Raw genomic sequence first — 119,375 nt, forward strand, 5'->3', positions numbered from 1 at the left:
AGCTCAACTAAAGCAGACACTGATCTCTAACATGGTTACTACAAATGAAACAATAAATCAACATCTAAACCTTAGTTAATTCTCAATAAGATCTTCTGTAGATGTCTGACAGAAATAAAGTCAGTCCGGTTATTAATAGGTGGAGCTGGTGATGCTGGTTGTTTAGATCTTGATTTAAAAAAAAAATTCAGTTGATTTCAGTTAGTTGATGCTCTTGTGTTTCTCTTTCTGTCAGTGATTCTGGTTGTTAACAGCAGGTGTTCATCACTAATGCTCAATCAGCACTTAATTAATCACTTAATTACTTAGTGAACTCAACTGAAATAAGTTCAGAGCACTCATAATTGTTAGTTTTGAAAACTTAAATGGTTTTAAGACAATAAGTTTCCTCAAACGGTTTGAGTTAACCTAACTTGGGTTTTTAAGGCAATTGGTTTACTCAAACGGTTTGAGTTACCGTGACTTGTCTGGTATTATCTTCTTTTAGTAAACTCAACAGAAAGTTCAGAGTACTCATAACTGTTCAAATGGTTTAAGACAATCAGTTCACTCAAATGGTTAGAGTTACTTTAACTTGTTGGCTTTTACAGTGTAGCAATGAGCCTATATTAAATGTAGCAATGCTGTAAACAGAGACGGATGAAACATAAAAGATTAAACATTTTGATGAAAGTTTCATCTAATCACCCTCATGTTGTGTCTAACCTGTAAAAGTGACATACGCTTTTCCATTAAATACAAAATGAAATGTTAAGCAGAATGACAGCCTCAAAGTGCAGTCACATTTACAGTTGCTCTGGAAAAGTTTACAGGAGAAATCCAGTCATTCCAACAGGAATCTGTGCATGATCACGAGTTTTGCATGAGGGGAAAGAAGTTCCCCACATAGATTTCTTTCACTGCATTGACCAACAGAAAGCTTATTGTTTTGAAAGTGACTTCAGTGTTTGCTTTGCTTCATGGATTGCTTCACTATCGACACTATAGACAACTGTCTGTTGACCATTTCTGCCCACACAATTGACTTTCATTATGTGGAAAAGAGCTGCAATGAATGTGAATGATGACAGAGATGATCAGTCCCTAACATTCTGCCTAACCTGCTCTTTTGTATTCCACAGAAGAAACTAAGATATAGATGTATAGATATCATATACATTTGAAACATGAGGATGATGATGTTGACTTAAAAAATAAATAAAAACACCCATAGAATGTTAACATAAACGTAAGAGGAATTTGGCAGTTATCCAAGTTTTCAGTGCTCCCAAACATCTCAGAGATAATTACAGTTCTTTAGCGGGCAGACAAATCACTTCCTTGTCCTTGCTCTCTTTGTAATATTACAACAATCATGGCAGAATTATATCATTCTGAAGTGCATAGTAAGCTTCTTAGATGCAATTTGCATTCAAAATGATGTAAATCAAGCTTTTGTGAAAAATACAGAAAAATAGCAGAATTTAGATTTCTACTTGACAGAGATACTGAAACATTGACACCAATGTCTTCAAACTGTGGATCGAGACTTCAGGGTGGTGCATGCTGAAGAGGAACGCATCAAGCTGCTCTTTGCATGCTCTGAAGACTCCCTCAGGAACTGGAGCTATTGTAGCCAAAGCTAAGAGTTTTTCACAGTCAAAGTGCTGCAAAGAGCAGTGACAGTTTTAGTCATTCAGTATGCAAATAAACACACACACTTTTAGATGTCAATCAAGATAAATGCAGAAACTAGTATTTTTTAAAAGAGTCTAAGAAACGTGGTGTGAATACCAATGTCTTTTTAATTTCAGAAATTATACAAAAATAGATCTGTTTATTGTTATTGTATAGACACAGGTCCACACAAAGCTGTACATAAACATCTTGACAGCATGTACATGTACCCCTGTGCAATAATTCAATGATACTTACAAATAATCTATCCCTACATATATACTGTTCCCAGATTATATCTTATCCATTGATTTTTTGTATAATATATATGTACACAAAGACATTACAAAATGTTTATAAAAAATTGCATATAAGATATCTCAAAAACCAAATAAAAAAGAGAAGATTTCAGGGTAAGATTCCTTCATTCATTGTCTTGTCAGTACAAGTGTTCATTATTTCAAGCATAGTGAAAAGTAGGATTACTTTGGAAGCATGGGAGTGGAAAAAAAGAAATGCCCTTGGGGAAGCAGACCTTTGTGTCTACACAAATCCTGTTACATGCTGTGCAATTGCTGCTTTTTGCATAACCCCTTTGACATACTCAACAAAATAACAGGGATGATCAGATGTTGACAGAAGAAGACAAAAACCTTTAGTGGGTTTTGACAGATTTCAATGAAGCTGAAAAAAAAAAAAAAAATGTTTTCCTTTTAAATTTTTGCTGAAAACCTTAAAACTGTGAATCATCTCTTATCTGTTACGGTAGTATAACAACTTCAACAACTTCTACAGCACAGTAATGGACAAAATAAATGCAATATAAAAGTATAAACTTTTTTTTTTTCTATGACAGTGATGTCCTTTGTTCCGAACATATAGGCAGAAAGTGTGTGAGCACTGAAACAAACAAACCTTCATTTAATTTCTTTACTTATTCAGATCAACAAAAAACGAATATAAACCGTGCGATATAGAAACAGCATATCTGTAAATTTATCACAATAATTAAACCTTATTCTACAGTGCAATTCAAACTTTACTGCAGTACCCAGGTTCACTGGAAAAACATGCCTGCGGCAACAATTTGGCCAGATTATATGATGTTCTTCTTGAATGCTTCTTGCACTCAAGCATGCAGACGCACTGATAACGTTTCATCGTCCTCCAAACAGGTGGATGTGAATCTGGCAATGTTTCATTACACTGGTTGTTGCACAAATTTTCACAGTTTATAAATGAAACATCTGTGGTGTTAAATGTGAATGCTCTATCACATCTGACATACAGTACCACTCACAATATATTGTTAAAATCACGAGATAAAGATGCATTTGCCATGTCAGTTAAGCTTGCATCTACAAGTCTTTGAGTTCTTTTGTTGTGACTTGTGTTTCAGCAGCACTCCTGCGGAAGTTCTCTGCGTCACATTTTGTAGTGCTGTACCAGGTGAGTTACAGAGCAAGTTTACTATATCAGATGGAGCATAACATATGGAGCTGGTCACATGATGCAAACACTATGTACAGTATTAGTTTACAAATCATGCACTGTGGTAAAATGGTTCTGAGGTCATAACATAATATTATATCGTGCAAGGAACTGCACAAAAATAAGTCTTTATTAATAAATAATCTGCTCCTGTAATCACAATTTGTGTAAAAAAGAATAAAAGTTGTTTTAAAAGTGTTTTACCTCCAATAGTGTTAATTTCAGCTAGAAACTGCGGTGAATATTATGTATAGATATGGTTTTGGAGTTTTGCAAAAATGGAGGTAGTGACTCGTTTGTTGGAAGAAATTCAGATAGATTGCAAAGAGATAAACAAATATTTTACATTTGAGGAGCTAGTGAATATTCCATATCATGTGCAATAATCAACAGGACACTTTCTGTTTGCTCTATGACTTATTAGATTAATTAGCACATAAATGTGGGATTTTGATTCAGTTTGATATTTGAGTTTTAAGTCAATCACAATCACACAGGAGAGAAAAGAAGCTATTTAAATATTTGATAATGAAAAAATTTTATATTTTGCAAAATAATGAGCTTTGCGGTGCATATATAGCAGTAGAGTTTAATGAGCTGCATTCAGACTATTTAATTGCTTCTAGAGAGGGATACATAAGAATGACTGTTTGTCTTGTCTTATTCATCAGATTAATGGACATATGGACCCAATTAGTCCAAATAGGAAGGTGACAATATGACATATTCTGAATGTTGTTCCGAGCAATTAGAGCCAAACATCTGTGTCATGGACGTCTACGCTTTAAGGTCACTTTACTGGGTTACATTGAGGCTTTTCTTTACTCTGCAGTCATTGGTATTGCTAGATTTTCGCACACTAAAACTAGTAAAAGTTTTTAGTGAGAAAAACAAAACACTTTTAAAAGAATGTGTAAATCTAACTTTCTTCAGTCCAGCATTGAAACATTAATAACACTATAAACGCACTTCTTAAATTTACTTTATAAGAATCAAGATTTCACAGCAAAATGACATGTACCATGTACAGAAGGTGGACATTTTTACAATTATACTAAAGGACTTGTACTTGCTAAAAAGCACATACTATCAATCAGAGGGCAGAAGTTTGTGTTGAACATGTAGAACAGGTTTGTTAGTGATGTTTTTTTTTTTTTTTTTTTTTTATAATTTAGAGGCCCTAGCTGAATGTATCAAATAGGCTTTAAAGGGTTAATAGTGTCATCATTTTGGAGCTTGACAGTTGCTGGTTATCACTTGAACATCCTGCTTAACATCTTTGTTTGTGGTCTATTAATGAAAAAAAGCCAAACATGTTTGGAACAACATGAGAGTGAGTAAACAATGACAATTTTCATTTTTTTTGGTGTACTATCCTTTAAGTTAAAACAGGTTCTTGTTACTGCATTCAAACTAGGTTTAGGTGATGGATTCAACCATAAGGTGAGGTTGTTGTGATTGTGCTTTTCAGAAGTGTGTTTTACTAAGGTGTTCTGTCTAATACATTGTGTTGTCAACATGCCATCATTGTACATATGTGACAGAGCATTAGAAATATAGCTCGCCCCTTTAGATTCTGTTAGATTTCATACTTTTAAAATATTATTTTATAATACAAATTTGTAAATGTCTTAATGCATACTGCAAAACAAGCAAGAATTAATAAGCTTCATGTTTTGGTCTGAGAGCATGATTATGTCAGACAGTGGTGCAATAAATTCACTGAAAGTGCAAGAACTGACATCTTTGATAAACCCATGAAAGGTTAGCAGCCAGTCAATACAATCTACAGAATCATAAAAGATGAAACTGGAAAGATAGATATAGCGATTCCCTTCATGTATTACAGGTGATAAATCTATTTAGTGGCACATAAAAATCAAACCCAAGGCAAATCATTTTTCAGTTCAAAATCATGGTGCAGAGGCCAGTGTGTAACGTACTTCCAGTGCCAAAACACAGTCTGACAAAAATCTAAAAAATAGCTCTGGTTCAGAGGCACTTCATATAAGAAGAAAAAAGTGAACAAAAATATCATCCACTAATTCCAAATGTATGTGCAACTTCATAGTGTGCGGCCATCATTTCAAACCTTTCTTTCTTAACATAGTTCTTCATAGGGCTTTTATATTTTTGCTACGCTGTTGTGATATTTCGGTGAAGTGAAGTAAGTCTCAGAAGCTTGATTCAGGCACTGCCTTCTTTCTGCCCAGTGAGTTTGTGCTGTAGCGTGTGCGTTGCAGAGTGTTCTGAGAGCCCCTGTCCATAGGAATGCTCTGCGGCTGAGCCGCTGATGTGCCGTTCCTGTGTAGAGATGCCGTCCTTCTCAAGCCTAGATCAGCCTTGCTTTGAATATTGGAAGCACTTTGTGAGCGTTTGATGTCTGATGACCCACGACTCACCTTGCCATTTGCAAATTCATCTCCGAGTCTGCTACGAACTTGGTTAGTGCTATTAGCTTTTCCTTCTGAAGTTCTTTTGTGTTTCCCATTGGAGAGTAAAACTTCAGATGGGCTCTTCACCTCTGCGTCACCCCTTTTCACAGATTCACTGTCTCTGGATCTCCGAAGCGAGTCTTTCCTCATGAAACCACCTTTAAGAAAAGCAAAGACACTATCGTGATGCTTTGTCTCCTGTCCCTTTGTCTGTTTCTCCTCTAGATGGTCTCGCTCCTTGCCTGGATCACCCCTCTGCGTTGTGTCCCACCCGCTTGGACCACTGGAACTAGATTGGATCCCTGTGCCGGAGCTGTTTCTGGACTGTGATTTGTCCTGTTTTGATTTTCTGCTGCTCCGTCTGGTCAAAGTTCCATCTTCTCTTGGTCTACTGCTGCTGCTGGGTTGTTGACCCGTTGCTTTCTCTGAGCCACTTCTTTCTTGACCCTGCGGTATTTTGTGATACTCTGGAGGTCCGAGGTTGCTGTGGCTTGAAGATTTGGCTGTGGATTTTTTTGTTTCTTCTTCTTTACTGCTTTCTTTATCTGAAGGTCGAGTCATTAGGGCAACAATGGGGTCTTTGGTGCATCTTGGCCTTCTGCCAGACTCTAAATACTCCACCAGCTCTGCAGGAGCCTGGCCAGGAGCTTGGGCAGGTTTGTGGCGGTCTTTGTTTCCAAAGGACCATCGCAGTGGGAGCACTCTGGTTTTGGTGGGACTTTTCATGCTAACGCTACGCCCTTGGATTCCTCGCACGAAAGGTCTGCTTTCGAACCCACCTAGAGACACTGACATTAACACAATATTTACCACATGGTGGAAAACACATTCCCACAACAAAACAAGTGAAAAACTATGATGAAATCTCTGTCAAGAAGCATCCTTTTAGTATTTACATTTCTTATTTACAATGACGAGAACAAACTGGATGGGTACACTCACCTATCTTTTCCACTGAGGGTTCATTTTGAAAGACGGGAGACTCTGGGGAGTCTGGGATGGAAGAAGGGCATGTTGTGGAAGACCGTGATACCATACTTCCTCTTTTACTGTCACCATTCAAACGGATGAGCCAGTGATCTGACATAGAGGAGCTGGTGGAACCTGCACAATGAGACAATAAAGACTGTTTAGTGGCTGGTCCATGTTTCTCCTAGACATGGACTTAAAGCATGCTGCCCTCTCTCACTGCCCCTTCATTTTTAATAAGTAAAATTCATCATCTGCACATGTTCTGTTTTATTGTTTCCATGACGACTAAATCATGCATATGCAGTGGCATCTTAGCCACCAGTCAAAATGAACTCAAATAAACTAAGAAAAACCTTCATTCAGTTTTTACAGTACAGTCATTAATTCAGGTATTTTCAAAATCTGGGGAGAGGTAAGTGGAAATTTTCATATATTGCATAAGGCAAATACTTTTCTTACAATGGAAAGAAAATCTGGTTACATTCGCACTGCAATATATATGAGAAAAAAAATCTGCTGCTTCTGCCTAATATTGATCCACTGCGAAAAAGGTCAGTCAGTCTCCTTCTGCAGTGTGACCACAAAGGCTCATTTACTCACCTCTGACCGAGCTGTTGGCGGACCAGGGTGGGATGACATTTCTTCTCTGGTAGAACAGGATATATGCCCCTCGTGTGCACAGTTCCTCCTCTGGCACAATCTCCACACTGCTGTCGTCATAACTGTACCAGTGGCCATCCACAGAGTTCCTACAATAGGCTGTTTCACAAAGACATATGCTGTAATGTGTGTGTGTGTGTGTGTGTGTGTGTGTGTGAGTGTGTATCTATACACAACTGCCTTTATGCCATTCATTAGTATAAATCTTAAATTGAAATCCTTTCTATTATTTCAAAAAGAAAATAGAAATATTTTGTAACAATGTAAGTCTTTACCATCACTTTTTGTTTCAATTGAACACATCCTTGCTGAATAAAATTATTATTTTTTTTTTTAAATAAAGAAAGATAAAATGTACTGACCCCAAACATTGTATATCATTACAAAATATTTATATATATAAAAAAATGCTTTTCTTTTAAACTTTTTATTCATCAAAGAATTCTGAAAAAACTATCACAGGTTCCAAAAAAAAATATTATTAAGCAGCACAACTGTTTCCAATATTGATAATAAATCAGTGTATTAAAATGATTTCTGAAGGATCATGCGACACTGGAAATTGGACACTGGAAATTGGAACAATATTTCACAATACTGCATTTTTATCCATATTATATTTTTTTCTGCATTTTTTATCAAATAAATATTATTTGGTCTATAAGTGCTGCCCAGAGCTTCTCTGGCACCTGTGGAAGATTTTGAAGGGGATTTGGCGAAGAGGAAGGGTTGCTGACCAGTGGATATATGCTGAGGGAGTGTGGATTCCCAAAGAGGAGAACTCGAAAAACATCAACCAGTTTTGAACCATCTCACTATTGAGTGTTGAAGGGAAGGTATTTTTCAGCATCGTCTCACGAAGACTGACAGAGTTTCTCCTCAAGAACAACTACATCGACCCCTTAGTGCAGAAGGGGGATTCCAGGAGCTCCCGGCTGCTTGGAACACACTGGTGTAGTTACACATCTCATCAGAGAGGCCCATGAGAACAGAGGCGACCTAGTTGTCTTGTGGTTGGACCTGGCAAATGCCTATGGGTCCATACCGCATAAGCTGGTCGAGGTCGCTTTACACCTCCGTCATGTTCCCAGTAAGATTAAGGACCTGATCCTGGATTACTATAATAATTTCAGGATGCGGGTCACTTCTGGGTCAGAAACATCAGACTGGCACCGTATTGGGAAAGGAATAATAACAGGCTGTACCATCTCTGTTATTCTTTTTGCTCTTGCCATGAACATGGTGGTCAAGTCAGCTGAGGTGGAATGCAGAGGGCCCTTAACCAAGTCAGGCATACGACAGCCCCCTATAAGAGCCTATATGGATGATCTTACCATCACAACGACATCGGTCCCAGGGAGCAGGTGGATCTTACAAGGACTTGAGAGACTCATCACCTGGGCAAGGATGAGTTTCAAGCCCTCCAAATCAAGGTCCATGGTGCTGAAGAAGGGGAAGGTGGTTGACAAGTTCCGGTTTTCCATCTCAGGAACTGTCATCCCAACCATCACGGAGCAACCTGTCAAGAGTTTGGGGAAGCTCTTTGACTCTAGCCTGAAAGACTCTGCCGCCATCCAAAAGTCCAACAAAGAGCTTGGAGCTTGGCTCACCAAGGTTGACAAGTCCGGCCTGCCTGGTAGATTTAAAGCCTGGATCTACCAGCATTCCATCCTGCCCCGAGTCTTGTGGTCCCTGTTGATCTATGCAGTCCCAATGACAATAGTTGAGTCCCTAGAAAGAAAAATCAGTGGCTTACCAGTGCTGCACTGTATGGGACGAGTAACATTTTGCAGTTGCCCTTCAGTGGCCTCACGGAAGAATTCATGGTGGTACGCACAAGAGAAGCCCTACAGTACAGGGACTCCAGGGACTGCAAGGTGTCATCAGGCGGCATTGAGGTGAGGACAGGAAGGAAATGAAAGGCTGGGAAAGCAGTGGAGGTGGCAGAGTCACGCCTGAGACAAAAGGTACTGGTGGGCACTGTGGTGACAGGCAGAGAGGGCTTGGGTTATTCCAAAGACCCTGGTTAGCCAAGCCCGCGGTAAGGAAAGACACCATCTACTCCAGGAAGAGGTCAGAGCAGGCGTGGAGGAAGAGCGAGTGAGCAGGGCGGTGGGACTCCGGCAGCAGGGAGCGTGGACTAGGTGGGAGAGTACAGTGCAGCGCAGGATCACCTGGGTAAACATCTTGCAAGCAGATTTCCATCGGGTCCGTTTCCTGGTACAAGCTGTCTATGATGTCCTGCCAAGCCCAGGTCAATCTCCATGTCTGGGGGAAGAGCGAGACACCTTTCTGCCTTCTTTGCTCTGGAAGAGGCTCTTTAGAACATCTCCTCAGCAGCTGCCCAAAGGCTCTGGCTGATGGTCGCTATCCTTGGCGCCATGACCAGGTGCTCAAGGCAATTGCTGAGAGCTTAGCCTCAGCCATTAGCACCAGCAAGTACCATCATGCTCCAAAGAAGGCAGTTCTCTTCATCAAAGCTGGAGAGAAACCCCGGGCACGCCCACAATTAACAGGCCTCTCCATAAAGCCTCGAACTGGCAGCTGCAGGTTGACCTGGGAAAACAGCTGAGGTTTCCTCAGCATACTGTAACAACCAGTCTCCGCCCAGACATGATAGTTACCTCCGAGGTTTCAAAACAGCTGATCATGCTGGAACTTACGGTGCCCTGGGAAGAGCGTATTGAGGAAGCCAATGAGAGGAAACGCGCTAAGTACCAGGAACTGGTGGAGGAGTACAAGGAGAGAGGCTGGAGAACCTTTTATGAGCCTATAGAAGTCGGCTGTAGAGGCTTTGCAGGACGTTCACTTTGCAAAGTCCTCAGTCGTTTGGGCGTTACAGGGGTGGCCAAGGAGTGGGCCATTCAATCCGCAAGCGAAGCCGCAGAGAAGGCCACAAGGTGGCTTTGGATTAAGAGGGCTGATCCGTGGACTGCTACTGGGACACAAGTCGGGGCTTGATCAACCCTGGCTGGGTCGCCTGGGCGAGGGTGTATGATGTTGCGAGACCCAAAACACCCAATGATCCCAGGAGACATCACTGAGGATGCGTCCCAGTGCATCCATGAGATGTTTCTTGCATAGTGCATAGTTTTCTGCATTTTTGATCAAATAAATGCAGTCTTGATGAGCGTAAGACACCTATTTAAAACATTAAAAATCTTACTGATCTCGGCTGATATCAACTGAACTATGAATTCACAAAAGGAATTTATATTACCACAATCAGCTAGACAATTTCTCAAAACTCTACGCCCAATATTATGCAAAATGTTCCTATATAGAATAGTTGTCAAGTGTAAATAAAAAACAAGTATCCTGTAAATCATATATATCAGTATATCATACATTTAATTGAGAAAATCTGTAGAGATGCTAATAAATGTTGGTAATGAGTGGACAAAAAATAATTCACATTTTGTGTCAAAGAAGACAAAAAAAGAACTGGTCTGAGCCACAGTCAGAAGACCAGGGGGATCTGCAAATCTTTAGGTATTTTTTTGTAAAGTACAAAACACAGGCCTAATTCGGTGTTGACAACAAAGTAAGTTTTTCACTCTTTCTGTGAAATCCAATTTCACTCTTTCTGTGAAATATTTCACTCTTTCTGTGAAATCCAACCCTGTTGTTTTGCATTATGTTGAAATGACAATATTTCCCTTTGAAAAGTAAGTGTAGGATCAAAAGATAACATTCCATAAAAAATATCATAGACATTTGTGACAAAATTCCTCACTTGCTATCTTTCTTAGCATGCTGTACTATAATTTATGCACCTTTATTTGCAAGTTTAGTGACCAAAATTCATAAGGAGATTTTTCTTATATGTTTTTCTCAACGTGGTTATCTACATTCGTGGATCCTGTTAGTAACGAGACCTTACTCAGTCCTATTCCTAATGGGAATTACAAATGACAAATAAATAATTGGGCACAACTTAATAATAATAATAATAATAATGCAACTAAGCATTTTTTCTTATTTCTTCTATTAGGCTTACCCATATGTATGTAGGTAAAACATCTGTACATCTCAAACAATGTATTAGTGAACACATAAGTTCAGTTATCCAGTAGCGCTACGTTTTAATAAGTTCAATCGTGATGTGTCGATGCTCCGCTTCTGTGGAATTGGAAAGGTGAAGGTGCCACCTAAAGGTGGGGACATTGACATTTTTCTGCAGAGACCTGAGGTATACTCGTCTTAATGATGAGCTTCCTTTTAATGTCACATTGTAATATTGATATTTAATGATTTTTAATATACTAGAGTACATGTATATATTTGTATTTAGTATTTAGTACAATGTAATTTACATTGTATATTTGTTACATTTTTGTATATGTTGATATTTAGTGTTTTTTGTGTTGATAAATGAATATGGCGATATGTACGTTTGTACCAAGTTTGCATTACATACTATTTCATGACATGTATTGGTGAGTATTCATTGTTTACTGAAATCTATCAAGTATTTAATTCACTGTTTATTTTTATAGAAGTAACTGTAGATACTAGAAATACTAGGAGTATGTAATGCATGTAGTTTGGCTAATCGTACTTGACTGTTGATCTATAGTTAGGTTATCACTGGCTTTACCATTTTCATTGAACCATTAGCAGCAGCCATCCGTCAAAACAGCAACATAAAAGGTATTCAAACACTAAATATACACCACAAAATAAGTCTTTACGCTGATGATATATTATTATATTTACAAGATCCTCCATCATCATTACAAGAAACGATTAAACTCATTGACTCTTTTTCAAATATCTCTGAATACTCAATCAACTGGAGTAAATCTGCTATACTTTCATTACATTCCACTAGTTTGGATGTGACATCCCATACATCACCAATTCCTCTGTGCACCGATCATATCAAATATCTAGGTATTAATGTTTCCCCCAGGCTGTCAGAGCTGTTTGGACTCAACTACACTCCACTACTTAAAATAATAGACGAGGATCTTCAACGCTGGATGAACCTACCACTATCTATTATGGGCAGAATATCAACAATTAAAATGACTATACTCCCTAAATTAAACTATTGATTTACAATGACACCAACACAACCCACCCTTTCCTGGTTTAAATCACTAGATTCAATAATTACCAAATTTTACTGGAAAAACAAGACCCCAAGAATCAAATTGACCACCCTACAGAAACAGAGAACACAAGGAGGACTGGAAGCACCACATTTTTACCACTACTTTCTGGCCAATCAGCTCCAAAATATACACAAATGGATTCAACCTAACTCATCAGAAAGCACATGGCTAGATATTGAACAAACAATTTGTAAGGACATTAATACTTCAGATTTACCCTTCTACAATCAGACAATCAAAAAGCATCACTGTTTTAAAATGCCGACAATAGCAGCAGCTCTGACAGCCTGGTGGAAATTCCATCAAATCACAAACTCTCCTCTTGCACCATCTAAATACACCCCAATTTGGAATAACCCAGATTTTACAGCTAACAAGAAGCCACTCAATTTACGCACATGGGCAGAAAAGGGAATCACACAACTTCAGCATATCTTTCATAATAATAACCTGGCACCATTCTCCCACTTGGTTCAGAGATACGGCATTGGGAGCAATTGTTTTTTGGAATACTCACAAATCAAATCATCAATTCAATCAAAAATTTACACTAGGACAATTAATCTAGACCTCCCCCTCCCAATATCAGCGCTATTAAATATTTCTTCTTCTAAAAAACTACTCTCCAAAATATACAGAATTATATCAAAATCGGACAATACATTAGGTATACCAAATGTTAAATGGGAATCAGATTTATCTATTGCCCCCGATGCCACTTTCTGGACACAAATCTGCAAAAACATTTACTTCATGACGAAAAATGCCAATCTTCAACTTATACAATATAAAATACTTCATAGATTTCACCTTACTGGACGAAAATTATTTAAAATGGGTTTTACTTCAGAAACATGTTCACACTGTACACAAAACACCCCAGACACCTATCTTCACGCCTTGTGGCATTGCACCCCAGTTAAAGAATTTTGGGAAAATGTTACTGAGTCACTATCCAACCATATGGGATGTCACATCCCATTGTCTCCTTCCCTCTGTATATTAGGTGACACATCCATAATCAACTCAAACGATACAGATAGTAAATTACTCTTAGTAGCTCTAACTATCGCCAAGAAAACTATCCTCATGAACTGGAAATCAAGGAATAGCATACATATTTCATCTTGGAAAAACTTAATAACAGACTACATCTCCATGGAAAACCTGTCAACTTCCACTCAAAATAATACAACAGAATTGAACCCCTCTTTGTTATCTCTCATAAACTTCCATCAATCATGAATCCGTTGACCCTCTCTGTCTGAAGCCACCCTCAACAACACACCATTCATCAATATCTACATAAGATTATGGGGGAGGGGGGTTAGGAAGAGGTAGCAACAAAGGCTAATATCAAACTAAATCAAAAACTTAAAATATTTTTCTATTATTAATATTATTATTATTATTATTTTTTTTTATCTTTCTCTATCCTTTCTTACGGTTGCTTTCTGCTATCTGCACTTTTTATTTATTTATTTTTTCTTCTCTCTCTTTTCTTCTCTTTCTCTTTTCACGCCTCTGGGCCTCAGTTGGCTGTGGCCCTGTGTGGTTGGGTTTAGTGGTTGGTGGGTGTGCTGTGGGGCCGGGGGCCTTGTATCTCCAACCTGTACCAGCTTTGGCCTGGTTTTCTTGCCTCTGGCAGGTTCAGCACTACATGCCTTGTTTTTTTTAATGCATCACTAGACGGTATACATACATCTATTTTAAAACAAGCAAGGGAAGAGGAGAGAGGAGGAAGGAGAGGAGGGGAGGGAAAAGAAAAAAAAAAAAAAAAAAAAAAGGAAAAAGAGAGAGGAAAAAAAAAATGCATACATGTATATCAGACACACACAGGGTAAGTGGGACGTGAGCATGGGGGCCTGGGCTTTGCACTGGGCTGGCTCCACACTGCACGTCACACTTTTTTAATGCATTATACACTTAACAATACATATACAGTACATATGTGAGGTAAACATGGCATGTGAGTGGCGGCCGGGGCTGAGACTTTGGTCCTTGTGCCCTGCAGCTCCTCTCCTAGATGGCTCGTCCTGGGCCTAAACTATGCCTTGCCCACGGAGGGCCCAGAGGCAGCCTTACAATATCTTACTCTTTTTAGCTTTATTATTATTATTATTATAATTATTTCCTCTCTATTATTAATATTATTATTATTTTGTTATTAATACTATGATTACTACTATTATTATTATTATTATTATTATTATTATTACTATTTTGTCCTCTTTCTAATCCTCCAACTTTCCCCACATTTATTTATTTATTTTTTAATTAATTACTATCCTCTAATTTTTGTTATTAATGTTACTATTATTATTATTATTATTACTGTTATCATTACTGTTGTACTTTTTTTTTTTTTTTTTTTTTGATTAATTTATTAAATTTTTTGATTATTTTGTTTAGTATACTTCCAAACCCAACACCCAGTCACACACACACACACACACACACACACACTCATACTCACACAAACCATGTTGGCTGTCATGTATGTTTTGTTGACCCTGGTTACTCTGTATCTGATTTGTCACCTGTAAATAGCATGTTTGTTTGCATAATAAATAAAAAAAAAAAAAAAAAAAAAAAAAAAAAAGGTTATCACTGGCTATTATTGATTATAATGTTGTTCTCATTGACTGCTTTGTATTTTAAATGTGGATGTGTGGGATTCATCTATTTTTGTTAAATCTTATTTTCTTTTCTTTATTCCTATTTACCTGCTTATATGATTTACTAGGATTTGTGGTGACATTTCATTCATATTAACCCCCCACCTCCCTTTCATTCATATTTCCAGCACAGAATTTTAAACAGCATATAAGAATTCACCTATAATTCATGTATTAAAAATAAACTAGTGACAGACAGTGTAAAACGTGACTTTATAGTAAGTTGTATGTCACTGAATGAAACTCAAAATCACCTATTTGAAGAAGCATTAAAGGGTTACTCCACCCCAAAATGAAAATTTTGTCATTAATCACCCCATGTCGTTCCAAACTCATAAAAGCTTTGTTCATCTTCGGAACACAATTTAGATATTTTGGATGAAAACCGGGAGGTTTGTGACTGTCACATTGACTGCCAAGTAGCCCCCCGTTTTTCATCCAAAATATCTTAAATTGTGTTCCGAAGACGAACAAAGCTTTTATGAGATTTGGAACAATATGCACTGTAAAAAAAAAAGAAAAGAAAAGAAAAACAAATTAAAACTCTCAACTTATTTTTGTAGGAGATTCTCAACTTTTTGTTGTATAAACTTAAAACAACAAGTTCAGAAAACTCAAAAATCTGCTGAAGCTGGTTGCCTTAAAATTTTAAGTTGGCTCAACTTTTCTGTAAAAAATTTTTACAGTGTGGGTAAGTGATTAAACATTTTCATTTTGGGGGTGGAGTATCCCTTTTGAAAAACAGCATGTATAACAATTATAAAAGAAAGAAAGCATTTTAAATGTACAAACAACCCCTTGCGTTTTACTATCAGAGATCCAGCACACTCACCTGTGTAATGGCCTCCATGCATGCCACCGTGGTGGTTACAAACTGCATACAGGTCATAAAGGAAGTCAGTATCTCCATGTTTCCAAGTTGCAGGCCACGGGGCCAGATTCTTCATGCTCTGACTGCGTTTCACCACATGGGGAGTCATATCCAGAGCGCTTATCGGAAAGCTAATGAGGGTGGAGAGTTTGTTTCGACGTTTGCCCACCTGCCGAAAACGTTTGAGGTGCAGGATGAGGATGTCAGGCAGGGTCCATAAGCTCATCTTCACCATCCCCTGCTGCATCTGCTTACAGTGGGGGCACTTCCACGCATCATCTGGTGCCAGCTGCAAGGGGAATAAAAACATTTGCTATAAACAGTCCAGAACTCATTTGTGATGTATGTCACAGACAACAAATTAATGTAGTTAGTCAGATGCTCCCCATGTGAGAATCAAAATCACAGGCAACTAAATAACTTAGTTATTTTCTTTCTTGGGTTTGTTCAAATGCAGGTTTCTCCATGGTCAGCTAAACCATGTCATTATCTGAACCGGTTTTGTCTCAGTGTGGTGCAGTAAAACATTTATATCTCTGGAATAAAACTGCTGCGACAAACTGGATCGCAGTGAACATGCAGAGAGTAAAGGACAACGGCATTTGAATATTTACAGGACCTCTGTAGACCATCAGTAAATTGTTATTTATATCTTCAAAATATGTGGTACAGAAAAATGCATGATTTAATTCCTGCTTTAATTCCATACCACATTCACTGCACACACTATGATAAAAGCTTTTTTCCTATAGCTGAAGTCCTGGTAGAAGTGTTGCCTCAGTAACGACATCACACTGTTCGAGGATCGATAATAATTTGTGAAGCCAATCATGATGAGGTAACTCTCAGGGGTTCATGGGTAAGATTTATCAAGTGCTACTTGTCAAGAACAGGCAGTATATAGAGAAGAATGAATTCAGAGTGACCTTTCAAAGAGAGTGAGAGGATGTGGGACGTGAGAGACAAAAACGGTAGGTGGGAGACCAGCTCCATTTGTTCCTCAAGTGGGTTTTTAAATCAGCTTGAATAATCTTGAATATGGAATAGCGATCGGCCCTTCTATTTGAAATGTCTAAAGCCTTGACTGGCAAGCGTAGATTCCACAGAGAACCTTTTGTACTGCATTAGTTCCCACTTAAATAAAAATAACAGTATTTATCCAACATTTGCCAACCAGAATTAATTTTTTGACCTATAAGAGTGCATATAAAAACACAGCATTATGTTCATTTCGGTGAAATACTTCTTAACTGAAATAAGTTCTCGATCTGAACAATTATGACTGCTACATAAAATTTAATCAAACGCTCCTGACATCCTAATAACATAATTGATTCAGCAAGAGCTGATAAAATGTAAAAACTGTAACTTGAATGCAATGTAAGTCGCTTTGGATAAAAGCGTCTGCTAAATGCATAAATGTAAATGATTCAGATACTGAATATCCTACCAGCATGTGATTTTCGTTTTTGCTTTTCATCAAAATCCACTTCATATACTTAAACATTCGCCTCTGAGACAACACACAGATGAGAGCAACAGGCCACTTCAGTGTCTGCAGAGGCACTAAACTCATAAGCAGACAGACCTAGAATAGAACATTTTGAAATAGATCAAATAAATAAGAGGAACTCATTTTCTGTGGCCTTTTTCAGCTCTGGTTGACAATTCAGACATTATTAAGTCACCCTCATGTCTTTCTAACTTTGCATTCTGCTGTTAATGTGGAACCCAAACATTATTTTGGAAGAATTGTTATACAAATTGAAAGGAATCAACAGTTGCATATGTTTATTAGGGGTGGTGATGGCGCAGTGGATAAGACACATGCCTTTGGTGTGAGAGACCCGGGTTCGAATCCACTGTGAGACACCAATGTGTCCCTGAGCAAGACACTTAACCCCTAGTTGCTCCAGAGGCGTGCGACCTCTGACATATATAGCAATTGTAAGTCGCTTTGGATAAAAACGTCAGCTAAATAAATAAATAAATGTAAATGTTTACATTTTAATCATTTAGCAGACGCTTTTATCCAAAGAGACCTACAAATGAGGACAAAAGAAGCAATCAAAACCAACAAAAGAGCAATAATATGTAAGTGCAATGACAAGTCTCACTTAGCCCAACACAGACGTAGAAAGTTTTTTTTACATTTATAATTAATAAAAATAAATTAAGTAGACAGAATAGAAAAATTATAGGGAACTCTAATGTTAGAGGGTAATTTTTTATAATAAGTATAGGATAAAATAGTAACATTTAGTATAGGATAAAATAGAAAAAGTATAATCTAATAATAAAACAGAAAAAGATCAATCTAGTGTTAGAGGCTCTCTCTTTTTTAAAGAAAATAAGTAGTTACAAATTGATAGAGAGTGCAAGTGTTAGAGGGTCAAGTCTTGTTTTTTGAATAGAGAGCGAAAAGGTTATAGGGTCATTTTTTTTATTTTTTTTTATTAAAAAAGAAAAATAGATAGAATTAGAACTGAGAGTGAGAGTGCTAGAGTTAGAGGGTCAAGATGTGTTTACAAATCAAATGCTGTTCTTTTTCATTTTGTTCATCAAAGAATCCTGAAAAAAAATCAGTTTTTAACATTGATAATAATTAGTATTTTCACCAACAAAATTTGTTTAAAGTCAGTTATTTTTTTGCAGTATATATTTTGCTGTAGTGTGTCAGTAGGAAATATTTCTGTTTATATTTCCAAACATTCCTTTTGCCATTAATTGTAATAATTAAGTGAGATTTTTGTTTGCACAAGGAGTCTGACAATAGCCCGTACGCCACACAGAGATCTGATCTCATCATCATCCAGTCTGTCTGGAATGACATGAAGAAACAGAACAAGCTGAGACAGACTAAATCCAGAAGAACTGTGGCAACGTCTCCAAGACGCTTGAAGATACTTCCTGAAAAGCTACAATACTGTGAGAGGTTTTAGGCATTAATAATGCAAGTGTAAAAATGCTGTAAAGTGAGGATGCATTCAAAAATAATGTAATTAAAAAGATTTTATTTATCAATTAACTTCTATTAAGTAAATCAAATCAACATTTGGTGTAATCACCCTTAGCATTTAAAACAGCTTTTGTCCTAGGTACATAGCGCATTGTTATATGTGACCCTGGACCACAAAACCAGTCTTAAGTTCCTGGGGTATATTTGTAGCAATAGCCAAAAATACATTGCATGGGTCAAAATATGCATTTTTCTTTTATGCCAAAATATCATTAGGATATTAAATAAAGATCACGTTCCATGAAGATATTTAGTAAATTTCTTCCCGTAAATATATCAAAACTTTTTGATTGGTAATATGCATTGCTAAGAACTTCATTTGGACAACTTTAAAGGCGATTTTCTCTATATTTTGATTTTTGTTTTTGCACCCTCAGATTCCAGATTTTCAAATAGTTGTATCTCGGCCAAATATTGTCCAATCCTAACAAACCATGCATCAATCGAAAGCTTATTTATTAAATTTGACACTTAAGACTGGTTTTGTGGTCCTGGGTCACACACACACGTGTAAATATATATATATATATATATATATATATATATATATATATATATATATATATATATATATATATATATATATATATATATATATATATATATATATATATATATATATACACAGTGGGTACGGAAAGTATTCAGACCCCCTTAAATTTTTCACTCTTTGTTATATTGCAGCCATTTGCTAAAATCATTTAAGTTCATTTTTTTTCCTCAATGTACACACAGCACCCCATATTGACAGAAAAACACAGAATTGTTGACATTTTTGAAGATTTATTAAAAAAGAAAAACTGAAATATCACATGGTCCTAAGTATTCAGACCCTTTGCTGTGACACTCATATATTTAACTCAGGTGCTGTCCATTTCTTCGGATCATCCTTGAGATGGTTCTACACCTTCATTTGAGTCCAGCTGTGTTTGATTATACTGACTGGACTTGATTAGGAAAGCTACACACCTGTCTATATAAGACCTTACAGCTCACAGTGCATGTCAGAGCAAATGAGAATCATGAGGTCAAAGGAACTGCCTGAAGAGCTCAGAGACAGAATTGTGGCAAGGCACAGATCTGGCCAAGGTTACAAAAAATTTTCTGCTGTACTTAATGTTCCTAAGAGCACAGTGGCATCCATAATCCTTAAATGGAAGACTTTTGGGACGACCAGAACCCTTCCTAGAGCTGGCCGTCCGGCCAAACTGAGCTATCGGGGGAGAAGAGCCTTGGTGAGAGAGGTAAAGAAGAACCCAAAGATCACTGTGGCTGAGCTCCAGAGATGCTGTCGGGAGATGGGAGAAAGTTGTAGAAAGTCAACCATCACTGCAGCCCTCCACCAGTCGGGGCTTTATGGCAGAGTGGCCCGACGGAAGCCTCTCCTCAGTGTAAGACACAAAAAAACACCTGAAGGACCACAAGATGGTGAGAAATAAGATTCTCTGGTCTGATGAGACCAAGATAGAACTTTTTGGCCTTAATTCTAAGCGGTATGTGTGGAGAAAACCAGGCGCTGCTCATCACCTGTCCAATACAGTCCCAACAGTGAAGCATGGTGGTGGCAGCATCATGCTGTGGGGGTGTTTTTCAGCTGCAGGGACAGGACAACTGGTTGCAATCGAGGGAAAGATGAATGCGGCCAAGTACAGGGATATCCTGGACGAAAACCTTCTCCAGAGTGCTCAGGACCTCAGACTGGGCCGAAGGTTTACCTTCCAACAAGACAATGACCCTAAGCACACAGCTAAAATAACGAAGGAGTGGCTTCACAACAACTCCGTGACTGTTCTTGAATGGCCCAGCCAGAGCCCTGACTTAAACCCAATTGAGCATCTCCGGAGAAACCTAAAAATGGCTGTCCACCAACGTTTACCATCCAACCTGACAGAACTGGAGAGGATCTGCAAGGAGGAATGGCGGAGGATCCCCAAATCCAGGTGTGAAAAACTTGTTGCAACTTTCCCAAAAAGACTCATGGCTGTATTAGATCAAAAGGGTGCTTCTACTAAATACTGAGCAAAGGGTCTGAATACTTAGGACCATGTGATATTTCAGTTTTTCTTTTTAATAAATCTCCAAAAATGTCAACAATTCTGTTTTTCTGTCAATATGGGGTGCTGTGTGTACATTAATGAGAAAAAAAAAATAAAAAATAACAAATGATTTTAGCAAATGGCTGCAATATAACAAAGAGTGAAAAATTTAAGGGGGTCTGAATACTTTCCGTACCCACTGTATATATATATATATATATATATATATATATATATATATATATATATATATATATATTACATCTCTACATAGTTACTACACACATTCCCATACATATTTATCCAATATTTAAATGAATCAAGTAAGAAAACAGTATAGAAAAGAGAAATAAAAAGAGTGTGACCGGAGGAGAGAGTACCTGCTCCTCTTTGGTGTAGAGCTGAAAACACTCATCCAGCGTGCAGCTGTGCTGCTGAACATGATTCTGCTGTTGGATTCTCACACTTTCCGCATCCTCAATAACTTCCTCTTGAATGTTACCAAAGAGACTGAAACAGATATGAAATCACACATAAAATTACTTTTAAACAATATTACCGAGAAGATTCTTACTAATACTGGGAACTTGACACTTAGGGTGGTTTAAAATTAAATGAGTCGTCTGCCTTCAAATAAGAACATTTTATGAAGTAGCATGTATCTTACCCTTCTTTGATCCTGTTCTCCCATTCAATCACAAGCTTCACATGCAGAGGACCACCAGGACCGCATAATTTCAGGGCCCTGTGAGAGAAAGACCTGATTCAGATTGTGAGTTCGGTATTCAGACACTAGGGGGCAGACTATAATCAGTTTTGTGAAGTTCATAGTCAATTCAGTCTAAGTCAGTACATAATTTGGCACACTAACACTGTCGTTTTGTTCAAGTTTTGCCTTTTCTTTTTATTTAACCTGAATTTACACTACTGTTCAAATGTCTGGGGTCAGTAAGTATGTAAATACTTTTATTTAGCACATTAAACTGATCAGACATTTATGTTTCAAAATATTTTCTTTCAAACAAGTGCTGCTCTTTTGAACTTTCTATTACTTCAGAAAAAAAGTTTAATGATTTCCACACTAATATTAAGCGACACAACTGTTTTTATACAATAAAGCATTTTTTTACTATAATTTAATTAAAGGGATTTTTTTTGGCTATTGATTGTGCAGTAAAGGAGGGAGGGTAAGGACACAACCGAGACAGGAGGTATAACATGCAACAGGCTCATGACCAGACTCAACTATAACAAATGGCACACCACTGTGATACGGCTCTAATGTAATTTCGTTTTCTAGAACGTGTAATTTCATTCGTTTCATCATAACACAAGACAAGAATAAGGAAAAGTTAGAGGGACAGAGAACAGGCTAAAAAAACGTCAGAACAATGGCAAGTTACTTTATCTTTCAAAATTGCAAGTCTAAAATTAGCTTTTTATTTCTCATGTTAATTACCACTTGGATTCATCTGCAGCTCTCACTATCATTACAGGTTCTCAGACTGAGAAAATAAATCAATCAAATATGATTCATGGACACAAATGACAATAATCACCAGGCTACACCACAAGAGAGAGGAAAAACACACAGTGTTCAAGCCCTCACTGTTCACCCTGTGCAATTCTGCAAACAATCGATCAAATATGACAGAGGGAAAAGCTGCAGCAAAAAGGAGTGCAGGGTAATTTGAAGATGTGACTGGAGCATGGCTGAGTTTTTCTGAGAGCTAGGCTAAAGCCAGATTAATTCTGACACGCAGTCCGTCTGCGTTAATTGCGATTGTTTCGGAGAGGATTTAAATGCAGGGAACAGTAATTCAGAGACGTGAGGGGAATTCACTTGAATTCATCAGCTCTGGTCTATTGAGAAGAAAGCTCTGACACAAACACGCAAGGGTTTTCTTATCTCACGCCGAACAACTTATCTTGTCTTACACTGAACAATTTACCTTATCTCAACCTGAACTTTGGGGAGCCAAACACACACACACACACTTAACTTTGTTTCTGGAGTACACTAACTAACTCTGGATACTTTTTCTCCATTCTCTGAACTTCTGTTCATATGAACAATCTATTTGATGATAAATGTTTGTGGCAACCATATGCTTCCTGTCATTACTTGGAAAACGTGGTCTTTTTAACTCAATCTTGCTTGTGAAACCTCTAGATGAATGAATACATCTTCAGCAATGGCTGACAAACTTAATTACTTGCACAGTTAAACACTGCTGGCTTTCAGAACACAAGAGCAGCAGCTTGCGTCAGAGAACAGCAGGTAACCACTTGAGAAATGGAATGTCTCTGCTATCATCTGAACATCATAATTACAAATAAACAACCTATTTATACAGTGACAGACATGGATGAGAGTGCAAAAATGAAGTGTTGGTAAGAAGAGATGGTCAGACACCTCTGCAAACAAAAAAGTAGAGTGCTAGTATCCTGGTATAGTGATGCTATAATGCTTACAACTGTTATTGAACTTTCAATTCATGCACTTTCTAAAAATCTACAAATGATTTTGCAGAAATTATTTGTTAATGTACTTTTGAATGCTAACAAATAGCATAACAAATATTTTTTATCCCCTTACTGTAACCCTACACCTGAACCTACCCTTTACAGAAACTTTTCTGGTATTTTACATTCAAAACACTTCATTTTGTGTGATTTATAAGCTCTTTTCCTCATGGGGACCAAAAAAAAAACAACTTTTGACCCCACAAGGTCAAACTTTACTGGTATTACTACATTTGTGGGGACATTTGGTGCTCATAATGTAGGAAATACCAAGCACACACACACACACACAGTGTGTTTCCATGTTGTATGGGGACATTCCATAGGCCTGTATTTCTATCGCCCTACACCTAAACCTACCACTCACAGGAAACATTCTGTATTTGAGATTTTCAAAAACTGCATTCTATATGATTTATAAGCTTGTTTCATCATGGGGAACTAAAAATGTCTCCACAAGGTCAACATTTACTGGTATTATTATTCTTGTGGTGACATTTGATCCCCATAATGTGATAAATACCAGGTACACGCACAGAGAGAGACAGAGACACACACTCAGACATCAAACTCCATAGTTTGTGATTTCATACATAATCTGATATAAGGATCCATTCCATTTTACTGAACTCTAATTTAAAAACATTCAACTTTAAAGTAGAACACATTCACAAATAAAAACATCATAATTCTGTTATATTCACTTAAGAGGGAGGAAAACAGCCCAGAATATCAGGCACAGAAGCAAATGAGCCTGCCGTCACCACTGTGGAACTGAGTTTTAAGCTCTTTAAATTGAGAAATGGATCATTGGCTTTTGAGCTGTGTGTGTTACACCTACAGCACTGAGAGGATGAGCTCTTCATGCTTTGGCTTGTTGGGTTTGTCTCTCTAGAGCCTCACAAACATGATGCAGAGGAGAGGATACAATTAGTGGTTAAAATGAACAAACTAGGTTAAAATACTGTGATGTGGGTGTTTGGAGACCAATTAAAAAGTTTAAAGCAGCTGGAGATATTAACTTTAGCGCAACTGATGAGCATTTAGGGTGTGCAGAAAACATTCTGTATCATGGAATTTCTAGACATACACTACAGTTCAAAAGTTTGGGGTCAGTATGATTTTTTTAAAGTTCATTTATTTCAGTAATTCAACTCAAATTGTGAAACTGTGTATTAAATAAATTCAATGCACACAGACTGAAGCAGTTTAAGTCGTTGGTTCTTTTAATTGTGATGATTTAGGCTCACCAATTCACTATCTCAACAAATTAGAATACTTCATAAGACCAATAAAAAAAAAACAATTAGTGAATTGTTGGCCTTCTGGAAAGTATGTTCATTTACTGTATATGTACTCAATACTTGGTAGGGGCTCGTTTTGCTTTAATTACTGCTTCAATTCGGCGTGGCATGGAGATGATCAGTTTGTGGCACTGCTGAGGTGGTATGGAAGCCCAGGTTGCTTTAATAGCGGCCTTCAGGTCATCTGCATTGTTGGGTCTGGTGTCTCTCCTCTTCCTCTTGACAATACCCTATAGATTCTCTATGGGGTTCAGGTCCGGCGAGTTTGCTGGCCAATCAAGCACAGTAAAACCATAGTCATTGAACCAGCTTTTGGTACCTTTGGTAGTGTGGGCAGGTGCCAAGTCCTGCTAAAAAATGAAATCAGCATCTCCATAAAGCTTGTCAGCAGAAGGAAGCATGAAGTGTGGACTTCAGAAAACACAGTGGACCAAAACCAGCAGATGACATGGCAGCCCAGATCATCACTGACATTGGAAACTTCACACTGGACTTCAAGCAACATGGATTCTGTGCCTCTCCACTCTTCCTCCAGATTCTGGGACCTTGATTTCCAAATGAAATGCAAAATTTACTTTCATCTGAAAAAAGGACTTTGGACCACTGAGCAACAGTTCAGTTTGCTTGATGGTGACGGTTCATAAACACTAATCTCAGACCATGTAAAAGAGGCCTGGGGGATCCTTAGGTGTTACCCTCAGGCCCTTCCTTGAGTATACTTGTCTTGTTCCTGTAGTGATTTTTGTTAGACAACCACTCAAAAGTAAAGTAACACTGAAGCTGAGATTCTTTCACTTGTATACTTTAATGTGTACTGTAATCTGATTTAACCTTTTCCAGCTTGGGGTGCATCAACAATGATTTTCTAGAAGTCCTCAGAAATGTCTATGACCAAGGAATGTTTATATGTGTTGATCAATGTTTATATGTGAATAAGAGCCTAAATTAAATATGTTTGTCATTTAATCAATCAAGTCTCATAAGGAGACTAATTGAACAGTTGGATTCATGTGTATCATTTTTATGATCTCTTAATCAACTTTCGGTGGAAAGCACTTTCAATGGAGGGACAGAAACCTCTCAGGTTTCATTAAAAATAACTTCATTTGTGCTTCAAAGCAAATGAAATCAGCATCTCCATAAAGCTTGTCAGCAGAAGGAAGCATGAAGTGTGGACTTCAGAAAACACAGTGGACCAACACCAGCAGATGACATGGCAGCCCAGATCATCACTGACATTGGAAACTTCACACTGGACTTCAAGCAACATGGATTCTGTGCCTCTCCACTCTTCCTCCAGATTCTGGGACCTTGATATCCAAATGAAATGCAAAATTTACTTTCATCTGAAAAGAGGACTTTGGACCACTGAGCAACAGTTCAGTTCTTTTTCTCCACAGCCCAAGTAAGACGCTTCTGACGTTGTCTCTGGTTCAGAAGTGGCTTGGTAGCCCTTTTCCTGAAGACGTCTGAGCGTGGTCACTCTTGATGCACCGACTCCAGCTTCAGTGCACTCCTTGTGAAGCTCTCACAAGTGTTTGAATCAGCTTTGATTGACAGTATTCTCAAGCTTGCAGTCATCCCTGTTGCTTGTGCACCTTTTCCTACCCAAATTCTTCCTTCCAGTCAACTTTGCATTTAATATGCTTTGATACAGCACTCTGTAAACAGCCACACCTTTCAGTAATGACCCTCTGTGGCTTACCCTCTTTGTGGAGGGCGTCAATGTTCATCTTCTGGATCATTGCCAAGTCAGCAATCTTCTCCATTATTGAGGTTTCAAAGAACAAGAGATACCCATAATTTATACTGTTGGGATGGTCATTAATTGAAAATCAAATGTAAATATTCTAATATTTTGAGATACTGATTTTTGACTTTCATCAGCTGTATATAAAATAAATGCTGCTCTTCTGAACTTTCTATATATCAAAGAATCCTGAACAAATTTATCAAAATTTCCACTAAAATATTAGGTAGCACAAATGTTTCCAACTTTGATAATAGTAAGAAATGTTAATTGAGCACCCAATCAGCATAAAACAATAATTTCTGAAGGACCATGTGACAGTGAATTATAATATTTTACATTATTACTGTTTTTACTATGTTGTTGATCAAATAGACAGCCGTAGACAGAATCTTTCAAAAACATTGACTTAATTGTACTGCTCCCAAACCTTTGAATGGTAGTGTATATTTAGTGTTTTGTTTTTTTTTCGGCTGGGTTATGTGGGCTCACCTGTCCACGGTTGGGTGGCACAGAGGTCTGTTGGCGTGGGGAGAGAGGTAACTGCAGGAAGCCGACCCACCCACCACACGAATCCTAAACAGTTCAGTAGTCTGTAGAAGGCAAAATAAAGCTCATTATCACAAATACAACACCATATTATTGATTCACTCCATGTGTAGCTTAATTGAACTAAAAGTCATTATGTGGATAAGAACTGCATAAAGATTCATCAAAAACACAAATTTAGTGTTCCATAGGAAAAATAACAGCATTTAGGTTTGGAATGACATAAGGGTGTGAACAGTGGTGCTACATAATTTGTGAATCCTTCAAATGGTCTGCTTTTCTGAATAAATTTGACCAATACTACCATTTAAAAGTTTAGGGTCAGTACGTTTTTCTTTAATGTAATACTTTTATTCAGCAAGGATGCTTTAAATTGATCAAAAGTGACAGTAAACCCTCTTACATTGTTACAAAAAAATGCAACTTTCTATTAATCAAAGGATCCTGAACAGACATATTAAGCAGTACAACTGTTTTCAAGGTTGACAATAATAAGAAATGTTACTTGAGCAGTAAATTAGCACATTAGAAAGATTTCTGAATGATCGTGTGATAACTGAAGCCTGGAGTAATGGCCACAGAAAATGCCACCACATAAATACATCATATTTTAAAATACATTAAAATACAAAACATTTGTTTTTTAAATAATATATCACACTATTACTGTTTTGCTGTATTTTTGATCAAATAATTGTAGTTTTCTGTGACTGGGGATCAGATCTATTTGTGTGTTAAGTTCATTGTCTTGTTGCAGGACCCACTTTCTATTTAGCTTCAGTTCAAGGACTGACACTCTGTAAAAAATGCAGGGTTCATCATTCCATTAATGATGCCAAGCCTAGTACAGAGGCAGCAAATCAGCCCCAAACAATAATAATGCCACCACCATGCTGTACAGTTGGGATGAGGCTCATATTATTGAATGCACTGTTTTGGTTTCCCCCAAATGCAATGCTTCTCATTTAAAACAATGGTTATATTTAGGCCTCATCTGTCCACAAGACATTCTTCCAATAGTCTTCTGTCTCACCCACGTGAGACACCAAACATTAAATGAGTAGCAATATTCTTCTTGTAGAGCAGTGGCGTCTCATTGCCAGAGCTAGGTAGATTACTTTTAGTCTGTGATTAAAGATTACATGAAGAAAATTGTAGTTAGTAACATAATCTAGGCTACTCATTTCAGGAAATGTATTCTGAATACTTTTTAGATTACTTTTTATCAAACACATTTAAAATTTACCATTAAACGTACTATATTGAAATAAAAAAAGCAAAGGGAGAGGAAATATATTCCTGTGTTTTTGGGAATGTAATCAAAGCTGAATGGTATGACACACAGTAGATTTTTAGAAAGGAACATTTAAAAGAGGAAAAAATAAGAATTAGGGAGAATCAATAAATTATGAATAATTTAATGCCATTGTGTGAATAATATGTAATCATGTAATCCATAAAAAAGTAACTGTAATCTGATTATGAGCATTTTAAAATGTAATCTGATTACGTAATCCAGATTCAGATCAGTTATTACCCATGTATACCATTCCTGTTCAGTGTTTGGTTCATAAACACTAATCTCAGACCATGTAAAAGAGGCCTGGGGGATCCTTAGGTGTTACCCTCGGGCCCTTCCTTGAGTATTACTTGTCTTGTTCCTGTAGTGATTTTTGTTAGACAACCACTCAAAAGTAAAGTAACACTGACGCTGAGATTCTTTCACTTGTATACTTTAATATGTACTGCAATCTGATTTAACCTTTTCCAGCTTGGGGTGCATCAACAATGATTTTCTAGAAGTCCTCAGAAATGTCTATGACCAAGGAATGTTTATATGTGTTGATCAATGTTTATATGTGAATAAGAGCCTAAATTAAATATGTTTGTCATTTAATCAATCAAGCCTCATAAGGAGACTAACTGAACAGTTGGATTCATGTGTATAATTTTTATGATCTCTTAATCAACTTTCGGTGGAAAGCACTTTCAATGGAGGGACAGAAACCTCTCAGGTTTCATTAAAAATAACTTCATCTGTGCTTCAAAGATGAACTAATGTCTTACGGATTTGGAGCAATGTGAGAATAACTAAATGACAGAATAATGATTTTTGGGTGAACTAACCCTTTAACTTCCAGGTTTATGTTTGGATATACCAGGGCCTGCTAAACACAATTTTTACCCCATTATTTTTAATTATATGTTAACAAACATATATACTTCTTGGAAAATTATGTCAATGCATGATTGACAACATTTCAAAATCTTGATTCATAAATATTCTAGCACCACTGAAAATAATGAAAATAGTTTCCTGATAATATCACATTCTTTGCATTAACAAATTTATTGCATTAAGAGTTTTGAAAAGGCATTTGCTTCATTCTTTCTCTGGGTATGACAGCAGCATGAGTTATAGTGAAACTGAGGAAGAGAGGAACATCAGGCTCTAAAGATGCAATTTAAAACAGAAATAGAGCAAAATGGAGCTGTACTCAAGCGTACAGAGTGATAAATTAAAGATTTAATAGGAACCAATGAACAGATGAAAACGGCAGCAGTCTTTTGTTAGAGAAGGTGAGTTTATATTGGTCCTTTAATTTATTACGGTATGAAAACATTACAACAATACAACTCTGCTCTCTGCAATCCGTTGAACTGAACCAATTAGGAGACATTGTAAGATCTCTTGTGTCTTTCTCTCTCATTAATTTTCTGCAATACGCTCTAACACGTTTAGTTTATTGTGCAGCGCAAGGCTCCTATACAATCTATCAGGTATAATATCGTAAGCAAAAATAAGTTGTAAGAATTTGCATAAAAAACAGAGTCAGTGAACAGGACCAGTGTTACAACACAGTGATATCCAGTTTTAAAGACTTTCTGCTCAAAGTGGCATTTAATACATTAGTTAATTTGATAAATGTAAGCTGTTAGTCAGTTAAACATATTTCTACTAAAATGTATTTTAGATTTTAACTCAAGATGATTCCCTGACTTTGCAAACTTTAAAGTTAAACTAGTCTATCTTTTTGGGAAAATGGATAAATTTACACATTCCTGTATATTTGAACTTACAATAATCAGGTTCTTCAGCGTGTATCTAAAAGAAATGACTGATAATAAGCACATTTATTCATATTCAGTCAGTAACTCCAACAGGTGTGTATTTAATAAGAGTGAAAAAAATCTATACTCATGATCGCCTCTCTTTCTCTTCATCTCTCCATCGCTTGTTCAACTCATTAGCCTCTATGATTATCCTTCTCCCATGTGCATATTTAAGCTTACAGGGAGAGAGGTGTCATACCGAGGGGCTTCTGTCATAATAAAGAGATTCGGGATCCTATAATTACTTTAACTCTAACCACAGCATATGCGGCTATCGCCAAAACCTGAGACTAGTAATTTATGTTCAGCTCACACTCACCTTTATGATTGTATTTTTTTTAAACAAGTAAAGCTTATTGCAGACACTCTGTTGTAGATGATCCCAAGACAGAGTCCTTTCTACTCTCATCAAGATTGGAGGCCCAAACCTGGAGAGAAAAAGAGAAAGTCAAAATGAGTGACAGGATCAGTCAGTCAGCCGTTTGACTTTACAGGACTAAGGGGACACAGTTTTTCTCTCTCCATGTTCGTCACTAATCACGCAACACTGACGTCCTACATAATCCGCAGGAATGGCTTCCATATACGACAGTCAGCGGGAAGTGAGAAAGAAGTGTTTATTATGTTTGAAATATGGATATTATCTATCTTATTTATTTATCTATCTATCTATCTTATTGTACAGGAGGCCTTTATTCACTTTTTTTTTTTTTACCTTTCTTGCTGGATGAAGGACCATCACCTTCAAGTCAACCTTGCCAAGACAGAACTGCTTGTGGTTCCAGCAAACCCATCGTTTCATCACAATTTCACCATCCAGTTAGACACATCAACCATAACTCCTTCAAAAACAGCCAGAAACCTTGGAGTTATGATTGATGATCAGCTGACTTTCTCAGACCACATTGCTTAAACTTACCCGGTCCTGCAGATTTGCTTTGATCAACATCAAGAAGATCAGGCCCTTTCTTTCGGAACATGCTTCACAACTCCTTGTTCAAGCTCTTGTTCTGTCCAGGCTGGACTATTGCAATGCTCTCTTGGCAGGTCTTCCAGCGAGTTCTATCAAACCTTTACAATTAATCCAGAATGCTGCAGCAAGATTAATTGCTCATTTTTAATGAGCCAAAATGAATGCAAATCACACCTCTGTTTTTCAATTTGCACTGGCTACCAATAGCTGCTCGCATAAAATTCAAAGCATTAATGTTTGCCTACAAAACCACTACTGGTTCTGCACCCCTTTACCTAAATTCATTAGTTCAGACTTATGTGCCCTCTAGAAGCTTACGTTCTGCAAGTGAACGTTGCTTTATTGTGCCATCCCAAAGAGGCACAAAACTAGCTTTTCTAATATTTTTGTATTCTATCTATTTGTTTTCTTTCTATTTATTATACAATTAACAAAAGCAAAAAAGGCATCTAACACTAGCTTGCTCTATTCTTTTTCTATTCTATCTGTTTTATTTTTATTTATTATATAATTTTAAAAAAACTTGCTGCGTGTACTGTGTAAAGCTAACTGAGACTTGTTATAGCACTTACATATCATTGCTCTTTTGTTGATTTTGGTTGCTTCCATTGTCCTCATTTGTAAGTCGCTTTGGATAAAAGCATCTGCTAAATGACTAAATGTAAATGTACATTTTATTACGGATGCGCACACTCTATTTCATGTCTTCTGGACTGTTGACAAAAAGCACCCGCTTACCCCATTGTAAGGCTTTGAGGAGCCAGGACAATGTTTAATATAACTCCGATAGGATTCATCTGAAAGAAGAATCATTTTTGGGCTAACTAACCCTTTAACTAGATAGCCTGTGGAAATTGTGGATGGGGAGAAATTCTGACCACAGTCTATAAATATTTTTTATGATTTTTTCCAGTGTTTTCGGTACAAACATTGGTACAGACTGCTGTGCAATTTTATTTATTTATTTATTTCCACATCAGTCCTTTATTGTGGTATAAACAGGAGAAATACATTTCAGATAAATATAATACATTAATAAATGAATGGGTGAATGGCCAGACCAGCTGTCATCATTTATCAACTATTAAAAAAAAATATATATACATATATAGAGAGAGAGAGAGAGAGATTTGCATGCCGGCTTTTATTTCCAGGTATTTACATCTGAATCTGACACACAACTTAGAAGAGATCACCTTTTGTTTGAACCCACCCACTTGTCATGTGAGCAAAAGTATTGGAACATGTGACTAACAGGTGTATTTTGTTGCCCAGGTGTGTCCTATCACAGTGATTATTCAAACAATAATTAGCACTGAATGTCTACGCTATAAGAAACCAAACTTATTGAGAGATCCTTCATCATGCAGCAAGATAATGACCCAAAACACACTGCCAAAACAACAAAGGGGCAAGAAGTGGCAGTTCATCAGGGGCAAGAAGTGGAAGGTTTTAGACTGGCCAAGTCAATCTCCAGACTTAAACCCTATAGAGCATGCCTTTTACCTGCTAAAGAGGAGACTGAAGGGGGTAACCCCCCAAAACAAACAACAACTGAAAGAGGCTGAGCTGAAAGCCTGGAAAAGCATCACAAAAGAAGAATGAAAAAGTTTGGTTATGTCAATGGGTCACAGGCTTGATGCAGCTATTGCTACTTGCCATTAAGGTGCAGTACACAAACACTTTTTCTCTTTCTCTCCCTTTTCTTTAGGCCCTAAAATGTCATCTTGACATTTGTAAGTGTTTCAGGGGAATACCCGTCATCTGTTTCCACCCATAGCTCTGTGTCCATGGGTGAGGGAGCGAGACTGTGTGCAGCTCTGATTGACAGCTGGAGGGTTAGTGACGAAGACTGTGCCAGATGCAGCACTCCCCAGAGTCCAGGCGATCAGTGAAGCTGTAGGTGGAGCATGCAAGATGATCCCTGTTCTGCAGTTTACTTACTTGGATTATTGATTCTGACAGAGCTGACTGACCAGACTTGTATGAATTAATGTCTTTGTGCATCTTGAACTGTCTCTTGTAACTATAGCAAAGGACTGAATGCTGCAGCATTACACCAATCTGCTTTTTATACTTAATACATTTATTATGTATATTTTTAAATGGGTAAAACAAACAATTCAAAATCTAAATATATCCCTACACATATAACACATATTACATATAAAGCTGAATCATTCATTTTATAATATATTTAACCACCATTCAAGGTTTGGGTCAGCAAAATTTGGTAATGTTTTTGAATCTCATCTAAGCCTTATGCTCACCAAGGCTGCATTTATTTGATGTAAAAAGTACAGTTGTGAAATATTAGAATTTAAAACTGTTTTCTACTCCAGCCTTCAGTGTCACACGATCCATTAGACATCACATCATATGCCTTGACACATTGTTTGATTTAAAAAAAAAAAAAGTTTAAAAGAAGAGTATTAATTTGAAATGGCACTGTTTGTGATATTTCAGATGGTCACCTTTAATAAATTTAAGGCATCCTTTCTGGATAAAAGAATTAATTTGTTAAAAAAAGACATGTTAAGTTCACTTTAGCTAAAGTAAAGGAGTTAAAGTTCAGCTACACCTAGTTCATTAACATAAGGTGAAATATAGAGGCACCAGTATATGAATGTTTATCAGTAGTATAATACTATTGTTTTAATTGCCTTATTGTCTCTGCACATAAAAGTGGGACAGAATATTAAATCATACTGATTCAACGTTTGCAGCAAAAGTTAAAAGAGCTGTATCAGGTTTAAATGTTCAATCTGATAGGGTAGTTTAAATGAGAATTGTGTAATTTTTGCAATGAAAGCATCGTAAAATAAATTAACATGGTCCATAACACAATATTGTAGGCCAGGCTTAAAAAGTACCAATGAATTTTAAACAACATGTAAATAATTCATTCATCATCAAAGGGTCCACTTAATGGGTTAGAACATTTCTCAGAATCTCTGGTAAACAATTTGGTGTTCAGTTGGCGAAAAAGTTTTAGGAAACACTGACTTAGCCATAACATTTGTTTAATATGTAGTGTTTTGGTTACCTTGTAGCTTGTTGGCCAGACCCAGCAACATTGCAGATTAGCAGGAGGATCTTTGAAGAACCACCCTGATTCAAGAATTCTGATGATAACGTCCCTGAGGGTGGTAACCTGTGACCTTCAGGCTCTGCAATGTATGGCGAGGAAGGGAGGGAGTGATGGAACCCTACAATGGATAAAAAGAAATAAGCATGTTATTAAATATCTTAGTGTTTTAAAATAGCAGTATATAATTATAAATAACTATAGAGTTCTTCAGGTCTTCAAAAGAGATACAAAGGAATATCACTTATGTTTCATCTTATTACATTTGCAGTAAGTACAATTCTGTAGCATTTAAATTTTTATTTTTTATATATACTCCACTCTGCATCATGCCTAACAACGTTCCTTAGCTGTTCTAAAATCACTGTAAAGCACAGCTTCTTGGAGCTTATTGCATTACTTCTGACAATGAAGATGTAAATGTAAATGTAGGTGGTCACATGTTAATATACTCAGTATATGATTTCTGAATGACCCATTTTTGCCGCTTAGTTTTCCCAAAAAGTTTTGAATGGAAAGCAGAGGGAAAATTGTGACTTACAGTGCACAATGTTCTCTGACTTTAGAAGATCAATCGTGTTTTGTATATGTTGTATCTTGTGTATCTGGATGTGTTGACTTGACACTAAGTAGTATTTGAAACATGTAGGCTATCATTTCACATTTTACTTCTGCATCATTCCAACTTCCCTTTGGTTTCCTTGGTGACTGCTGACATGATATGATCTTTCACTTCAATCAGAAATGGATCTTTGATCCCGCAGTATGATTAAAAACCAACAATGCAGGACGTTATACACAATCCTAAGCATGAAAAACTTTTGAACTTCAACAAACTCTACTGATGTCACTTTTTCCGCATCGTGACCATTTAAAATGACAGTTTACTTTTAATGTTAATGTGTAATGTGTCTTTTTAAAAAATGTGTCTGATAATTTTTAAATCGGAGGACCAATGTATATTTTATAGCAAACTTTTGGAATAAATTCAATTTTAAAGAACAATTGCATACACAATTCCTATATCCCTATTTGGATGGTAACTGTTTCTCATGGGGACATAAGCTATTTTCAGCATTTACTATTTTCAACATTTTATTGCCGTCCAAATCCAGAATGCCTCTGTTTTTCACCCACCACTCGTGTAAAAAGTAATTTATTGTTATTATTCCAAGCATATGACAATTTATTTACAGAAGACACAGACAATCATGCGACTGACTGTTTTATAAAGGTTGAATTTCTTGGCTGTATTCATTTGTTTAAAAATACGGTAGTATTGTGAAATATTATTAAAGTTAAAAATTACTGTTTTCTAATGTAATTTATTCCTGTGATGGCAAAGCTGTATTTTCAGCTACCATTACTAATCTTCAGTGTCACATGATCTTTCAGAAATCATTCTAATATGCTGATTTGGTATTTCTTATTATTATCAATGTTAAAATCAACTGTGCTGCAGACTGCAATACAAACGAACAGCATTTATTAAAAAATATATATTTTTTGAAACTATGTCAGTGCGTTTACTTGCAGTTTTTATTAATTGAATGCATCCTTGCTGAATAAAAACATTAATTTATTAAAAATATTATTAATAAAAATCTGTCCCCAAACCTTTAAACGGTAGTGTATATTTACGCTTTCTTTAAATAATTAAATAACACGTAAAACTCTATGCTTCCAGATTGTTCCTAGATTAGATTCTACATATGAATACTGTTACATAGCCTGACGATTACGGTATGACACCATCAAAATAATTATTTCTGGATAAATATTGGTTCTCTTTAGCAATCCAATGAAATATCATGTTTCAAGTGCTTATGTATCTTCCTTTCATGGCAGGATGGAAGTGGTTTCTCTCTCACTCTCTGATTCGCTCTCTATCACACACTCACAGCAGGCTTCAGTCGTCAGAGTCTCATTTGAGGGCCAGCTGGAGAAGATTGAAGAGGGGAACTGTGAGCTTGTGAAAGCCTTAATTAAACTTGTCCCTCACTGACACACACACACACACACACACTTCACACTTTTACAGACACAAACACTAAGACCAGCCCACAGCTTGAATGCCTTTGTAGAACAATATAGTTCCTTTGAATATGGACAGAAATCGTATGTTCAGTTTTATTTTAATATTACAAAGAAAAAGAAGTAGTGAGTCATGATCTTTTATTTACAGTGCCCTCCAAAAGTATTGGAAATATGATTAAAAGATGAATATGAGACAAAACTACAGAATGTCACATTTTATTATTGGGTGATTCAACACATAGATGTTTTACCAGCTAAGAAGTTCAGCACTTTTAGAGTTTCATCCCCCTATCTGATGTGAGCATAAGTATTGGAGCAGTTGCCTCACAGGTCTTTCTAAGTGATCAGCTGTGTCCTGTTGCATTAATTCTTCAGATATTAAAATCAGGGAATGTGTCGTATCAGTTATATCCATTACTTCTGTATTCTGAATCTTGCATTCGATGATGACACAAACCAGGATGAAGATGAGGGAGCTGACTTTGAGAGAAAAGCAAGCAATTTGGAAGCTAAAAGAAATGAGGAAGTCAATTAGAGCTATAGCAAAAACAAAGGGCATGGAGAAATCAAGAGTTTGGAAACCACCAGCAACCAACAATGACCCGATCGGCTGAGAAAACAACAGTAGTTGGTGACAGACAAATCATAAAAGCTGTGAAAATTAACCCTAAAAGACGTGTCTGTAAAATCACCAACAACTTCCAGAAAGCTGGGGTGATGCTCTGACAATCTACTGTCCTCAGGAGACTTTGACACAGAATTACAGATGCTACACAGCAAGATGCAAACCTCTGACCAGCACCAAAAACTAGAAAGGCAAGATTAGAGTTTGTAAAAAAGCACAAAGGTGAGCCAGAAGAGTTTTGGAACTGTGTTTATGGATCAATGAGACAAAGATGAACCTTTATCTAAGTGATGGGAAAGCAAAATTGTGGAGAAAAAAGGGAACTGCAAATAATCCTAAGCATACAGCCTCATCTGTAAAGCATGGTGGAGGTGGTGTCATGGTATGGGCATGCATGGCTGTCTCTGGAACAGGCCTTCTCATATTTACTGATGACATAATGTATGATGACAGTAGCAGAATGAATTTGGAAGGGTACAAACCATCTTGCCTACCAATATTCAAGAAAATGCCACCAGATTAATTGGGAAGTGCTTCATATTGAAGGAGAAAATGGCGCCGCTGATGGCAGCTATTGTGCGTTGCTCTTCAGTGTTCGTATTGTTTTTGTTTGTTTTTCCTGTTTTGTGTTTTTCAAATAAGATCAGTTTTACCAGGGATGATCTGCTGAACATTCGGCAGAACACACCACAAAATCTTCTACCGGTTTTTGATTTTTCGGACGTTTTGCTGGACATTGTAGTTGGCGGAGCCGTAGCTCTGGTCAAATGCTACAGGAGGCGCGGACGGGGAAAGAGAGCCGGTGCGCTCGTGAAACTTCGTCAGCGCGGATTTCGAACGTCGTTACCTAGCATCCATCTGGCAAATCTCCGCTCTCTACCCAACAAAACGGACAAACTCCTTCTGCTCTCCCGGACAAACAAGGACTTTTCTAACTCTTCTGCTCTGTGTTTCACGGAAACCTGGCTGAATGGCGACATACCGGACAGCGTGCTACATCTGCCTAATTACCAGCTGATCAGAGCAGATCAGGACACGGAATCAACGGGGAAATCGCGCGGCGGCGGGACGTGCTTTTACATCAATGAGAGGTGGTGTACAGATGTAACTGTGTTAAAGAAGATGTGCTGTTCAGATCTAGAAACGCTCTTCATTAACTGCAAGCCGTTCTATTCGCCGCGGGAGTTCTGCTCGCTCATTCTCGTGAGTGTTTACATTCCACCGCAAGCGCACGTGAGCACAGCTTTACAGAAACTCGCTGATCTGATCACAGAGAGTGAGCAACAACACCCGGACTCTGTTTTAATCATTCTCGGGGACTTTAATAAAGCAAATCTCTCCCGCGAACTGCCAAAATACAGACAGCACATCACATGTCCCACCAGAGACAGTAATATATTGGATCACTGTTATACAACAATAAAGGACGCATATCACTCGGTTCCACGAGCAGCTTTAGGACTCTCTGATCACTGTTTGGTTCATCTTATTCCATCCTACAGGCAGAAACTTAAGTCTGCAAAGCCTGTATTAAGATCTGTTAAAAGATGGACTAACGAAACAGAGCGGGATTTACAAGCCTGTTTCGACCTGACTGATTGGACTTTGGTTTTTGAAGCTGCTGCAAATGATCTGGACGAGCTCACAAAGACTGTAACATCTTATATCAGTTTCTGTGAGGACATGTGCATTCCTGCCAGGACTCATCTATTCTACAACAATGACAAACCATGGTTCCCTGCCAAACTCAGACAGCTCCGTCAGGCCAAAGAAGATCCTCACAGAAAGGGGGATAAAGTCTTGTACAAACAGGCCAAATACACACTGGAAAAGGAGATCAGAGTGGCAAAGAGGAATTATTCTGCCAAGCTCAGGAACAAATTATCTTCCAGTGATCCTGCTTCAGTGTGGTTAGGAATGAAGGACATCACCAGCTACAAAACACCACCCCCCAGCACTCTGGAGAATCAACACCTGGCAGACGACTTAAACGAGTTCTTTTGTCGTTTTGAACGATCACCCCACACGCGCCCAGAACACCCCTCCACACAACCATTCACACCTCCAGCAACCCCTCTTTCCCCCACACCTACAATTCAAATCAGTGAAGAAGATGTGTGCCAGGTCTTCAGGAAGAACAAAAGAAGGAAAGCACCTGGTCCAGATGGTGTGTCACCAGCCTGCCTAAAAATCTGTGCTGATCAGCTGGCCCCCCATCTTCACACAGATCTTCAATAGATCACTGGAGCTGTGTGAAGTCCCCTCATGCTTCAAACGCTCCACCATCATCCCCGTCCCAAAGAAACCCCAAATTACTGGACTTAATGACTACAGACCTGTGGCCCTAACGTCTGTAGCCATGAAATCATTTGAAAGACTGGTTTTGGCTTATCTGAAGGACATCACTGGAGCCTTACTGGACCCCCTGCAGTTTGCCTACAGAGCAAACAGGTCTGTGGATGATGCAGTCAACATGGGACTGCACTTCATCCTGCAGCATCTGGACAAACCAGGGACTTATGTGAGGATCCTGTTTGTGGACTTCCGCTCTGCTTTTAACACCATTATCACGGAAACCCTTGAAAATAAACTAACTCAGCTCTCCGTCCCCACCTCCGTCTGCCAGTGGATCAACAGCTTCCTGACAGACAGACAGCAGTTAGTAAAGCTTGGTAAATTCACATCCAGCACTCGAACCATCAGCACTGGAGCTCCTCAGGGCTGCGTTCTCTCCCCACTGCTCTTCTCCCTCTACACCAACGACTGCACATCTAAAGACCCCTCTGTCAAGCTCCTGAAGTTCGCAGACGACACCACACTGATTGGCCTCATCCAGGACGGTGACGAGTCTGCTTACAGACAGGAGGTTAAGGAGCTGGCTGTCTGGTGCAGTCTCAACAACCTGGAGCTTAACACGCTCAAAACTGTGGAGATGATTGTGGACTTCAGGAGAAACTCCCCTGCTCTCCCCCCACTCACCATCATGAACAGCACTGTGACTGCAGTGGAGTCATTCAGATTCCTGGGCACCACCATCTCTCAGGACCTGAAGTGGGACATTCACATTGACGCCATTGCCAGGAAGGCCCAGCAGAGGTTGTACTTTCTTCGCCAGCTGAGGAAGTTCAACCTGCCACAGGACTTACTGAAACAGTTCTACTCCGCCATCATCGAATCCATCCTCTGCACCTCAATAACTGTCTGGTTCAGCTCAGCTACCAAATCTGACCTCAGAAGACTACGGAGGGTAGTCCGGACTGCTGAGCGAATCATTGGTACAACCCTCCCCACTCTCCAAGAACTGTACTTATCCAGAGTGAGCAAAAGGGCTGGCAAAATCACTCTGGACCCCTCACATCCAGCACACAACCTCTTTGAACTGTTACCGTCTGGTCGACGCTACAGAGCTCTGAGCACCAGAACGACCAGACACAGGAACAGTTTCTTCCCTCAGTCAATACATCTCATGAACACTCAATAATAAACGTGGAACACACAACTAATATATTATCCATTCACCACACTCACTCACTTATTTTATTTTAATTTTTCTCATTTCTAATTTGCACATACTTGACCTGTACATACATAGTTGCCTATATTATATATTGTGTATTTTTTTTTTTTTTTTTGCTGCTTTGTACATTGGTTATTGGCTATTTCTTGTTATTTTGTTTTTATTACCTGTGTCCTGTCCTGTTACTGTCTTTCTGTTGCACTGTGGAGCTTCTGTCACTACAACAAATTCCTTGTATGTGTAAACATACTTGGCCAATAAAGCTCATTCTGATTCTGATTCTGATATTGATATTTCTGACAATGACCCAAAACACCCTGCCAGTTCAGTCAAGGAATTCACAAGGGCAAAGAAATGGAAAGTCTTAGATTTCCCAAGACAATCTCCAGATTTAAATCCGACTGAACATGAACTTCACCATTTGAAGAGGAGAGTAAAGGCAGAAACTCCCCAAAACAAGCAACAATTTGAATTGGCTGCATTAAAGGCTGGGAAAAGTATTTCAAAGGATGATACCAAGAGTCTGGTGATGTCTATGGGTCACTGCTGTGATTGTGTGCAAGGGATCTGCAACTATATAATAGCTTTTAATCTTTTATATCTGCCTTATGTTCAACTGTCACAATACTTATGCTCACATCAATGAGTGGGATGAACTCTAAAAGTGTTGTTCTTTTTATTTGGTAAAACATCTATGTGTTGAAACGGCTAATAATAAAATGTGACATTCTGTAGTTTTGTCTCATATTCATCTTTTAATCATATTTGCAAATGTCTTGACTCCACAGTCATAAGACCAATTTTGTCTTTACTGTTCCAATACTTATGGAGGGCACTGTATTTATTTGGTCTTGTGATGTACATCCAAGTCTGGTGGATACTTGGTTCTAACAGAGGCAGATGAACGTGAGTTTTCAGAGGTGTTGTTTAAGAATTCTAAATGATTGTAAAAGTCCTGCATTCATCAACAGAGAGAAGTACACCAGAAGGTTCAGTTATGATATTTTGATTATACATTATGAGGTACGTAAATGAATGAATGCATTTATAACACTCATTTCTTTTAAAACCTGGCTAAGTCAAGTCAAATGTATTGCTATATTTCTATTCTTTTTACAGTATTCATTGTTTCAAAGCAGCTTTACATATATCTTAATATCTTAATCTTCATGTTGCATTTAGCAGATTAGAGCTGTGTAATATAGTTTTCCTTTTTGTAACGATATAAGAAATCAAGAATTTGAGATATGCTATATAGCATACTGCCCACAGCAAGTATACTGTATGTATGCAGATAAACTTGGACATACTTATATGTCCAACTTTACATAAAGAGTTGGCCAATAATAGTTATATTGCGAAAAAATTATAATAATCAGGCAGTTGAGATATAGTATAGGCTACTGTGCGTTACTTTATTTGAGTGTACTGTATGTATTGGGATAAAGCTGGATATATAATATATATCCAACTTTATATAGAGAGCTTTACAATAATTAGGTTCACATTTTGTGAAGATATAAACAATCATGCATCCAAGATTTGCTATATAGTATAATATTGCTTTAGGTGAATATACTATACATATGCAGGCAAAGTATGGATGTACTATTTATCTTTGAACATATCACTGGGCAATGATGTTAACATAAAAAATGTTAACATTTTTCAACAATATAACAATAAAGCATTAAGCACTCCAACTTCAACCATATTAGATTAGATTAGATTAGATTAGATTCAACTTTGTCACTGTGCAGAGTACAAGTACAGAGCCAATGAAATGCAGTTAGCATCTAACCAGAAGTGCAAATAACAAAGCATATAAATAAATATAAAAAATGTGTATATACATTAAGTTTTATGACATATAGTGCAAGTTATGAGGTGGAGGGAGAGAGACTAGCTCAGTGCAAATGACTGTACATACAACTTAGGTTGCAAGGAAGTATAAACAGAAGGTGCATTATAAAGTGAGGTATGTAAGTAGCATATGTTTATATATGGCCAATAACCTTAACGGCATCCGGAGGTAGAAATGTGCAAGGGAATGTGCAAAATATCAGAAATGTGCAAAATAACAGAGGAAACAATAAGAACATTGTGAGTGAGGAGTGCAGACATGTTATTGAACAGTGCAGTTTTTTTGTTTGTTTTTTTTCTATCCATTAGATGGTCCATCTTGGATGTAGTGTTCAGCGCCTGAGATTGCAGTTCAGTCGGCTGACAGCTGAGGGAAAGAAACTGTTCCTGAGTCTGCTGGTGCGACAGCGAAGACTCCTATAACGTCTCCCAGATGGGAGAGGAGTGAACAGTCTGTGTCTGGGGTGAGAGGAGTCTTTGATGATACTTCTCACTCTGCTTAGGCAGCGTTTGTGGTAAATGTCTTTGATGGAGGGTAGCATGACACCAGTGGTGTATTGGCCAGTTTTCACCACCCGCTGGAGGGCTTTCTGGTCCGAAACAGTGCAGTTGCCATACCACACTGTGATGCAGTTTGTGAGATGCTCTCAATACTGCAACGGTAAAAGTTCAGCAGGATGTGGGGGGACAGGTGAGCTTCCCTTAGTTTCCTAAGGAAGTAAAGGCGCTGTCGTGCCTTTTTGATCAGTATGGAGGTATTGAGGGTCCAGGAGAGATCCTCAGAGAGATGGACACCAAGGAACTTGAAGCTCGCCACGCGCTCCACTTCGGTCCCATCACTGTAGATGGGAGTGTGTGTGTGGTCCTTCTTAGTCCGCCGGTCGTCTACAATCAGCTCTTTGGTCTTCTAGGTGTTAAGTGCAAGGTTGTTGGCACACCACGTTGCTAGATGCTGGACCTCATCCATGTAGGCTGTCTCTTCATTGCCGCTGATCAGGCCTACCACCGTGGCGTCATCTGCAAACTTGATTATGGAGTTAGAGCCATGCACAGGTATGCAGTCGTGGGTGAAAAGGGAGTAGAGGATTGGGCTCAGCACACAGCCCTGTGGTACCCCAGTGTTTAGAGTGAGGACGGAGGAGGTGTGGGTACTGATCCTAATAGACTGTGGTCTGTTGGTGAGAAAGTCCAGGGTTCAGTTACAGAGGGAGGGGCTGATGACAAGATCAATGAGCTTGGAGATCAGTGTGGATGGGATCACTGTATTGAAGGCGGAACTGAAATCAATGAATAGCATCCTGACATATGTGTTGGTTCTGTCCAGGTGCGTCAGGGCAGAGTGGAGAGCTGAGGTGATGGCATCCTCAGTCGACCTGTTGGATTTGTAGGCGAACTGGTATGGGTCCAGTGTTGGGGGCAAGCATGTTTTCAGGTGGGAAAGAACCAGCCTCTCAAAACACTTTGCAATAATGGGAGTAAGAGCAACTGGTCAGAAGTCATTGAGGGCCACTGCACCAGCATGTTTTGGTACAGGTACAATGGTGGCTGTTTTGAAGAAGGGAACAATGGCTTGGGCCAAAGAGAGGTTGAAAATGTTGGTCAAGACCTCAGCCAGCAGTTCTGCACAGGCCCTAAGCACTCGGCCAGGGATGCCATCAAGGCCAGCAGCTTTGTGTGAGTTCACCTTACGCAAGGTGGCGCACACGTCACTGGTGGAAAGTGTGAGCGACAGGTCATCAGGTGTGAGCTCAGCTTTGATGGGTGGTTCTGTGTTTCCACGATCAAAGCAAGCATAAAAGTAGTTCAGTTCGTCAGGGAGGGTGGCACTGCTGTTTGGGGGTGTACTGTTTGCTGGTTTATAGTCTGTGAGGGCATGGATGCCTGTCCACATGCGCCGAGGGTTGTTGTTTTTAAATCTGTCCTCTTCTGATTGGACCTGGATAAGCTGTAAGCTTCATGGTCGCCAGATTTGAAAGCGGCATCACGTGCCTTCAGCAGGAGCCTGACTTCCTTGTTCATCCAGGGTTTCTGATTGGGGTACAATTTAATTACTTTACTTTAATATCTGTACCATGTCTCATTACATGATACAATACTTCAAAGAGAAAAGATTTAACATTACTTTGTATGTCATGTGTTCTACTGTGGCTTTACTGGAACATTTCTGCCTCAATACAAGTTAAGTAACTTGTACAGCACTTGTGGCATAATGTTGATTAATTTTGACATGCTTACAAGCTTAACATTAGATTTTAGTAATTTCTTAATGTGGCAGTAAAAGAGCAGCCCATACAGAATGAATTCTTCACTGGTTTGGGCTAGAAAATCCAGACAATACCAGGGAAATCTACAAGAGCATTACACACCATCAGAGAAGTGGAGTGTGTTTTTGTTCAGTTACACATGACCTCACCAAACCTCTATCAACTTCAGTTTCAGAGAGATCCAGATGTAAGATGATCTAAGAATTGTTCAGACAGATGACCCTCTAACCTCATCTGTCAATCACATCTTCCCAAGGGAGGGCACTCTGTATATGTGCTGGCAAAAACTTAATGTATAAAAACTTAATGAGTTAATGTATAACTGACAGTAAAACAGTAAATGAAAAAAGTCGCTGTAAAAAGATATAAACATTTAACAGAAAAATTAGAACCAATAATAAATATATCTCTCTGTTAAAAAAAGAGAGATTTATTTTATTTTATTTCATTTTATGCATTGCATTGTATTGTATTGCATTGCACTGCATTGAAACTAACAACTGGCCTGCATTTGGCACACTTTATTCCAAAGCATCTTACATTGCGTTCAAGGTTTAAATTTTTTCAGTGCATGCATTCCCTGGGAATCAAACCCCTCCCATGACCTTGGTGTTGCTATAAACATGATCTGCTCTTTGAACTACAGGTCAGGAACAACATCTGTTCTGCCATTGTTTTATTGTAAGGCCAAAGGAGGAGCCAACAGATTCTTAAAGGTCCCATGACATGCTATTTTTTGGATGCTTTTATATAGGCCTAAGTGGTCCCTAGTACTGTATCTGAAGTCTCGTTCCCGAAATTCAGCCTTGGTGCAGAATTTCAGCCACTACGAGCCAGTCCCACAATGAGCTTTCCTTAGGACGTGCCATCTCTGTGTCTGTAGCTTTAAATGCTAATGAGGAGGAGAGAGGCAGGGCAATAGTGGTGGAAATTTTGATTCTTTCCAGAGACTCGTTCATTTTTCGTTCGTTCACCAAAATGATTCGTTCACTAATTCGTTCAGTGACCATTTTTCCATATTACACAAATACGTCAGCATGTGCGGCAAAATGTGTTGTTCAACTAACGTATTTATTTGTAACAAAATAAAAACCGATTTGGCTTCATTAAAAAGTGTGCCCTTCTCATTAAATGAATAAAATAAGTCTAAATAAGTGATCAAAGTCATTACTCTTTTTATCTTTTAAATTACACTCTTTTCGGATGACCAAAGCACAAGTGTTTTTTTTTATTTGTTTGCATACTAGGCTAGTTAACATTTAATTGTTTAGGCAGAGATTTACACGTTCAAATCTGAGATTATGTTAAACGAGGAGTTATTCTGTATGTAAAATATGAATATAAACAAGCGTGCACAGTACGGATACCTGTGCTTTGCATCCGCTTTCTGCTGATTGATGAACTAGATTGACAGAATGGCCGACCTACCCGGTCAACGAACTGGGTATAGATACCAGTTCGTTCAATTCGTTCACGAACGGGAGATCTCTCTCTCGTTCAGACTCAAAACAGAGCCATCTCAGTCAATGATGCTATTATATTCGTTCGTTCGATCCAACCAATTACATGCCCCTTCTAAACCCGAGCTGAAATGCTATTTGCTGACGTGAGTCACGTGACGCAAATGAGATGGGATGACGTGACGCAAATAATCAATACTGCCATATTTTTTTATGTTTCACAGTTTTTAAACAAACAAAAGTGCATGACATGACTAACATAATGAAATATTTTTTTATTTAAAAGTATGTAACTGTTCAAACATAAAAACATAAAAACAATAATATAAATAAATAAAACAAAATGATAAATAAAAAAATAAAAAAAAAAATAAAACAATAATATAAAAAAATAAAACAAAGAACCAGTTGTTCGAACGACGAACGTAATAATGAGACGAGATGTATGTATGTAACAGTTCATTTGACTCTTTCAAACTCAAAGCAACTCAATGAAGGGCGTATTCGTTCACTAGATTCAACAAATCACATGCTCCGTCCTCGTATCATACTCGAAGGCTATTGGCTCGAGGTTTAGTCATTCTTTGACAGATGAAACGGTCCAGAGCTACGCATGCGCGCAATAGCGGCGCGCTGCGGTGGAGGGAGGAATTTCAGTGAACGAGAAATATGAGTCAATGGATTACGTGAACGAGAATGACTCGTTCACCTAAAAGATTCGTTCAAAAAGAACGATTCGTTCACGAACGTAACATCACTACAGGGCAAGGTGGAGGGTGGGTGTGTGGCCTTAACCAGCTTGCAGCCACAGTACCATGCGCTAATGTTGACAGTGGATGTATGACAATGGCTCGTAGACACGCAGTCGTTCAAGCTTTTCAGTTTAGGCTTTTCAGTTTGACCCAGAATCTGATCCGGATGGAGAAGCACCGGATGAAGAAGTTGCAACTCAGTTTAAAATAGTTTAGTTTAGGTTAGTTTAAAATATTGTGTCTGGATATGGTCAGTGTTTCCCACACAGACTTTACCTGGGCGGGCCGCAACAATATCCACCGCCCGCTGCCATCAGCTCCCGCGTCTCACACACACGAGCGCGACTTTAGAACAATATTTAGTAACTTTCAGACCCTTTTGGCGGCTTTTTTCCCATAACGGGTACATACTGACAAACCTAGCGACTTTTTTTTTTTTTTTAAACCTATCATTCAGTTGGAAGATGTCTCCAGTACTGCCCCGCGAGTGCGAGGTCTCTCTCCCGGCGCAGTGTCGCCTCTCTCGGCGTCTGTTCTGAGCAGCGAGCGGCAGAGAAGCAACGCTTTCAGTTTGCCTTAAAGCAGCAGACTCATCAATAAATCATTTAAAAAACAGCGTTTCCAAGCACTTGTCGCTTACTGACTGTTTGGACTTTTAAATATGAACATAATTTGTCTGTTAATATGCGCAGTTTATTGCTCAGACGCAAAACAGTAATATAGCCAAAACCACTGCATATAGTCGCTTTTTAGTGCAAGTTAGATGTATATTGATTTTATCAGACGATGTTGTGATTATAAATCAGGATTTAAGGAGTATAGTGAGTTATAGTGAGTTATTCAGGGTTAAAGTATTATTAATGGGTCGTGTTTACTATTTATACTTGTTTTATGTATGACAACAGAAAATATGTAAATGTGAACAACTTTATTAGGCATTCAGTTGTATTATAGAATGTGACAGTTCATAGAGTAGAACAGATCTGAAGTGCCAAAACAAATGCGTCGCTCATTTGCAAGCCATGATGTCTCTCGAGGAAAAAAAAAATATTGCGCTCGCCTCGCACGGTCGTAGCTCAATTTCTCATGGGCGGGCAAAGCAGAGAAAGGGGAGGTAACCTTTCCCCGTATGAAGACATAAAGGGAAGATTCCAGATTGGGCCATCTGAGCTTTCATTTTCACAAAGGCGAAGCAGGATACCCAGGGCTCGGTTTACACCTATCGCCATTTCTAGCCACTGGGGGACCATAGGCAGGCTAAGGGAACTCATATTAATGTTAAAAAACCTCATAAAGTGAAATTTTCATGCCATGGGACCTTTAATAAGGTACCTCAATCACAGCAGTTTTTCTCTTTGCATATGCTAAAAGATTATTTAATACTTTTACTTTAGTGGTATTACATCACATAACATTGCTAATTATACATACAATATCCCAATTTGTAATATATCTTGAATCTGAGAGGGTGGTTCAACATGTTCTTATAAAAATGTGCTGTTAAAAATGTGCCATAAAATGTGCCGTTTTAAAATAGTGCTTTATAAGCTGTGACATAACTGCAGAGCGACAGAAGACGCCAACATTTTAGTGCCGATCGGTAACTGTCACTTGTAATGAGGTAGAGAGTCTATGACAAACTGTCTCTGAAGCTTTCGCTGCTGTAGTAGCTATATGCGTATAAAACATGCCTTCAAGCAAAGTCAGCAAAAAGTTATTTATAACGCAATTTAAAGTTTCTCACAGCTAGATGAACACTCTTAATATACTGCAGATTGTGAAAAGAAATGAGGCCCAAGACAGAACTGGGCAGCACTTGTTTCCTGATATAGACAAGCTGTAATTACCATCTAAGGTAACTGCAATTCACTGGAGCCTATGACAATTGTAAAATAAAGCAACACGGGATAAACCATAGATTTAAAACATTCAGAAGTGAAATAAGTATGAGTGAAAATTAAAAGTGAAGATTCCTAATAACAATAATCTTTTGCATTAGGATCAGACCAAATGGTCTCAAAATAAGTTTTTCAATATGGCCTCCAGTCAGGCCAAATAGAGGAAGATGGATTATCCTTTGATCCTTGGTTCTGCCCAAGGTTACTTGCTAACACTATTTTATGGCTTGGTCATTGAAGGTCCAGCTCTAAAACCTCTTAAAACTCCAAATACATTTCAAATAATTTACTTCAATTGAACTTGCAGATCCTTTCATTATCATGTTTGTAGTACAGGATTACACCCTAATGAAGTTTATTTGGATGAAAGAACACCGCATTTAGATAAGAACAAGGACGGACACTCTAATTGCCAATCCATTTGTCTTTCTTTGCAGTTATCCCAGTGTTGTTATTTTTCATCAGATGGAATATCAATTTCTCAATGTAACAAGCACAAGTTCATTTTTCAATAACAACACCTTGGCAGACACCCAACACAGTCTCATCTGATTAGAAATTGTCCAAGGAAAAAAAAAAAAAAGAAAAAAAAAAGAAAAAAAATATTCACTGCAGTAGAAAAGGCCAAATCAGAGAGAAGGAAGGCAACATTTGGAGTATATGTCTATACAGTACATGAGCCTATGATATGAGTATATGGGTATACGGTATATGAGTCATTATGCTTCTAATTCAGTATTTTCAGTTGTAACCACATTTAAAACGTATGCTGTTTATATTTCATTATGTCAGGTGACATTAACAATGTTACCCAGGTGCTACCTAACAATGACTGCATAAGTAACTGCTATGATCAGCAATGTAATTAAGATGGATAACATGTATAAGTGTTAAAATACAGTCATCAGCCAACTGCTGACAGCCAGATGAGCAGCTACAAGTAAAATGCGACCCCTGTATAATAAGGTAAACAACCGCTCATGTGAATTAATTTGCTGTACATGTACACTCACATGTTTTTAACATTAATAATAAAAAACGTTTCTTGAGCAGCAAATCAGAATGATTTCTGAAGGATCATGTGACACTGAGTAATGGCTGTATAAATTGTATAACTGTATAGCGTATAAATTACATTTTAACATTTATTTAAATAGAAAACAGACATTTTGATTTGTTAATATTTAAAATTTTTGTTAATTGTTGTTAAAACATTACTGTTTGTATTATCGATTAAATTAAATAAAAATCAGCCTTGGTGAACATAAGATACTTCGTTTAAAAACATTAAAATCTTAATTATTCTAATTATTAACTTTTCACAGGTAGTGTAAGTTTTAATAATCTTTTGTCAGTTCACTTTTTTGATGTGTTGACTGGCATAATAACGCATATGTAAAGTAGACTACTTGATTATAATTTTAACTGAACTGTGTGTTATTCAAGTGTGTGTTTTAAAGTTCCTGTGGTGAAATCAAGTTTTTACTGTTGTTTACATGTATATCTGTTGGTTTATTTATTAGATTAAAGACAAACCACGCAAATTAATCAGTCAACACCACTGCAGAGAATATTCTCCTTAAAACTGCAGTGTACCAAAATCAGTGTCAAAAATGTAGTTCGAAACGGCCCCTATTTCCTACATCACAAATATGTAACCAATCCTGACAGAGTGTGGGGCAGGCCTTTTCATATCTGGTCAAAGGTTTCTATTTACAACATGTTTTTGCAATTTGAGTGAAAGTAGTGCAGGTCTGCGCTGGAGCCATTGAGCGGAGGAGTAGACTAATTTGCATATTCACGAATCTGCGTATACTCAATGAACTAAGGGTGTAGAGATACATTTAAGCCATTTTAAGACATGAAGAAATTTTTTTTAAATGTGAAAAAACGTTAAAATATGATCAAAGATCAGTTATTGACTACAGAAGGACTTTTAAATGTACTAAATAGCAACATAATCACTACAAATGTGCAATTTACCAGTATACAAATTAACTCTAAAGTTCAGCTAACTGCATTTAAAGGTGCAGTTTATATTAATGACAGCGTTGTTGAAATAGGTACTGATGTCTAAATTCAAAATATTGTTTCTCCAGCCCCCTACTCCTCAGACTTGGTGTTCACACAGGTTGTCAGACTGAGGGCACGCAACATAACGTACTCGGTTACTATCGTAACCTCGGTTCCCTGAGATATGGAACGAGTACTGCGTCTTGCTAAAGACGCTATGGGAAAACGCCTTTTTTCTCCTTTACTGAAGCCTTATTCAATCACGCAGTGAAACTGCACGATCATTGGTTTGTGCAGTGTGATAAAACGAACCAATGTGTCGGCAGCGGAGCTGCACGAGCCTATGGCGACGGAGCCCGCCAGATCCCGCCAGAATGGGCGGGGTTATCTGGCTATATAATCAGCCGTCTCGCCATAGGATCCTCAGGTTTACTTCGACTGAAGCGACGACTGAGTCGTGCAGCTACCTGGCACGGCAAAGTACGCAGTACTCGTTCCGTATCTCAGGGAACCGAGGTTACGATAGTAACCGAGTACGTTCCCTATCGATACTCCACTCGTACTGTGTCTTGCTAAAGACGCTATGGGAACACAATTCAATCACGCCGTGCTATGGTAGAGGAACGACTGTGTAAAATACCTCCATAAGCATTACATGCTCAGAGGGAAGTATAATAGTATACTCGGGCTAAAGCGAGCTGAGCTCATAGAGGTCACGCTCGGCCCGGGTCATTCCATGTATTCCTCGCATACTCAGCACTTTCAGGGCTGAGATATGTAAGGAACCCATCAGAGAGCTTGAGTGCCCATGCAGTCAAGAGATCTCCGTTAGGGATGTTCCCACAACATAAGTCATACTCATCTAAGCAGATAGGACCTTGGCCTGTAAGGTCGGTACATCCAACTTATAAAACTTTGCAAATGTGGACGGCGAGGCCCAGCCGGCCGCCACACAAATGTCTGTAATGGACACACCGCTAGACCAGGCCCACGACGAGGCAATGCCTCTAGTCGAATGGGCTCGTACTCCAATGTGGCATTGAAGGTCCAAGGAAGAGTAAGCCAGCGTAACGGCATCCACTATCCACTTAGAGAGTCTCTGCTTCGTGACCGGAAGCCCCTTGGCGCGGTTACCGAAGCTAACAAAGAGCTGTTCCGTGCGCCTGAAGGAGGCGGAACGCTCAAAGTAGATCCGTAGGGCTCTAACAGGGCATAACAGAATGAACTCCCGGTCCTCCTCAGAGGGAGGAAGCGCGGAGAGTGTGATGACCTGAGCTCTGAACGGAGTGGAAAGTACCTTAGGTACGTATCCATGCCTTGGTTTTAGGACGACCTTGGAGTCGTTTGGCCCAAATTCCAGGCAGGCAGGGCTCACAGAGAGCGCCTGCAGGTCTCCTACTCGCTTGACTGACGCTAGTGCTAGTAGCAAAGCAGTCTTCAGCGACAGCGACCGAAGGTTCGTAGACTGGAGCGGCTCAAAAGGAGGGCCCCTCAGGGCCCTCAGCACAGTGGGTAAGTCCCACGTAGGGACAGTAAGGGGCCGAGGCGGATTCAGCCTCTTGGCACCCCTTAGAAAGCGGACGATAACATTGTCCCTGCCCACTGATTGGCCCGCGATAGGGGCGTGGAAGGCCGCTATAGCCGATACGAACACCCTGAGTGTGGAGGGAGAGCGTCCTTTATCCAGCAGTTCCTGCAGGAAGGACAGAATCACCGCCAACTCAGATGTAGGGGGGTCCTCACCGCGGTTTAGACACCATTCGGAGAAAACCGCCCATTTAAGGGCATAGAGGCGTCTCGTAGACGGGGCTCTAGCCTCAGAAATGGTATTTAGCACTCGCTCTGGGAGGCTGGTAGGCTCCCGTTGAGCGGCCAGAGGTGAAGCGCCCACAGTTCGGGACGAGGGTGCCACAATAAACCGTTCGTGGCAAAAGCGAGGCACGCGGGACTCGAGCCGGCGTGAGCTCGCTCTCAGCCAAGCACTGAAATCCTCTGCCCCGCCGCTTTTTCCTCACAGGTGCCTGGGAGGAAGAAAACGGGAGGGCGCGAGGGGCGGGATCGCTCTCTGAAAAGAAAGCGATCCGCGAGCGCAGAGAGGCGAGACTGAAACGCTCGCAGTGCGAGCATTCAGTGTCAGCGAGCGCTGCATCTGCATGGGATTTCCCCAAGCAGGAAACGCACTCGCTGTGGCCGTCATCGGAGCAAAGTCGGCCAGGCATTTGAAACAACGCCTAAATTTGCTCTTTTAGAGTGCGTGAATTCGCCGGATGGCGGCAGCGAACAGACCGGGGCTTCTGCGGGGCTGGAGCGCGAAGAGCGTCGTCTCAGCAGGCAGGAGGTCTCTGGCTCAGCTGCGAGGCGTGTCAACGGCGATGGCGGCTTCTTGGGATCAGCGAAGGCGAGATGTCGTTGCTGAAGGAGAAGAAATCTGAGGATCCTATGGCGAGACGGCTGATTATATAGCCAGATAACCCCGCCCATTCTGGCGGGATCTGGCGGGCTCCGTCGCCATAGGCTCGTGCAGCTCCGCTGCCGACACATTGGTTCGTTTTATCACACTGCACAAACCAATGATCGTGCAGTTTCACTGCGTGATTGAATAAGGCTTCAGTAAAGGAGAAAAAAGGCTTTTTCCCATAGCGTCTTTAGCAAGACGCAGTACGAGTGGAGTATCGATAGGGAAACAAGCGCAACTGATGTTGGAGGGCGACGAACCTTACTCTGTAAACTGGTGAGTTGATTTATCCGAGTTTTAATATGCCTGTGGTCATAGAGCTTTTTAGATGGATGCTGAGGCTTTTTAGATTGAATCTGCGACCCAGTTCGTTTGCTCACTTCCATGGCTGCAGTATGCTGTGTTTTCTGCAAACTGGCAACCCATGCTGTCGAAATATTATTGGGTAAACTGCAAGTGGGCGGAATCACACAAACCAAAACAAAAACAGACATTCCGACACGGAATGCACTTTTTCAAAGTAGAATAACTGGATGTAGCATTGTTTTTTCGGAGAAACAAACATGTGAACACGTATGTGAATATGTATTATGGTGTTTTTGTGAAAAATTACTTAGCGCACCTTTAATATAAATTAAAACTACAATATTTTCATTTACAATGCATTTCATTGCAATTAACACGCAATTAAGTGTTCCAAAACATTACATTAGGTTTGCATTTAAGTATTTTCGTTTAAAGTATATTATTTCAGTAATAACTACTCTTTTTAAATGTATGCTAAGTGTACTTATTTTTCACAAGGGATGTAACATCAGTAGCTAAAAAAAGTTGTTTTATTCTACAAGTTGCCCCTCATGGGGGCAGCCATGTTGAGAGTCAATTTATTTCGTCCTCCATTTTTGACAACCTCCATTCTTCTTGACGCCCCTATAAGCATAATTTGCATTGTTATCAATCTTCAATCATCCACCTGACAGCCATAATAAACAACCACACTATCTGAAGACTCATAAGCACAGTTTTATCTGTAATTCAACAGAGCATCTTAATCTTCAAGGTGAAGGTTTTCTTTAGAACTTTCAGTGAAATTAAAATACATAGCGCAAGAACATAACTGGGAGAAAAAATGCTAGCTCATTTATACGGAAGAAGTCACACTGCATTCTATCATTTAAATACATCACTGGACTGATAAGTCACTGTACACTTGAAATATTCCTGTGCAAATATCTCTCTATAATGCTACATTTTCCAGTACACTGACTTTTATGCCTGCATTTTTCTTAAAATTGCCTTAAGCAAATATATTTTTTAAATACCACACATACAATGTCCCTACTACCTGACAGATAACAATGAAACAGGTGTCCAAAGAAATCACATCTGTCTGTAATAGCCCTAGGCTTGGTAATCAGCAAAAAAGTGTCAAGAAATATTTTCTGGATTATAAATTATATTTCTTTTTAATCACCTGGAACATGACTTATAAAAGGCAGTTAACATCAAGCACATAAAACATAGACCAAAAATATTTTGCTAATCGACATTACAGCCCACTCATCATAACACTAAAATGCAGTCAATGAAACAGAAAAAGTTGCATAGCTCAGTTTAAAATGACTGTTGTACAATATCGAAGAAAAACTGAAATGCAATGGAAACGTGGAATCACTGAGTGTGATAATAGTGATTTATTTTGATGAATTTGTGGTAAAGCACTTGGCGTTTAATAAATATTGTTTATTATGAATACTAATAAGTTTATTTTATACTTCTGTTATTTGTTCTTGTTCTGTGCTGAATAGCATTCAATAGAAGGATTTTTTTGTGGAGTGAGAGGAACTAAAATGCATGTTTATATTGTTTATAATGTTCATTTACTGGTATTTTACATTATTTCTGGATGTAACTATAAAATACGACTCACGTAAAATACATTATTTTTTTCTAACAACACTGTGTGACTTATATTCAGGTGCAACTTTTTTTTTCTTCTGGAAAATGGTACTTCCTGCCTGTCAGTGACTCAACAAAAAATGCTCCAATCTGACTGGCTGACTTCATGTAACTTCTGAGATAAAGATCAAGAGTCAGATTCTTGATCAGTTTGAATGAAAGTTGTTTTAAGAAGGATAGCCTCCTCTAAATAACACATGAGGTGATTTCCTCCGGTCTGAGAAGTGGACAGTTCTTGGCCAGAATAAATTGCCATGAAAAGTAAAATGTGTGGACTTGTGAGACTAGACCGAAGTTAGCAAACATCTGAAATCGCTTACAGCATCTCTAACTGTCAATATCCAGTTAGCCATAGCTAAAGTTACTAGAAACCTGAAGCATTTCCTTATGTCTCCTTATTTCCCTATGGTTACCTGAGAATCGCATGGAGCCTCCTCTTGTGAAGAGGGGTGGAGCCTGGAAGGCGTAGATGACATCAGTCTCTGAGATACTCGTCATATCATCTTCATCAGAGAAAGAGCGCTGGAAGCCATCTGAGTTCATCTCTGTCAAAATCACCTATCAAGAGAAAGAGAAATGTTGATTTGAGAGTAAAACATCCTTGCACACCATGAAACGTATTATTCACACGAACAAGAAACTTGGGACCTAGTAAACAAAGAAGATTTCAGGTTCTTCTCAAGCCATTTTCCAAAAGCTGTCGTCACATCACAGATCCACAGATAAGGGGATTTTAGCTCAGACGCTCAGCATGACAAACTATTAGGATCAGCAGTAGATCTATTTCTATTGTTTTCTGTTTCACTCACTCCATCACAATAGTTCTCACCGCTTTTTTGTTCTCTACCACACACACATATATGTACAAGTGTACATAGACACATGGGCTATATATATTATATATACTGTATTACAAATTATATACAAAAAAACAATGTGGCTAATATCAAATAGAAAATGGAATTTGCAGCATGGCATTTTAGGATATACCACTCAGTTCTGTTATACAGCACAATTTGAAGTATATAATGCCCTAAGAGGTTAGTATGGTAATTGTAAGGTTAGTAAGTTATTCTGAACAAGCCATGCACATGCTCTAACACACTCACCTTAATATCACCTCCCACCACAAGGGGGAGACACCATCTACATTAGTATATCAGTGCAATGTCCCCTATACAAGGCTAATTTTTACAAATTGCTAAGTAATACCTAATATAAGCTCTGTGAAACAGGCTAAATAAAAATATGTTGCCTGAACCCATCATATAATATTCAGTATTGAGATCTGTTTAGGCTAAGTAGGTAATTTGTGCACTGCGCTGAAGTGTCTTCCCTCTCATATTATTCGGGGGTGGCTTTGAAATAGCCATAGCATCCTGTAAGCCTCTCCACATTAGGCCTATTACTGACAGAACTGAAGAGATAAACATATTACTGTGTAGAAGATTAGTAATGGTGGTCTAAATGAAATCTAAATACATTTTTTCTTATACAATTATTAGCAGAGTAAAAAGTTGAATACAGGTAACACTTTAGTATAGGGACCAATTCTCAATATTAACTAGTTGCTTATTAGCATGCCTATTAATAACATACTGGCTGTTTATTAGTACGTATAAAGCACATACTGTGCATGACCAAATTCTACATCCCTAATCCTATCCAAGACCTAAACTTTACAACTACCTTACTAACTATTATTAAACAGCAAATTAGGAGTTTATTGAGGTAAAAGTCTTGGTTAATAGTTTGTTAATGGCGATAATTGGACCTTAAAAAAAAGTGTGACCAATAAAACCCCATGAATGTCAGAATTTCTTGGTAGTCGGTTAGCCCCTTTCATGGAGACACTGAGAGCTGGATAAGAAATAACTTTTTTTAAAAGATGGTATCAGGGTTTTTACCTTGCAGTAATAGCATCTAGCCATTTATTCCTTACCAGATGCATAATATCCTCATCCATCCTCAGGTAACAAATTTTGTGTGTATAATTTGAATGCACTAAATTAGTCAAGCAGATAAATTTAAACACTTGAATATTGAAATTCAGTTTCTGTATAATTGTGGTTCCCTATATTTTGCCATGGTATTTAAAATGGATTGATGACTTCTCAAAAAGCATGAAATAAAGATTTTAGCAAACTAATCTACAAAATTTTATTTTTTTAATTATTATTTTAAAAATACTCTTTATTTTTTCTTTCTATTTATCCTGTATATATACGCACTAAATTCCCATAGTGTATGAAATGTGCTATAAATACAACTAACAAGACCATCAAATATGGTAAACATAAGCTCAAATGCGTATGCTTAATGTGTGACAATCAATGAAATTTGCATTCTGAAGTTGAACAAAAGTGAGGGGGGAAATTAACCGGGTTTCAGTGAGTGAATATGTAAATTAATAAATGTTGTAAGGATTATAGCAGTGGCATTAAAAATGTGTATCTTGCAGCACAATAACACATTGAGCCCTGGCTGAGCAAGTCTGGGAAGTTTCCATTAACCAGCAGGTGGAGTGTATTCAGAGAAGACAGTTTAATGAAGCATGAATAGTGCATTTGTTCGCTATTACTATCTGTGAGCAAGAAGAATTCTTCTTTGGCAAGACTATGTAAGGTGTGCGAGTGCATTACAATACAATAAAGGAGTGAGTGTGTATGGCACACAACTAAGTTCAGGAACAGGAAAATATGACAGAGAGAGGGAGAGAGAGACAAAATGAGATGACAGACATCAGGTCTTACCTGGTCTGGAGAGATCTTGCCCTCCTCTGCTACCATGGCCCTGAGCGTTGAGATAGACCCAAAGAGAGGCACAGCCAACCCTACTCTCAGAAACCGCTGACCTTCAGTGTTGAACACCAGAATTACATTAAGGGCCCTAAACAAACGAAAACATACACATTTAGCATATCATCGGATGCAACTGTTCATGATGTCAATTTGTAGGCCAATTCAGCTAATTCACTATGGGTTCCTAGGTGTTTTTGAATTATGAGGAAAAATTCAGTTTCTGTAATTCTGAGGTCAATGTTTTTATTTTATTTTATTTTTTTTTCAATGGGTTTTTGGTTAAATGCTTGAAATAAGATTTGTAGTTGACACAAGCTCAATATAAATGTCATGTTTTATTCTGAAACATAAAATAATTCACCCAAAAAACCCTCACAGTCATGCTATTCCAAAACAGTATGACTTTCTTTTCTTCTTTGGAACATGTTTTTTTTGTGGAAGTCAATGTTGTTTGGTTCTCAATGTTCTTAAAAATATCTTCTTTCGTGCTTCACAAAAGGAAGAAAGCAATACAGGTTTGGAATGACAAAGGTGATAAAATAATTTCACAGTTTTAATGGATCATCCTTTTAACAATGATTAAAACCACTGTAACACATCCACTTCTGTCTTATTACTTTGTTTAGTTACCAATACTGCATATCAAAGAATATGTGATAAAGTCAGTAACCAGTCAGTTTTGCCACAGGCCTACAGACTGAGTCAGTGTAGATTTGTCTGTGTTTGTGTGTGGTTGTGAAGGTACTGTAGATTAAAACCAGCACGTCTGGACAGTAACAATACCACATACACGCAGCTTGTGGAAGCACATTAGAATCGAGAGCTGGTCTGTTTCCAACTGTATTTGTTTGGCTAGAAATGGCCTCACACAAGCCAGTCGAACAGCAGCTGATTGCCTCAATGCAGCGGCATTTTTCACTGCAGCTGCAATTGTGGCTCTAAAGATTTGGATGGACTTTCAGATGCTTTTCTACTGCATTATTGAAAGTAGTATGTGAAATGCTGGACCCAAAAAAAGCACTCAAGTTATACAAAACCACATTACATTACAAGGGCAGATTATCAATTAAAAAATAATTTTATTTACATATCTCCTTGCAATATTATAAGTTACACTTTTACCATTTATGATTTGTAAACTGATACATTTTGATATTTGAATCATATAACCAGCTCCATATGTATCATTTTCTTGACAAGGTAAACTTGCTCAGTAGCTCACCTGGTACAGCACTGCACTTGTGACGTGAAGCGCTCAGGCATCAGGGAAAAACAATTCATGATAAAAGAGCTTAAAGATCTATAGAAGCTAGAGTGGCATGATTGCTTCAAATTGTGTTTTTATTATCATGTTTCCTTTTGTTAACAATATAGGTTTAGGTTTAATGATATAGCAGTAACTGTTCAGTGTCCTGGGTTTTTACTGACAGGTTGACAGTCTCGCAGAGAGATTTTGCTGACAAGCAGTTTTTGAGATTTAAGAAAATTGAGACACTGTTCTGTTAAAAGCTATGCACTTGATTATTCATCACATGCAGTATTTCAGGGTGCCCAAGGACACAAAAAAACTTAAACACACAATAGCAAACGTACAAAGACACACATTTGCTGTATATACAAACACACATCAAAATACATATACAGACAAACAGTCCTAATAGATTCCAAAGAAATAGAGGCAGAAGACACAGTAACGTACCTGGTCTGTCGCAGTGGGATTGGAAGTGAAATACACAGGAAAGGGTCAAAAGTGTTGCTCTGTTTAAGGCAATGAGGGCATGTCAATGATGACCTGAAAAATAGAAATGACCAAGAGACATTTAATTATACCTGGAATCTACTAATGAACTGCACTGTGTATCAGTGGCGCCTGCAGCTCTATGGTTATATGCACTGTGCATACCAGGACGAGTGCTTTGATTGACCTGAGAAACATTTTCTATGAAATTTTCAGCAGTTATTATTTGTGTTGACTAAATCATTCTTTTGAGGGAACTGGCTGAAAAAGATTGCATTTGTTTGGACTGTTCTCTCACTGAATTACATAACCCTGGGCAGGGGTCTGAAATTAATGGGTGCAAATTGGACAAAAATGCCCCTGCACAATTGAGCTAAATCTAAAATAAATTAAATAAGTTAAATAAATAAATACAGATACTCTGCATCTGTACGTACCCTCAAATTAAATCCTGCAGTCACCATGTTCTGTATCAATAAAATGTCAGCAATTGAGGCCCATGAACATCTGTAAGGCCATATATTCATGTTTGGTGATGGGGTTTGACTCTGATTTGGCATGCCAATTCATCCTGAAAGTGTTTAGAAGGTTTCAGGTCTGGTCTGGTTAGTCAAGTTCTTCTACACCAGATTCCTTATTTTCTTTATGAATCTCACATTGTGAGACATGTAAAACTGAAAGGGTACAGCCAATTCTATTAAAATGTGTGTCTAAGGAGACTGCATGACTGTATTCTTGATTAGTATAGCTTACATTTTCAAAAACCTTTTGTAAAATTCATATGATAACTTCAAAGTGAGTCTGATACTCATTCTTACAATTTGACTTAAGCTTTTTGTCAATATGGACTCTCTCTTCTCATCCTTCAGAATGTTTGCTACAGCTGGCTTAACTATGTTGTTAATGCAGATACAGCATATATATTTAATAAATTACAAAAGGATTCCCTGTGGTTTATTGTCCTGTTTTTTATTTACCACATCATCCTAATCCTAAAACTGCAATATTTTATATTTTTCTTAAATTCCCTGACAATTTAGCTGGTTAAGCTCATTTTCTTCTTGTCTTGAATTAATGTAAAAAAAAAAAAAAAAAGAAAACCCATAAACATTCTTTTAAAAAGACAGATGCTTTAAGAAGATATTAGGACTTACTGTATTTTCATGAGTACATAATTCATTTAAATTCTTTTCAACCTGGTCTCATAAAAATATGTACCTCTGTGCACTTTCTGTGCGACACTGTTTTACGTACCTTACTGCACGTTTCGCTGCAGTTTCAAAGAGAAACCACAGGTTAAATACGTGAACCCTGGCACGTTTTTATTATGTTGATATATGTACGTATTGCTGTGCTTTTATTATGTTGCTACAGGTACGTACTGCGGCGGTTCAGAATTCAAATTTCCAGGATCTGTCCCTAAAAGTTAATGCTCTATCGTGTTGGAAATATGCCCTACACCAAACCCATCCCTAAACCTACCCGATAGTGTTAACAAATGCAAAACTGGTATAAAAATATACTTGTTGATGCAACCATGCCATTTCAACTTCCTTTTATGCAGATTTGAACTGTTTTGTTGAACCGTGATTACACGGGATTTGAACCGGAGCTCCTCGCCATCTAAGTACGGCTCCGTAATCCATGAGCTACCGAACAAACCTACCGTCTATGAAAACCCATAGATACAAGGCTGGATATGTGCGATGCTAACTTTCAAAAGCATCAGTTTTCAAATCTCCCAACATATTAATATTATTTTGAAGTCGTGACATGATATTCTTAAAGTTCTTTAGGAAACTGAAACTGCACTAATATGTAGTTATTGGTACGTATTTCGTGTCTCGCTAAAAAGTGCACCCAGGTACGTAAATGCCATGAGACACATTTACAAACACTTTTCTTTTTTTTAAGGGAAGCTCTTTATGTTCCATATGTTCCACTTTATGTTCCATTTCACTGCATTTTAAAGTTCAAGTCTGGTCAACTCTGATTTGTGAATTTGTATCACGAGAAGACCAACCGTTGCAGTGTCTGAAGAAATTGTATTGTCTGTGACCCTTCCAGCATTTAAATGTTTAATATCTTAATGTCAATTATATTTATCTTGTCATTTATATATATATAGTTTTTGGAAAGGGGACTGTAAGAGCACGTCTGTCTCTAAGCCCAATATACAGCTTCCCTTCCTGACTCAACAGCTGAACACTGGAAATGTATTTGAGCAGACGACAGCTCGCAAACCAGGAGAGATGCGCACACGCTCTCATATTCACAGAGACAGGAAGCTCTGGAATGCATGGATTTCAATATCTCAGTGGGAACAAAAAAGCGAGTACAGATAGAGGGATGAAAAATGAACACGGAAGCAGAGAGGATGATGGGAGTGAGAAACAAAGATAGAAGAGACATCTGTAAGTGGAATAAATGAAAAAGAAAGTGAAGGAACAGTAGACATAGAATGCGGCTGATATTGCATCATGTTGGGGTCCAATTGCCTCTCGTGAACTCAGCAGGGCTGTCATATCAACCGGTGGAGACCCCTTAAAATAGCAGAGTACACCTACCACCACACATACTCAACAGAAGAGTTTTGCACCATATACAAATAAATTATGCACTTGTTAGTGTGAAAGAGTGTATGGGGAGTGTAGTTGAATAATGAAGAGCAGTTAAAATAACAGCATGTGAACATTATCAGCAATGACAATAATTAGATGCTCATTAACTGTGCATAATCAGTTGATAGAAATTAAATAGGTAGAATAATTTAGTGGCTTTTCCATACAAAGCCATGGCAGAATCAACTCCGTACCACTTTCACAAAAAGAATAAAAAAGGACAAACTATTTTGCATGAAATGTTTTTGGAATTTTAGAACTATTTGATAAACTTCTCTAACGTATATCATTTAATTACTGTCACAGTTGCTTGGACGAGCAGGAGAGAGTTGAGGCGAGGATCTATTGGCAAGCAGCATATATTTATTACACAAAAACAAAACAGTCTGGAACTAGTAACAAGAGAAATGCAGGAGCAACACTAACCAACCTTACAAGAAGAACAGACAAAGAATTGAACCAAACAGGGGGTATACACACACAGGACAAAGGCTAATCAATTAACCAATCACAAACCAAGGACACTGGAATTGAATTGAAATAGAACTCAAAAAACCAAAACTAGATGCGAGAAACTGTAATGTGAGAACTATTACGTGAGAATTATAAAAATGGAAAAACAACAATATATATATATATATATATATATATATATATATATATATATATATATATAAATAATCACACAATTCCTGCGTCCCAATGTGCATACTATAGCCTACACCCTATCTGCCCTAAATAGTATTGAAAATTACTAATATCACATAGAATTTAGGATGGATAGTCTGCACATTGGGACGCAGGCAATGATTTCCTTCCGCGCTGCAATGACGCCAAAAAGTTGGGGTCAAACCTTATCAAACGATTAATTTGCGTTAAAAAAATATTAATGCATTCAAATTTTTAGATTAATCACATGCGTTAAAAACACCCGATTCAACTCGTCCGCTCATTAGTAGAAACTTTAAAACCTGAAGGGGGTCAGAAAATGTAAAGAGATTTGTGAGAAAATAAGATGCATGTCAGATCCGTGTCACATTCAGCAGCAGCAGCAGCTTTTAAAGCAATAGCAGGCATAAGCTAATAACCAGCTGCTGTGATGTCTATTAATCCAAGAACAAAAGAAAAAAAAGAGTAAATCAATAACTTTTATAGCTTTAAGGGGTTCATCTATATTTAATTTAGAATTTAGTGTTTGGTAACTATTAATTTTCTGTGCATTTCTGCTGAAGGGCACAGGTAGTTAAATATGTCAATTATTATTATGGGTTCGTGTGAAGAGTTTCAAGTTCACTTAAATTAGAAGTTAAGTCTAATAAGTGTTAAAATTGATAGCTCTGAATGGCTACAGTCAGGGGAAAAAACAATTTTATAGAGACATCAGTAGTATTGATATCAGTGATGCTGGCCTTCAATCATAAAAAGAGATGCCATTAAAGAAATATAAAAAATATACTGTCTTTATGTTGTTTGTACATTGTACATTTGAAGACTGAATGTGAAATTACTGCAATATAAAAGTATATTTAAAAACTTTAATGTTAGGTGGGCTTAATTGCGATTCATTTTAGAAAAACATAACTTTTTCTAAAAAATTAAAATCTAAAAAACATAGGTGCGATTAATTAGTTAATTTTTTTTAATCGATTGACAGCACTAATATATATATACACATATACATATTGCCGTGCAAAGGCAAAAGACCGTAACTTCGATTTTGGCCGAAAATGAGTTATTCATATTTTTGAGACATTCAAGACATCCTTTATCATGTGCATAAGTATCTTGAGTCAATTTCGTTGTTTTTCCGAGAAAATAATGGGTGGTCTCAACTGTAACTTCGAAAAGCCCTGGGCAGACCAAGGCAGATCACCATATAACACCAGTAACGGCTCTTTCGCTTTGTTTTTTCATATGGCAGATTATTCAAATAAAATATTTTTGTTCAACAATCTGACAGTCAATTCATTTCTTTGTTGGAAACATTTTAATGACAAAAGTATAATTTTTATCATTGTAAATATAAATTTTCCCATGGCTACACAGAAGAGAATCAGAACATGTGGGTCACATTCATCAAACAGACACAAGCACACTGTATTTTTAGATTTTTTTTTTTCAACAAATGACAACTAAAATTAAATAGCTGGAAGCTTGTGAATAGATTTATAGCATTTTAAAATGCTGGTTTAAGGTAGGAAGACAGTGATGCTAAAATACATTCAGATGAGCCCATAATATTAACAACTTGTTTAATTACACGCAAGGCGTTTTCCTCCCTTTAGAAATTCATAATGAATAAAACGCTTATGCATTAAGACAGACATACATATTCTGGACATAGCGTGCTTTATAGGTGTCTATAGAATGTAGAATTTTAATTTCACTGTCTCGGTGCATTAAGCATTCTTTATATGAGAGGAAACCGCTGAACGTGTAAATAAACACATTGCATTCACATTTTGGGCTTATGTGCGTATCTGCACATAGTATGTTTTATAATTTATCGCTATCGTTGTACCTTAAGCAACATCATTTGTGTTATGCGTTTTAATGTCCCTGTTCAAATTCTGCTAATTCACAAGATGAGTGAGAGAGTCATACTCGCAAAGGTAATGTTAATTATTAAACCAAAGAAAATTTAAAACTTTCAAAAACATGCAGCAATGTAATTAAGCAGTGAGTTTTATCGGTGACATTATTAATAGATTTACTATTCGGCATCTTCTCGTCATCTCCGCGACCTGCTTTCCTTGTTTTGTTTTTCACAGAGAAAAGGCAAAAAAATAATGCATTGTCCAATTTTCTCTTAGAACAATGATCAGAGTTACTTTTGCAGTTCTTGAAGCAGCATTAATGACACAATGGTGACATTTTCCACAATCATGACAGAAAATCAAAATCCTGGCCTAAACTCAACAGCGAAATGGCAACACGATCCCCCCAGTATGGTGGATAAACAAAGCGGTTTCCCAGAACTCAACACGGCGTGAAGTCAGCTTCACATTCTCTATAGCAAGGTGGGAATGCAAGCAAATAATATTATTTTCCAACCTTTTGTTAATAATAATAATAATTCATTACATTTATATAGCGCTTTTCTGCTTTTTCTAAGCACTCAAAGCGCTCTACATTGTGAGGGGTGGTGTCTCCTCGTCCACCACCAGTGTGCAGCATCCACCTGGATGATGCGACGGCAGCCATAGTGCGCCAGAACGCCCACCACACACCAGCTTACTGGTGTAGAGGAGACAAAGTGATGAAGCCAATCAGTGTATGGGGATGATTAGGAGGCCATGATGGTCAGAGACCAATGGGGAAATTTGGCCAGGATGCCGAGGTCACACCTCTACTCTTTTCGAAGAACATCCTGGGATTTTTAATGACCACAGAGAGTCAGGACCTCGGTTTAACGTCTCATCTGAAAGACGGTGCTTTTTACAGTATAGTGTCCCCGTCACTATACTGGGGCGTTAGGACCCACACAGACCGCAGGGTGAGCACCCCCTGCTGGCCTTACTAACACCTCTTCCAACAGCAACCCAGTTTTCCCAGGAGGTCTCCCATCCAGGTACTGACCAGGCTCAACCCTGCTTAGCTTCAGTGGGCAACCGGTCTTGGGCTGCAGGGTGATATGGCTGTGGCCATATCACCCTGACCTTTGTTGTGTTGACTTCCTTTACAAAGCTTAAATGTTCAACTCTTTTGAGAAATACAAAATTAATAACTATAAATATATTTATTTTAAATGTAAGTTGACATTTATTTAGTATTTATTTCTAAAAAATTACAAAAATCACACAAATAAGAGTTTTAAAGATGGTTGCAAAATTACAAACTGCCTTCAAATTAAACATCCTTCAGACCCAATAGGTGCCTCTTTTCCCGTGCCATGCTTGTATCTTTAAGCTGTGATAAATCACAGTGCCACTTAAAAGGATGTCCATTGAAAAAAACTGTCTTTGAACTAGTCTGGTCAAGATGTCAGAAGAGCGTGATTGGTTTGTTGGGCTAAGGTGGAGTCAAGCCACCCCCTGTGTTACCCTTTCCTCAAAGTCATTAGTCAATTTACTAATGTTATGCCAGTGAATGTTATGCTCAAAGACGAAACAATAATTTTACAAAAGAAAGTCAAACCACTTTGCTCATTGACAGAGCTTTGATCTAAATATAACAAGGTTCTTTTATTTCTCCTTTTAACCCTTTGTACACTGTAAACCCTGATTGTTAACTTCAATTCAGATAATATATAAATAATGCATTGGAACAATCCTTTCTCTTTATTAGATCCCTCTGTGAGGTCCAGTATTAGTACTCTTTATAATTGCAGAAAATTGCACAGAAAAGGTGAACAGAGCTAATTTGGAGCAAATGTTTTATAAGCCCTATAGGTCAAATGATCCAGCCTAAATATGGTCTATAGACTTACATTTTGGTTTATCGGTAGCTGAAAGCATAATCATTTCAGGCAAAGTAATAAACAAACTCAAGGGGCAGAGCATGTGTGGAATTTAAACAACAAGCATTCTGAGGCTTTCTGGGTGTACATTCAGCATGGGCCTGCTAATGACCCCCGATAGTACTGAACTCTCTTTGATCCAAGAATGGAGCTGAAAATCATGGTAAATTAGCAAATGATGTCACCCTCATGCCATTCCAAACCTGTATGTGGTTTTATTTTTTTACATGTGACACAAAAAAAGATCTTTTCCATTCAACGACTTAAAATAGCTGTCAAACTAAAAAAAATAAATAAATAAAATGAATGAATAAAAATAAAATGTACAATAAAGGCACCATAGAAATGTATCTCAACTCTTGCACTATATTCCAAGGCTTCTGGAAAGGCAGGGGCATATCCTTTTAAAAGCAAGTACTTCTGTTCTTTTACTTTCACTTGTAATAGAGAAATATTTGACGAGCAGTATCTGTACTTTCACTCCCAAGTAAGTTGTGTACTTTGTCCACATCTGCAATTCTGTTCCTATATGTTTTTCTTTTCTTTTACAGAACACTAAATTATCTTCTCCAGTGAGCTATTAACTAAATTACTGCTAGAATCAGATCAATGAGTCAATGAGTTCGAGAATCAAACGAGTCTGATTAATATTACTCAAACCGTAATACTAATTCAGATTATTCCGTTATCTAAACTGGATGAGACCGTGAAATAATCCAACTCAAAACATCAATTAATCCATGCATCCATTAATGTTTTACATAAGCATTCAGTAGCCTTCACGCTGTAATCTGTAGTGAAGGGACCTTGGCAGCTCACAACTCAGAACCCAACTTTTTCAACAACACAGCAGGTTGAACAGGTTTTTCCCAAACAAAACAGGGTAGCACTTTATTTTACAGTACGTGTACTTCCCTGGTACATACATGGTAAATATCTTGTACCTACAGGCAAATGAGTGGTAACACAAAGTACTTACCTGAGGTGTAACAAATAAGAAGCACGTCTGTACTTAACAGTCGTAAATGCATGGTAATTAGTTTATACATACAGACAAGTGTGGGTAAGAACGGTCACTTACAGGTAGAGCCCTGCACGGGCCTCAAATTTAGGCCCTAGCCCGAGACGCTCAGGCCCTAGCCCGGCCCACGTCCGACAGCTTATCAGAATTACCGGCCCGAGTCCGTCTGTTTTTTCCCCCCTTCTCCTAAAACAGTTTATACTACTGTTTCGGCTATTAAAATAGTTCTGTTTTGTGTGTAATGGCAAAATTATTATATTTTGTTTTGTTTTTTTATTAAGTTAATTTAGAAAAACGTTTGGAGCATTTTTGTTTGTTAAATAGACTATAAGTTTTTGTTTTTTAAAGTAACGACCAAGCGGCCAGCTGCATGAGCAGATCATAGCCTATGTTTGATCAATTTAGCCTTCTCATATCATCACGACTTGCCTAAAATAAAATCTATAGATATACTAAAACAGTTCAAGCTTATAACAATGTTTAAACGTTAAACCTGCGCTAATAATGTGCGCTAGCCTATATCTAGTTTGTGCGGAGAGTGGAAGCTAAAGCGCGCTCTGCAGGACATGGAGGCACCAGCTTTGGATTTTTTTCAGTGGAAACAAATTAAAATAGCCTATGCTGTCATTTTTTAATTTTTTGATAAAGGTAAGAGTAATACATCATTTGGACCTGTAAAGGGTCTACTTGTATTTGTGTGCACTCACAATACCAACAAAAGGTAGTTCTTTTATAAAACAAAGAAAACAAACATGATGCTCTTTCTGTCGTCTCGTCTTGAACAGGAGCGCTTCACAAAAATGAACCGAAGCTGAGTGAATACATGCCTCACAGACATGTTAAATATATCTATAGAAAGCTTTAAATTATCACTTAACGAAATAAAAAAAATTTAAAACAAAAACTATTTTATTATAATCTTAATCATAATCAGTAAAGATGCATTTCTCTAAAGGCGCGTCTAATGAGGAGACGGCGAGTCAGGATCAGCAACTTCATCCTTGCGACACAGACTCAGAAAACATTAGTTTATTAGTAAATAATTCAAATATCTCCTTACTATTTCCCGCGGACACATTCATGGTTATGTTTGCTGGGGCTTTGCAGCAAGCGTTAGCCTATTGAATGCAGAACTATTCTGCTGCGCTGAAGTCACTTGCGCTCTCTGCTGCTGCGGGACACTAAACACCATCGAGCTGCTCTCAGTCGTGTGGTCTCCTGTTGTTTCCACCAGCGCGGCAATTTTTTTCATCACTAATTGATAGACGTCTACAATATAAAATAAGGAGAAACCCAAAACAGCCCGATGCCCGCCTCTGAACTAATTGGCCCGAAGCCCGGCCCTAGAGGCGTAAAAAAGTCGGGGCCCGTCGGGCCCGGGCCGAAATGCAGGGCTCTACTTACAGGTGGTGCCTGTACAAGTTAACTAATTAGATACTTTACTGTACTTACTAATGTATATACACATGGTAAATATATAGTACTTACGGTCAAGTGGGTACAAACAGGCAGGTCCTTACAGTATCCATATATGGTAACTAATAAGACACATTACTGTGCATACTAATGGTATGTACATGGTAAATGTGTAGCACCAACGGAAAAATGTGCTATTATGTGGAAACAGACAAGACACATACTGTACTTGGTATGCACGTGGTAAATATGTAGTACTTACAAACAAGTGTGTGTTAATGCTAAATTGCTCTCCACAACAGTGCTTACAAAGTTTGAAGAATTAGTAATTCCTGTGTAACTTTATTTTACAGTCCTATTTCCATATACTTACTATGTACATCTACCATCAATTACTCAATAAGTACCTTGGTACATTTTTATACCCCCCGTTTGAGTGCCGCATAACTTGTTCTGTACATTAACTAATAGGTACATACACCAGTATGCCTGTATAGGAATCTATAGAGAGGCTTTTGAATTCCTTAGTTGTTTTTATACATAACTGTTTAGTTTTATTAGGTTGTGGATTTAAATGTATATTAAGGCATTCTCAAAGACTACTTTTGTCAAGGTTTATATTTTTTGTTGTTTTAAATGTTGATTTGAAGCATCAGTTTTTGAACTAATGTTTTAGAGTGTAACCCCTTCCTTACTGTCCACATTTTTACTAAATTGTAGTTGAATTATTTATTTTATTTTACATAGTTGCTGTGTTACAAGCACACCAGTTCATAGGGGTGTGTGTACAAGTGTGTGTGTGTTGATTTTGCACTCTTGATGTTTTAGAGTTTCATCCCTTCATTGCTGTACAATTTTTTTTCTGCATCGTGGGAGATTTGTAGATTGTAAACACAAAAATGTTCTGTATTTTAATTTTGTTTTGCCATTTCCCATTCATTTCCTATGGTCGGCCATTTTTGACCGAAGATCATGAGTGTGATTATTTTTTTTACGAGCACTTAGCTTTTTTGAATCATGCCCTCAATTTTTTTGTGTGGCCACTTGATGTGTGTATAAAAAGCTACGATTTTTAAAATTTCAAGAAAAATTATTTTTCAGTCAAAAGTGACAGAAGACCGCACAAGGTAAAGACATATTGCCCATTTCCCAGATGTTCACATGATTTTGTTCAACCTCTGTATTTACCAACATATTGTATATTTTCCTAAATCATTTTAAAATGTCTCATGAAGCTGTGAGCTGTGAAATTTCTGAATAAACTATTGGACCACAGTTTTGTTGAATTTCAATTAATCAATTAATTAATAATTAACAGTTTAAACTGACTCAAGGAAACTAATCAGCCGTATTGACTAACATCATTTTCGATATCTTAATGTTTAAACAATATTTAAACTTCTCCATTTTAAAACTCATACTCAACATGCAGTTGAAACCAATATTAACTAGAAAACTGCAACTACAGTAGTCCAAAATGTCTGCACTGTAAAGCCATCTCTATAATCAAAGTCCTTGAGGAAACTTCAATGCTTTCAGTCTCTTTATTAAACACCTATGGAGAACAAGAAATGCTCACAGCTGCAAACTGATTCTGAATCCAGACTTTAATCCAGCTGCTGAAGTGTTTTGTCTTCCTATATTTCATATCTTATCAGAGATAAACCACCACAGGCAATGTCATATTAACAGACAGATTGACTTTAATTATAAACAAACACTGAAAGCAGAGATATCACAGCCTTACTTCCTGTGTTAATGTGTAGATATAAATAAACATGCAGTCTGTGCAATATGAAATATTAGGTTTTCGGTTTTCAAAGTTAGAGCAACCAAGACAGCTAATGGAATTACAAATTGAAGCTGTGAAATCAAGAACTCACTGAGAAGCATCTCTGCCTGCCTTTCTACTGGTGAGGAAGTCTAAATGTGAGTGGGCACGCAGCTAGGAAAATTGGGATATTTATAAAGAGCTTTGATTCTTTAGAATGTTTAGCACGGAAGAAAAAACTAATTAAACCTACTGAAATAACTTTTGCTCACTTGAAAACTTAATATTCAGCATTTGCATATTGCTCACCTCTGCAAAAGCAGAAATGCTGTTGGCGAGAAGGTTTTTATCACACCAAAAATAGGTGAATATAATGCTTGCGTAATATTCTCTATAGTAGAGCGTATGATTACTTGATCATTTTCACTCGGCAGAAAGTTCCGGCGCAGATGTTTCAACAGCCCTGCAGCCTGAGAGAGACAGTGAATAGCATGAAGCCTGCTGTTTTCTAGAGAGCTCACACAGCGTGTGCCGGATGAGCCCATTTGTATGAGAGGAGACAAACTCTCAGCCAAACTGCGGTACAGAAGATAACCAGTCATCTTCCTCATTGATGGATGTCCGAATAATCAGTGCACATGATTATTTAAGGAATCTGTAAGAATTACAGGCTAAAAAAAATTTACTTATTAGTATGCATCTAATTCATTGAACTTAAAATTTAAAGTTGTGTGACCTGGCTAATGCAATTAATTAAACTGCAACTGACTGCAAGTTTATTAAATAGTTTGCATGAGCTGCGTTGATCAAAGTGAAGGGATGAGATTAAAGAAGATTGGATTTTGCATTTTCTGTTTTCACTAGGAAAAAAAACACACATGAGAAAATTTTTTGTTTGTTGTAATCTCGTTGGCAGAAGTATTATTCAATGGAGAGCGTCAAAGACGCTCTTAGAGGGCATTTGTTTTAGGTGAGTTTACACTAAAGATTTACAACACGATAAAGCTTAAACTTGTAAAGAATGTGGTCTAACATTGTTTCTACGCTGGGTGTGCAACAACTTCAAACCACCTTTTCACTATCGCTGATCAACAGACCGGAAGTCATTTATAACCAGTAGAGAATTGTATGGGAGCTGCATGGAGCTCCGATATGAATATGCAGAAATATTGTATTTAATCTAAGCTAGTAGTGTGAGATAAGAACTATCAGTATTTTCCACCAAATATTATTCTTGAAACTTCCTTTCTTTGGGTGTTTATGATTAATTATCCTACCATTAAAACATTTGGTGTCAGAATTTTTTAAGAATTAATTAAATAGATCAAAGACGTGACATACTTTCACATTGTTACAAAAAAAAATATGACAGCTATATCAGTTAAAACATCAATCATAAAAAGAAATGTTTCTTGAGCACCAAATCAGATAATGACTGATAATTCAGTTTTTCCACCAAAGGAATGAATTAATAAAAAATATATTACAACAGAAAACAGTTATTTTAAATTGTAATAAATATTTGACAAAATTATGTTTTTTACTTTATTTTTGATCAAATACTTAAAAAAAAATCTTGCCAACCCCAAATTTTGAATGGTGGAGTATGTCCCAAATAATTGTTTTACATTTATTAAATAATTATTTTGTTTGATTCAGCAGTGTGCTACAAAACCAAACTCTGTGAGAGAAAAAACATACCAAGTTCTGAATCAAATACTCCAAATGGTGTGAAAATGCACTAAAAAAAAAAAAAAAAACAATTGCACAAAATTCACATAGATTTATAGATATATATATCATAGCCTCATAGACTCAATCATAGCTAATAGGAATGCACTCAAGAACAATGGTCATTTTTAACTAAAAAACTTATAATACTCAAATATATAATACTCGAAGCTGAATGCCTTCTTTGCTCGCTTTGAGGCACAAAACAGCACCACTGCACAGAAGACTCCACCTCCTCCCAGTGACCAGGTGATGACGCTGTCCCCGGACAGTGTGAGGAGATCCCTCAGCAGGATCAACGCACGCAAAGCTCCGGGTCCTGACAACATTCCTGGGCGTGTACTGAGAGACTGTGCAGTGGAACTCACTGAGGTCTTCACAGACATCTTCAACATCTCACTAAATCAGGCTGTTGTCCCCACATGCTTCAAAGCTACCACCATCATTCCAGTCCCTAAGAAGTCATCTCCATCCTGCTTCAATGGCTACCGTCCAATAGCACTCACTCCCATCCTCATGAAGTGCTTTGAACGGCTAGTCTTGCACCACATCAAGTCTGTCCTCCCCCCCTCCCTGGACCCCTTCCAGTTTGCATATAGGTCCAACCGCTCGACCGATGATGCCATCACCACTGCCCTCCACCCAGCCCTCACACATCTGGAGAAAAAAAGACTCATATGTCAGGATGCTGTTCATAGACTTCAGTTCAGCATTCAACACAATCATCCCTCAACAGCTCACTCACAAACTGGCCCAGCTGGGGCTCAATACCTCTCTGTGCAACTGGCTGTTGGACTTCCTGACCGGGAGACCTCAAGCAGTACGGGTCGGCAGTAACACATCCAGCACCATCACACTGAACACTGGGGCCCCCCAAGGATGTGTGCTGAGCCCCCTCCTCTTCACTCTGCTGACCCACGACTGCACACCATCACACAACTCCAACATTTTCATTAAGTTTGCGGATGACACGACTGTGGTGGGTCTCATCAGCAACAGAGATGAGACAAACTACAGGAGCGAGGTGAGCCGCCTGGCCGGGTGGTGCAGTGACAACAATCTCTCTCTGAATGTGGAGAAGACGAAGGAGATTGTTGTTGACTTCAGGAGAGTACACACTCAGCATGCCCCTCTGACCATCAACGGTGCGACTGTGGAGAGAGTGAGCAGCACCAAGTTCCTGGGTGTGCACATCACTGAGGACCTCTCCTGGACTAACAACACTGTAGCACTGGCCAAGAAAGCACAGCAGCGTCTCTACTTCCTCCGCAAACTCAGAAGAGCCAGAGCCCCGACCCCCATCATGTGCACCTTCTACAGAGGCACCATCGAGAGCATCCTAACCAGCTGCATCACTGTGTGGTATGGCGCTTGCAACGCATCCTGCCGCAAGTCACTTCAACGAATAGTGAGAGCAGCTGAGAAGATCGTTGGTGTCTCTCTCCCCTCCCTCCAGGACATCTACAGCACCCGTCTCACCCGCAAAGCCCTCCGCATTGCAGGCGATCCCACCCACCCGACACACAGCTTCTTCAGTCTGCTGCCATCAGGGAGGAGACTGCGGAGTCTCCAGGCGAGGACCAGCAGACTGAAGGACAGCTTCATACATCAGGCTGTCAGGAAGCTGAACTCCCTCCCGTCCTTGCCCCCCCTCCCCTCTTTCACCCCCATTTAACACAGCAACACACTAGGAACTCTGACTCTGTGACACAGAAACTCTGGCTGATCACTACCTATCCAACATTGACTGCAAATTACCTCTTCGGATAGTCTGACAAAAAGCTATCCGAACTTGTCACTTTAACAGACTGATAAGCTCTTCTTGCACTACACTCATAACAAAACAAAACAAAACAAATCTGCACAGTTTTGTTTTTGTACATTCAACTGGTTTGCACTCCATCTATTCTGCCATGTGCCTTATGCACTTTATCTGTCGTGTCTTTGTGAAAGAAATGAACGTTGCAATAAGAATAAGATGACACACAAGTTAGCTTGCTCAACTGCTATGTGTTTACTTCGTTTTATATATATAAACTTCAACCAGAACATTTCCGGAAAGTAACAGTGCATTCTGGGTGCTGTAGTTAAATAACAATGCAACCAAATATACAACATCTCCTCCCCCCTTACTTTTAAGGTCAGCTTAGTAACTTTGAACTAGCACCATGCAGAATGAATGTATAACATACAGTTTCACCTTAACATTCTATGAACATTTTTTTATATATATATATATATATATATATATATATATATATATATATATATATATATATATATATATATATAGAAATTCTCAGAACATTCAGTTTTCCTTGTTAAATGTCCTTGGTAACTTAACACAACTAATTCCCTGGGAATGAGGGTGGACTACCTCATACCCTAGCTTACCCTTAGGGGATTATTCTGCCCCGATGCAATAAGGGTAGCCCCTAACTAAGTATAATCCAGAAACCGTTGAGGTTGACGCCGCTCCCTCATTGGATATCGGCGGCCTACTTGATTTCCATTTTCTGTCGAAACATCCGGGGATGACAATTCTTTAGTAGATGGGGAATTTGGGGTCTCACCAGGCTCGGTAAGGACGGTCACAGAAACTGGTGAGTTGGCACCTTATTGATCATGATCGTCGATACCTTCAGGAAGGTCAGTGAATGTACTGACTCCGCTCAGCAACTGATCAGTATGTCGCCTCCATAGAAGATTCCCAGCAGTTTTAACTCTGTAGGACACGGGACCTGTCTGGGTCTCCACAGTAGCTGGAACCCATTTCGGACCGGTGCCATAGTTCCGGGCCAGCACTGATGAGCCTGTCAAGAAGGTTCTGTCTTTGGCTCGCAGTTTCCGTCGCTGTACCTGATTTTCTTGTTGTTGTAGGACAGTTTCCTTGAGGGTTGCTGGTTTAGGTAGCTCGAAACTTGTCCTGAGCTCCCGATTGAACAACAAATAAGATGGTGACACTTTGGTAGTTGCATGCGCAGTACTGCGATAGGACAGCAAGAAGTCATGAAGGCGTTGATGAATGTTTCATGGTCTGAACGAACCTTTCTGCTAGCCCATTTGTTGCAGGATGGTAGGGTGATGACTTGATATGTTGCACTCCATTTGCAAGTAGAAATGTGCCCATCTCATGCGAAATAAATTGGGGTCCATTGTCTGAGACAAACTGCACTGGTGGTCCAAATCTACTGAAAATTTCTCCCAACTTCTCAATTGTCTTTTCTGCTGAAGTAGATTTCAAATGGTAAACGCTTATACCGAAATAGGCCCTTGTGTGTGTTGATGGTCAGTAGTTCTCTTGACTGTTCCTCCACATGCATTTGCAGATATGCTTGGTTGAGATCAATTTTACTGAATTTCTGTCCTCCGGTCAGTCCTGCAAAGAGGTCATTTATGAGGGGTAAGGGGTATTGTTCTGCAAACAACACTGGGTTCACCGTGACTTTAAAATCCCCGCAAATTCTTATGCCACCATCTTTCTTTAAAACTGGAACAATAGGTGTTGCCCACTTGCTTACACTGACTGGTTCCAGCACACCCTCCTTCACAAGTTCATTTAAGCTTGCCTCAACTTGGGGTTTGAGTGCATATGGCAAAGGTCGGGACTTTAAGAATTGTGGCTGGCATTCCGGCTCAACAGTCAATTTTACATTGATCCCTTCCATGCTGCCTAACTCCTTTTTGAAAATGTCGCTATGTTTCCGAAGGACACCCTCTAAATCCAGTTTTTGTGATGTCATCATGTGTAAGGCCTGCCAGTTCACCTGCAGTTTCTCTAGCCAGGAACGTCCCATCAGTGAGGGGTAATCACCTGAAACCACATACAATGGCAATTTTTTTGTTTGTTTGTTTAGTTCAACGGTTACCTGGAGGAGCCCTTTCATGGTCACTGATTCGCCAGTGTACGTTTTAAGGGTCACATCGGGTGGTTTAAGTGGCAGGTGGCTCAGTATTTTGCTGTATACCACATCCGACACAAGCGACACCGCAGCACCAGTGTCAATCTCCATCTTCACTGGCTGTCCTTCCAGCAGCGCTGTGACTTTGTATGACTTTGTTTCCCCTGCCACAGTAAGCACATGCAAAGAAAGTTCATCATCCGATGTGTCTGTACCCCTCTTGTACTCTTGGTCAACTGTGAATACTTGTTTCTTTTGTTTCCTTCTGAATGTTGTTTTCTGCTGCATTTTCCCTTTTTCTGCTTTATTTCTACATGCACGCTCTATGTGTCCTTTCTTTTTACAACTGCGGCACTCCATGTCCTTAAACCAGCATGTGGCATGTGAGTGCCCAGTCTTGCCACAGCGAAAACATGGGGCTTTATTTTCCATTTGTTTTTCAGTGTCCATTTTATACACTTTGCTGTTTGAGCTCAGTTGCTGAGCTTCCTTAGCAGCTAATTCCATAGCCACGCTCAGTTCTATTGCTCTTTGTAGTGTTATGTTGCTCTCAGTTAATAGTCTTTTCTGAATTCCCTCACAGCGAAGTCCTCACACTAATCTGTCCCGAAGTGTGTCATTCAGTGTATCACCAAATTCGCAATGTTCAGATAATTTTTTTAGCACTGCCACAAACATTGTGACAGTTTCTCCTTCTAGTTGATTTCGTCGGTGAAACCGAAATCTCTCTGCAATTACTAATGGCTTTGGAGAGAAATGAGCTTTGAGAGTATTCACTATTTGCTCATACGTTTTCTCTCCCGGTTTCTCTGGTTGTAGGAGGTTACGCAGCAGCGTGAATGTCTTTGGACCCATCACACTTAAAAATGTGGGTACCATTTTATCTTGATCAATATTATTTGCTTCCACAAAGTACTCAAAACGTTCTGTATAAGAACTCCACTGCTCACTGCTTTCATCAAACGGACCCATACAGCCGAAAACTGATGCCATTTTGTTCCGTTTCCAGTCGTTAACAATCAATTTAGTCACTTATCTGAATCGTTGTCTGTCCTCCCCCTTTACCAGACGTGAAAAAGCAGCCGGCTCGTATTTTCTCTCGTTTCACACAAAACCGCTTTTTTTCCCTCGTTCTCATAACACACGCATGAGTGCTTGAGTTCTCGTCGCCACTTTGTCGTGTCTTTGTGAAAGAAATGAACGTTGCAATAAGAATAAGATGACACACAAGTTAGCTTGCTCAACTGCTATGTGTTTACTTCGTTTTATATATATAAACTTCAACCAGAACATTTCCGGAAAGTAACAGTGCATTCTGGGTGCTGTAGTTAAATAACAATGCAACCAAATATACAACATTATCTATCTCTCTTTTTTTATTTTCTACAATGTCCTCAGACTGATAAGCTCTTTTGCACTACAAATATATCTACACAGTGTTGTTTCTATTTAACTGGTTTTGCACTCTATCTGCCATGCGCCTTATGCCACTTATCGATCTAATTCTTATTTTTTTCTACAATATCCTCATTTGTATATTTGTATAGTTGTATGTACATATGTTTAAACTGTATTATCTGTATCTGAACGTGTTTAATGTTAACTGTATGCACCAAGGGTCTGAGAGTAATGCAATTTCAATTCTCTGTATGTATGTGCTGTACATGTGGAAGAATTGACAATAAAGCTGACTTGACTTGACTTGATTTGATATATAGGCACTTAAAGAGTAAGGTGGCATTAGAACTTCAGGAAAACTTGAGTTTTAGGCCTGTTGTTATTTTAGAATTTTTTATTAGCAGCAGTGTATGAGATGATTCTGTAAGTGTTTATCATGTCAGAAATTATTCACAGCATGAATTTTGACATGATTATTGACAGAATGATTTATTGTGTAATGGTTTGCTGTATGTATAACTGCACGCAGGTTGTTACATGTTACAGTAGGTTAAAACAACACAACATACTGTATAGGTGTTATGCAATTCCATTACCATATCAAATACCACTGACATACACACACACACACACACACACACACACAGTACAGTGACTGACACAGTAATCAAAGACACCTAATCCCACACAAGTGTCCCAGTAGCATGCAAAGCTCAGGCAGACAGATAAAGGGCTGACTTGATCTTAAATCAAAGACTAAGGGGTGTCTGACCTGTACTGAGCTTGGAAGTGCTCCTGTACGAAACTGTGTCGAGTTCCAGGCTGCTGTGAGTTTGCTGGGCCGGGGCATGAACTCTCCTCCAATCCCACAGGACCCTGAGAGGTGCAAGCAGAAGGAATAAGTGGAAAAAATATATTTAGCTGTTTTTCACAGTGGTTTTGGGATGTACAACTACAGTTTACTTAAGGAAAGTCCAGATTAGACATTGAAAGCACTAAGATTGACTGCAGAAATTTTTTTAATACAACCAGATTTATTTAGAAAAATACAGGCTGTGAATTAATATCTTACTGAGACAGATATAGCTACTGCCAAAACACACTTATCTTCCTATCATAGAAAAACAAGCACTATGCTATGGAGATATTGACACAAAACACATTGACATTCATAAAATTCATTTGAATTATAGTTGAGTTTAGAGTTTTTTTTTTTCTGTTGGGTGTTTTTGGCCTAGATTTCTTTGGATTTAGTAACTAAACTTTTCATTTTCTCCTCTTATGTGTAAATTTCAGCCCTAAGTTATGCTGTTCATGTTTTTATCACATTTGACTGCCTCTCAAGGCACCTTGTCCAAGGCATAACACTAGTAAACATAGAAAAAGAAAACAAGAAGTTAAAAAAGGAAGCATGCAAAACAGTATTGCTGATTCAATTATTAGAATTATATAAGGACATAATGGAAAAGTTCCTGAAATGAGAGAGAAACAGGATTAAAGTTCAAGTGCCATGAAAATTTAAAAAGGACGTTGTCCTTTCAGTTCATCCTGTCTGCTGTTTTCATCAGAATACTCTTATTTGGAAATGGAATAAGCTGAATGAATAATACCTTAAAAACAGTTTGCTTAATTGTTCTCTTTTTTTTCATACAAAATCGTTATATAAAATCAACTTGATAAACGTGTGTACACACCCCTTTTATATATATGTTTATAACCATATAACTATTTACATAATTATTCCATTCCTATGAACATAGCATGACATTCTAGAAACATTTGCTTTGGGAAGGTCCTTTTCTGTTCAAGCTTGACAATAGGCCTTTTAAAAAAAAAATACACATCAGCCACTAGTAGTTCCGCTACAGGTCTGTTGCCTTTTATATTAGTATACTCTTTTCTCAAAAAGATCATTTAAAAGGAAATAACAATTTAATTGTTTGAAACTTATATGGCCACTCAGACCTCTGACTCATTCAGATAATTTGCAAAAAATTACCACTGAATGGTTTCAAGATCTCACGGGAACTGGAGAATACAAGCCACCTGTTGGTACATTTCAGCATATAATCTCAATATTATTTACTCATTCAGTCCTTTCCCTCAAATCACCACATCACCATAAATTATTTAAAAAGGACAACATTTATTTCCAGCACTGATGCACATTTTTCCAAGAATAAATTAAACAATTCTAAATGAGTCCAACTCATTCAGCTCAATGCAACAACAACAACATAATTCCAATAGAATAAAGTCATGAACCTAAATTCCAGTTCTAGAAATATCAGTGTTCAGGCTCTGATGATTTGTCCAGCACATTGTGAAAAGTTTTCACATGGAGAGAGATAATGCACAGCTAGCACTAAACAGACAGAATGGCAAAGCTAACTGAATTAAAAGCACCATCATTTAGAATTAAAGACACTACCATCTGTAATGACCCAAAGCTGGAGGAAAAGAAAAAAAAAAGTGGCTGGCCAAAAGTACTATTCAGATAGTCATGTACTGATTATTTAATGTACGAATTCAGACTTTATGGAAGATCATATATGAAAACATTATAGTGTTTGTCATACAATTAAAGAGTTCATTAAGATGGGAATCATATCTGATGTTATTACAGGGGCTATGCTGAGTAGCCTATTCCATGATCAAACTTATTTAATTTTCTTTTTTATATTGGACGAGAGACAAGCAATACTTAGAAAACTAAACATTTAACTAGAAACTTGGCAAAGGTCTAAATCCACAATAAAGGGACATCAGGAAGGACATCAAGAAACTTAGCTTTAAGGCATTCAATGAAGGTTCAAATAAATGAGAAGAAGCTTTGTTAAAAAAAATGTATACTGCATTCACATGCATTCTTATTCTGATGAGATTAGAAATCTCAGAGGACCCGTGAAATATCCGAAGAATCCTCAAATAATTTGCTTCATGATTTTTACTTTATGTGGGGATAAATACAGACATGTTCGATTCGGATGGGACTAAAATGATGTCAAATACATCTTTCTAAGACAAATTTACTTAACCTCCTCAGGAATTCGTCCTCCAAACAGGTCTAAGACACCCAGGGAATTATGGGGAGCAGTCAGAGAAAATGAAATTTTAGTCTGTGCGGTGGGAGGAGAAAAATTAAACAGTCAGTCACTATAATAAAAGTCATCTGATTCTTGAATGCAAATCCTGAAACTGCAGAATTAAACCTGCCCTTACATAAAATCTTACCACAGCAGAAAAGAAGGAGATGGATTCATACCTTAACGCACCTTTTGGGAACCAAGAGGCAAAAAGAGTGCTTGCAGGATTTGGTGCTAAAAATGCCATATTCACATTGGGACTGATGCACATAACAACCCTTTCCCAGTGCTGCTATAAATCATGAGTGAAACAGGAAACATTGTTTGTGAGAAGAACTGAATACAGTATGAAAGAAAGAGAAACAGAAAGAGATGGAGCATAACTCTTAATCTGGCTTTGGTCTTTTTCCATATTCATATCAGATGAATTGTCAAGTTTCAATGGACACTTGAAAAAGCGCCTTCTCAAAACTGGGTCAAAAGCCACTTAGCTGGACTTTAGAAGAAAGAATAGATGCCTCAGTGAACAAGACTGGGTGGCATTTCTCTCCATCTTAAAACGTTTTTACCAAATGCAGAAATATACTTGATATAGCCTGATAATGTTGCTTTAGGTGCAGATAGCAAGGGTCTAAAATAGCACTGACTTGCTAGCAGCAAAACACACAAAATGTGTAGCACAAAACTTTTATTGCCACGGAGTGCAGTGCACAGGCAGAAATATAACAGGAGTCAACTGATGATGTCTGAAGAACATTGCTACAACAGTACAATGACATTATTTAATTATCTTTCTCTGGCAGCAAACGCTGCAAAATTCTTCAAAATCAGAACGGTTAAAGACTTTTGTTCACTCACTGAATATGTACAGTGACTTCCATAAGTATTGGAAGAGTAAAGACAAAATGTATCTGTTGGCTGTGGAGTCAAGACATTTGCAAATATGATTAAAAGATGAATATGAGACAAAACTACAGAATGTCACATTTTATTATTCAGCCGTTTCAACACATACATGTTTTACCAAATAAAAAGAACAGCACTTTTAGAGTCCATCCCACTCATTGATGTGAGCTTAAGTATTGGGACAGTTGAACATAAGGCAGATATAAAAGATTAAAAGCTATTATTTAGTTGCAGATTCCTTGCACACAATCACAGCAGTGAGTCTGTGACCCATAGACATCACCAGACTCTTGGTCTCATCCTTTGAAATACTTTTACCAGCCTTTAATTCAGCCAATTCCAATTGTTGTTTGTTTTGGGGAGTTTCTGCCTTTACTCTCCTCTTAAGCTGGTGAAATTCATGTTCAATCGGATTTAAATCTGGAGAATGACTTGGGCAATCTAAGACTTTCCATTTCTTTGCCCTTATAAATTACTTGACTGAACTGGCAGGGTGTTTTGGGTCATTATCCTGATGCAATATAAAGCACTTCCCAATGAATCTGGTGGCATTTTCTTGAATATTGGTAGGCAAGATGGTTTGTACCCTTCCAAATTCATTCTGCTACTGTCATCATACATTAAGTCATCAGTAATGTTGAGAGGGTCTGTTCCAGAGACAGCCATGCATGCCCATGTCATGACACCACCTCCACCATGCTTTACAGATGAGGCTGTATGCTTGGGATCTTTTGCAGTTCCCTTTTTTCCTCCACATTTTTGCTTTCCCATCACTTAGATAAAGGTTCATCTTTGTCTCATTGATCCATAAACACAGTTCCAAAACTCTTCTGGCTCACCTTTGTGCTTTTTAGCAAACTCTAACCTTGCCTTTCTATTTTTGGTGCTGGTCAGAGGTTTGCATCTTGCTGTGTAGCATCTGTAATTCTGTGTCAAAGTCTCCTGAGGGCAGTAAATTGTCAGAGCATCACCCAAGCTTTCTGGAAGTTGTTGGTGATTTTACAGACACGTCTTTTAGGGTTTTTTAGACACGTCTTTTAGGGTTTTTTAGATTTTACAGACACGTCATCAACTATTGTTGTTTTCTCAGCCGATCAGGTAGTTGTTTGTTGCTGGTGGTTTCCAAACTCTTGATTTATCCATGCCCTTTGTTTTTGCTATAGCTCTAATTGACTTCCTCCTTTCTTTTAGCATCCAAATTGCTTGCTTTTCTCTCAAAGTCAGCTCCCTCATCTTCATCCTGGTTTGTGTGTGTCATCATCAAATGCAAGATTCAGATTACAGAAGTAATGGATATAACTGATACGACACATTCCCTGCTTTTAATATCTGAAGAATTAATGCAACAGGACACAGCTGATCACATGGAAAGACCCGTGAGGCAACTGTTCCAATACTTATGCTCACATCAGATGAAAGGGGGATGAAACTCTAAAAGTGCTGAACTTTTTAGCTTGTAAAACATGTATTAATCACCCAATAATAAAATGTTTAATCACCCAATAATAAAATGTGACATTCTGTAGTTTTGTCTCAAATTCATCTTTTAATCATATTTGTAAATGTCTTGACTCCACAGCCAACAGAGCAATTTTGTCTTTACTGTTCCAATACTTTTGGAGGGCACTGTATATAACTGAAAGTAATAATACAATTTTGACAAATTTCAGGACAGAACATAGACATCTGCAGAAATATACAATATAAATATGCAGCCCATGTCAATGTACCTATCTGTTTGTCTCGTCACAGAACTTGGGATGAGGTTTGAATGCGTTATTGCCTTTAAAGAGATACGAGGTCAAACAGATACCAATCACCAGCATCAGCAAAACAATAGAAACCACTAGACCACACAGATACTCATGGGTATTAGATATCAGAATGTTTCATTCAGCAGACAAACTCCAGCCCAAGGACTCGCCCTTGCAGAGGAACTGCTGCTGTTAACACAACCCGGTCTCATCCCAACTCATCACATATTGACGCTTGGTTTTGGCGTCGCTTTTTGACGCTCAAGGTACCCCTTTAGCGTCACTTTTCGGCGTCGATATGCTAACGCGATATTGGGAATTTTATCGTCATAATAAGGTTGCCATTATTGCATATATGTAGGGGTGTGATTTTTCAATGTAAACAGTCAAAATATTTTTATCTATATGACTTACTCAACCCCTGCCCCTAAACCTACCATCTGTGAACAAAACACAAGATATAGGAGGCAGATGCAACTACTGTCATAATTTATTTAAAAATGATTAATGTTACGCTAAGTGTTTCCTATTTAAAAAAATGGAGGATCCTTCACGTCGAAAAGTGACGCTAAAGGGGTACCTTGAGCGTCAAAAAGCGACGCCAAAACCAAGCGTCAATATTTTTTTTGGTGACCCATACTCGGAATTCGTGCTCTGCATTTAACCCATCCAACGTGCACACACACAGCAGTGAACACACACACACCGTGAACATACACCCGGAGCAGTGGGCAGCCATTTTATGCTGCAGCGCCCGGGGAGCAGTTGGGGGTTCGGTGCCTTGCTCAAGGGCACCTCAGTCGTGGTATTGAGGGTGGAGAGAGCGCTGGACATTCACTCCCCCACCTACAATTCCTGCCAGCCGGGGACTCGAACCCGCAACCTTTGGATTACAAGTCTGACTCTCTAACCATTAGGCCACGACTTCCCACAATATGTGACGAGTTGGGATGAGACTATGTTAGTTAACAATGACTGTCCTCTGAATTATTCACTGCAGAGTCACTGAGGATGCACATAAAAACATCAGTGTCTATTCAACGTCACTGTCTTTTGTAAGATTCGTTAAGTACAAGTCTCTCATATAAAGACAGATGTTGTTACTTTGTTTAATGGTATGAATATCAAGGATTCTGTAAGTAAATGTTGCTTGGTAAAAAGAAAAAAGAATAATAACAATGTAATTAGGTGAAGAACTGTGAAATGAGGTAAAAGACATAAGGAAGCAGAGATTGAACTGTGAGGTGAGGAAGTGGGGACAGAACTATAAGGAAGTGAGAGAAGACCTGTGAGGAAAAAGGGGAAGAACTGTGACGAAGTGGAGAAAGAGATGTGAGGAAATGGGAATGAGATGTGAGGAAGATAAGGAAGAACTGTGAAAAAGGGTGAGTGGGTAGGCTACAGGGAATTGCGGGAAGAAATATAAGGAAGTAAAGGAAGGGGAATTGTGTGAAGAGTTGTGAAAGAGAAAAGCATAGATTGTGGGGGAGTTGGGCAGAGTTGTGGAGAGGGAAGAGCTGTAAGAAAGGGCTTTCTCTCTGAAAAACTGTGGAAGTACCCTTGCTGTGAGGAAGTGGGAGAAGAATTGTGAGGACGTAGAGGAAGAAGGGAAAGTAGTGCAGGACAACAGGGAACTGTGCTAAAAGGAATGGTTGTGATGAAGTGAAGGAAGAGTTATGAGGAATTAAGGGCAGAGGTGTCAAAAATAGAGGGAAAAGCCATAATGAAATGAGGAAATGCCCATGAGGAATTGTTAACAGAAAGTGTGGGCACAGTTGTGACAAAGTGAGGAAGAGTTGTGCAAAATGTTCTTTAAGGAAGTGGAGGAAGAGAGTTATGAAGAAGAGAGAGATACACAATGAAGAAGTGAAGGAAGAACTAAAGTACAAGGAAGAGAAAACAGAGTTAAGAGGAAATAAAGGGGAAGGTTAGGTAAGAGTTGTGAGAAAATGGAAGAAGAGCGGTGAGGAAATTTGGGAAGATTTTGAATCAAGTGACGGCAGAGACATGAGGAAGAGAGGAAGGAGGTGTGAGGAAGTGAAGGCAGAGCTAGGATGAAGTGGGGGAGAGTTATGGGGGGGGGGAAATCAGTAAAGAAGAGACAGAAGAGCTTTGACGGGGAAAGGTAAGAGCTGGAAGAAAGTGAAGGAGGGGTTCTGAGGAAGTCTGAAAAAAATTATGAAAAAGTGACAGGGGAGCTGTGAGGAAAGAGAGGGGTTATAAGGAAGTGAAGAAAGAAGTGGGAGGAAATAAGGCAAAAGCTGTGATGAAAATTTCACTGAATCTACAAATCCTTTTGATACACTGCATCCATCTGTCGGCCCACAGAGGACAGTATGAGTACCATCCTGCCTGAGGAGATGGATGTTTGTAAGGAAATCCACTGAGGTTGACAGATCTCCGCTACTTGCCTTATATCTATCTTCCTCTATATACTCCGTGTAGTAAGAAAACAGCTGAAACATTTTCACAACAAATGAATCAGAAACACGTCAAGTATTTTACCTCTTATCGGAGAAGTGTCTTTATGAATCATTTATAAATATGCACAATCCTTTACAAGATTTGATAAAAGTTTTTCCTTATTGGTCAACAATTCAGAACTGTGTGTACAGCATATGAATACCAAAGGGGATTTGATACTTTGAAAAGTATAAAACCGCTTTTAAAACTTCATCCTTTGTTAGTGCTATGGGTCACCATGGGCTTTCTCCATCCCTCTTTTTCTGTCTCTCACAATAAGAACAAAGACTGACTAGACATCAGGCAGAAATGTTTGGCACACAACCTTGTCCCGAACACAGCTGTCAGACATGTGAGTACAGTTCAATCTTTCATCCAAATGCTTGTTTTTCCAGTGAAATCACAAAATATAATGCCACCATCACTAATACACAGTGGCCCCAAGGTGTACACTTAAATTACACATACAAATGCATGAACTGCAAAACAAATATCAATCCGAGTGCAATTTATTTTTAAGAAATGTAGCAGAAATATTTCACAAGAATACAAAAACATGCCAAGTTTCAAAACCTGAAAAGTCTTCTGCCATTTTGGAGAGTAGCCTACTCCAGAACATAATCAATGTAATCAGCGTTGTTTACGTTCAGTAGAAAGCACATTACATTCTGGGGTACTCCAGAAGACGGTAACTCGGGGGGGAAGAATTTTTTTAATAAATCATGTTATTATTGTTTTGTTTGCGCACAAAATGTATTTTCGTAGCGTCATAAAATTACGGATGAGCCACTGATGTCACATGGACTATTTTACCAATGTCCTTACAACGTTTGTGTAGCCGTATTATTATAGCCATCTTGAATTCTCAACTTGGGGTTGAGCTTGAGTTCCCGAGAAGGAACTCAAACTTGGGTGAGCATTCCATTTGAAAAACCATGGAGCATGGAGCTCTGACTTTTCTACCTTGGATGAAAAATCGAATGCAGCATAAATACACAAACTACATAATCAACAGGAACTGAAACAGGTACTAATAAGAAACCATAGCAACTAATAAGCAAAGGGAACACAGGCAAACAGACAACAAGACACAATAGCTGTTTCCATCCATTTATTTTTATGCGTATTTTGGGATATCGCATTAAAAAAAATGCTGGATCGAAACGCCAAGATGCACATAAATTCTAATATTCTAAAAAGTTATAAGAAAACATGCGCATAAACTACGATGGAAACACTTTTACCAAATCAATTCCTTGATGACTGGATGAAATGATGCTTTGTTCACAAATGTTTTATGCGATATTCCAATTTTGTGCATAAATGTAATTCGTAACTTTGGATGGAAACATAGCTAATGACAAAGAAACAGAACTATATAGAACATAACTACCATACTTAATATCAATATGCAACAAATTAGGATTTTATTAAGGGAAAACGCTTCGTTAATTAATGTTATTGTTATTAATATGTAATACGACCCTAATCTAAAATGTTACCTGAAATTCTTTTTTTTTTTTTTTTTTAGTGTCTTATGTGTCCAAAATGTGTCCTAATTCATTTTAATTAAAAATAGTAACTCGAGCATGATTTAAAAGCAACCTCCCGGAAGAAATATTCCTCTGAGCCATGTCTGCTTCTGATCAGACAGCAAAAAATCCTACAGTAGAATGGCCTCTGTTGTTTGTCCACTTCCATCAACAGTCCAGCAAGGTCAGTTAATTGGTGTCCTTCAGAGCATTTCTCTGTGATCAGAGGCATTTACGAACTGTATAGAGATTTCAGCTCAATTCTAGTTGTGCTCTTTCTTTACCAGAAACCCCTCCAAGAACCTTTTATTCTTGCAGCAGTTAGACACCCACAGTCATGTGAAAAAGAAAAGGTGGGAGGTCAGCGGGAATGGAGGAAAGACAGAGGCATGTAAAGAGGGATGAAATGCTAGTCTTGCAGGAAAGGGGCTGACTCACAGCTATTCTTTCAGACACACATAGCAGCTGCTAATTCAGGCTATTCAGCCAGGGCTTACGGTATCACAGCAAACACTGGCACACACAGGAGAGGAAAAAGCCTGACAGGCATTTCACTCTAACAACCCTCTGTCTCTGTATTTGTTTATCCTTATGTCACTTTATCCAGCTCTCCATTTTTTTTTCTGCATTTCAATTAGACATTCACATACCCTGTCTCTCTCTGCACTCACTCTAAGGGCTCCTCAGAGGCTATGATCTTCTGGGTTTTTAGTGATCTGTTATTCATTGAGAGAGGTCACGCACCTCTTTTCATCCAGAAGCACAGCTGCTGGAGAATGTTCCAGGACTTTTATTACATTACCTGGCTTGCATGTCTCGAGTCAAAGAGCAGAGTAGAGCAGGATCTTGCCTTTACTCACTCTGCCTATGAATGAGTAATAAAAAATCGTAAAATCCCAGCAACAATCATTTACTCCGTTCCTATTTTCATGGTCTGCGTAAAACATTTTATTTGTATTTGTAGAGCACTTCCCAATGCCACAGCATTTGCTGAACTAACTCACTCAGCTGCATGGTTTCAGAGACCCTGCTGTTATTTTTTACATTTATATTTCTTTAATAAGTTAGAAGTTTCTATGTTTCTATCAGTGCTGCCTGCATCGCTTTTCAGCAGCAGGGAGTTTTACTGCAACTTATTCAGGACAATAGCAAAAGAAAGCATACATTTGTTTTGCAAGTGAAATTTATTTGTATAGCACTTTTCACAATACTTATCTAGGCAATTAGAGTTGGTCAATATGAAGATATATAATGATATTAACGACCCTCTGAATTTAGATCTTTCAATTAAATATGATGTTTAAAAAAAAAAAAAAAAATGAAACAAATCTGGATTCATAAGATCTATAACATGCATTCACAAAATAGAGGGCAAATAAGATAAAACTTTAATAGACATTAAATTTTAGTTGGTTTTATTCTAAGCAAAAGCAACCAGCAGAGAGTAAGTATTCCTGTAAAATATCATAATTTGCCTTAATAGATTATAATTGGCTTGTCAAAAAAACATTTGATGGGAATTTAACGTTTTTAATTTAATCAGCAGTCATTCAGGTGACAATGTTGAGAAATATAGGCAATGGCTTTCATTTCAATTTAAGTAATGTTTCAGTATAGATACATGACACATTTAAGAAAGAATTACTGTATTGTAATGTCTATCCATACTGTGATTGAAAATTACTCATAGCACTCAGACTGCACACAAAACATACATACAATGCAACCATTGCAGTGTTATTCACAAACAAATTACTTACTGTACTTGAGTCAGGTCTTTTTATTAAAACAAAGACATACAGTGCGGCCAATGCAAACTGATTCCCAAAACAAATGACAGTTATGAGCAGGTTCAATGGATAGTTTAAAAAGATTGGTTACTGGTTTCAATCAGTCTGAAATACTGCCCTTTATAACTTTTAATTGAAGAACACTGCTTTAATATTCAAGCAAACCATCATAACTGAAATGTAATTCAACTGAATCAGAATCAAATCGAGAGATTGAGGACCTGAATCAAATTGGAAAATCTGTATCGATACCTGGCTTTACTATCACTGCTCCACCTATGTCACTTCTGGTGTTCCAGTGAATAAAAACTAGGAGGAAGCTTAATTTGTGAAAAATTCTGCAGTAGTCGAACTTGATTCCAAATAACATTTACAGGGTATTTAAAGTTGCTCACAGTTCTGTAAAATATCAGTTTACATACCAAAGCCATCTAAGGAAGATTGCACAGCTGGTCTACTTAAGACTTGCTGGCCAAATCCAGACTTTGAATAATTGTACGGCCCTCAGGTTGATTTAGATGGCATAGCTGCAGTGTTTTCAGTGAGTTCAGAGCATTTCAAAAAGCACTCAGTGGTCATCAATTTGTGGTCCATATTCAGAGCTTTTCTGGCCATAATTCAGCTGCAGTAGTTTCCCAAACATGAACCAACACAGTTTAAATGCATCAATTTGATGTCTTATCCAGTCATATATATTCATGCTATGGTCAAACCAGTTGACATAAGATAAGATGAGATGTTGATGCTATGACTCAACAGCATCAGCTGTACATTTCCCATCTATCACCACCCTCTGCCAGTTTTTACATTAAATGTAGAAAAAAGCAAAGTTGGAGTGACAAAACGTTGGAGAGCACTGTTAGAATGGGACCATGCTAATGCAATCAGTATTATTTAACTTTATAACATTATCTAAAGTAAATAATAATTCTCACATAGGTTAAAGAGAATATTTTATTAATAGTACGGCATTGAGAATTACATACTTGAAATAATTACAAATGGTGTGGTTGAAACAGGATGAATAATGTAATTCGACCTGAGTGAAGGAGGTTTAAAATAATGGCAAAGCTTTAGTAAAGCAACATGGAGTTTGTGGTCTGGCCAGATGGCCTAAAGTAAAGAAGAAGAGCAGGAACAAAAATCATATTGCTTCAGAAGGGCACAAGCATCAGTAACAATCCTCTTTTATCCTGTCCTTGACATCCATGACAGTGAGCAAAGGCTTGCAACTCATCATCGTCATCAGTGTGGTAAGGACCCTTTTGGTATGGGGGTTGGAACAAAGAAATGTAGATCATTTTAAACCCTAAAAATATAGATTCTGAGCATATATACACTGCAAAAATTTATTTAAACCTTTCAGAAAGAAGACACTTATGTTCACCAAGGCTGCATTTCTTTCATTTGAAATACAGTAAAAACTGTAATACTGTGAAATCGTATTACAAATAAAATAACTGTTCTCGATTTTAATAGTTTAAAATGTAATCTATTCCTGAGATGGCAAAGCTCATTTTTCAGCTTCAGTGTCACATGATCCTACAGAAATCACTGTAATATGCTGATGTTGTAACATTTCTAATAATAATAATAATAATAATAATATCCCAGTTGAATATGAAAATATGAATAAAAATCTCTGATGAATAGAAAGCTCAAAAGATCAGGGCCCGTATTCATAAAGATTCTAAGAATCCTCTCAGAAAACTCTTAATTTAGCTTAAAAACTTTTACGTAGGAGTCTTAGCTTAAGAGCGATTCGGGACCGATCTGAGAGCAACTCTGAGTAAGGAAAAGACAAAAACTTTCATCTTAGTGAGGAGGCGGGGTTGACCCCGTTGCTATGTATGACACAATCTTTTGAAGACTGTGATTGGTTGGTTGTCAAGAAGGAAATAAAAGCGTGCTTTTAAGAGTAGGGTATATTATAAGCCTTCACTTTGAAATTACAGGCAGAATTTTTCCTCTGGCTCTTTCTCACACACACACACACACATTATATATGTATATATATTCTTTATTTTTTATTTACCATGCTGTCATACTTACAGAGCCAGCGCCAGGGCACCTCCATCGGGGGGCATTTAAATTTCTGGGGGGGGGGGGGGGGGGGGGGGGCACAAATCACGTTGTGTGTGTGCGTGTGTGTGGGGGGGGGGGCTGCAATCTGTGATCTCGTGCATTTGCTGACGCTCGCTAAAGCATGCAATCGCATTATGTGCGCTGTTTTATCGGTACTTTCGCTTTCAAAATCGATCGCGTTCAGCAAGGAGGGGAGAGGATGGAAGGTGAGGGGGCACAGTTACTCGTTTGGGGGGGGGGGGGCACGGCCCGCGACGCCCCTTGGCGCCGGCCCTGCATATTTACTGTGTTTTATAGGAAATGAACAGAGACATATAAGCCTAATAAGTGCTGTAACAGACCCAAATCATCACTGCTGCATAGTTGCATTTTTCCAGTTGCCAAATATGTTAATGTAGTGATTTCTGGCGCTATGGCAATTCTGCGCGGTGTCTGAGATGTTAGCATGTCTTTAATAAGATCAGTCACAAACATGATTCCTGCACGAACTAATGTGTAGTGTCTTATTAATTCACTGTCATGCATTGTGTGCAACACATTTCTTCTCCCTCTTCATTTTAGTCCATTTTGTCCGCTGCTAAAGAAACTCTTAAGCCCCTTAAAAGTCCTCTTCCATACTCCTAACAAGTTTGACCTTAAGACCTCTTTTAAGGGTTAAGATGCTTTCTGAATTACTTTTTTCTTTACTAGGATTTTTTCTTTAATTTTAAGAGTAAACGCCCACATTTCTAAGAATTTTCTTAGAATTTTGTCACTAGGCGCTACTTTTTGCATTAAAATTCTTCATGAATACAGGCCCAGACATTTACTGTCCATTTCTTGTCACTTTTGATCTAATGCATCTTTGCTGGACTATACTCTTCTAGTCAAACATCTTTTAAAGAGCAGTGAGCCTAATCTTGAACAAGAAAAGGAACCGTGCAGACTGTTCTGTGGTAAAATAAAATATGTGGGAGCAGAGCAGATAACATTTCCACTTTACTCCTGAACTGAAGAATAGTTTTACAGGTCTGCAGAGGAATGCATTACAAAAAGACTCCGTAGCAGAAATATTGTCACCACATTATTTTCAATGCTTGGGTGTTTATAGATAACATAAATGCCATACAATATATAGATGATACTGCTAAATCCATGGAAGAAGAGCAGCCGGGTGCTAATCAGTCAGTCATTCAGATGATAAATAGAGCACACAGCTGAGATGACTGAAAACATCCACCAAAATTCCAAAAAGCACCTGGGAGTGAACACGCATACATGCACACACAGTGAGGATTCAAACCCCTGCTAGGCGAGTAATCTCTAGACCTCTCCGAGATACAGCATGCCAGCCCACCATCCTATACACCCCCACAGCGAATGTAATCCAGCTGAGATTAGATGCGATTCACAACACACACACACAAACATCCAAAATACACACCCACTCACAGCATGAGCTATACTGTGCTTTACAGAGACAATCTTTAGCTTCAGGAAGGGATAACTGAGGTGACAGTTTCATCTCCTCTCACAGGGACCTCGCGTTCACCTGAAACAACGGCTCACTGGTTCACCTTATAGGCATACCTCAAAAATTAAGTTTCTGACTTTGTCTTTTCATCCTCAAATTAATCATGCAAACTTCAGAAAAATAAAAAAAATGGGATTTCTTTAAAACCCTTTCAAGATTTTTTTAATTTAGTCAGTCCAATCATATTTAGCAATTGTTCTGCTTGAGCTACTGTATGTGATCTTATTAATGAATGACAAAATATTTTACTATGATATAAAACTATGACTAAAACAACTGTGTAAAAATTCACATTATTCCTAACATGTATTACTTTCTTCCATGACACAGAAGAAGAAATTCAATCAAATGTCTAAGCTGCTCTTTTTATTATTTTATATATTATATATTTGGGGTCAGATACGTTTTTATATATTTATATACTTATTTATATAGATTTTCAGCTATGATGCATTAAAAATGTTACATTACACTAAAGTTACATTGTTAGAAAAATTATATTTCAAATAAATGTTCTTCTATTTATGAATGCAGAACTTTCTATTTATTAACGAATTAGCTGCAATACTGCTTTTAACTTTGATAATATGAAATGTTTACTGTTCTTACTATATTTTTCATTAAATTAATGCAACCTTGGTGAGCATGAAAAACTTTTGAAACATTTGAAAACATTAAACATTTGAACAGTTCTTAAAAGGAACACTCCACTTTTTTGGAAATAGGCTCATTTTACAACTCCCCAAGAGTTAAACAGGTGAGTTTTACCATTTTTGAATCCATTCAGCCGATCTCTGGCGGTAGCACTTTTAGCTTAGCTTAGCATAGATCATTGAATCTGATTAGACCATTAGCATCTCGCTCAAAAATGACCAAAGAGTTTCTGTAATTTTCCTATTTAAAGATTGACTCTTCATTTTCCGTCGGTCTTAGTACACGATGTAACTACAGAAAAGTTGCGATTTTCTAGATGATATGACGCAGCACCTGAAAGTAGTCCCCAGCTATATCATAGGCTACTGAGCTGGGGACTACTTTCAGGCGCTGTGTAATATCACTGCGCCTGCTGCACCCACAGTACGGCAGCAAATGTCCTTGATTATTACGCCGGAACGAGAGTATAGTTCCTAGCCATATCGGCCTAGAAAATCGCAACTTTTCATTTTCTGTCGGTCTTCGTGCACGACGCAACTACAGAAGAGTCAAGTTTTAAATAGGAAAATTATTGAAACTCTTAGTAATTATTAGTAATACTCTTGGTAATTTTTGATGACCAAATGCTAATGGTCCAATCCGATTCAATGATCTACGCTAAGCTAAGCTAAAAGTGCTACCGCTAGACCCGGAGATCGGCTGAATGGATTCAAAAACAGTAAAACTCAACTGTTTAACTCTTGGGGAGTTGTAAAATGAGCCTATTTCCAAAAAAAGTGGAGTGTTCCTTTAACATTTGAAGGGTTCTTACACAGAATCAAACTGAGCCCAAAGAGCCATATCTGATTGAAAGTCTTTACTTGAGAACTATTCAAAAACGGCATTAGGATACAGATCCACACCAAAAGAGCCTTAAACATGCGCACACACACACACACACATAAAATAAGCCCACACATCCATCAGCAACACATACTCTACTGCTCGCGCCTCACGTCAAAGAATAGACAAAAGTTTAGATGCCTCTGAATATTTTAGTTGTTCTCTGCACTATTTAGAGAGTTTATCTGAAATATTCATCGGTTTAATCAAATTTTCCTAAAAAAAGTGTTAAATATTTCAAGCAACAGTGAAATCCATTACAGGCCCTTTAATAGTATCTAGGGAACATGTATGTGTGTCAGGTGGGTAGCTGCTGGCTGAGGGTTTAAATGGACACCAGTGGCACATAATCACAGGAGAGAGACATTATTATGAACACTTCAGATCACAGACACACACTTTATTACAAATTTATACAGTTTTATTCACTATGCGTTTAATATATTATGGATTTTTTCTCATAGTTTTTGCACTATGCAAAAAGAATAACACACTAAAATAAAATGTTCTCAATTTTAGCCACTTTTAATCTGCAATTTAGATAAATGCACATTTTAAAAAAGCATGTCGTCACAAAAGAATGTATCTATATCTAGTAAAAGCAACATAATATGATGTAAAAACAAAGAGGAAAAAAAGCAAAACATCTCACAAGGGGGTCATTAAAAGTCTAGTATGTTTAAAAGTGCTTAAAATACACCTATTCAGCTCTAAAGGGTTCATAAAAAGGGTAGGATGCCATTATGCGGTGTATGGTGCAGTTTTAAAGCACCCCTGAGGTTTCAGGAGCGGGTGATGGTGAGCCGGATGTGTATTCTGCCCTCTCAGCCGATCAATTCCCAGGCTAATGTTCCTCTCTTTTGTGGCATATGCCTCACTCTCTCTATGACTTCTACCTCTTGCTCTCTCTTTCACTCACTCACTCTCTCTCTCTCTTAGGTTGAACTTGTGAAATATTCATAATGCCTCAATCTCAGAGCTGTGTTTATAGAGACTTGTCCAAAAGTGATCCAGTGTGACAGAGTTCACTGCTTCTAAAGAGCTCTCTTCATTGTGTGTTTGACCTTCATTGTGTGTTTGACCCTATCGAAATAACTAGGTAGCCATCACTCCACTATTGTTTTGCAACAGATGTTCTTGGGACAAGGTCTGAATTCATAGCAGAACAGAAATAGTTGGAAACTCTTTTGGGACAAGACCAACACACACTAAAGCCCGACTGCCAGTGATTTTATCAATGGAGGTCACCTGGTTTTTGCATTGTTGGTAGCTATGCAAGTAGGCTTTTAAGTCACTGAATGCGTTAGGGATTTGCTAAATCACATCGACTAGTTAGTGGGTTGTGTGAAGGATTGGTCGACCAAGGAGGCCTGAAAAATAGGGTTCCACAAGACCTTGATCAAACCCAGCTGGCACATGGCCAACATTTACTGTTAAAACAATTTTAATGCTAAATGTTGTAAAAAGTTAACAAAATAACCCTAACATTTACCAAGATCTGTATGAAAGACAATTAAAAAAAAAAATCAGTGTTATCAATGTTGATTCCAATGATTTCAATGTTGATTCCATCTGCAAAATTGAAACAAAATTCAACAGTGATTTAACCTTGACACATGATGTTGATTCACCCACAAACATATTGAAATGAAGTTGTTTCTTAGAGGGTGTTCACACAGAACACATTCTTGCATTCCAAGACTGCTAGATGAAGTCCCAAGACACATTTTTAAAATGTTCAACTATTTTTAACATGATACTGTGAGATGCTGAAACAGAGAAACAGTGGGAAGTCGTGGCCTAATGGTTAGAGAGTCGGACTCGTAATCGAAAGGTTGCGGGTTCGAGTCTCCGGCCGGCAGGAATTGTAGGTGGGGGGTGTGAATGTCCAGCGCTCTCTCCACCCTCAATACCACGACTGAGGTGCCCTTGAGCAAGGCACCGAACCCACAACTGCTCCCCGGGCGCCGCAGCATTGGCTGCCCACTGCTCCGGGTGTGTGTGTGTGTGTGTGTGGATTTGTTCACTACTCACTGCTGTGTGTGTGCACTTGGATGGGTTAAACGCAGAGCACCAATTTCGAGTATGGGTCACCATACTTGACAATACGTCACGACTTTACTTTAGATGTTATAGACTAATGATATATTATAGATTATGGGTTTCACAAACGGGTCTTATTTTAAGCCAGGACTAGGCCTTAGTTTAAATTAAGATATTTAAGCAACTTTTACAAAAATGCCTTCGAAGAAAACATTACAGGTGTGCATCTTGACACAGAACAGTGACACTGACATATTTTAAGATATGTCAGAGCAAGATATTTTAAGTTGAGACAGTTCAAACATGCATTTTAGTCTGGGACTAGATTAAGATTAAGATATTTGACTGATAAAGAAGTAATAGATACTAAATAATAGATATAAGCTTTACTGTACAAAATATCTGTTGTTGTTGTTGTTGTTACAAAAAAGGAAACTATAATAATGGAAATATTGCTTAGAATAGATGATTTCAAGTACAACTGTCTAGAAATTTAATACTGAATGCAGTGTAGCAGCAGTACCTTGAAGGGGAAAAATGTAGTGCCATAAATTCTCACAGATGGTTGTAGCATGCAGTACTGAATCATTCCTTTATAATATGAAAAATAGTGGCAATAATATTCTTCAGAAATTCATCTGTTGTGTTCCACAAAAGAAGTGACATGGGTTAGAAACAGCATAAGGGTTAACTATTCCTTTTATCATTCATGTTGTAAAAATGGTCTTTAAAGCTGAACGATTTTCGGTTATTTTGTCACTGCATGAAAGAGATTTGGCATAACAGAATCACAGAGATGATGCATGAGAGGCCGTTAGGACAGTCCATCTTCAATCAATCAATCCATCATTCAATCCATCCATCCCTACATACATACAGTACACACAAATAGAAAATAATATAACAAATAACATATAAAATACAAAGCTCATGCAAAGGGTGGGTCTCTACCTTTCCTGTTTTCAACTCAGAGTAAAGAATAAACAAATAATACGATTCTAAGTCTTCAGAGCCACTCCGAATCTGAAGGAAAGACAGACAGCTGGGATCAGATTAGGACAGCAGTCTCGCCAGAGTCTCTTCACTTCAAGCGAACAGTCTTGGCTTTACATTCAGAGTCTTGCAGATTAGACATGCCACCGTTGGGAGAAGCCATCTGATCGATGTGGAAAGAGACCAACTATAGATTTTTTTTTTAAATAAGGTATTTGGGGACAGCCTAATCTGAAACCAATGATACCATAATATAATAATAAGCACTACTTCCATCAAGGCAAAGAGATCTCACAAAGACTAATGAAAGCATCCGATTCAGTGTATAAGTGTACCTGTTGGATATGTGTGACAACAGTTAAAGAAACTGAAGTGCAGCTTTGTTCGTCAAGTGCAAAACTCGCCACTTCAGAAATTATTCACCCCCAGAAGAGCTCAGTGAAGAAGAGTGCCAATTTGACACCTTTTATTTTTCCATACATTGAAAGTCACTTAATGGATGAAGGCACATTACAGATGGACGGCTGGGCTATATATAAATATATAAGATAAGAGAAATATATAAAATATATACAAAATATATAAGAGAAATATTTTCTTCAGCGAAGGTTCCATTTTGTTGGTTAAAAAGTACTGTAAAGTGGAAGTATTAACATGATTCTGATTAGTACAGAGACTAATATACATTAATAGACCTATATACATTTATCATGCAAACTGAAATACATTCATGTAGGCCCAGTGTAGCAGGCTACAGCCAAGACAGACTGAGCGAGTTGTAATCTCTGAAACTCTGAATCCTTTGAAGTTAACCACTGAAGTGAATACTTTCATGGAAAATCATTCTGACTTTCTTTGACAAACAGCCCAAGAAAAAACACTTAACCTTCCCCTCTCTCTTTACTCTCTTTCTCTTGCTCTCGTTCTAAAAAACATTTGAACTAAGTTTAAAATATTCGACAGGTTTACATTGTAAATATCAGTGTTGTAGTACACCAGACTTGTTTTTTTCATGGTCTTGGCCTTGTTATGGACTCACTTGACTCTGTCTTTATTCAGATTCGACCTTCCCCTTGTGAAAAAGAAGTGAATTAAAATGTAATAAATGTACACTTGTAGTATACTTCAAATTTTAAAAGTGTATTTTTAAAATAAAATCTGTACCTCAAGATAATAATATTAATTAAAATAAAGGCCAGGTTTAAAGAGACTATACTTTCATGACTTTGTTTCCTGGCACACTTTTAAAATGGCGCACAAGGCTTTTAAAAATTGTAATATGTGACCCGGGGCCACAAAACCAGTCTTAAGTCACACTATATTTGTAGCAATAGAAAAAGATACATTGTATGGGTCAAAATTATAAATTTTTCTTTTATGCCAAAAATCATTAGGATATTAAGTAAAGATCATGTTCCATGAAGATATTTTGTAAATTTCCTACTGTAAATATATCAAAACTTCATTTTTGATTAGTAATATGCATTACGCAACTTTAAAGGCGATTTTCTCAATATTTTGTTTTTTTGCACCCTCAGATTGCAGATTTTCAAATAGTTGCATGACATCCAAATATTGTCCAATCCTAACAAACCATCCATTAATGGAAAGCTTATTTATTTAGCTTTCAGATGATCTATAAATCTCAATTCCAACCCTTGTGACTGGTTTTGTGGTACAGGGTCACATTCGTAACAATATCAAATCTGATGTTTTAATGTACATCCAAAATGCACATGTAAAGTACATTATTATAATCATAACTGTAGCTTGTTTTTTTAACATTACATTTGAGGTGAAATTTTTTTTAAATGTACTAAATTGCAACAATTACAAATATATTTAACTACATGACATAAGTTTGTGTCTTATGTTTAATATAAATAACATGCAGTTAAGTGTCAGAAAGCATTCAGTATTCAATATTCTTTTGAAGTATACTATTTCTGTAATAAGTACTCTTTTTTTAAAAATATACTATATTGTCCTTTTTTGGACAAGGATCCTGTGGTCTCAGTCTTGACTCGGACCCAACATGCTATGACTCCAATTAGCTGATTTCGACTACAGCATTGGCAAATAAGTCATTGGCCTACTGTGTCAACAGACTGGACTGTTCTTAGCTGCTACAGATCTATGAAAAGTAACTTGTGGACTGAGACATGTTTTTGAAAAAGGTCATCAGGGCCTTCCCACAATCTGTCGACCATTGACAGTCATACAGCTTATTAGACAAGGTGAATAATTAGGCAGTGTCGTGAAACACAGGACATATTTTCTTCCTTACTGAATAAATTTGCACCTGCTGAGAGCGGCTCTTGATTCACTCTAATACAACGATAATAAAGAAGAAATACTCAATGGGTTTACTCTTTAATGCGATTTGTCTACAAATTGCTGACCAATTTCAAAGGCTTCATATAACAGAGGTACATCTGTACCCTCTTCTGTTTAAAATAATCTCAACAATATTTTCTTGTTATTCCCCCACTACGTGTAAAATTCAGAAGCCTCAGTTTTTTGCTTTGGTTATGGCCCATTGCAATATTTCAAGTTTTAGAAACATTAGGGTAGAGAATTGAAAACGTTTTATTTGTTTTATTTTTATTTGTTTTATTGAAAGGATCCCCATTAGCTACAGCCGTGCTGCAGCTATTCTTCCTGGGGTCCTAAAAAAAAATATATATACATAAACAAAAAAAAACAAAAAAAAAAATAAAATAATAATAAATGAAAAAGTTAAAAATACAATAAGTAAAGCAAAATAAAAGTATTTTACAATACATACACATATGCATACACCTACGTACACACATGTATATACACATATCAACGTACATATGTACCCTCATACGGGCATGAAAATACACACATACGAAAACGTATTCATACACACGCATATAAATATACCCACACATGTGCATGTACACACGTTCACACACATATATATAAATATAAACAGTCAGATGTATTATTTTGCTAAATGCTGTTTTACATATAATTTAAATTTATTGACATTATTTGTAAGTATGATATGCTTTGGCAGTTTATTCCATTCCTTCATACCTCTAAACATAACAGTGTTCTTTACGGCATTTGTTCTTGCTATGGGTAAGGTAAAGTTGCCATTAGTTGCATGTCTGGTACTGTACTGATGATTGTCTACACTGAAAAAAAGATGCTTGAACAAAACAAAAGGCAATTTTGAAATGGAAATGTTTCTTATGAAAATTAATAGTGAATACAACAGTCTATCTTTGACCAGCAACCAGTTAAGATCTTTGTGCATTAGTATAATATTTCTCCTATAGCTGCACCTAAGTGCTACACGAGCAGCTCTATTCTGTATAAGTTGTAATTTATTCATATATTCACCAGTGGCGTTTGACCAAACTGCTGGGCAATAGTCTAGGTATGTCAATATTAGTACTTTCATCGCATAATTCATAATATTTGAAGTTAAAAAATGTGCATGTCTTCTCATAATAGATATACCTCTTCCCATTTTTGCAATAATATTATCAATATATTTTTTCCATGATAATCTAGAGTCTACTATTACACCCAGCAGTTTGGTCTCGTGCACTTGTTTAATGGTTGCGTTATTAATTTTAATATTAATTACAGGATTTTGATTAATGTTATAATTAGAACCTAAAATCATACAGTTAGTTTTTACTGCGTTTAGTGCCAATTTATTTAATTTGATCCAATCTACTACATCTTGTAATTCTATATTTAAAACAGTTTCTAGTTCCATTTGTGTACTTGCTGATATATATATAGTTGAATCGTCAGCATACATGACAATATTAGCCTTATGTAAAATGTACGGTAAATCATTAGTAAAAATATTAAATAATAATGGACCCAGACAACTGCCTTGGGGTACTCCACATGTGACATTTCTGATACCTGAAAAACTGCCATTAAAAAACACTGTCTGTGTTCTATTTGACAGATAACTATACATCCATGTGATTGCTGACTGCTCAAAACCATAACAAGATAATTTTGTTAATAACAGTTCGTGATCTATGATGTCAAAGGCAGCAGTAAAATCTAAAAATACAGCACCTACAATATTTCTATTTTCAATCCCTCTAAGCCAATCATCAGACATGTGAGTCAGTGCAGTGGAGTGACTTTTTCTGTATGCATGCTGAAAATCTGTTAATAAATCATTTGTATAAAAATAATTGTTAATTTGATCATATACTATAGATTCCATTATTTTAGATAATACAGGTAATATACTTATCGGGCGACTGTTGGGACCAGAGAAAGGCAGTTTTTTATCTTTGGGTAGAAGAACTATTTTAGCCTGCTTCCATGCATATGGGCAGGTACAGCAGATAAAACTGAGGTTGATAATGTGGGTTAGAACAGGGGCAATAGAGTCAGCAGCTAGTTTAAGAAGCCTGCTGTCAAGACCGTCAACACCCGGTGGTTTGTTTTTACAGGATTTTAAAAGATTCTTTACTTGATCTATATTTACACTTTCTAAATTAAACCTTGAATTTTTATTTTTCATCAGTTCATTTCTTATTAATAGATGAGATATATCATTACTTAGATTAGACATATTTTCTCTTAGTTTATCTAATTTACTTATAAAATAATCATTAAAATAATTTGCAATATCTATTGACTTAGTTATAAATTTATCCCCTGTTTCCAGAAAAGATGGAATTATTTTATTTTTCTTACCAGTCAGTTGATTTAAAACATTCCATAACTTCCTACTATCATTACCTATGTTTTTAATGATTGTCAAAATAGATTTTCTTCTTCTTTTTGTTAAATTTAGTAACAGAGTTTCTCATTTTACGATATAGGTCCCAATCACATTTATTTCCTGTAGTAACTGCTATTCTTTTCATTTGATCTCTTATTTTCATAGAATTTTTCAGTTCATCATCCAACCAAGGTGTGATGTTGTTCCTGACAGTAAACTTCTTTAAAGGCGCATGTTTCTCAATCAATGGCAAGAATAAATTGTTAAATTTAAAGAGAGCAATTTCTGGATTACTAGCTGCCAACACATCAGACCAACATATAGCTTGAACATCTTCAATAAACTTATCATTTTTAAACAATTTATAAGATCTTTTAAATAAGACTACGGTTCCAGATCCACTCAGCTTGGTTATTAACACAGAAATGATCAGATTATGATCACTGCTACCAGTAGGAATAGACAGTACCTTTTTACACAGTTCAGGGCGGTTTGTGAAAATATGATCTACACTGTAAAACTTTACTGTAAATTTACAGGCATTTTCTAACAGTATTATACTGTATTTTTATAAAACAGTAGCATTCTGTATATTTTACAGAATGTCTGTAAATATACAGAAATTTTCTGTTTTCAGCCCGCTAAATTTGTAATACAGTACCATACTGTAAACGCATTGCATTGTGGGATATATTTATTTCGCGCTCAATTCAAATGTGATGTGATCTCCAAAGAAGAAGAAATGTGAACAGTGTATTACAGGCAAACTAGATTCGTCAGCGGGAATTAATTGAACAAAATAATTATTCGCGTTATTAAGATAAGCCAGTGGTTTGTGAATCTGTGCGTAGATAAGCTTTGTGAGCTTCGTTTCGCGTTTCAAGCGTTAGTGCCTGTGACGCAGCAAACAATGGACGACGCTGCCTGAGCAGACGCAGAGATCATTTGTCATCTGAATCATCTAACCTGTGCCTGAGATGATGCTAATCGACTGGAGCATGAGAAGATGGATTAATGTTCGACTAAGTATCGATACGGTAAGCTTGTCTTTTTTTCATTCACATTTCTACATTGTTTCCACGCATGGTTTGATTTTGGGAACGTTAAACTTAACTTAAATCCCGAGTTAGCAATTCACTTGGGTAAAATTGGTTTTATATTCGCACATTCACAACATTCACATATTTCCGCGTTCAATAACTTTCTAATTATTTGTGCAATAAAGTTATTTTGGCGGACTAAGCCAGAGCGCGCACACACACGTCACACACCGGATGCGTGCGCGCACTCAGATCACTTGGACATGGTTGTGTACAAGAGGTAAAAAACTGTATAAATACTGTTCATTTTCTCACACAAACCGCTCGTTTCGTGTCTTAGGCCATCAATGTGTAGTTACGATGGGGAATTGTTTAATTTGGATTTCTCTGTGCATGTTCTTTTTCGCTCTTATAGAGACAGTGACCTATACCTGCCATTTTATGACTGACAAGCTAGAACGATTTGACCTAAACATATCAAAATTGGATCTACTGAAGAAAAAAAGACACCTACATCTTGGATGCCCTTGGGGTAAGCTGATAGATACCAAATTTTAATTTCAAAGTGAACTATCCCTTTTAAGATGTTTATGCACACCTTCCTTTAATCCAACAATCAAAAACAACTTAAATAGCAAATAAGACACACATTCACATGACCTGCTTCTGATTATTATTTTTTTATTATTATTATTTTTCAGGCTGAACAATCTGATGAAGATCCGGTGCTAATGTAAGTGCTTCCCATTTGTAGTCCATGTTAAAAAATGTCAGTTCTATGATCGTGCTTTTTAATGTGTTATAATTTTGCCAGCACATGAAAATCCATAGTCATGTTCCTAATGCTTATTTCAAAAGTAGTATTCCTGATTGCTTCCATGTCTTCCATGGTCCTACAGCTGCTCCCACACTTGCAGAAATTAGATGGCCTTACCCTTCAAGCAGATGTAAGTAGAGATTACTTAAAGCATGTTGCAAATAAATGTGATTTGTTATGTCTTGGTTCTGTTAGTGATGGTTGTGCTGTCTTCTTAAAAATTGTTTCAGGTATTCACCACTCAATCTGATGTCCAGCAGTCTCTACATTTGCCAGAGAACACAACCTATAATTCTTGGTAAGTAAACAGTAAAGGTTTAGTACCTAAAATGAACATCAAGTCATCATTAACGCTATGGAAGCATATGGGTAGCAAAATTCAGTTTGAAATAATTTCAAATTCAGTTAGTAATATGCAAAATGGCAATGCATTTCTGTATTTTAATTGACATTTTACCCTAAATGTGCAAAGTTTAGTGCAAAATGAAAATGGAAATTCAGTTATATAATTTACATATGATATTTTCTACAATTGTGCATCCTGTTGCCAAGCCCTGCCTTGATGTAGCCTAAAGATTGACAGGTCGGGGGTGTGTTGCATTTTCAAATACATTTCGAATGCATTTTCAAATCCACATTGACTTTATATTCATCATGGGGTATTAAATGAAAATGCAATTGAAACGTCTTATATATGAGTGTCAATGCATTTAAGAAAAATAAAAGATATTTTAAATTACAATTTTTCTACCTTTTTACTGCACCTTTGGATCAGAATGCATTCTGAAATTACAATTATCATGTGGTATTATGATGTAAAAACAGTTTTTGCTTGGACATGTTAAACATCTAATCAATTTGGGTAATACATTTTAATTTCCATTTTGCAACTTATAAAGCATTAAAATATGTTTTTAATTTGTGTATTAAAACTAGTGTAGGAAATGGCAAATGTAAATTTTATAATTTAAATAAAATTTATGTGATATACAATAAAATACATATGTGCACTAAATATTGCACATATGTATAAGAAAATGTAAATTGAAATATATCACCATTTTACGTATTGCATTTCAATTGAATTTTGCTACCCATATGCTTCCATGCACCCTGGTGTTGTTCTAATGCCCTATGACCTTCTTTGTTTTTTGGACCACTAAAGGAGAATAATACAAAATAAATAAAAAAAAGCCTGCTCACGCTTGTCCATATAATGGCAGTGATAGTGACCAGCATCAAGATACAATAGTATCACAGAATGTTCACATGCAACATGTCATGTATTCTAAGTGTTCTGAGGGAATGCAATATTGTTTAATGAAAATCCTGACACTGACATTGGTCTTTTGTGCTCGACTGTGCATTCATGAGATACTATTATTATGCAGTTCACAGCTATAGTTGTGAATCCTGTAAATGGGATTTCCCTGCACATATTTCAGATTTAGTTTAATAGTTATGTTGAGTTGAACTATGTATAGACAACTAAACAGAACTGCAATGGAACCCACAATAGTTTATTTGAAGTATTTTCTTTCTTTTTTTATTTTCAGGTCAATCTCTAAGCAACCAGCGGTAAATGTTGAGCAGCCCAACTTTGTCTCTGGCCTTGCAGTGCTGTTTGTATTATTGTATGATTTCAACCTCCAGTATCAGGAAGAGGTGGCATGCACCCTTGCGACTGAGGTTAGCATATTTGCCATTGATATATATATGATAGAGTGAATTGTCACTAACTTGTTTTGACAGTATTTGTAAAGTACTTAAGTATATTTTAACAAATATTTTATACAGTTGATTAAAGAGCTGAATGACATATTGCATATTTAACATTATCATGTAGTCATGTAATCACATCGTAAGTGTTGCAATTCTCTGTGCTGTCTCAAAGAACTCACTTCTGTGAGATGCTGTGTGTGTATGTGTGTATTAGATATATATATTAGACATATACATAATGTTCACTTTTTTTCTTTTCTGTCTTTTAGATGCTTTCTCGACATCAGCCCTGCATGTGCATCAAAAACCAAGAAAGGAAAAGTGACTTACAAGAAGACTGGACATGTTGTGTAAAAAAAGAACAGTACTGTAAACCCACAGGTTTCCTCTCTTCTGAAAGACTTATAAAAAATATATTTCTGAAAAACCTTTCCATTCTTTAAAAGTAAATAAGATTACTGTATTTTGAATTACTTGCTAATTGTTAATTGCATTTTACATGTTTTATATTTAAAAGAAAAAGGAAAAAAAAAACTACAGCTGGCATTTCAGCCAGTAAATTCATATAAGGCAATTGCCTGGTCTTTTCTTCAAAATAAATAAAATGTTTTAAAACTCAGAAAATATTATTTTCTCTATTTTTTTGTGAATACTGTTATGAAAAAGTATATTTTTAATTTTGTAAATCCAAGAGTACTGAAATAAAAGCAGGATTTACAGTATTCCCTGTAAAGAGCACAGTGTAATACTGTAAAAAAAAGTTATATAACAGTATAATACTGTATTTCGTAAATACAGTACAGAACTGTAAATGTTGTGTACAGTAGTAGTACTGTAAAAATACAGTATGTGGCTGGCAACCCAGCTGCCAGTATTATACTGTAAATTTACAACGAAAAGTTTTACAGTGTAATACTGTAAAAAAAGTTATATAACAGTATAATACTGTATTTCGTAAATACAGTACAGAACTGTAAATGTTGTGTACAGTAGTAGTACTGTAAAAATACAGTATGTGGCTGGCAACCCAGCTGCCAGTATTATACTGTAAATTTACAACGAAAAGTTTTACAGTGTATACAGGTAGATGTTCTGGAGCCGTCGCTCTTAAAACATGTTCTTGTAGGCTTATTTATAAGTTGAGTAAGTCCACATGCATTTGCAGTAGTTAATTTCTTTTTCAAGTGGCAGTCTTTAAAGAACCAGTCAATGTTTAAGTCACCCATAAAATATATGTCCTGACTTACATTAGTATTTATATCCAGCATTTTACAGATAGTGTCAAGATATTCACAGTTGGCACTTGGTGACCGGTAACAGCAGCACAAAAGTATCGACTTTCGATGAGGTAGATGCACTTGCAACCATAATATTTCGATGTTAAAACTCATTAAATCAGTTCTTATTTTTACTGGCAAGTGATTTTGAATATAAAAAGCTACTCCACCACCAAAACCATTTCTGTCATTTCTATATATGTTGTAACCTTCAATAAATAGTTCTGTGTCATCAAAGGAAGAGTCCAGGTGAGTCTCAGAGATAGCAAGAATGTGTATTTTATACTCATTTAGCAGTTCAGCAACTTCATTGATTTTATTCCTGAGACTGTTTATATTAATATGTGCTAGTCGTAAGCCTTTTCTTGGTAATGAGTACATGAGTTTTATGTGCTGTCATACCTTCAAAGTTGCGCAGAGATTACTTAGGAGTGCTAGTGCGGGAATGGATGATGAGTTTGTCGTATCTGAGATAGGCAATGTCTCCTTTGTCACGTGCTTCTTTCAGCTTTGGCATCAATTCCTTTCTTTTTAACCGCACAGCATCAGTGTAATCATCATTAATAAAAAATTTTGTGCTCTTGAGGTTCTTTGTTCTTTGCATAACCGCAACTTTGTCCTTGAAGTTCAGAAATTTGACAACAATAGATCTTGGTCTATTTCTAGCAGCTTCAGGTTTTCCTATTCGGTGTGCACGCTCTATCTCCATGTCTCTCTGTAGTTGTAGTTTTTGCCTGAAAATGTCCTTCACTTTTTCTTCAGAGTCTGCCCAGGATTCACCAGTGGATTCAGGAACTCCATCAATCACAATATTATTTCTCCTTGATTGACCTTCGAGATATTCTTGTTTGTCAATCATAACTTGCAGACTCTCACACAGTTTCACTATATCAGTTTCTATAATTTTTCCATGCTCAGACTGTTTAGCTTGAGTGACTTTAAGTTCATCTACGTCCTTCTGTGTATATTGTAAACTTACTTTTAGCTCTTGTAATTCTTTGGAAACATTATCCATTCTGGCATTCACTGAGTCCATAATAATTTTAACAAAGTCCTTGAACATTTCCTGTTGTTGCTGTAGCAGAGCCATGAACATATCTTTCTGCTGTTGTAGCAGTTCATTTACCTGAATGATGGTTGCATATTCCTCCTCTGTGTTCCTCAACTTTGGAGGAGCCATGTTCTGCTAGCCCTGGAAGCTGGAAAGCCTGGAGCTGGCCTGATGGTGGTGGCTGAAAGCCTAGAGCCGGCCTGGTAGTGTAGGCTAGAAGCCTGGAGCCGGCCTGGTGGTGGTGGCTGAAAGCCTAGAGCCGGCCTGGTAGTGTAGGCTAGAAGCCTGGAGCCGGCCTGGTGGTGGTGGCTGAAAGCCTAGAGCCGGCCTGGTAGTGTAGGCTAGAAGCCTGGAGCCGGCCTGGTGGTGGTGGCTGAAAGCCTAGAGCCGGCCTGGTAGTGTAGGCTGGAAGCTTGGAGCCGGCCTGGTGGTGGTGGCTGGAAGCCTGGAGCCGGCCTGATGGTGGTGGCTAGGTGGTGGTGGCTGGAAGCCTGAAACCGGCCTGGTGGTGTAGGCTAGAAGCCTGGAGCCAGCCTGTTAGCGGTGGCTGGAAGCCTGGAGCCGGCCTGGTGATAATGGCTGGAAGGCTGGAGCTGGTAGAGGAAGATGGCTCCACTACCACAAGCAGGCCCAACTCAATCCACCAAATATCACCCTTCAGTTTCTCAATCCACTGCCACAAACCATCCAAATGACTACACATCAATCACAAAATGAATGATAAAGGAGGATTTAGAACTAAATCAAATCCAAAAAAGTGGTAAAAAGTAGTTGAACTCCTTCTCCTTGAGTTAGCATTTAGAGAGAGAGCGCTGTATAAACACGTTTTTTGTAACATGTAAAGGAAACTCAGGAAGGCTTTAGTTTACACGGAAAACCCCAGAAAAAGGCACGTTGTTCCAGTATACAAATATCCACCTTTAGTTTAAAGCCATAAGCTATTTTCGCTGCCGTCCCCGACGACCACACACTTTATGGCCTGCATCTGTGTTCACTTAGCACGCTACCCCGTTAGCTCTCTGTGAATTAATCGATAAAAGCTGCTCTGACCGAGATATCCCGTCCTCAAAATAGAATAGTCGATAGAAGTTGAAAGGAAATGTTCTATATGTGAAAAATGTATATAAAAAAATTAAACAAATTTCACTATTTTTTTTGTTTGTTTTGTATTTTTAAATAATTCAAATTCCAATGTGTTCTAAAACAAAATAGAACAAAACTAAATGTATATTTTGTATTTATAGATTTATTTAATATTCAGATTTTATAACACCTTTTTATATTAATGAAACTTATTTTAATAGTTTTAGTTAAGTACCAGTTTAACACATACTAGAACTAATTGGAACTAACTGATGAACAATAAAGCATGAAATATGTTCAAATAAATAATCAGGATTGTAGCACCCATGGAAAATATTACTTATAGCGTTATTTTAATATCTGCTTCTGCTCAGATGAAAAGTTTGCACTAGTTTAACATTTTTTGCACCACTGTAACCAACCACAGGCATGTTCATTGTGTGCATAATCATTAATCAGAGGCATGTAAATTAGCTGACAGGCCTATCGCTAATAACAAACTTGTGCTAAATTCGCTTCATGTTGCACCACTCTCTTGCAATACAGCCGTGAGCAAACAGCACACCAAAACTATAAAGATTCCCATTATAATCAACAATCCCAGACAAGGTTTAAAGAATGTCAAATGTTCAAATGTCAAATTCTAAGCAGTAATAGGGTCTGAAAGTGTCTAGCTGTCATTCAGCTGTTAATAACCGTGCCTCAGTTTGGATGAGATCAGAGTGTGATGTGAGGGGCCAGAGATACGGACCCATTCTGTGATAAGTCTAAAAATGGCTCTTGATGGAGCTGCCACATTACCATGCAGGCTTGGCGTCTTCATTCGCTGCCACTACAGCAGACAAAGGCTGAAGTGTGTTCACTGCCAAAACACAGACTTCAGCTGACCTGCTGCTGTCTGACACCCTGTACAATCCACTGCGTTCTATCAGTCTCCAAACTCTGAGAAGGTAATTATGTGATTATCAAACCAGCACCTTCTTTTAAACACTCCTGTGGATTTTTATTAAGCACATTCCACGCTCTCAAATTCCTCATTGATTTCTAAAGAGAATAAACACTTAGAATAAGGTCTCAGCGAAACATACAGAACGTTACAACACATTCACAACACCCCCTCACCAATCCACCCACTCACTTTTTCCTCCTACGCCCTCTTTCTAGCACAAAAGTTAACAAATGAAACAGGAAAACTAGTCAGCCAATGTCTCATACACAGGGGGGAGTTGTGTCTTCCTTCTCATTAGCTTAATGGCGTTTGAGGCCTTTAACTCAGTAGAAACAGCATGTAGAGAGACACACAAGAGATGACTGGTGTTTAACTGCATGACTAGATCCACTGATACGACACTACATGTATGTGGGGTGCATCATATGCAACATATTGTGTGTGGTAACATGAATGGGGAACCAAATCCGTTTTAAAATGTCTGTAAATGCATCCTATAAATTCACAAATAAGTGCATGAATATGAATTTTAGGTTAACAAAAAAAAAATGTATATATATATATAATTTTGGAATGTAATAATATGCAGATTTTTATCACAACTAGAGAGCTAGCCTACACAGTAAAAAAAAATGGTAACATCTAAATACCTATAACTTTTATTCAATTTAAAAAATATTATATAATATTAATGAATTAACAAATACAATTATACCAAAACAAATAGTTTTATATTAAAAATCAAGTAAAAATTGCTGCTTAAGAGAAATAAAAAATCAAGTAGAACTAACTGTTGCAGGTGAAATGTTTTGCAGAGAAATGTTTTTTTTATTATTATTATTAGTAATCTGCAGTTTTGGACTGTAGACAACTTTTGCGGAACTCTCAGGTCTATAGAAAATGTTCGTCCAATCATTGCATTGCATACAATGCACTTGCAGAGTTTCTCGACAGGTAAACTACAGTAAAATTCTAGTTGAAAGTATTACTAATATGTTGGACATTTTATTGAAAGTAGCCCAGTATTTGTACCTGTTGAGACATGCCTTCACTTTTATAGACCTGTAAGAGCTGTAGTTGTGATGTTTGAACAGGGGGGGGAAGCATGATACGCAAAAGGGGCATTTGAAAACATTCTTTTTATTTTTGTAGTTCTGTTAGGCCACACTAGTAAAAAACAAATACTACATCTCTAACATGAACAAAAAGGCGTTTTAATATAATATTTGATACTGTGTGCTGAGAAAAACACTCCTAAGTAAGGATGAGTCATGACAACAGACTAGTTGCATTCGACTAGCATATGTAGATATTTTCTTATTGCTGTGTCTACAATCACATACTGTCGAGTAGACAGTTATATTTCAATTGATACTTACTCTGTGAATGTTAAAAAATTAATGTTATATGTAGGAGGAATATGGGAAGAATGAATTAAATGTTAGTGTACTACCCTGTTGAAAAAAAAACAGCATATGCTGGTTAGGTAGCCTATGTTTTGAAGCATGGTAGCTGGTTTGAGCTGGTTTAAGCTGGTGTTTAGTCGATCTAAGCAACTAGCTCCAGCTCAGGACCAGCTTAAACCAGCTCAAACCAGCAGCCATGCTTCAAAACATACTTAACCAACATATGCTTGTTTTTTCAAAAGGGTACATCAGCCATGTCACTGTCATGTGACCTACCAGTGACAGCTGTGTTGCTTTACTGCCATTCACAACTTCTCCCCCATAGCTACATGGAATAGTAATAAAGTGACCTTTCAATGTGCGCTCCAGAATCTCGGTGGAAGTAGTAAGTCATCCAGAACTTACTATGAATTCGGACATACCACTCATTTGACATACTGTTTTTCACATACTATATTTCATGTCAGTGTGAACATTAAAGCACACTGTGTATGGTTGTAGGAGTTTTTGGTCACTGCATTGTCCAATCAATTAGTTGATTTTGGAAAAAAAACTGAAGAGCATTTAGAAGGACTGAGTGTATATTACCTTGCTGGATGATTTGGTTTTGCTGTTGTTGTTGGAGAGGCTGGCATCCTCATGTACACTGTCCAGAAGCCACAGCAGGAACTCCAAAGCGTCATGTTGAGCGTTCCCCTTGAACTGAGAGCCATACTTGGACACAACACTCTAGGGAAGGAGCGGGAGATTGTGTTAGATAAATGTTGATATGGATACAGTTTTAAAACTAATTTCATCATAAATCTTGTTTTCCTCCTCACATCCCCAGATACTGTGGCCGATTCATAGCTGTTCTGATATACGGCCGTTATACTCTCTTGGAACACTATTCAGCCAATAAGATTGAAGGACTGGAGTTTTCAGTGATCCGATTATAAATGGTCAGCCAAGAAGCAGTAATGTTTACGCCTGGTCTTAACATGCGTTTTAATTTGTGACCACTTGTGTTAGGACTTCATCTAGATTGTAGCACACAAATAAAATTGAATGAATGAAGCCATTACGCTGCTTATGAGTGAGCAGGAAACTAAACAAAATGAAATGAAAGGATACAATTGGAAACAGTGACTTTGGTCATAATCCGTGTGTTTTGGCACAGCATAGCAAAGTTAGAATTGATTGTTTTGGTTGACTTTCTTAAAACACATCCTAGAATGCTCATGTGTTCAGTGGGCAGCAAATAGGCCTTTTGTCGCTGTTTAACGCATTCAACCACACTACAAAATCAATCCCGACTTAATGTGTTTTCAGCTACCTCTGGAAGTGGTAGAAAGTGGACAAGCTCAAAACCTTTTATACTGTGTTTACTCCTGCATTTAGCATTATGCACTAGTGATCGTAAACACATTTTAATACCAGGTGCAAACAGAGCCTTGTAGTCATCATTTTTGTTGTGAATTCCCTTAAAGTGTTGTATCACCAGGTGCTGTTAGTGTACTAAAAAGTGACATTTTAAGCTGCAAAGCTGCCCAAGACAAACACCTTTTCACCTGATCAGTTCATATATTGATTTAAATGAATAGAACTTTTCCACTATCTTCTGTGCAAATTTAAAGCCTTAAAAACTCAGTTTAAACTTGATTTGTAGTCATTGAATTCAGGCCTAAAAAAACTAACATTTACCAAATGTCTTGAGTGACTTTTAAACAAAGATGGACATCAAGAACAGGTTAAACGTATGAAAAGAATTCTGAGCACATTAGCACAATGTCATAATCAGATCATAATAATCTCCTTATCTGCTTATATTTGGATGGATCTGGGATAGAAGCAGATTTTGGGAATCACAAAGCTTCAGTAAGACTAGAAATATATGGGTTACTCAGTAAGATAAATTCTGCCCTGCTATTCTAATAGAACCTAATTTTGCAGATTTCTTCTCTTAACAACAAAGATTTTCCACTCCTCAAAGGAAATGTAGTATTTATTTGTCATTTAATATGGCTTCAGTATCACATTAACCAGTACAAGATGTTTATTTACAAGATGAACAACATTTATCACTGTTATGGTGCTTGCTCAACTGTATCAAAGGAACCGTGCACCCAAAATGAAAATTCAGTCTTCATTTATTTACCCTCATGTCAGGCTTTAAAGAGGTTTGCTCTTTTTTTAATGCTATTATAATAAAACTGATGCAAAATCACCATACAAGTGGTTCATGCAACTTGTACACTATTCTAAGTCTTCTAAAGCCTTACAAAACCTTGTGTATGAAACCAACTGTAATACTGCGATTTGTGTACAAGTCATTCTTACAATGAATCCTTTCAGTGAAGTTATAACTGGTCTGAATGATTCATTTACAAATCTGTCTGTTCTGCTCAATGGCTTAAAGAGGCAGTTCACAAAAGACATTTTGAAATTATTTACTCACCCTTATGTTGTTCCAAACCTGTATGCGTTTTATTTCTTCTGCAGTATTCTACAATATTTTAAGTGTTGTTAGCAAAACAGTTTTAGTTACCATTGTATGGCAATCAAAAACAATGATAAATTTGACATGACATGACTGTGAATTTTAATTTTTGAGTGTACTGTTCCTTTAAGAGCAGTCACACGGTTCCATTCTGGATGTTTTTTCAGTCTCAACAGCTCACCTGATGCACAGGTATCCTTTATCAATTCAAATGATGCCTGCATGAGTAAAACAAGTCCAAAGTTCCAGAGATGTTCTCTTACAACAGCATTATGACATTTACACCTATGAATGTTTATTTAACCGGGACTACGGGCTGTAAACTGATACTACTGCTGAACTGAAATGTGGACAACAACAGGCTGTACACAACTTCAGGTGGTATAATATTTTACATGTATATACAGCCATTCTAGGTTAACAGGTGCATGAAACACCCTGGGGATAAGAATATTTAGAAAACTGAAAAGGTTTGACTTTCTTCCTTACAACTAGTTGCAAGCAATGGATCAACAATCAACCCTTTCATGCTTCAGCAGACTGTTTATACTTACATAATTCACTAAACATAATATCACAGAAACCCTATAAATTGTAAAACATTTCATCTTTGTTCTTTCAGCCTTCTCTCAATACTGTATATCAAGGTCCAATGGTCAAACAGCAGCCAATATAATTTGTGGGAGAAGTAGTTTAGACATAAATTACTGGTCTCCTTTCACTTCCTTCCGGGGACAAACCTCTCCCTTCTCTTACACAAGAATGACAAACAAGTCTAACAGGTTAACACGACCTGTCTTGGATCCAATGGCAATTCACTAAGCAACGAGATGAATGACGGCATTACATAACCTCAGCTTCAGCGGTGCTTGCAGAGTTTCTCTCCTATTCTTAAGCTTACCAGGCAGGAATGTGCCTTTACTACATTCTTCTTTTCATTTTAGACTTGACTAGTTTTCCATTTAGACCAGGGATGTCAAAGACATGGCCAGTGGGCTGAATACAGCTCACTGAGGAATCCAATGATTGGAGGATAAAAATTTAAAGTAAAATCATGGTGAAAAGAGAACAAAAACACGTGTCTTAGGATGAAATAGATCCAACATATTAAATTTTAATTAGGCCTATAATACGTCAGGACAGATGAACTTTTTGTCTTTGTCTTTATCAGCAGTGCATTTCACTGCTGGTTATACGCTGTATAATTGTGTATGTGACGGATAAAAAATCTTGTCTTCTTCATGTGATGGAAACATTCTATTATTTATACACATCATGCAACTGTCCCAGAGCCAGCCATTTCATTTTTACACTCTTCAATTTTTCGCTAACAGCAGAAAAAAAAAAAAAAAATTAAAAAGCTGCACAATTTTGAGGTTAATTAATACTACAAAGGTATTTATTTATTTTTTTACACATTTTATAAATTTGTTATATAGTATGTGATCTAAAATCCTAAAAGAATTAAATTAGTAAATAATTTCCATTCATTTTCAGTTCATAAAACAGTACTATTAATTCTAAGCAGTATAAAACTCATTCTGTGCAATATATATGTTTTTATTTGTATGCAACCAGATCTCAAGGGATCGATGTCTTAATGTTTTCATATGAATTTGTACAGAAACATGATATTTTTAGAAAAAAAAAACATGTAGGTCCAACCTAACTGTCAGTGGGGCGAAAGCAGATCTTACAAAAATGTATGAATGAGATGTACAAATTCATACTAATTAGCCATCCATTCGCCAAAATGCAGAGTAGTTACAAATTGGCATGAGATTGTGTTGAGACTGACACCCATGATTTAGAGGCAGACAGGAAGGAAGGAAAATCAGAGAGCAGGAAAACACAAAGAGACAGATAAATGTCATCAAGTCTGTCTTGTTTCTCCATATGGAGGACAGTCATTAATTTCTGCTGATCTCCAGACGCAGTATTATTCACTTTCCCCTGACCATCAGAGATGCCCTTCATCCTCACCCTCATCATTTATCTATCTCCTCACCTCAGAGACTAAATATCCACTGAGGCCTACCACAGAGTTTCAACTGTGAATTACTAAATATTACTAATTCAACTATTAATATTATATCATATTGCAATCTGTTCCTAAGGAAGTGCCATCTATTTTGACAGAGGAACTAAAATTATATTGGTTGTAATATAACTCGAAATAGTGTTGTTGAGATGTAAAGAGGAATGCATGGAAATGGGACAGATATCAGAAACATGCATCTTAGGATGATGTCTGAGCAGAGCACAAGCTGTGCTCAAGGTGGTGTGTATATCAGTATTGCACCTTGCTGGGTAACCGAGATGATGCAGAAACACACAAACAGTCCACACACACACACACACACACACACACACACACTTGTACAGCTATCTTTGGGGGATTTCCATTAACATATTATTTTCATACTGATCTAACAATATTTTCCATCCACTAAACCTAAAACTACCCCTCACAGAAATGTTTTTTCATTATTACATTTTTAGACAAACATAATTTAGTATTTTTATTTAAAATGTTTTCCTCGTTGAGACGTTGTCCCCACAACATCAAAAATGTCAGGTTATCCTTGTGGGAACATTTGGTCTCCACAATGAGGATAAACCTGTACACACACACACACACACACACACACAGAGAGCAAAACTCTTTGATTTGTCATTACAAATACAATGAAGAAATTCTTAAATCCACTATAAGTTAATAATAAATTGATATTATTATACATCATAAAATATACATTTAAATTACTATAAATCATACTAAAATTAATTTTAAAATCGTGGCCATAAGACAGATTTTAGAGGGTTTTGCTGAAATGACTTGGTTTTTGTGCACAAAAACATAAATGTACTGTAAGCATACATTAGACAATGTTACACAGTAATTGCTTCAGAAGTACTTATACAGTGAAATTCAGGGAAAGGTTGGCTTTGATACACTTGATACTGTATGCTAATGAGGTCTATAGACAGAGCAGAAACTGTCCACGGTATAAAAGCCGAACAGGGTAGATCTGAATGAATGGGAACACCAGGGGCAAAGTCTGTGTGGACTAATGTGCAGCTATCTCTCTCTCTGGACAAGCATTGAGTTACAAGAAAGTGTACATACTGTGCCTTCAAGGCATATGCACACAACTAAATAGCTGTGAGCGATCTATGATTGTTGATAGTGGATGACAGAGTTCTTATCCTGTTTATCTGTTTGTTTTTAGAAGCATAATGTGTAGCAGAGTGTTATTGTCAGTTTTGCAACATGAAAATCTATTTGCATTGTTGCAAAAATAAAAAAACAATAATAATTTAATAATTTTAATTTTTCAATTAAAAACATTCCGCATTCTTGCAAAACAAGTTGGTCGAATTGTTGAAAGGTGATTCACCTGTCGCCTCCTACTCTAAGCCCCTCCCACTTCCACCAAATACACTGGACTGTACACTTTTGAAGCAGTGATGAGGAAGTCTAGTCATTTCCGTGAATGTGCTAGCCTGTGTGTGAACCCACACCAATGCGAATCGGACATGTCCGAAAGAAACGCTTAGGCTATAAGTTCAACGATTCAGTCCAATTAATGAACGAATCCTTCAGACCGAATTTGATAAACTGATTCATTAAGATCCGACTCAAAATAGCGATATAGCTCATTTGACTCGGATCGTTTTGATTAATCTTTTATCCGATTCTTTAAATCTGTCTGAATCAGTGTCTGACATCTACCTGTTGATCTTACGCTTAGCTTAAGTTTAAGTCAAATACAATTATTCCACTCTACACTGAAAAACAAACGATCACTCAGAGGAGTTATTTACACTGATTGCTTAAAGGGGGCGTTCGTGACTCTGTGTAAATTGATCGAAACTCACCTTAAATTCCACTGAGAGCTGAGGCGTGTAATCGAGCGTCCAGAGCGCCCTCACAAGCGATGCCAGCTTCTCCGTCACCTCCCCCCTGACCTCCTCATTCTTCATCATCCCGTTGATCCTTCGCTCATTGAATTCATATTTATACTGCTCCAGACCCAAATACTCTGCCAGAAGTTCCGTGTTACTCAAACACTGCACCACGGCGTTCATGAAACAGGTGTTTCCGTGGTTCTTCAGACCCTGAACTCCCGGAGTTTTCTCGCCGTAACACCAGGACAGTCTTTCTTTGACAGACCCATAAGAAGATGAGGGCGCAGCGGTCTTCCTCATCGAGCTCTCTCTGTGATTCCCATAGTTGTGGGCGCTCAGAGTGCCAAACCCACCATCATCATCCTCCGCCGCGTCCGGCTGGTCCGCGTCCCCCAAGTGTGCCAAAGTGCCCAAAGTTTTGACAAGCCTGCTCATAAAATTTCCAAGCGATTTTAGCGATTTTCTCCTGAACAGCTTCTGGGACTTGTGCGTCTTATTCTTGCGCTTGGCTGATTTGGCTTTGATTGTTTGTTTCCTGGTTTCCCTCGGCGTATCCATGTTTAGTCTGTTGTTTCACCCAAACTGATCAGTGGAAGTCAGAAAGAGAAACAAGTGCACTATGGTGTGAAGACACGGCGCTCCCACCTGTGCGTCTCGAAAACCTACCAAAGCATCACGACGACGAAAAACAGACCGTGAAGGCACCGGTGTCTGAGCCGAGGCTCGTGATGACTAACGCGTCCCCGACATTCCCTATCACCGATCTCAACTGCGCTAGTTTCGCTTTATCCATGACGCTCTTGTACGCACCTGGAATTACACTATAGGCTTAACTCTATGCTACAGACACAACTCTTCTCTGCATATCTCTTCTTGTGGCCCACACCTACATGCGTACTTGTGTGTGGATTACCATTACTGACTATTTGTCGCCCGCTCTCTCTTTTTCTGGCTCCTGGTTGGAGTAAATGCGTCTGAATGATATCTACACGGTTTTCTACCCTCCCACTATGAATCTTATTAGCCTGGTTTACTTTGAACTTGTATTGGGAGAAGTGAATGTGGAAATGAATAGCCCACAAATGGAAGTTTATCTACACCTGTATTTACCTGCACCAATATTTTCCTCCAAACACAAACAGACATTGTATTTTATCTAGCGTATTTATCTATCGCTTTTTGCGTCATTATTTTGTAATTAATGTCCACCGTCTTTAAAAGATTTTACAAGCTATTTGAATATCCCTGTAAACACAA

The 119,375-nt window shown here is 37.7% G+C and overlaps 2 protein-coding genes across 4 annotated transcripts; one reads left to right on the plus strand and one right to left on the minus strand.

Annotated features, from left to right (window-relative positions):
• Window positions 1–4,313: 4,313 nt before the first annotated feature.
• Window positions 4,314–119,165, minus strand: LOC306845431 (ubiquitin carboxyl-terminal hydrolase 43-like). Of its 2 annotated transcripts, none has more exons than XM_079378225.1 (15): window positions 118,089–119,165; window positions 112,316–112,456; window positions 78,716–78,819; window positions 59,586–59,678; window positions 57,839–57,974; window positions 55,499–55,643; window positions 34,201–34,363; window positions 30,501–30,609; window positions 27,011–27,111; window positions 21,606–21,683; window positions 21,319–21,448; window positions 15,845–16,172; window positions 7,155–7,313; window positions 6,525–6,686; window positions 4,314–6,370 (listed from the first exon to the last, which is right to left on the minus strand). In XM_079378225.1, the coding sequence occupies exons 1-15, from the start codon at window positions 118,674–118,676 to the stop codon at window positions 5,322–5,324; spliced, it is 3,486 nt and encodes a 1,161-aa protein (XP_079234351.1). In that variant the 5' UTR covers window positions 118,677–119,165; the 3' UTR covers window positions 4,314–5,321. The 2 variants fall into 2 exon arrangements, with proteins under 2 accessions (XP_079234351.1, XP_079234352.1); XM_079378226.1 differs by having other exon boundaries at window positions 4,314–6,361; window positions 118,089–119,159.
• Window positions 103,838–107,038, plus strand: LOC306845433 (uncharacterized protein). 2 transcript variants are annotated; one of them, XR_013781989.1, is made up of 6 exons: window positions 103,838–103,954; window positions 104,124–104,155; window positions 104,322–104,369; window positions 104,470–104,537; window positions 105,796–105,928; window positions 106,231–107,038. XR_013781989.1 is itself a non-coding variant. In XM_079378228.1 (4 exons), the coding sequence occupies exons 1-4, from the start codon at window positions 104,256–104,258 to the stop codon at window positions 106,402–106,404; spliced, it is 489 nt and encodes a 162-aa protein (XP_079234354.1). In that variant the 5' UTR covers window positions 104,110–104,255; the 3' UTR covers window positions 106,405–106,573. The 2 variants fall into 2 exon arrangements, 1 of the variants encoding a protein (XP_079234354.1); XM_079378228.1 differs by lacking the exon at window positions 103,838–103,954 and having other exon boundaries at window positions 104,110–104,369; window positions 106,231–106,573.
• Window positions 119,166–119,375: the final 210 nt, after the last annotated feature.

This window comes from Barbus barbus (assembly GCF_936440315.1).
Source record: "Barbus barbus genome assembly, chromosome: 25".
Lineage (NCBI taxonomy): Eukaryota > Metazoa > Chordata > Actinopteri > Cypriniformes > Cyprinidae > Barbus > Barbus barbus.

What these genes read in the sequence shown, in the direction of transcription:
- LOC306845433 (XM_079378228.1), top strand. Translation starts at nt 104,256, where the DNA reads ATGTTCCTAATGCTTATTTCAAAAGTAGTATTCCTGATTGCTTCCATG. An exon ending in GCCTTACCCTTCAAGCAGAT is followed by an intron (nt 104,370 to 104,469) that starts GTAAGTAGAGAT and finishes AAATTGTTTCAG; the next exon opens with GTATTCACCACTCAATCTGA. An exon ending in AACACAACCTATAATTCTTG is followed by an intron (nt 104,538 to 105,795) that starts GTAAGTAAACAG and finishes TTTTATTTTCAG; the next exon opens with GTCAATCTCTAAGCAACCAG.
- LOC306845431 (XM_079378225.1), bottom strand. Translation starts at nt 118,676, where the DNA reads ATGGATACGCCGAGGGAAACCAGGAAACAAACAATCAAAGCCAAATCA. An exon ending in CACTTCCAAGCTCAGTACAG is followed by an intron (nt 59,679 to 78,715) that starts GTCAGACACCCC and finishes TCTATTTTTCAG; the next exon opens with GTCATCATTGACATGCCCTC. An exon ending in TGCCACCCAACCGTGGACAG is followed by an intron (nt 21,684 to 27,010) that starts GTGAGCCCACAT and finishes TTTCTCTCACAG; the next exon opens with GGCCCTGAAATTATGCGGTC.